Source organism: Polyodon spathula, chromosome 13 (assembly GCF_017654505.1).
Source record: "Polyodon spathula isolate WHYD16114869_AA chromosome 13, ASM1765450v1, whole genome shotgun sequence".
In the NCBI taxonomy this organism is placed as follows: Eukaryota; Metazoa; Chordata; class Actinopteri; order Acipenseriformes; family Polyodontidae; genus Polyodon; species Polyodon spathula.
In genome coordinates this window covers 25,828,372-25,955,398 of record NC_054546.1, presented here as the reverse complement: position 1 = coordinate 25,955,398, position 127,027 = coordinate 25,828,372, and the positions used below count along the sequence as shown (strand labels likewise).

General features: G+C 41.5%; 5 protein-coding genes and 4 non-coding genes across 9 annotated transcripts; 6 read left to right on the top strand and 3 right to left on the bottom strand.

The window, feature by feature from the left end:
• The first annotated feature begins 636 nt into the window (after positions 1-636).
• LOC121326312 lies at positions 637-694 on the top strand. Its single transcript, XR_005951445.1, has one exon. It is a non-coding gene; the product is annotated as a U7 small nuclear RNA (small nuclear RNA).
• A 2,952-nt stretch (positions 695-3,646) lies between these two features.
• Positions 3,647-3,704, top strand: LOC121326314. The gene has a single exon (XR_005951447.1). It is a non-coding gene; the product is annotated as a U7 small nuclear RNA (small nuclear RNA).
• A 6,155-nt stretch (positions 3,705-9,859) lies between these two features.
• LOC121326311 lies at positions 9,860-9,917 on the top strand. The gene has a single exon (XR_005951444.1). It is a non-coding gene; the product is annotated as a U7 small nuclear RNA (small nuclear RNA).
• A 2,958-nt stretch (positions 9,918-12,875) lies between these two features.
• Positions 12,876-12,933, top strand: LOC121326313. Its single transcript, XR_005951446.1, has one exon. It is a non-coding gene; the product is annotated as a U7 small nuclear RNA (small nuclear RNA).
• A 7,875-nt stretch (positions 12,934-20,808) lies between these two features.
• lrrc23 (leucine rich repeat containing 23) lies at positions 20,809-56,212 on the top strand. The gene is made up of 9 exons (XM_041267849.1): positions 20,809-21,261; positions 30,033-30,146; positions 31,449-31,640; positions 32,738-32,847; positions 33,588-33,850; positions 35,337-35,467; positions 44,534-44,670; positions 55,319-55,523; positions 56,070-56,212. Exons 3-9 carry the CDS (start codon positions 31,488-31,490, stop codon positions 56,112-56,114), a joined length of 1,044 nt encoding a protein of 347 aa, XP_041123783.1. The 5' UTR covers positions 20,809-21,261; positions 30,033-30,146; positions 31,449-31,487; the 3' UTR covers positions 56,115-56,212.
• Positions 56,213-56,616: 404 nt separating this feature from the next.
• LOC121326250 (retinol-binding protein 1-like) lies at positions 56,617-75,296 on the top strand. The gene is made up of 5 exons (XM_041269478.1): positions 56,617-56,684; positions 56,781-57,154; positions 71,555-71,733; positions 74,117-74,218; positions 74,497-75,296. Exons 2-5 carry the CDS (start codon positions 57,082-57,084, stop codon positions 74,548-74,550), a joined length of 408 nt encoding a protein of 135 aa, XP_041125412.1. The 5' UTR covers positions 56,617-56,684; positions 56,781-57,081; the 3' UTR covers positions 74,551-75,296.
• Positions 75,297-88,671: 13,375 nt separating this feature from the next.
• Positions 88,672-99,699, bottom strand: LOC121325425. The gene is made up of 11 exons (XM_041267888.1): positions 99,390-99,699; positions 98,601-98,726; positions 98,167-98,322; positions 97,386-97,479; positions 97,168-97,262; positions 96,868-96,993; positions 96,375-96,415; positions 91,506-91,665; positions 91,172-91,297; positions 90,836-90,982; positions 88,672-90,236 (listed from the first exon to the last, which is right to left on the bottom strand). The coding sequence occupies exons 1-11, from the start codon at positions 99,454-99,456 to the stop codon at positions 89,926-89,928; spliced, it is 1,449 nt and encodes a 482-aa protein (XP_041123822.1). The 5' UTR covers positions 99,457-99,699; the 3' UTR covers positions 88,672-89,925.
• A 789-nt stretch (positions 99,700-100,488) lies between these two features.
• Positions 100,489-111,743, bottom strand: LOC121326274 (complement C1r-A subcomponent-like). The gene is made up of 8 exons (XM_041269514.1): positions 111,095-111,743; positions 109,865-110,004; positions 109,477-109,669; positions 102,857-102,978; positions 102,343-102,428; positions 101,823-101,872; positions 101,549-101,632; positions 100,489-101,262 (listed from the first exon to the last, which is right to left on the bottom strand). Exons 6-8 carry the CDS (start codon positions 101,859-101,861, stop codon positions 100,702-100,704), a joined length of 684 nt encoding a protein of 227 aa, XP_041125448.1. The 5' UTR covers positions 101,862-101,872; positions 102,343-102,428; positions 102,857-102,978; positions 109,477-109,669; positions 109,865-110,004; positions 111,095-111,743; the 3' UTR covers positions 100,489-100,701.
• An 8,025-nt stretch (positions 111,744-119,768) lies between these two features.
• Positions 119,769-126,524, bottom strand: LOC121326273 (complement C1s subcomponent-like). The gene is made up of 11 exons (XM_041269513.1): positions 126,404-126,524; positions 125,157-125,385; positions 124,408-124,585; positions 124,099-124,221; positions 123,624-123,817; positions 123,382-123,532; positions 123,083-123,198; positions 122,895-122,970; positions 122,125-122,262; positions 121,639-121,713; positions 119,769-120,933 (listed from the first exon to the last, which is right to left on the bottom strand). The coding sequence occupies exons 1-11, from the start codon at positions 126,406-126,408 to the stop codon at positions 120,152-120,154; spliced, it is 2,067 nt and encodes a 688-aa protein (XP_041125447.1). The 5' UTR covers positions 126,409-126,524; the 3' UTR covers positions 119,769-120,151.
• Positions 126,525-127,027: the final 503 nt, after the last annotated feature.

Below are 127,027 nucleotides of genomic sequence, written 5' to 3'. Positions count from 1 at the left end.
GCAGCGTCGCCTGTTGATTACAAGTGGAATTACAACGGCCTATCTTGAAGAAGTCGTTGTTCTAGTTCAGTTATTTATTCACAGACCAGGTCTAATGTAATATTAGCTTTTCGATACCACAGTGAATTAGTCGGTATGTTTCTTTATATTTACCAAGAAGGCACGAAAAAGGCTACTTTTGTGACAGCTGTATTTGTGTCTTATCAGCAGTTTCGATTTTATTTTGAAAGTCAGTTAACTGATTTATTTATCCACAGTTTCCTGTCATGTTGCAGTTATTTAGAAAATTGCATTTATTCCTTTGAAAATCGCCTGAGAATCAAAGCTTAAAACGCGTAAAATGGTTAATTGTGAGCATTTATAGCGATGAACAACAAAGCGATGCGATTGGCTGAAACTGGTAAAATATTTGCATATCAGACTTCATTGTAAACGGGTCTCTTATTTTATTAATCACAGAACATGAGGGCGCACATTAAACCCTGTTTGTTCCCATGTGAAGAATATTGTTGTGTGCGTGGTATTGCGATAGTTATTTATTTATTTATTTATTTATTCTATTCGTAATTTGGACACCAGAACTTCAATATGGCTCAAGTTTAGGGGGGTGGCCGGGACCTGAGCTTGTTTGTTAAATGGATTTTTAGCTCTTTTAGTATTTGTCTAGAAGGCTTTCTCTTCAGAGGAAGCCTGTTTGTTAGTTTGAAAAGCAGATGAATTGTTTGGGTTTGGGTTTGGCGTTCTGCGTATTGCGTTCATTGTTACGCAAGATAGAGAACTCTGAAGTCTGCGGAAAACACTGCAAAAAAATCTGTTGTTTAATGCCTTTTTTATAGTTACATCAAGAGCTAACAGCGTGGCTTTAGCAGCAGTAAATTCATACACATGCGAGAGTCCAGTAGGGATTGAAAACTACGTTGAGAGCATTGTTCCTCAGTAAGAACATAAGAACATAAGAAAGTTTACAACGAGAGGAGGCCATTCGGCCCATCTTGCTCGTTTGGTTGTTAGTAGCTTATTGATCCCAAAATCTCATCAAGCAGCTTCTTGAAGGATCCCAGGGTGTCAGCTTCAACAACATTACTGGGGAGTTGATTCCAGACCCTCACAATTCTCTGTGTAAAAAAGTGTCTCCTATTTTCTGTTCTGAATGCCCCTTTTTCTAAACTCCATTTGTGACCCCTGGTCCTTGGTTTTTTTTTTCAGGCTGAAAAAGTCCCTTGGGTCGACACTGTCAATACCTTTTAGAATTTTGAATGCTTGAATTAGGTCGCCACGTAGTCTTCTTTGTTCAAGACTGAACAGATTCAATTCTTTTAGCCTGTCTGCATATGACATGCCTTTTAAGCCCGGAATAATTCTGGTCGCTCTTCTTTGCACTCTTTCTAGAGCAGCAATATCTTTTTTATAGCGAGGTGACCAGAACTGAACACAATATTCAAGATGAGGTCTTACTAGTGCATTGTACAGTTTTAACATTACTTCCCTTGATTTAAATTCAACACTTTTCACAATGTATCCGAGCATCTTGTTAGCCTTTTCTATAACTTCCCCACATTGTCTAGATGAAGACATTTCTGAGTCAACAAAAACTCCTAGGTCTTTTTCATAGATTCCTTCTCCAATTTCAATATCTCCCATATGATATTTATAATGTACATTTTTATTTCCTGCGTGCAGTACCTTACACTTTTCTCTATTAAATGTCATTTGCCATGTGTCTGCCCAGTTCTGAATCTTGTCTAGATCATTTTGAATGACCTTTGCTGCTGCAACAGTGTTTGCCACTCCTCCTACTTGTGGAGGAGTGGCAAACACTGTTGTGAAGTAGTGTGATTGTTGCAGAGTGCATGTTTTATTTACAGTTGGCTGTAGTGCTAGGCTTGCAGTTAAAATGTTTCTGTTGTAGGTATGCTATTGTCAAGCAAAAGAATTAAAACAACTGTCCAAAAATACAACAATTTACTTTTTCAACCCAGTAACATTTTATACAGCAAGGCTGAGGCTGTGTGTGTTTTGAGCTCTGTTTTTGTGTGTGTGTGTGTGCGTCTGAGGCTGTGTGTGTTTGGGGTTGTATGTGTTTTTGGTGCTTTGTGTGTGTCTGATCCTATGTGTGTGTTTTTGGGTTGTGTGTCTGGAGCTGTGTCTGTGACTGTCTGTTTATCTCTTTGTGTCTGAGACTGTGTGTGTGTGTTTGGGGCTATCTATGTGTTTGTTTGTGTGTGTGTGTGTGTGTGTGTGTGTGTGTGTGTGTTTGTGTGTGTGTGTTTTGGGCTGTCTGTGTGTGTGTGTTTTGGACTGTGTGTGTCTTAGGCTGTGTGTGTTTCTGTGTGTATGTTTTCAGCTGTGTTTGCCTCTGGGGTTGTGTCTGGAGCTGTGTTTGTGGCTGTGTGTGTGCGTTTGGGGCTGTGTGTGGGTGTGTTTGTTTGGGGCTGTCTGTTTATCTGTTTGTGTCTGAGTGTGTGTGTGTGTGTGTGTGTGTGTGTTTGGGGCTATTTCTGTGTCTGAGGTTCTTTGTATGTCTGAGGCTGTGTGTGTGTTTTGGACTGTGTTTGTCTGGGGCTGTGTGTCTGCGTGTTTGTGGCCATGTGCGTTCCTGTGCTTTTCTGTGGGTTGATATCTGTCTGTGTGTCTCTTTTCCAGTTTAATTAGGGACCTGGCTGGTCTGGAGAGATTTCTTTTCATTTTAATCTTCCAATAAATTTAAGATATAAGCCCAGCTCTGCAACTTTGCTATATGATAGGCCAGAATTAAATCAAGAGTGAAAAAGGGAAACGGCATATCGCCCTCTGTCGGTTCAGCGGAGAACTGCGCATCATAATTAAATGAAATGTTTTTCAATGTTTTTCAGGGAAATGTTGCATTCTTGTACCGCGTGGTATTCCTGCTTTCATAACATAGACCTTTACTCCCTCGTTTTCACTTCTGTATGAAAGTAACATTCTAGTTAAGCTAATAGATTCTCTATCCCAGTTTCTTGAGGGGATTTCAACTGAGAACCGCACAGCGTCGCCTGTTGATTACAAGTGGAATTACAACGGCCTATCTTGAAGAAGTCGTTGTTCTAGTTCAGTTATTTATTTACAGACCGGGTCTAATTTAAAATTAGCTTTTCGATACCACAGTGTATTAGTCGGTACGTTTCTTTATATTTACCAAGAAGGCACGAAAAAGGCTACTTTTGTGACAGCTGTATTTGTGTTTTATCAGCAGTTTCAATTTTAATTTGAAAGTCAGTTAACTGATTTATTTACCCACAGTTTCCTGTCGTGTTGCAGTTATTTAGAAAATTGCATTTATTCCTTTGAAAATCGCTCATGAATCAAAGCTTAAAACGTGTCAAATGGTTAATTATGAGCATTTATAGTGATGAACAACAAAGCGATGCGACTGGCTGAAATTGGTAAAATATTTGCATATCAGACTTCATTGTAAACGGGTCTCTTATTTTCTTAATCGGTTACCTTCGCAGAACATGAGGGCGCACATTAAACCCTGTTTGTTCCCATGTGAAGAATATTGTTGTGTGCGCGGTATTGCTATAGTTATTTATTTATTTATTTATTCCATTCATAATTTGGACACCAGAACTTCAATATGGCTCAAGTTTAGGCGGGTGGCCGGGACCTCAGTTTGTTTGTTAAATGGATTTTTAGCTCTTTTAGTATTTGTCCAGAAGGCTTTCTCCTTGGAGGAAGCCTGTTTGTTTGTTTGAAAAGCAGATGATTTGTTTAGGTTTGGTGTAATGCGTTCGGTATTACGTAAGAGAGAATTCTGAATTCTGCTGTTCATGCCTTTATTGTAGTTGTTTCGAGAGCTAACAGCGTGGTTTTAACTGCAGTAAATTCATACGCATGCGAGAGTCCAGTAGGGATTGAAAACTATGTTGAGAGCATTGTTCCTCAGTAGTGTGATTGTTGCAGAGTGCATGTTTTATTTACAGGTGGCTGTAGTGCTATGCTGGCAATTAAAATGTTTCTATTGTATGTATGTTGTTGTGCTGCAAAATAATTAAAACAACTGTACAAAATTACAACAATTTACTTTTTCAATTACAATTATGCAACCCAGTAACATTTTATACAGCAAATAAAAGAACAAGATTTCCAAAGAGATTATTTCTTCAACGATTCTTTGAGTACATCTGTGAATGTCTTTAGCAGTTAGTGTCTTTGTTTTGCAACCTTCTGCATTGGCATGAGCTCCTGCATCTGCCTTTTCTGTTCCTCTGCAAAGTCTTGCAACTGAACTACTGTTTGTTTGTTTTTGTTTTCTCCAAGAGGATCTAACTCAAGCCACAGACACAAAACAACTGTCTGAAACCACAGATAGAAAACTACTGCCTGAAACCACAGACACAAAACTAGTGTTTGAAACCACAGACACAAAACTACTGCCTGAAAGCACTGTCACAAAACTACTGCCTCAAACCACGGAGTCAAATCTACTGTTTGAAACCACAGACTCAAAACTACTGCCTGAAACTTCAGACACAAAACTACTGCCTGAGAGGTCTCTGCCCAGGGCGGTGTCCTTGAAGGACTTTGAAATAGATTTCTGTCTTCCTTGTTGAGGTGCTAGCTATGGTGGCGGGTGCACCAGCTCACGTAATTACCTCTGTGGCCTTCCCTTCACCATCCGCACAATTCGTGCTGCACTGCAATGGTTACTAACATTCAAGGAGCTGGAGGGCCAGGTTTCTCGGTGGATTGAGCAGCTGCAGCCCTTTGAGTTCACGGTGCAGCACCATGCTGGGATCCGCCAATGCGGATTACCAGCACTGCCAGAGGAAGGAGGACCAGGAACAGGAGCTGTCCGAGCAGGAGGGGGAAGACCATTACTGAGGCAACGGAATGGTGGCAGCTCCAGGAACAGGATCCCAATCTCATCCTCGTGTTGCAGTGGGTCGAGCAATGCCAGCACCCCCCTTGGGGGGCCATCGCCCTGCAGTCCATCGTCACCAAGGGGCTCTGGTCACACTGGCCCCGCATCGTGGTCTGAGACGTAGATGATGGGAGGCTCCAACAGAACAGCAGTCTCACTGGCAGGTGATCGTGCCCCGGCACCTTCAATCTACCGTGCTGCAGGCGCACCATGGCACCCCTGGTACAGGCCACTTTAGAGTCAACAAGACCTTGCGGCGACTCCAACAGGGCTTTTACTGGGGGCGATGCCGCCATGATGTGGTGGACTACTGCCGCCGTTGCGACAGTTGCACTGCTAAGAAGGGACCGGCAGACCAATCCCATGCTCCCCTCCAGCAGTTTCCCTTCGGCAGCCCTATGGAGAGGGTTGGAGTCAACATCCTTTGCCACTTTCCCTGCTCCGAGACAGGAAACCGCTTTGTGTTATTCGCCATGGACTATTTCACGAAGTTGCCCGATGTATGCCAGATGGCGGCGTGTCCGTGGAGAAGCGTGTGTTAGCAACGTGAGAAGTTGTAGGATACAATAGCGTACGTTCGGCATCAAGAATGAATAAAGCAGCATATATTTTTTTGAACCAATTAGCTCAAGCTGACCATCTGGTGGAGCAAGGGCAAGAGCAATTAATGTTCCAGGTTTATTTTTGGAAGTGTCTCACTTGGTTTCACTAATCTCTAAGGTGATACTTCAATGTTCTCCCATTTTCGAGTAATAGTCTGCTGGAGAATGAATTGTTGAGATACCGAAAGCTCATAAATCATTCCCCTGGGGTGTAAAGATCCCAATCTTAAACACGTCTTGTCTTTTAAGAGACAGGCATTTATTTTTATGGAAAATCCAGGTGATATAACTGAAGTTGCCTGGAATTTCAGTGTAGATGGGGTGAACTGTGTTGTTTTTGTTTCATCAGACACAATGAGGTGTTTTAATTGTGGAAAGCACGGGCATCAGAGAAAAGATTGCCCGGGTAAGAGAGGCAAGACAGGAGAAGGGAGATGCTGGTGGTGGGGGTTGGTTAAAGATGTCAGTGAGCAGGGTCAGAAGCAGGGGCTCCCCTTCCCAGACCCGGAGCCTTCACAGAACGCCACAGGGCCTGCACCGCAACCTGCTTTGTAAACTGAGAAGCCAATGAATATACTGTTAATAATCAGCGGCTGTACTGACATGCCCGGAGGAGAAGGGGGAGTCCAGCCTTACAGCAGAACTCCCCGTGCCCGACTCAGCAGAGGGTATGGAGCAGCTTATAGCGGAAAGGCTCGTCAGCGGAAAGGCTCGGCAAGGAGCTGAAACAAGTTGGGGTGAGTGAGGTTGAAGAAAATGAAGAGATGTAGAAGACGGAGGACAGGGAGTTCCTGTTTCTTCTGATATCTTTGGCAGTCAACCAGCCAGCAAAAAAAGTTGTATTCGATAGAGAAAATAAATCATTTTTTGAATCTTACAAAAAACAAGAACGATGTAGAAGTTAAACATTATTAACCTGATTTAAAATTGTTTTTATACTCTGTACAGATGGCTTTTAAAAAAACAATGCTAGTTGAATTGCCAGCAAAAAAAGATTTAGATTAAAGAAAATGGTGCAGAATGTGAAGAAAATTGTTTGAAAATGGTTAAAGAAAACTATTTAAAATGGCTCTTTTTTTATAGCAATGTATTATTAGTTATTGTTTTTTTGTTGTTTTTTTTTTAACTTTTTAGTTGTAATGGAGAACCAATTTTATCTCTTTTAATGTTAATGGATGTAGACAGGCTTTTAAAAGCGCGCAACCTTATGACTTAAACCAGAAGTGGACGGGTGTGGCGCTCCTGCAGGAGACCCACTCTGACGCAGAGAATGAAGCAGCCTGGCATGCAGAGTGGCGGGGGCAGAGTGTGCTGAATCGCAGCTCTAATGCTAATGCAGGGGTCGCTGTGCTTTTAGCTCTAGATTAAGTTTAAGCATTTTATATGTGGAGGAGATAAAGGGCAGCTTTTAAAGGTGAGAGTTAAAATTTGGGAGATTATTTATGTTTTCATTAATATATATGCTCCAAATGTAGGAAAGGAAAGAATTGTGTTTTTTATAAACTTAAGGATACTCTTTTAAACTTAACAGTGATGAGGGTTGGGGGGGGGGGGGGGTTAACTGCACCGAGGATTTTAATAGAGATAGGAATGGTGAGGAGCCGCATCCCCAGTCTGCTGGAGTTTTAACTGCAGTTTTTAAGTTTGGTGACCTGGTTGATGTTTAGATGTGTCTGCATCCACACACATCAATATACTTGGTCACAGCACCATAGTACTCGTGTATATAGAGCACGGTTAGACCGGGTGTATATTTTAAGAAATCATTGAAACATCATTACAGCTGCATTTATTGTTCCTAATAATCTTTCAGATCACCAGTGCTAGGTAACCCAGCAGACCTTCATATTGGTGTTTTAATTTGAAATTGTTGGAAGATGGTACTTTTAATAATATTTTAAGTGTGTGTGGAAGAAGCAAAAAACTAAATATAGAGATTCAAGGCAGTGGTGGGATATCGGGAAGGCACAAATTAAATATTTTGTGAACAATACACTTTGGACACTACCATGTCCCTAAACATTGCAGTCTGAGAGTTGGAGACTAATTAACAATTAATAAAACAATTCAATTAAACAATTAGCTTGGCAGGGAGGCTTTTTAACCCCGCCCCTGCCATAAAACAAACATTCTTAGGATTGCAGGCCCCCTGTCTTGCTACATCTGTTATAGTAGGTAGTGGTAAAAGAGCAATCCTCAGAGGCTTCTATAGTGACCAGTCTTTCATTGGGTACTGTTCACAGGACTTTGTGTGTGTGTGTTTGTGTGTGTGTGTGTGTGTGTGTGTGTGTGTGTGTTTGTGTGTGTTTGTTTTGGGCTGTCTGTGTGTGTGTTTTGGACTGTGTGTGTCTTAGGCTGTGTGTGTTTCTGTGTCTGTGTGTATGTTTTCAGCTGTGTTTGCGTCTGAGGCTGTGTGTCTTTGGGGCTCGATGTGTGTCTGAGGCTGTGTGTGTGTCTGGAGCTGTGTTTGTGGCTGTGTGTGGGTGTGTTTGTCTGTTTATCTGTTTCTGTCTGAGACTGTGTGTGTGTTTGGGGTTGTGTGTTTGTCTGGGGCTGTGTGTGTGTGTGTGTTTGTGTGTGTTTGTTTTGGTCTGTCTGTGTGTGTGTTTCTGTGCCTGTGTGTATGTTTGCGTCTGAGGCTGTGTGTCTTTGTGGCTGTGTGTGTGTGTCTGGAGCTGTGTTTGTGGCTGTGTGTGTGCGTGTTTGGGGCTGTGTGTGGGTGTGTTTGTTTGGGGCTGTCTGTTTATCTGTTTGTGTCTGAGACTGTGTGTGTGTGTGTGTGTGTGTGTGTTTGGGGCTGATTCTGTGTCTGAGGTTCTGTGTATGTGTGAGGCTGTGTGTGTGTTTTGGGCTGTGTGTGTCTGAGGCCATGTGTGTTTGGGGCTGGGTCTGTGTGTGTTTCTGGGGCTGTGTGTGTTCCTGTGCTTTTCTGTGGGTTTACATCTGTCTGTGTGTGTGTTTGGGGTTGTGTGTTTGTCTGGGGCTGTGTGTTTGTTTGGGGCTGTGTGTTTGTTTTGGGCTGTGTTTGTGTTTTGGGCTGTGTTTGTGTCTTAGGCTGTGTGTGTTTCTGTGTCTGTGTATATGTTTTCAGCTGTGTTTGCGTCTGAGGCTGTGTGTCTTTGGGGCTGTGTGTGTGTGTGTGTCTGGAGCTGTGTTTGTGGCTGTGTGTGTGTGTTTGGGGCTGTGTGTGGGTGTGTTTGTTTGGGGCTGATTCTGTGTCTGAGGTTCTGTGTGTGTCTGAGGCTGTGTGTGTGTTTTGGGCTGTGTGTGTCTGAGGTCGTGTGTGTTTGGGGCTGGGCCTGTGTGTCTGTCTGGGGCTGTGTGCGTTCCTGTGCTTTTCTGTGGTTTTAAATCTGTCTGTTTGTTTCTTTTCCACTTTAATTAGGGACCTGGCTGGTCTGGAGAGTTTTCTTTTCATTTTAATCTTCCAATAAATTTAAGATATAAACCCAGCTCTGCAACTTTGTTATATTTTAATAACGCCAGAATTAAATCAAGAGTGAAAAAGGGAAACGGCATATCGCCATCTGTCGGTTCAGCGGAGAACTGCGCATCATAATTAAATGAAATGTTTTTCTTTGTTTTCGGGGAAATGTTGCATTCTTGTACCGCGTGGTATTCCTGCTTTCATAACATAGACCTTTACTCCCTCGTTTTCACTTCTGTATGAAAGTAATATTCTAGTTAAGCTAATAGATTCGCTATTCCAGTTTCCTGAGGGGATTTCAACTGAGAACCGCGCAGCGTCGCCTGTTGATTACAAGTGGAATTACAACGGCCTATCTTGAAGAAGTCGTTGTTCTAGTTCAGTTATTTATTCACAGACCAGGTCTAATGTAATATTAGCTTTTCGATACCACAGTGAATTAGTCGGTATGTTTCTTTATATTTACCAAGAAGGCACGAAAAAGGCTACTTTTGTGACAGCTGTATTTGTGTCTTATCAGCAGTTTCGATTTTATTTTGAAAGTCAGTTAACTGATTTATTTATCCACAGTTTCCTGTCATGTTGCAGTTATTTAGAAAATTGCATTTATTCCTTTGAAAATCGCCTGAGAATCAAAGCTTAAAACGCGTAAAATGGTTAATTGTGAGCATTTATAGCGATGAACAACAAAGCGATGCGATTGGCTGAAACTGGTAAAATATTTGCATATCAGACTTCATTGTAAACGGGTCTCTTATTTTATTAATCACAGAACATGAGGGCGCACATTAAACCCTGTTTGTTCCCATGTGAAGACTATTGTTGTGTGCGTGGTATTGCGATAGTTATTTATTTATTTATTTATTCTATTCGTAATTTGGACACCAGAACTTCAATATGGCTCAAGTTTAGGGGGGTGGCCGGGACCTGAGCTTGTTTGTTAAATGGATTTTTAGCTCTTTTAGTATTTGTCTAGAAGGCTTTCTCTTCAGAGGAAGCCTGTTTGTTAGTTTGAAAAGCAGATGAATTGTTTGGGTTTGGGTTTGGCGTTCTGCGTATTGCGTTCATTGTTACGCAAGATAGAGAACTCTGAAGTCTGCGGTAAACACTGCAAAAAAATCTGTTGTTTAATGCCTTTTTTATAGTTACATCAAGAGCTAACAGCGTGGCTTTAGCGGCAGTAAATTCATACACGTGCGAGAGTCCAGTAGGGATTGAAAACTACGTTGAGAGCATTGTTCCTCAGTAAGAACATAAGAACATAAGAAAGTTTACAACGAGAGGAGGCCATTCGGCCCATCTTGCTCGTTTGGTTGTTAGTAGCTTATTGATCCCAAAATCTCATCAAGCAGCTTCTTGAAGGATCCCAGGGTGTCAGCTTCAACAACATTACTGGGGAGTTGATTCCAGACCCTCACAATTCTCTGTGTAAAAAAGTGTCTCCTATTTTCTGTTCTGAATGCCCCTTTTTCTAAACTCCATTTGTGACCCCTGGTCCTTGTTTCTTTTTTCAGGCTGAAAAAGTCCCTTGGGTCGACACTGTCAATACCTTTTAGAATTTTGAATGCTTGAATTAGGTCGCCACGTAGTCTTCTTTGTTCAAGACTGAACAGATTCAATTCTTTTAGCCTGTCTGCATATGACATGCCTTTTAAGCCCGGAATAATTCTGGTCGCTCTTCTTTGCACTCTTTCTAGAGCAGCAATATCTTTTTTATAGCGAGGTGACCAGAACTGAACACAATATTCAAGATGAGGTCTTACTAGTGCATTGTACAGTTTTAACATTACTTCCCTTGATTTAAATTCAACACTTTTCACAATGTATCCGAGCATCTTGTTAGCCTTTTCTATAACTTCCCCACATTGTCTAGATGAAGACATTTCTGAGTCAACAAAAACTCCTAGGTCTTTTTCATAGATTCCTTCTCCAATTTCAATATCTCCCATATGATATTTATAATGTACATTTTTATTTCCTGCGTGCAGTACCTTACACTTTTCTCTATTAAATGTCATTTGCCATGTGTCTGCCCAGTTCTGAATCTTGTCTAGATCATTTTGAATGACCTTTGCTGCTGCAACAGTGTTTGCCACTCCTCCTACTTGTGGAGGAGTGGCAAACACTGTTGTGAAGTAGTGTGATTGTTGCAGAGTGCATGTTTTATTTACAGTTGGCTGTAGTGCTAGGCTTGCAGTTAAAATGTTTCTGTTGTAGGTATGCTGTTGTCAAGCAAAAGAATTAAAACAACTGTCCAAAAATACAACAATTTACTTTTTCAACCCAGTAACATTTTATACAGCAAGGCTGAGGCTGTGTGTGTTTTGAGCTCTGTTTGTGTGTGTGTGTGTGTGTGTGTGCGTCTGAGGCTGTGTGTGTTTTTGGGTTGTATGTGTTTTTGGTGCTTTGTGTGTGTCTGATCCTATGTGTGTGTTTTTGGGTTGTGTGTCTGGAGCTGTGTCTGTGACTGTCTGTTTATCTCTTTGTGTCTGAGACTGTGTGTGTGTGTTTGGGGCTATGTGTTTGTTTGGGGCTGTGTGTGTGTGTGTGTGTGTGTGTGTGTGTGTGTGTGTGTGTGTGTGTGTTTTGGGCTGTCTGTGTGTGTGTGTTTTGGACTGTGTGTGTCTTAGGCTGTGTGTGTTTCTGTGTGTATGTTTTCAGCTGTGTTTGCCTCTGGGGTTGTGTCTGGAGCTGTGTTTGTGGCTGTGTGTGTGTGTTTGGGGCTGTGTGTGGGTGTGTTTGTTTGGGGCTGTCTGTTTATCTGTTTGTGTCTGAGAGTGTGTGTGTGTGTGTGTGTGTGTTTGGGGCTATTTCTGTGTCTGAGGTTCTTTGTATGTCTGAGGCTGTGTGTGTGTTTTGGACTGTGTTTGTCTGGGGCTGTGTGTCTGCGTGTTTGTGGCCATGTGCGTTCCTGTGCTTTTCTGTGGGTTTATATCTGTCTGTGTGTCTCTTTTCCAGTTTAATTAGGGACCTGGCTGGTCTGGAGAGATTTCTTTTCATTTTAATCTTCCAATAAATTTAAGATATAAGCCCAGCTCTGCAACTTTGCTATATGATAGGCCAGAATTAAATCAAGAGTGAAAAAGGGAAACGGCATATCGCCATCTGTCGGTTCAGCGGAGAACTGCGCATCATAATTAAATGAAATGTTTTTCAATGTTTTTCAGGGAAATGTTGCATTCTTGTACCGCGTGGTATTCCTGCTTTCATAACATAGACCTTTACTCCCTCGTTTTCACTTCTGTATGAAAGTAACATTCTAGTTAAGCTAATAGATTCGCTATCCCAGTTTCTTGAGGGGATTTCAACTGAGAACCGCGCAGCGTCGCCTGTTGATTACAAGTGGAATTACAACGGCCTATCTTGAAGAAGTCGTTGTTCTAGTTTAGTTATTTATTTAGAGACCAGGTCTAATTTAAAATTAGCTTTTCGATACCACAGTGTATTAGTCGGTATGTTTCTTTATATTTACCAAGAAGGCACGAAAAAGGCTACTTTTGTGACAGCTGTATTTGTGTTTTATCAGCAGTTTCGATTTTATTTTGAAAGTCAGTTAACTGATTTATTTACCCACAGTTTCCTGTCGTGTTGCAGTTATTTAGAAAATTGCATTTATTCCTTTGAAAATCGCTCATGAATCAAAGCTTAAAACGTGTCAAATGGTTAATTATGAGCATTTATAGTGATGAACAACAAAGCGATGCGATTGGCTGAAATTGGTAAAATATTTGCATATCAGACTTCATTGTAAACGGGTCTCTTATTTTCTTAATCGGTTACCTTCGCAGAACATGAGGGCGCACATTAAACCCTGTTTGTTCCCATGTGAAGAATATTGTTGTGTGCGCGGTATTGCGATAGTTATTTATTTATTTATTTATTCCATTCATAATTTGGACACCAGAACTTCAATATGGCTCAAGTTTAGGCGGGTGGCCGGGACCTCAGTTTGTTTGTTAAATGGATTTTTAGCTCTTTTAGTATTTGTCCAGAAGGCTTTCTCCTTGGAGGAAGCCTGTTTGTTTGTTTGAAAAGCAGATGATTTGTTTAGGTTTGGTGTAATGCGTTCGGTATTACGTAAGAGAGAATTCTGAATTCTGCTGTTCATGCCTTTATTGTAGTTGTTTCGAGAGCTAACAGCGTGGTTTTAACTGCAGTAAATTCATACGCATGCGAGAGTCCAGTAGGGATTGAAAACTATGTTGAGAGCATTGTTCCTCAGTAGTGTGATTGTTGCAGAGTGCATGTTTTATTTACAGGTGGCTGTAGTGCTATGCTGGCAATTAAAATGTTTCTATTGTATGTATGTTGTTGTGCTGCAAAATAATTAAAACAACTGTACAAAATTACAACAATTTACTTTTTCAATTACAATTATGCAACCCAGTAACATTTTATACAGCAAATAAAAGAACAAGATTTCCAAAGAGATTATTTCTTCAACGATTCTTTGAGTACATCTGTGAATGTCTTTAGCAGTTAGTGTCTTTGTTTTGCAACCTTCTGCATTGGCATGAGCTCCTGCATCTGCCTTTTCTGTTCCTCTGCAAAGTCTTGCAACTGAACTACTGTTTGTTTGTTTTTGTTTTCTCCAAGAGGATCTAACTCAAGCCACAGACACAAAACAACTGTCTGAAACCACAGATAGAAAACTACTGCCTGAAACCACAGACACAAAACTAGTGTTTGAAACCACAGACACAAAACTACTGCCTGAAAGCACTGTCACAAAACTACTGCCTCAAACCACGGAGTCAAATCTACTGTTTGAAACCACAGACTCAAAACTACTGCCTGAAACTTCAGACACAAAACTACTGCCTGAGAGGTCTCTGCCCAGGGCGGTGTCCTTGAAGGACTTTGAAATAGATTTCTGTCTTCCTTGTTGAGGTGCTAGCTATGGTGGCGGGTGCACCAGCTCACGTAATTACCTCTGTGGCCTTCCCTTCACCATCCGCACAATTCGTGCTGCACTGCAATGGTTACTAACATTCAAGGAGCTGGAGGGCCAGGTTTCTCGGTGGATTGAGCAGCTGCAGCCCTTCGAGTTCACGGTGCAGCACCATGCTGGGATCCGCCAATGCGGATTACCAGCACTGCCAGAGGAAGGAGGACCAGGAACAGGAGCTGTCCGAGCAGGAGGGGGAAGACCATTACTGAGGCAACGGAATGGTGGCAGCTCCAGGAACAGGATCCCAATCTCATCCTCGTGTTGCAGTGGGTCGAGCAACGCCAGCACCCCCCTTGGGGGGCCATCGCCCTGCAGTCCATCGTCACCAAGGGGCTCTGGTCACACTGGCCCCGCATCGTGGTCTGAGACGTAGATGATGGGAGGCTCCAACAGAACAGCAGTCTCACTGGCAGGTGATCGTGCCCCGGCACCTTCAGTCTACCGTGCTGCAGGCGCACCATGGCACCCCTGGTACAGGCCACTTTAGAGTCAACAAGACCTTGCGGCGACTCCAACAGGGCTTTTACTGGGGGCGATGCCGCCATGATGTGGTGGACTACCGCCGCCGTTGCGACAGTTGCACTGCTAAGAAGGGACCGGCAGACCAATCCCATGCTCCCCTCCAGCAGTTTCCCGTCGGCAGCCCTATGGAGAGGGTTGGAGTCAACATCCTTTGCCACTTTCCCTGCTCCGAGACAGGAAACCGCTTTGTGTTATTTGCCATGGACTATTTCACGAAGTTGCCCGATGTATGCCAGATGGCGGCGTGTCCGTGGAGAAGTGTGTGTTAGCAACGTGAGAAGTTGTAGGATACAATAGCGTACGTTCGGCATCAAGAATGAATAAAGCAGTATATATTTTTTTGAACCAATTAGCTCAAGCTGACCATCTGGTGGAGCAAGGGCAAGAGCAATTAATGTTCCAGGTTTATTTTTGGAAGTGTCTCACTTGGTTTCACTAATCTCTAAGGTGATACTTCAATGTTCTCCCATTTTCGAGTAATAGTCTGCTGGAGAATGAATTGTTGAGATACCGAAAGCTCATAACCCATTCCCCTGGGGTGTAAAGATCCCAATCTTAAACACGTCTTGTCTTTTAAGAGACAGGCATTTATTTTTATGGAAAATCCAGGTGATATAACTGAAGTTGCCTGGAATTTCAGTGTAGATGGGGTGAACTGTGTTGTTTTTGTTTCATCAGACACAATGAGGTGTTTTAATTGTGGAAAGCACGGGCATCAGAGAAAAGATTGCCCGGGTAAGAGAGGCAAGACAGGAGAAGGGAGATGCTGGTGGTGGGGGGTGGCTGAAGATGTCAGTGAGCAGGGTCAGAAGCAGGGGCTCCCCTTCCCAGACCCGGAGCCTTCACAGAACGCCGCAGGGCCTGCACCGCAACCTGCTTTGTAAACTGAGAAGCCAATGAATATACTGTTAATAATCAGCGGCTGTACTGACATGCCCGAGGAGAAGGGGGAGTCCAGCCTGACAGCAGAACTCCCCGTGCCCGACTCAGCAGAGGGTATGGAGCAGCTTATAGCGGAAAGGCTCGTCAGCGGAAAGGCTCGGCAAGGAGCTGAAACAAGTTGGGGTGAGTGAGGTTGAAGAAAATGAAGAGATGTAGAAGACGGAGGACAGGGAGTTCTTTGTTTCTTCTGATATCTTTGGCAGTCAACCTGCCAGCAAAAAAAGTTGTATTCGATAGAGAAAATAAATCATTTTTTGAATCTTACAAAAAACAAGAACGATGTAGAAGTTAAACATTATTAACCTGATTTAAAATTGTTTTTATACTCTGTACAGATGGCTTTTAAAAAAACAATGCTAGTTGAATTGCCAGCAAAAAAAGATTTAGATTAAAGAAAATGGTGCAGAATGTGAAGAAAATTGTTTGAAAATGGTTAAAGAAAACTATTTAAAATGGCTCTTTTTTTATAGCAATGTATTATTAGTTATTGTTTTTTTGTTGTTTTTTTTAACTTTTTAGTTGTAATGGAGAACCAATTTTATCTCTTTTAATGTTAATGGATGTAGACAGGCTTTTAAAAGCGCGCAACCTTATGACTTAAACCAGAAGTGGACGGGTGTGGCGCTCCTGCAGGAGACCCACTCTGACGCAGAGAATGAAGCAGCCTGGCATGCAGAGTGGCGGGGGCAGAGTGTGCTGAATCGCAGCTCTAATGCTAATGCAGGGGTCGCTGTGCTTTTAGCTCTAGATTAAGTTTAAGCATTTTATATGTGGAGGAGATAAAGGGCAGCTTTTAAAGGTGAGAGTTAAAATTTGGGAGATTATTTATGTTTTCATTAATATATATGCTCCAAATGTAGGAAAGGAAAGAATTGTGTTTTTTATAAACTTAAGGATACTCTTTTAAACTTAACAGTGATGAGGGTTGGATGGGGGGGGGGGGGGTTAACTGCACCGAGGATTTTAATAGAGATAGGAATGGTGAGGAGCCGCATCCCCAGTCTGCTGGAGTTTTAACTGCAGTTTTTAAGTTTGGTGACCTGGTTGATGTTTAGATGTGTCTGCATCCACACACATCAATATACTTGGTCACAGCACCATAGTACTCGTGTATATAGAGCACGGTTAGACCGGGTGTATATTTTAAGAAATCATTGAAACATCATTACAGCTGCATTTATTGTTCCTAATAATCTTTCAGATCACCAGTGCTAGGTAACCCAGCAGACCTTCATATTGGTGTTTTAATTTGAAATTGTTGGAAGATGGTACTTTTAATAATATTTTAAGTGTGTGTGGAAGAAGCAAAAAACTAAATATAGAGATTCAAGGCAGTGGTGGGATATCGGGAAGACACAAATTAAATATTTTGTGAACAATACACTTTGGATACTACCATGTCCCTAAACATTGCAGTCTGAGAGTTGGAGAGAGATATTTTATAATTCCAAAATGATGAAAACAATACATTTAATGAGCAAACCCTCCAAGATTTAAAAGAAAGGATTATTAAGCAACCTGCTAAAGGAGAGAGTGAGGGGGGCAATGGTGCAATCCTGATTTGTGGAGTGCAGAGATATGGATGCCCCCATCAGTTTCTTCTTGAGTTTGGAGAAGAGGAGAGCGGAGAGCTGGCAGCTGAGGTGCGTACCGTCGCCTGATGGCAAGGAGCTGTGTAGCCAAGAGCAGATCAGTGACGCAGCAGTGCAGTTCTATAAGGAATTGTTTTATAAAGAGCTTTGTGACCCAGAGGACACTGAACGATTGCTTCAGGACCTGCCCAGCCTAGGAGAGGAGGAGCAGAAAGACCTGGACTCTGCACTGGAGTTTACAGAACTAACTGATGCTGTCACAGTTGTCTAGTGGAAAAGCCCCCGGGACTGACGGCCTCCCTGCGGAGTTCTACAAACACTTCTGGACTCTGATAGGGAAGGACTTCTTCCAGGTATTGCAAGAGAGCTTGGAACTTGGTGATCTGCCCCTCAGCTGCCGTATGGCAGTAATTACATTACTGCTGTAGTAGTAGGGGGGAAATCTCCTGTTGTATGAAATGACAGGTGACTCAGATAGGTAGCAGCTCAAGAAGTTTATTACAATGCCCGCAAAGGAAGAGAAGCAGTTACATGAACACACCGCAGCAGTAACACGAACACACTCTCTCTTAGTTTTAAGACAAGGTGGCTCAGTACTTATAGATGTTTAGCATAGCAACATTGAGCAGATTAATGCAGCAACAATATCGTGGAACAGTCTCGAAGTCCTCCCTATAAGGAGTTGTTTTCACTCAAAGCTCAGGAAAACAGTTTAAAGACACTCCACCAGGTTACGTAGTGTGACCAGGCTTGGCCGTAGTTTGGTTTCGTGCCCCTTTAAAAACGTGACCCAGAGAAGAGAACTTTAATTTTCAGCGCTTACGCACACTTTTATTACAACCGAAAATAAACAAACAAAAACCTAGCTCTCGCGAGCACTGACTACACACATGTAGGTCCCTGTCTAACTTGCAGGACAGCTAAGCTATTTACCTGACATGTAATGCAACACAACACACGTTACACACAAAAACCAAACAGGTTTTTTTCACAATACCTTTTATGACCTTCAGTCAGGCTTCTTCACACAGCAGCAGCCTAGAGCACACTTGCTGCACTCCTTTTAAACACTGCACCTGATTCTAATTATCAATAATGGCCAGGTGCAGGTGCTAATTAACAATTAATAAAACAATTCAATTAAACAATTAGCTTGGCAGGGAGGCTTTTTAACCCCGCCCCTGCCATAAAACAAACATTCTTAGGATTGCAGGCCCCCTGTCTTGCTACATCTGTTATAGTCGGTAGTGGTAAAAGAGCAATCCTCAGAGGCTTCTATAGTGACCAGTCTTTCATTGGGTACTGCTCACAGGACTTTGTGTGTGTGTGTGTGTGTTTGGGGTTGTGTGTTTGTGTGGGGCTGTGTGTATGTGTGTGTGTGTTTGTTTTTGGGCTGTCTGTGTGTGTGTTTTGGACTGTGTGTGTCTTAGGCTGTGTGTGTTTCTGTGTCTGTGTGTATGTTTTCAGCTGTGTTTGCATCTGAGGCTGTGTGTCTTTGGGGCTCGATGTGTGTCTGAGGCTGTGTGTGTGTCTGGAGCTGTGTTTGTGGCTGTGTGTGTTTGGGGCTGTGTGTGGGTGTGTTTGTCTGTTTATCTGTTTCTGTCTGAGACTGTGTGTGTGTTTGGGGTTGTGTGTTTGTCTGTGTGTGTGTGTGTGTGTGTGTGTTTGTGTGTGTTTGTTTTGGTCTGTGTGTGTGTGTTTCTGTGCCTGTGTGTATGTTTGCGTCTGAGGCTGTGTGTCTTTGTGGCTGTGTGTGTGTGTCTGGAGCTGTGTTTGTGAGTGAAGAAAATTGTTTGAAAATGGTTAAAGAAAACTATTTAAAATGGCTCTTTTTTTATAGCAATGTATTATTTGTTATTGTTTTCTTGTTGTTTTTTTTAACTTTTTAGCTGTAATGGAGAAAACTAATTTCATCTCTTTTAATTTTAATGGATGTAGACAGTCTTTTAAAAGAGTGCAGCTTTATGACTTTTTAAATCAGAAGCGGATGGGTGTGGCGCTCCTGCAGGAGACCCAGTCTGACGCAGAGAATGAAGCAGCCTGGCGTGCAGAGTGGCGGGGGCAGAGTGTGCAGAGTCACGGCTCTAATGCTAGTGCTGGGGTCACTGTGCTTTTTAGCTGTAGATTAAGTTTAAGCATTTTTAGATGTGGAGGACATAGTTAAAGGGTTTCTTTTAAAGGTGAGAGTTAAAATTGAGGAGATTGTGTTTTTATTAATATATATGCTCCAAATGTAGGAAAGGAAAGAATTGTGTTTTTTATAAACTTAAGGATACTCTTTTAAACTTAACAGTGATGAGGGTTGGGGGGGGGGGGGTAACTGCACCGAGGATTTTAATAGAGATAGGAATGGTGAGGAGCTGCATCCCCAGTTTGCTGGAGTTTTAACTGCAGTTTTTAAGTTTGGTGACCTGGTTGATGTTTAGATGTGTCTGCATCCACACACATCAATATACTTGGTCACAGCACCATAGTACTCGTGTATATAGAGCACGTTTAGACCGGATATATATTTTAAGAAATCATTTAAACATCATTACAGCAGCATTTATTGTTCCTAATAGTCTTTCAGATCACCAGTGCTTGGTAACCAGCAGCCATTCATATGGTGTTTTAATTTGAAATTGTTGGAAGATGGTACTTTTAATAATATTTTAAGTGTGTGTGGAAGAAGCAAAAAACTAAATATAGAGATTCAAGGCAGTGGTGGGATATCGGGAAGGCACAAATTAAATATTTTGTGAACAGTACACTTTGGACACTACCATGTCCCTAAAAGGCAACGGAATGGTGGCAGCTCCAGGAACAGGATCCCAATCTCATCCTCGTGTTGCAGTGGGTCGAGCAACGCCAGCACCCCCCTTGGGGGGCCATCGCCCTGCAGTCCATCGTCACCAAGGGGCTCTGGTCACACTGGCCCCGCATCGTGGTCTGAGACGTAGATGATGGGAGGCTCCAACAGAACAGCAGTCTCACTGGCAGGTGATCGTGCCCCGGCACCTTCAGTCTACCGTGCTGCAGGCGCACCATGGCACCCCTGGTACAGGCCACTTTAGAGTCAACAAGACCTTGCGGCGACTCCAACAGGGCTTTTACTGGGGGCGATGCCGCCATGATGTGGTGGACTACCGCCGCCGTTGCGACAGTTGCACTGCTAAGAAGGGACCGGCAGACCAATCCCATGCTCCCCTCCAGCAGTTTCCCGTCGGCAGCCCTATGGAGAGGGTTGGAGTCAACATCCTTTGCCACTTTCCCTGCTCCGAGACAGGAAACCGCTTTGTGTTATTTGCCATGGACTATTTCACGAAGTTGCCCGATGTATGCCAGATGGCGGCGTGTCCGTGGAGAAGCGTGTGTTAGCAACGTGAGAAGTTGTAGGATACAATAGCGTACGTTCGGCATCAAGAATGAATAAAGCAGTATATATTTTTTTGAACCAATTAGCTCAAGCTGACCATCTGGTGGAGCAAGGGCAAGAGCAATTAATGTTCCAGGTTTATTTTTGGAAGTGTCTCTCTTGGTTTCACTAATCTCTAAGGTGATACTTCAATGTTCTCCCGTTTTTGAGTAATAGTCTGCTGGAGAATGAATTGTTGAGATACCGAAAGCTCATAACCCATTCCCCTGGGGTGTAAAGATCCCAATCTTAAACACGTCTTGTCTTTTAAGAGACAGGCATTTATTTTTATGGAAAATCCAGGTGATATAACTGAAGTTGCCTGGAATTTCAGTGCAGATGGGGTGAACTGTGTTGTTTTTGTTTCATCAGACACAATGAGGTGTTTTAATTGTGGAAAGCACGGGCATCAGAGAAAAGATTGCCCGGGTAAGAGAGGCAAGACAGGAGAATGGAGATGCTGGTGGTGGGGGTGGCTGAAGATATCAGTGAGCAGGGTCAGAAGCAGGGGCTCCCCTTCCCAGACCCGGAGCCTTCACAGAACGCCGCAGGGCCTGCACCGCAACCTGCTTTGTAAACTGAGAAGAAAGCCAATGAATATACTGTTAATGAAGGCAGTTTACTAAAGTGACAACTAAGAAAAGAAATACAAGTACGGCTGGGCTGTCAGATTGTCTGCTGGAGCGGCAGTGAGTCGGAAGATTGCTGAGCCAGATATGGCTACCTGCTCAAAGGTTGTGGAGCGCGGAGTTGATCTACAGGCACCGTTAGCTGATGGGCTAGAGTCCATAACCAGCGGCTGTACTGACATGCCCGGAGGAGAAGGGGGAGTCCAGCCTGACAGCAGAACTCCCCGTGCCCGACTCAGCAGAGGGTATGGAGCAGCTTATAGCGGAAAGGCTCGTCAGCGGAAAGGCTCAGCAAGGAGCTGAAACAAGTTGGGGTGAGTGAGGTTGAAGAAAATGAAGAGATGTACAAGACGGAGGACGTTGAGTTCTTTGTTTCTTCTGATATCTTTGGCAGTCAACCTGCCAGCAAAAAAAGTTGTACTCAATAGAGATAATAAATCATTTTTTGGATCTTACAAAAAACAAGAACGATGTAGAAGTTAAACATTATTAACCTGATTTAAAATTGTTTTTATACTCTGTACAGATGGCTTTTAAAAAAACAATGCTAGTTGAATTGCCAGCAAAAAAAGATTTAGATTAAAGAAAATGGTGCAGAATGTGAAGAAAATTGTTTGAAAATGGTTAAAGAAAACTATTTAAAATGGCTCTTTTTTTATAGCAATGTATTATTAGTTATTGTTTTCTTCTTGTTTTTTTTAACTTTTTAGTTGTAATGGAGAACCAGTTTTATCTCTTTTAATGTTAATGGATGTAGACAGGCTTTTAAAAGCGCGCAACCTTATGACTTAAACCAGAAGTGGACGGGTGTGGCGCTCCTGCAGGAGACCCAGTCTGACGCAGAGAATGAAGCAGCCTGGCATGCAGAGTGGCGGGGGCAGAGTGTGCTGAATCGCAGCTCTAATGCTAACGCAGGGGTCGCTGTGCTTTTAGCTCTAGATTAAGTTTAAGCATTTTATATGTGGAGGAGATAAAGGGCAGCTTTTAAAGGTGAGAGTTAAAATTTGGGAGATTATTTATGTTTTCATTAATATATATGCTCCAAATGTAGGAAAGGAAAGAATTGTGTTTTTTATAAACTTAAGGATACTCTTTTAAACTTAACAGTGATGAGGGTTTGGGGGGGGGGGGGGTTAACTGCACCGAGGATTTTAATAGAGATAGGATTGGTGAGGAGCCGCATCCCCAGTCTGCTGGAGTTTTAACTGCAGTTTTTAAGTTTGGTGACCTGGTTGATGTGGCCTGGTTGATGTTTGGAGGTGTCTGCATCCACACACATCAATATACTTGGTCACAGCACCATAGTACTCGTGTATATAGAGCACGGTTAGACCGGGTGTATATTTTAAGAAATCATTGAAACATCATTACAGTTGCATTTATTGTTCGTAATAATCTTTCAGATCACCAGTGCTAGGTAACCCAGCAGACCTTCATATTGGTGTTTTAATTTGAAATTGTTGGATGATGGTACTTTTAATAATATTTTAAGTGTGTGTGGAAGAAGCAAAAAACTACATATAGAGATTCAAGGCAGTGGTGGGATATCGGGAAGGCACAAATTAAATATTTTGTGAACAATACACTTTGGACACTACCATGTCCCTAAACATTGCAGTCTGAGAGCAAACCCTCCAAGATTTAAAAGAAAGGATTATTAAGCAACCTGGTAAAGGAGAGAGTGAGGGGGGCAATGGTGCAATCCTGATTTGTGGAGTGCAGAGATATGGATGCCCCCATCAGTTTCTTCTTGAGTTTGGAGAAGAGGAGAGCGGAGAGCTTGCAGCTGAGGTGCGTACCGTCGCCTGATGGCAAGGAGCTGTGTAGCCAAGAGGAGATCAGTGACGCAGCAGTGCAGTTCTATAAGGAATTGTTTTATAAAGAGCTTTGTGACCCAGAGGACACTGAACGATTGCTTCAGGACCTGCCCAGCCTAGGAGAGGAGGAGCAGAAAAACCTGGACTCTGCACTGGAGTTTACAGAACTAACTGATGCTGTCACAGTTGTCTAGTGGAAAAGCCCCCGGGACGGACGGCCTCCCTGCGGAGTTCTACAAACACTTCTGGACTCTGATAGGGAAGGACTTCTTCCAGGTATTGCAAGAGAGCTTGAAACTTGGTGATCTGATCCTCAGCTGCCGTATGGCAGTAATTACATTACTGCTGTAGTAGTAGGGGGGAAATCTCCTGTTGTATGAAATGACAGGTGACTCAGATCTGTAGCAGCTCAAGAATTTTATTACAATGCCCGCAAAGGAAGAGAAGCAGTTACATGAACACACCGCAGCAGTAACACGAACACACTCTCTCTTAGTTTTAAGACAAGGTGGCTCAGTACTTATAGATGTTTAGCATAGCAACATTGAGCAGATTAATACAGCAACAATATCGTGGAACAGTCTCAAATTCCTCCCTATAAGGAGTTGTTTTCACTCAAAGCTCAGGAAAACAGTTTAAAGACACTCCACCAGGTTATGTAGTGTGACCAGGCTTGGCCGTAGTTCGGGTTCGTGCCCCTTTAAAAACGTGACCCAGAGAAAAGAACTTTAATTTTCAGCGCTTACGCACACTTTTATTACAACCGAAAATAAACAAACAAACAAAAACCTAGCTCTCGCGAGCACTGACTACACACATGTAGGTCCCTGTCTAATTTGCAGGACAGCTAAGCTATTTACCTGACATGTAATGCAACACAACACACGTTACACACAAAAACCAAACAGGTTTTTTTCACAATACCTTTTATGACCTTCAGTCAGGCTTCTTCACACAGTAGCAGCCTAGAGCACACTTGCTGCACTCCTTTTAAACACTGCACCTGATTCTAATTATCAATAATGGCCAGGTGCAGGTGCTAATTAACAATTAATAAAACAATTCAATTAAACAATTAGCTTGGCAGGGAGGCTTTTTAACCCCACCCCTGCCATAAAAAAAACATTCTTAGGATTGCAGGCCCCCTGTCTTGTTACATCTGTTATAGTAGGTAGTGGTAAAAGAGCAATCCTCAGAGGCTTCTATAGTGACCAGTCTTTCATTATGTACTGTTCACAGGACTGTGGCATGCAATATGAATATATTGGAAAGTGCCAGGGTGATTCCTCAACAGACCTTGGACAAATATAGTTCATTGAAAATAAAAATAGTTTCAATGGTTTAACTTGAAACCAAAAGTGCATTATATATTTGTAATAAAGTTCTTTGCAATTTTATTCTCCTTGTTTGTTTTCGTAGTACTTTTGACAAGAAAGCAGGACATCAATCAAAACATAAATACGTTATTTTAAATTATTATTAATAATAATAATAATAATAATAATAATAATAATAATAATAATACAAACCCTTCAGGCAACTGTGAATGAATGCCTGTGTTAACATCTACTTTGTCAGGGGTGCATAACTCTGGGGCAAGAAGGTTTTCGTTTTTTGATCCCCCTCAGGCTTTCATTACCTGATTTTAATTAATTTGCTTAATTGGACAATCTTAAACCTTTTATTTGCTCTTAAGCAGTTGGAGTTTTACAGACAGCTACAAAAACCTGCAGGACTGACTATGACTCTAGAGGAGCAGAATTGTGCACCACTAAATGTATATATGACAACTTATGTGTGGAGAAAATGAAACATGTTCAGTCCAAATGTTTATTAGTCGGAGAACATGTGGATGTCAATAAATGCATTATTACAATTATCAACCATTCAATGCAGGGTCACAGTGAGCTGGAGCTTAACCAAGCTGACATGGTGCACGGGACACCAGTCCATCACTGCCAACTCTCACACTCATACCATTTAGAGTGACCAATCAACCTGACCAGTATGTTTTTGGATGAGGGGAGAAAACCAGTGTGCCTGGTGAAAACCAACATGAACATGTGGAGAATATGCAAACTCCCCTGAAACAGTTATCAAGCCACAACTACAACTTAAATCATACGTTAAGACCCCCAGTGTTCCATCAAGTTACAGAAATCCTTGGTACTATTATTATTATTTCTTAGCAGACACCCTTATCCAGGGTAACTTACAATGTCTCACATTTTTTTATCTACAATTACCCATTTATAGGGTGGGTTTTTACTGGAGCAATCTAGATAAAGTACCTTGCTCAAGGGTACAGCAGCAGTGTCCCCCACTGGGATTGAACTCACACCCCTCTGGTCAGGGGGCCAGAGCCCTAACCACTACTCTACACTGCTACCTTATGTGTATGTTGTGTATGTAATCAAAAAAAGCTTCCAATTTTAATAGCAACACAAAATCCACTCCCTTTCTAATAATTCATTTCTTTACCAACAAACATCACAGATGTGTTCAATGATTATAATCTTTAACACGAGGCCCTAGTTGAATTTTTATTTGTATCACAGCTTGTTATTTAGGGTTAAGGTTGGTTTGTCTTCAATTCCACTTTTAGCCACCAACTGTACCTATAGGCAACTGCTTTTACTTCAATATAACTGCACCTTGCTAAGAGACCCATTTAATCACCATCTCTATGACTACATGATAAGTTGCTGTATTGTGTGTGTGTGTTTCACATATGGACTTAAATTTCTATAGATATTTTTTTGGCTGATGCTTTTATACAAAGTGACTTGCATTTGTACCCATTTATAGAGTTGTAAAGTACCTGGCCCAAGGGAACATCAGCAGTGCCCCACCTGAGTTTGAACTCTCAACCCTCCGGTCAAGAGTCCAGAGTCCTAAACACTAATCCACATGCTGGTATATCTGTGTGAGCATTTGCAGGGGTGAATATATCCTATATCTAATTCACTTTGCAAATGAAGTAGTAAATATTTTATATTATATATATATATATATATATATATATATATATATATATATATATATATATGATAGATAATATATATATATATATATATATAAAAGTGGTTGCACAATGGTTTTTCGCAGGCCTGTATTGAAATTCTAATTTCAGTTTGTATTTCATTTAGGATATGTAAATACATGTCACAGGGATATTTAGCTGTGACTTACAAACTTCATTGCCATATGTGCCACACAAATCCATGTTGGGCCAGGTTACACGCACTTGTAGAAGGGATACTCACAGACAAAAAGCAGGTGTACATGATATAATCAAAGGGGCTTAAACAAAGGGATAATCATTCAACTTTGATAAATCAATTGGCATATCAGCTTAAAGGACAGAACAAAAAACTGTGACGCAAATAATCTGAGTGACTAAACTACCTTAATTCAGCTTCTTCTATTTTACTGCATATACCTAGGCTAACCTGTACAGCCATGTAAGCATGTCAATTTTACATTGTAAATAAGATAACAATGGCACACATTATTCTTAATTGAACTAATACGATTGCCTAAATGTAGATCGTGTGAAGCTATACCCCTATAAAATGTACCCCGGTTCTATAGTGTAGCTATATTATTATTATTATTATTATTATTATTATTATTATTATTATTATTATTATTATTATACTGCATTATTGTAACACAGGGGATTGTACATTGATGGTGTAGGATACATATATTATTGTACCTTGTTCCGAAATCCAGTGGTAAATTTTTATACGGTTCCGTTCATAAGAACTTAAGAACATAAGAAAGTTTACAAACGAGAGGAGGCCGTTTGGCCCATCTTGCTCGTTTGGTTGTTTGTAGCTTATTGATCCCAGAATCTCATCAAGCAGCTTCTTGAAGGATCCCAGGGTGTCAGCTTCAATAACATTACTGGAGAGTTGATTCCAGACCCTCACAATTCTCTGTGTAAAAAAGTGCCTCCTATTTTCTGTTATGAATGCCCCTTTGTCTAATCTCCATTTGTGACCCCTGGTCCTTGTTTCTTTTTTCAGGTCGAAAAAGTCCCTTGGGTTAACATTGTCAATACCTTTTAGAATTTTGAATGCTTGAATTAGGTCGCCGTGTAGTCTTCTTTGTTCAAGACTGAACAGATTCAATTCTTTTAGCCTGTCAGCATATGACATGCCTTTTAAGCCCGGAATAATTCTGGTCGCTCTTCTTTGCACTCTTTCTAGAGCAGCAATATCTTTTTTATAGCGAGGTGACCAGAACTGCACGCAATATTCAAGATGAGGTCTTACTAGTGCATTGTACAGTTTTAACATTACTTCCCTTGATTTAAATTCAACACTTTTCACAATGTATCCGAGCATCTTGTTGGCCTTTTTTATAGCTTCCCCACTTTGTCTAGATGAAGACATTTCTGAGTCAACAAAAACTCCTAGGTCTTTTTTATAGATTCCTTCTCCAATTTCAGTATCTCCCATATGATATTTATAATGTACATTTTTATTTCCTGCGTGCAGTACCTTACACTTTTCTCTATTAAATGTCATTTGCCATGTGTCTGCCCAGTTCTGAATCTTGTCTAGATCATTTTGAATGACCTTTGTTGCTGCAACAGTGTTTGCCACTCCTCCTATTTTTGTGTCGTCTGCAAATTTAACAAGTTTGCTTACTATACCAGAATCTAAATCATTAATGTAGATTAGGAATAGCAGAGGACCTAATACTGATCCCTGTGGTACTCCACTGGTTACCACACTCCATTCTGAGGTTTCTCCTCTAATCAGTACTTTCTGTTTTCTACATGTTAACCACTCCCTAATCCATGTACATGTGTTTCCTTTAATCCCTACTGCGTTCAGTTTGAGAATTAATCTTTTGTGCGGGACTTTGTCAAAAGCTTTCTGGAAATCTAAATAAACCATGTCATATGCTTTGCAATTATCCATTACCGATGTTGCACCCTCAAAAAAATCAAGCAAGTTAGTTAGACACGATCTCCTTTTTCTAAAACCATGTTGACTGTCTCCCAGCACCCTGTTACAATTTTCCATTTTGGATCTTATTATAGTTTCCATAAGTTTGCATATAATAGAAGTCAGGCTTACTGGTCTGTAGTTACCTGGTTCAGTTTTGTTTCCCTTTTTGTGGATCGGTATTACGTTTGCAATTTTCCAGTCTGTCGGTACCACCCCTGTGTCAAGAGACTGCTGCATGATCTTGGTTAGCGGTTTGTAAATTACTTCTTTCATTTCTTTGAGTACTATTGGGAGGATCTCATCTGGCCCAGGGGATTTGTTTATTTTAAGAGCTCCTAGTCCCTTTAACACTTCTGCCTCAGTTATGCTAAAGTTATTTAAAACTGGATAGGAACTGGATGACATGTGGAGCATGTTGTCCGTATCTTCCTTTGTAAAACTTGTGAAAAGTAATCATTTAATATATTTGCTATTTTTTTCTTCATCTACAATTTTGCCATTTGTATCTCTTAGACATTTAATCTCCTCTTTGAATGTTCTCTTGCTGTTGTAATATTGGAAAAACATTTTGGAATTGGTTTTAGCCCCCTTAGCAATGTTCATTTCTATTTCTCTCTTGGCCTTTCTAACTTCCTTTTTGACTTGCGTTTGCAGTTCCGTGTACTCTTTCTATGTATTTTCTTTTTGATCCCTTTTTAATGCTCTGTAAAGTGCCTTTTGGCGTTATAAAGGGAATGGAATGGAGTGCTACATTTGTGTCACTTCACTGTGTGGTAATTGCTATTATAAAATTTAGAATTTAATGGCGATATAAATAGACACTATATGAATTTTCCAGTCCAGTAGGTGGCAGCAATTCGTAGCATATGACTTACGCGGTCTACTGCTGTAGGGGACGAGGAATGGAGCGGGAGGGTAAATTAAATTCAAATACGAGGTACTCTGTCGTTATGACTGAGACGGTGAAGACAAAGGCAAGTAACAAATGCTTTTTTTTTTTTCCGCCTAACTTTTTCAGTATGTTAACTCATTTTTAGAGGGTTAGCGATGTATCATAATGCATATACTTGTATTCACTTGAACAACGATTTAAAAATAGTAGATTAAGTTACGATGAATACTTGCGTGTAGAGTGTTTATTGTCTATACCACAATAGCCTGCATATTATGATTAATAAATAGATAACATTCTTAACACATCGCTTTAAGAATTAGGAAATTGAGCTTCTAAATATCATACAGCTGCTTGTGTCATTTCGACAGCATAACTAATCACTTTCAACTAGTAGAGAAACCAGACAGTTTTCACTGTCCTCTTGTTGAATGCCAGAGTCAACACCGACCAAACCAGTGAATGCTGGAGAATCTTCTCTGAATATATCGATTATTATATCCGTGTAAATTTATATTTTGGGTGCTGGTCCTCCACCAGTTAAGGGGTGTTAACAACTACTACTGTCCTCTTTAGCCCTTGCTAAAAGGTCTTTCCATTTCTTTCTAATTTCTTCCACACTGCGATATTCATTACAACATAACACAGCTTGTCCTTCCAAATGTCCTGTTTTTTCTTATTTGTTTTATTGTTATTTTGTTTGGCTGTAAATACAGATTAGTTGTTCTGATATAATTCAATTAATTTTCTTATCTCCTCGTCGGTAAAATTAGTTTTTCTCTTTTTTTTTATTTGGTGCTTCCATTTTTTAAAAATATATATTTACAGAAACGTTCATTTTTAAGCTCGCTGGCTGTAGAAAGTGGTTAGCAACAGCTAATTTGGAATTTCTGTTACATTTTTATTTGAATATACAATTGTATTCAAGTAATAACGTAGGATTTAGGGTTTAAGACCAACTTTTAAGACTAGTATTTACGCCCTGTTGGTGCGCTCTAGCCCAGAACTTTAATATGGCTCAAGTTTTGACGGTTGGAACCCAGCTTACTCAATAAATGGATCATAGTGTTTGTTCAGAGAGGGCTTTCTCTTCGGAGGATATAGATGCCTGTTAAGAACTTGGGTAAAATATATATCAGAACATTTTGGTAAAAATGGTAAAAATATATACTGATACATACTGATAAACTATTTGATAATCTTCCACTTTCACATAGTTCACATGTTTGTATATGTATAAGCGTATGCTGTTGTCCATGTTCTTTTGATCCATCTGTGTATATCTCTTTCATATTTTTAAAACATTCCTGTCCTTTTGTCTAAGTTTTTTCATTTGATTTCCTTTCTTGCTAATTATTGTGGCAGTTCACATCTGTGTCTTTCTTTCCATTCCCTTTATAACGCCATAGACCCGCCCACTCCACCGGTAACCAAAACAACCCCAACGCGAGCGGCTTACAGTTCCCATGACGACAACAGCAAACCGTCTCTCTCCATTGAGCTGCCTTTAACTACGTGGAAAGGTAAGCAACATGACAGTTTTAGTTCAAATGTAAAATGCATTTCGGTAACCGTGTCACATACATGTTTTATTTATTCTGCCTATCGTTCACCCTCGCTATCTCTATTTAAAAATACAATACGAGACTCGAGTACTGCAAATAAACAGAAATATGACTTCGCAAAGTTTGTCGAAATACTAACTTTCACGGTTGAAATAAACGGTTAATTTGTTACTTTGGTTTAGCCATGTATTTATTATTATTATTATTATTATTATTATTATTATTATTATTATTATTATTATTATTTAGTTGTTTTACCTGTCACACACAGGGCAGTATAAAGCAGGCGCTCATATCACAATGTCTCTCTATTTATATTTTTTAATTTAAACTTTGTTAAGAAGACAGACCTATTTTGTAGTAAATAACAGCACCATGTAGTCCATACTTATGGTTTTGCAAACAGGTAGGGCCTGCGTCCTCTCTGTATAATTGCAACTCTACACCATAGTTACACATGCAAAGTACTGGGGGGGGGGGGGGGGGGGGGGGGGGGGGGGGGGGGGTCTGAAACAATTCACAACAAAATAAATTATATTTCCCCATAACAGGCAAAAGCATTGTTTTCTGAATATAGAACTTTTTTTTTCTTCAATTCTCTTTCCCAAAGTGACTTCTCTCTATCTGTATCTCTTAGACACACTCACTGATGTCTGTATTACACTGTAAACACACCTGTGCAGTATCAGTTTGGTGTTGCTGGTTTGCATGGTTAGCCGTGGAACTGCCTGCCACACTTAACAGCTTGGGATTAAAAACCACTAAACTGTTAGATATCATGTAAAACTGCCTTAGCTCTTTTGGTTAATGGGGGCAAACTGCAACAGTGATGTACAAAAATAGTGTGCTAAACTATTGTAAGGATTGTGATGAATTGCTTTTTCCTTTGAGGCGGAACTTCATGATGGGAGCCTCACTCAGCAGGTGCTCTCCAGCCCTGAACTGTGGCTGCTATCAGTGTCTCTGTGGGGTGTGGGGGTCTCTTACCATTAAAGAGATGTTACCTTGTGCAGTCCAGGGTCTGCCTCTTAACTGAGAAATGATGTGGTTTCACTAACAGACACAGTATACACGATTTATTAACTTAGTATAAATCACACAAATAAAGATTGAATTCAGGAACTGCCTTTAAACATACAAAGTGTTGCTTTTTAAGTTCATGCAGGGGATGACATGTAGACTGATGCTGGAATGTTACCACTCCCTGCCGGTGACTGGCTGCTTTCTCCCATGTGATTCACAATGGTCTCGCGCCCATAGGTTTGCATTGGGAGCGGCTCTGCACTGACACAGGAAGTGATGTCAGACCAGGAAGATGGAGAGGAGGGGCTGACAGATGAACAGGAAGAGGAACAGGAAGAGGAAGTGCCAGCCCTCAGGGATTCAGAGCAGGAGGGGGGAGAGAAGGAAGGGCAGGAGGGAGAGGAGGAGGCCAAGCCTGAGGAGGAAGAGGTGACATCACTGACACTGTCTCTCTGTATGTGAGTGTGGAAGAAGTGACATCACTGACACTGTGTGTGAGTGTGGAAGTGGTGACATCACTGACACTGTCTCTGTGTGTGAGTGTGGAAGAGATGACATCACTGACACTGTCTCTGTGTGTGAGTGTGGAAGAGTTGATATCACTGACACCGTCTCTCTGTGTGAGTGTGGAAGAGGTGACATCACTGACACTGTCTCTGTGTGTGAGTGTGGAAGAGATGACATCACTGACACTGTCTCTGTGTGTGAGTGTGGAAGACATGACATCACTGACACCGTCTCTGTGTGTGAGTGTGGAAGAGGTGACATCACTGACACTGTCTCTGTATGTGAGTGTGGAAGAGGTGACATCACTGTCTCTGTGTCTGTGTGTGAGTGTAGAAGAGGAGACATCACTGATGCTGTCTCTCTGTGTGTCTGTATGAGTGTGGAAGTGTGTCTGCCTGCCTGCCTGTGACTATCTGTCTGTGTATGTGTCACTGTTTCTAGCAGTGTGTCAGTGTGTGTGTGTGTGTGTCTCTGCCAGTTTAAATGTGTGTGTGTGTGTGTCACTGTTTCTATTAGTGTGTCAGTATGTGTGTGTGTCTGCCTACCTGTTCCAGTCTGTCTGTCTGTGTGCCACTGTTTCTATCAGTGTGTCAGTATATGCGTGTGTGTGTGTGTCTCTGTGTGTCTTTTTCTGAGTGTCTGTATCTCTTTGCAACCTGTCTCTCCCTGTATCTGTCTCTCTCTCTCTCTCTCTCTCTCTCTCTCTCTCTCTCTCTCTCTCATCTTCAGAGTCACTCTACACACGAGAGAGACTGATAGTGAGAGACATTCTCCCAGAGTGTGACTCTGTGTCAGGGATACGTCTCAGAGACAGGGAACAAAAGTAACATAGAGAGACACAGAGAGAGACGGGGATAGACACACACAAAGAGATACAGGTCTCCCAGTCTCTCTCTCTCTCTCTCTCTCTCTCTCTCTCTCTCTCTCTCTCTCTCTCTCTCTCTCTGTGTGTGTGTCTGTCTCTGTGTCTCTCTCTGTGTTGAGGCCTCAGCGACTCAGCTAGCTGTGTTCTCACTCAGGTTGTGGAGTGTCCTCTCTCAGTGGAGATGGTGGCGGAGGGCCTGTCTCTGCTGTGCAAGGTCGGGAACGGGCTGGGACACGCCTACACACGCCTAGACGTGAAGGAGAGGTGAAGGAATAACAGCATTAGTACAATACTACTGCTGATAAAAATGACACTGCTGCAGTACGAATAGAGCAACACTGGCACTACCACGATTACTAGTACTAGTAATAATAATAATGATTTATTTAACAATAATACAGTCAATTCTTGTGAATACAAATTTCAAGGGACCAAAAAAGTGTATTATCAGGAATCTAAGCCAAGTGCACATTGTCAGTATTTATTGAACACTGCAATTAATCACTGTGGCCACTCAAAATGCATCACAGGATCAGTAAGAGCACTAAAATACAGAACAGATGCTGATCTGGATGCCAGTTCATACATCTCACTGCACTCAGCTCTTCGAATCAGGATGACATTTTATTCCATTTCTTTTTCCCTGGGGGAGCTCTAAACTAATCCGCTCCAACAGTAAATTCATGCTCGGTGACTTCATATTAAAATAAGTAATTTACGATGAGCCACTGTTAAATTTGGCCGGGACTGAAAATTCATACTATCAGGAAATCTATCTAATCCAAGTTCATTTTAATGAGAATTTACTATAATAATAATAATAATAATAATAATAATAATAATACTTAGACCACTATTTCTACTTCTACTAATACTTATGATTAAATTAATAATTGTAACCTTTAAAAAGAGCACTACATTTCCCATGGTGCTGTGTGCCAGCCCTGCACAGTGGTCATGGGGGCTTATGGGAGTTGTAGTCCCCTGACGACTCTCTCTTGCAGGGGTGTGACACAGCTGGCCGCTCTCGCGCCCTTCATTCACGTCAGGTTCCTGGACGTGTCACAGAACCAGCTCCGCGACCTCTCACCCCTCACCTCCCTCACACACCTGCTGTGGATCAAGGCCGACGGGAACCAGCTGACCGGGTTCAAGGGTCAGCCGATGGGGGAGCTGCCCTACCTGCAGTGGCTCAGCCTAGCATCAAATAAGATCCGGGGATTGGAGGGGCTAAGTGGAGCTGTGCTGGAGTACCTGAACTTGACAGGTAAGAACATGGACCTGAGCAGTCAAACCAGTAACTCTCCCAGTAACTGTGATCACAGCATTGTAACCCTCCCAGTTTGACCATCTCAACCCTCCCAGTAACCCTCCCAATGTAATCATAGCATTGTAACTCTGCCAGTAACCCTCCCAGTGTGATCATAGCATTGTAACTGTCGCAGTAACCCTCCCAGTGTGATCATAGCATTATAACTCTGCCAGTAACCCTCCCAGTGTGATCATAGCATTGTAACTCTTGCAGTAACCCTTCCAGTGTGATCATAGCATTGTAACTCTGCCAGTAACCCTTCCAGTGTGATCATAGTATTGTAACTCTCCCAGTGTGATCATAGCATTTTAACCCTCCCAGTGTGATCATAGCATTGTAACTTTGCCAATAACCCTTCCAGTGAGATCATAGCATTGTAACTCTCCCTGTGTATCATAGCATTGTAACTCTGCCAGTAACCCTCCCAGTGTGATCATAGCATTGTAACTGTCGCAGTAACCCTCCCAGTGTGATCATAGCATTATAACTCTGCCAGTAATCCTTCCAGTGTGATCATAGCATTGTAACTCTCCCAGTGTATCATAGCATTGTAACTCTTGCAGTAACCCTCCCAGTGTGATCATAGCATTGTAACTCTCCCAGTGTGATCATAGCATTGTAACTCTCCCAGTGTATCATAGCATTGTAACTCTTGCAGTAACCCTTCCAGTGTGATCATAGCATTGTAACTCTGCCAGTAACCCTTCCAGTGTGATCATAGCATTGTAACTCTCTCAGTAACCCTCCCAGTGTGATCATAGTATTGTAACTCTTCCAGTGTGATCATAGCATTTTAACCCTCCCAGTGTGATCATAGCATTGTAACTCTGCCAATAACCCTTCCAGTGAGATCATAGCATTGTAACTCTCCCAGTGTATCATAGCATTGTAACTCTCACAGTAACCCTCCCAGTGTGATCATAGCATTGTAACTCTCTCAGTGTGATCATAGCATTGTAACTCTGCCAGTAACCCTTCCAGTGTGATCATAGCATTGTAACTCTCCCAGTGTGATCATAGCATTGTAACTCTGCCAGTAACCCTTCCAGTGTGATCATAGCATTGTAACTCGCCCAGTGTGATCACAGCATTGTAACTCTCCCAGTGTTATCATAGCATTGTAACTTTCCCAGTAACCCTCCCAGTGAGATCACAGCATTGTAACTCTCCCAGTGTGATCACAGCATTGTAACCCCCTATTTGAAAGCATTCGACTCAAGTAACTTGTGAGCGGCTCGATGGATTGCTTTGAAAGTTTATCTACACCTTGATAAAGGAGAGGAGAGGGGGACGAATCACGAGAAATAAGCCCCCCCTAAACCAGCCCCCTACCTTCTGCCTGTGGTAGAATGTTTCATTCCTCCTCTCCCCTCCTCAGTGAGCGCACATTGTGAACAAAGCCCCCTGTGCAGAATGTTTCATTCCTCCTCTCCCCTCGCAGGGAATCTCATCCAGCAAGTCTCTGGGCTGGATTACGGCTGCCTTTCCAACCTGGTGTGTTTGGAGCTCCGAGGAAACCAGCTGGAATCCACCAAGGGACTGCACCTGCCCAACCTGCGGCGTCTCTACTTGGTATGATCCAGGGATAGGGGGACAGGGAGTGGCAAAATATCAGGAAGGGGGTTAGGGAGAAGGAGAAATGCTACGTTAATATAATATAATAAGATAAAATAACTCTGATGAAAGCAGTACAGCCCAAACGCTTGTCTGCTTGACTGAGTATCTTCCAAGAGGTGTAACTGTGCTTCCCTCTCTCTCAGTATTAACTGTGTTCCCCCTCTCATTTCAATTCAGTTCAATTAAATGGTCCTTTATTGGCATGACTTACAATAGCAGGTGTTTTCAATGCAATTATACAATACATACATGTATATATACATTGCATCATAAGTACATTATATATATATATATATATATATATATATATAAACACACACACACACCGGTAATACAGTGGCTACAAGTAATATATTTTCTCTCCTCCCAAGTTGTGCTCCTTATGCGTTGTCACTGTGCGCCCCATTAGTTGTCACAGGCAGCTACGTATTGGGCAGCCAGTGAGGTTGTATGTCCCTCCCTAGGAGTACAGCCAGTTTTTCTAGGTCTGCCATGTTTGGAAAAAGTGGAGAAAGTGCATCTCTGTCTCGACCTCTTCTGTCTCACAGTGACCACAGAGCCTGTTCTCTCTGGGCAGCCAGGTCTACGTGTGTCTGCCTTTTTCTATGGCCAGGTTGTGGTCACTGAGCCTGTACTTGGCCAGGATCTGTCTCTGCTTTGTATCTCTGACAGTGGAGAGATACTCTGCTAGGGTATAGTTTCTTTTTAGGGCCCAATAACAATCAAGTTTATTTGGGAATTTTGTTTCTTAATCCCAATGTTTCAGATATGAGTTTTTGGTTTGTTTTATAATTTTGTTGACTCTAATTGGGGGATGGCCAGCAGTGTTGACCTAACACCTTTGTGTTCGTATTAGTGGGGATCAGTGCAGTGCGCTTCAGGGCCAGCAGACTTATGGGACTCTTTTCAGGGCTGAGCTCTTGGGTTTGGAGGGTCTTATATTGGGGTGAGTCCGACTTCTTTAGGTGCATCCAAAATTTGAGTGCTCTTTTCTGTGTTGGGTAGCAGCCATATTTAGTGATTTGGTGTTTTTCTTTGCACTTGTAGTATGTTTTTGTAGCGTTCATATAAGGTTTTGATTGGGTGTTCGTCCCATTTAGTGTAATCCTGTTGACTGAGTGGACCCCATACCTCACTGTATACAGCGCAATGGGCTGGATGACACTCAGTTAATTTTAGCCATATTCTGACAGGTATATTCATTTAATAGAATCTTCTTTGCATGGTATAAAAAGCTTTTCCAGCTTTTTCCTTTAATGCATTTACTGCTAGGTTAAAGCTCCTTGACTCACTGATAGTCAGGCCCAGGATAGTGTAGTTTGTGGTGTGTTCTAGGGTGGTGTTGCCTAGGGTGAAGTGATATCTGTTTCCCTGAGATCTGGCCTTTTTTTGAAAAATCCTTATTGTCACGAAAAGGTAGTCAAACCCAGCACCCAGGTAGATGAAATAAGCAATAAGTCCAATACAAACTTGCCAATAGATGAATTAACGTTCTTTTAATAGGTGATTCTCCAAAGCAGAATAGTGAGAGTGAGCTGCATGAACAATGCAGAGTAGAAGAAAAAAAAATACACACAGTACAATAAATAAATATAACTATAAAAATAGCTAATAAATAAAAATAATAATAGTGACTAAATTCAAAGTCCAAACTACAATGCAATAAGCATAAAGTAAGTTTAGGACACTGAATAATAAAGAAGTTCTCCTGGTAAACCCTTTAGTAGAGAAATCAAACTGCTATCTGTAATTTAAGTTATAGTGAATGGCTAAAGGCAACCACCTCCTGTCATGATTTAAACCAATTCCGACTGACCTAATCTGGGCCTATCTAAGTATGCTTTCACATTAAACCCCACCCAGTTGAGCATCTACCATCAGCAAGTAAATTTAATAAGACATTATATTAAATAACACTATACAATAAATATATACTTTAGGTCTAATCATTAAATAACATTTCATTATGTGGGAATATATATAGATTACATTTCATAAAATCACCAAATTCAATCAATATTGAACTTTTTTTTCCTCTATAAGTCAACCCTGCATCAAAATAATGATGTGTCTTTCATACGTATAATCATATAATTGTTTTTTTCTTTTCCTTCTTGCAAATCATTCCTAAATGAGCACTGGCATCCCAGCAAACCCACAGATTTGGCAAGTTTCTTACCTTACATACAGTACCAGTACAAATTTGAGTACACTTGCTGGAAACTAATTTTTTTTCATAATTGACAATGTTTTACGTCGTATACGTTTCTGTAAATACTTAAATGAAAACACATGTTACAATATACAAAACAAAACATAAGGAGTGTCAAAGCAATGTTCAAGAAAATTGAAAATTGTCTCTAAATCTTGGATTCCTCAAATTAGCCACCCTTTGCCTTAATAACAGCTTCACAAACACAAGGTATTCGGTTAACAAGTTTCAGCAGGAAATCACCCGACATGTCTTCCCAGATCTTCTGCAGCAATTCCCAGAGATGTAGGCCACTTGTGGGTAGTTTTGCTTTGGCTCTTCTGTCCAGTTCATCCCATACAAGTTCTATGGGATTGAGGTCTGGAGACTGGGCAGGCCAGGTCATTAGATTGAGTTGTCCTTCACTTTCCTTCTTCGCCAGATAGTTCTTGCACAACTTTGAGGTGTGTTTTGAGTCATTATCTTGCTGAAGAATGAAGGACTGCCCAACTAGCCGTAATCCTGATGGAATGACATGCCTCTGAAGTATGCTATGATAGCCATGCTGGTTGAGCTTGCCATGGACTTGGTAAAGATCACCAACTCTGTCACCAGCAAAGCAAGCCCAGACCATGACACTGCCTCCTCCATGCTTGACAGTGGGAACCACACATGCAGAACTCATGCGCTCACCCTCTCTGCGTCTTACAAATACTCGGCGGTTGGACCCAAATATTTCACATTTCTACTCATCGGTCCATAAGACTGACTTCCACTCCTCAAACGTCCAGTTTCTGTGTTTTTTGGCCCAGGCAAGTCTCTTCCTCTTATTCTGCACTCTTCAATGGTTTCTTTGCAACAATTCTTCCAGTTAGGCCAGCTTCACGCAATCTCCTCCTAACAGTTGATGTTGAAACATCTGTACTTCTAGTAGCATTTAGCTGAGCTTGTATTTCAGGGGCAGTTGATCGCCAGTTTCGCAGACTTGTGACTCAAATTAACTTGTTCTCTGATTCGAGGTCACCCTTGGCCTGCCTGACCTTGTTTGGTCCTCATGAGTGCCAGTTTCTTCACATTGTTTGATGATCTTGGCCACAGCAGTTACAGACACTTGCAAAATTATTGCGATTTTAAAGATTGACCTTCATTTCTTAAAGTAATTACAGATTGTCTTTTTTCTTTGCTTAACTGAGTGTATTTTGCCATTTTCTGCTTCCTTACATTCAGGAATGACAAACTTGTACCTATGCTACCTATATTTATAGTAATCATGGACCCTCACCTGTTAACAATAATTGGTGACAAAAGGTTAATTAGGTAACATGCTAGTTAACTCAGAGAACATCTAACAAACACACTTTTATACTTAGGCCAATGTTCTAACACCGTGTTATACACATTCCAGACTGTTAACTGACTTGGGCTTCAGACTGAAATCGCCTTGCTTTGGCTGACCATTTCATTGAAATTGACAAGATTTACATTTTCATTTAAAAATTAAATTTTTGAATGCAATTCACTTATGATTATCAGCTTATATAAGTACACATATCATATAATGAAATATTAAGTGTTTATAGACAAGTTTATACAGTTAAAAGCATAGATAATCATGAAAAACCTGGTTTCAAGCAGGTGTACTAAAACTTTTGACTGGTACTGTACATTTCATTGACACTTTTGCTAATATTTCTCTTTGCAATATCGTTTTTTTTTTTAACTATTGTATATATTAGGCATAAACACGGTACCGTTTCATTTTATAATCCAGAGACCGTGATGATGCGGAAATAGGCCTTATCATCACAATTATCAGTCAGTTATCTATTTGTCCTTTTAAGGTTTACTGCCAAGGCCCAGGACTGCAGTACTGCTCCAGCAGAGCCAGGTTCTGCTGCAGCCCCTGCTCTGTGGGCGACAGCAGGACCAGGTCATCTGCGTAGAGCAGGAACTTGACTTCTGTGTCATAGAGTGAGGCCAGGGGCTGCAGACTGTTCCAGCATCATTGTTAACTCATTGATATAAATATCGAGCAGTGTTAGACTGTTATGCGGGCATTGACTATACTACAGAATACCTTCCCCAGATTACTGCTCACACAAATGCCTTGGGAGTTATGGGGGTCGAATTTGTCTACGCTCTTGTGAATTGGGGATATAAGCCCTTGGTTCCAGATGTCAGGGAAGTAACCAGTACTTAGTCCCATGTTGAATAATTTAAACATTACCTCTTGTAGCTTAGGAGTGATGTTTTTGAGCGTCTCGGTACTAATGCTGTCAAGGCAGCAGGCTTTTCTGGGTTTAAGTGCCTGGAGCTTCTCAGTTAACTCTTGTAGGGTGATTGGAGCATCAATTGTAGTTTGGTTAACTTTAATTGATTGTTCTAGTAATTTCAGTTTTTCTCTAGTTAAATTTTTGTTTATTTGTTAGATCTTTTTGTTGTTTATCTTTATAAAGGGTTTCAAAATAATTTTTCTAAATTGTTCCATTTTCTATTGTTAATTCTTGTTGTTTTGTTGAGTTTAAATTATTCCACATTTTCCAGAACTGGTTTTGGTCGATAGATATTTCTATATCTATGAGGGTTTTGTTTTTGTATTTTTGTTTTTTCTGTTTGAGTGTGTGTTTATAGTGTTTTAGGGTCTCGCAGTACCTCAGGCGTAAATCTGGAATTTGTGGTTGATTAAATTATTAATTAGATAAATGTCTTAGATTTGTTTGTATGGATTTACATTAATCATCACACCATTATTGTGTGAGTTTTTGTTTTTGTTTTATTTTTTACTTTTTTTTTTTTTTTAGATTTGCCATTATGGCTGCATTTTTAAATAAGTTTTTGATGTGTTTAACTGCCAGATTTAGTTCTGTCACATTTAGTTGGTACTGAGTGTTGAGGAAAGTGTGAACGAGGTTAGTCATTTCCATAGAACTGATTGCTTTGTTAAAACTGATTGCTCTCTGCTGTTTGGAGCCCATCTGTATGTTTGATTACGATTGTACAGCTTACTGGTCTGTGTCTGTGTGTTTTTAGGCTGACCACTTCTTTTCAGGAACACAGTGATTTGGTTGTGGTCCGACAGGGGGGTTTTGTTGCCTGACAGTGAATGCATTAAGAGATGAGGGGTCCGTGTCCGTAATGTCATAGTCGACTACACTTGTTCCAAGAACTGAGCAGTAAGTAAACCTCCCTAAAGAGTCCCCTCTATTCATGCCATTACCGATGTACAGACCCAGGGCACGACAGAGATGCACTAATTCTCTCCCATTCTTGTTTATAACACGGTCAGGGTTGTTTCTCTGTGTTGTAGTAGGTGTGAGGTATGAAGGTGTCTGTCCAAATATATGGCTGTTTCCCTGAGTGTTTATACAGTTAGGCTCTGAGCATGTCCTGGCATTGAAATCCCCACAGAATAGCACATTTACCTGAGCCTGAAAATGGCCGATTGCTGTGTGGAGGGTGTTAAAATACTCTTCGTTATAATGCAGGGATTCAGTTGGCGAGCTCCCCTTTGTTCCACATTATAGTGGTGGGGGGTGGGGGGGTGGGCGGTGTTGTGTGTCTGTGGAGCTGCTCCCTCAGTCCCTGCAGTTCCTTGGTGATGGTCTTCTCTCTGCGCTGCATCTGAGACACAGTGTTCAGCAAGGAAGGCCAGTATCCAGGCATTTATGATACTGCAGAATACCTTCCCCAGGTTACTGCTCACACAGATGCTTCAGTAGTTACTGGGGTCAAATTTGTCTCCACATTTATATATGGTGGTGTGGCAGGGCAAAAGCCCTGCATGTGTAAATAATGTATTGTGTATATGTATAGTTTAAAAAAAAATTGAATGCAAGTGTGTACTAGATATGGTGGGTTTTTGCAGTTTTAAATAAAGTTGAAAAGTTTTAATTTTAGTTTGGCAGGGATGGGGTTAAATCCAACTCAGCCAAATCCATGTGCTGATTGTGGCTGGGGCTTAATTGTCTAATTGATGGTCATTAAACCCAGGCATATGGTATAAAAAAGAAGCTGGAAAGCCAGTTCTTTAGTTTTAGTTCCAGCAAGTATTCAGCCTCGCGACTGTGTGGAGAGCCAGGGTGAGTGAATTGTGTAGGGATTCATTTAGGGGATTTTGATCCCACAACAGTTTATTTTAGTGTGTCACAGAGTATGTCCTCACTTTTAGTGGGAGCAGCTCTAAGTCTGTGTTTGGCAAACTTTAGTTTTTAGCTGTTTTCTCACTATATTTTGTTTTGCATTTTTTTAGTTGTTTTGATTACACTCTGACTGTATGTCCTCCTGTGCTAGGGCTATCGTTATTGGTACCCTAGTGGTGGCCACCTGTCACTGCAGCTTTCTGTTTATTTGAATAAAACCTTGACGCCTGAGGGACGTTGACAACTGCATCCCTCTGTCTCTCTCATCATTTAGCGGACACCCACAACAAAAGTAGAAGGTACTAATACCCCCTGTTACAGAGATGTTACAGAGAACATAAGAAAGTTTACAAACGAGAGGAGGCCATTCGGCCCATCTTGCACGTTTGGTTGTTAGTAGCTTATTGATCCCAGAATCTCATCAAGCAGCTTCTTGAAGGATCCCAGGGTGTCAGCTCCCTGTGTTTCTTGTTTGATAGCTGCCTCAGTTTTGATTTTACCAATTTTTCAAATGTTTCAATTTTGTACAGCCAGAATGCTTCCTTCTTTATTGTACTTGTATTGTGTGTACTGAAAGCTGTTTAGCATGCTTTCAATCTCCACACATCTCATTGCTATCCGATAGTCTGCAGTGCTGGTCTCTGTCCACTTGTATGTGGGCTGAAGGTTGAAGAGTTTGGCTGGAGGGTTTGAATCCCTGGTAGGCTGTTCTGATTTCTTTAGGTACAGCGTTATTTGGCTGTGGTCTGATGGGTGCGTTTGTGGCATGACCTATAAATGCATTTATACATTCTGGGTCCATGTCTTTGATGGCATAGTCTACCACACTACTACCTAACACCGAGTTATAAATGAGTTGCACTATCGGCTTCCCACTCTTATTCACAGCACTGTCGTAGCTGTTCCTGTGTGGTGTGTGTGTGTGTGCGTGTGTGGTACAAAGGGGTTTCTCCAAATGGGTGGCTGTTCCCCTCTGTGCTGATGTAGTCAATCTCTGGAAGTCTAGAAATGTATAACTTCAGATTCAAAACCCTCTTTGTGGTATGGGGAGTCTAACAGCAACATGTACATTACACACAGTTAAATGTCTAGATTGCTGTTTATAATTTCTCTTTATTTAGATCTAAATGTGTGTCTGCCCTATCAAATGGGAGGATATAGTTTGCGAGTTCCCCTTTGTACTAGACAATAATGTCCCCTGAATCTCTGCCATGTTTAATGTGGGTTTTTTTCAGGGGGGGGGGCTCTATCTGTTCAGTATAACGGCTAGGACAGTGTGCAGACACACTTCCATGTTTCGTGGAGAATGATTATTTTTGAATTATTTACAAAGTCAGGGACCCTGCTCTGTTCTAAAAGTTGAAAAACACAGACTCTGGATATTCCAAATACTTATTTTAAATTATGCCATTTAAGTTTTTATATTTCCCATTTGAACGTTTGATTTGTTATTGTTGTTATTATTACTACCATTAATATATTTGTTTAATAATGATAAATATCCATGGGATTGTCTCTATAGGAGACTTAGCTATAGCCAGGTTAAAACTCCCTGACGCACTGATTTTACAGACCCAGGTAGTTTTAACTGGACCTGTGCTCTAAAGTGGTGATGCCCAGAGTGACGCTGTACCTGTCTCTGAGATCTGGCTTTCTTCTGGAACACCATCACTCTCGTCTTGTCCAGGTTTACTGTCAGTGCCCATTTGTGACAGTACTGTTCTAGCAGTGCCAGGCTCTGCTGCAGACCCGGGCCTGCTGTCACCCACAGAGCATGAAATTTAATTTCTGTCATGTAGAATGAATCCAAGGGCTGCAGACTGCTCCAACATTGTGGCCAACTCGTTAATGTAGATGCTGAACAACAATGTTGGGCTCAGACTGCAGCCTGTCTCACTCCACGACTTTAGTTGCCAATTTTCATAGCGCACTTTCATTGTCTGTATACATTGACATAGTGATGTGTGGTAATGTTGCCCGCCCCTGTGTGTATTTCTGTGTTGTGTGTTAATGTTGGTGTATAGTCATTGGTACACAGGATATAATATGGGTTATGCGCACAAGTGTTTAAAATGTATATTTATATTTTAGGCACAAGGATTGCACAGCACTTCACGTGCAGGAATAAAATGTAATAATATGTTAGCATGGGGAATTGCACTTTTATTAATTCACGTGCATTTGTACCGAGACTCCAATTAAATGATTGATTAGCAATCGAGTCTCGGTACAGCTGTATAAAAGCAGCATGTTTTCACTCAATTGGGGTTGTGTGTTTGCTGAGTGGAGAATGTGACTGGAGGTGGAGGTAAAAGTAATAATAAATAAAGTAAATCACATTATCGGCGTTTTTGTCTGTATAGTCCGTTTTGTATGTATAGCCAAAATAAATAAAGTGCCGTGTCCTGTGTTTTGTTTTCAAACCTTTTATTTTCTGTCTGTTTAATTATTAAATGCTGAGCGCAAGCAAGTGCTCAGCTTCATCAAAACTCCACTTCTCTCTGTCTCTTCTGTGTTGGTTCCTGTTTCTGGTCTGATGTCACCCACTGCAGCCGTCTTTGTGACATGATGTCATAGACTTTACCCCCTGCACCGCTTTAAAAAATTCGGAGGACTAGACCTGGATGCCAAATTGAGTCAAATGCTCAATCTATCTATAATTATTTCTTTCTTTCTTACTTTCTTTCTCAGGCTCAGAACCTCATTAAACGGCTGGAGGGTTTGGCTCATCTGGAGAAGCTGACCACACTGCACCTGAGAGACAACCAGTTAGAGTCCCTGCAGGGGTTCAGTGCAGACATGAGAGCTCTGCAGTACCTCAACCTGCGGTAGGTGTGTTGGGAGTCAGGAAGGACAACTTGATATTCTCTCATATCTGCAGTCTCTCTCAAATTCAAAAGAGGATTTATTGGCATGACAAAACAAATAGTTTTAACGCATTTAAACAAATAACACAACTCATCAATACAAACAGATAACCCTTTGTGGCGGAGTGTCCCGCCCCCTTTATGTTTATAAGTGTTTTCTGTTATATGTAGTGTCTTTAATGTTGGTGTTTATGTATAAAATACAAGGGATATAAATATGGGTTGCGAGCACAAGTGTTTAAAGTGTGCATTTTGTATTTAGGCACGAGGATTGCACAGCACTTCACGTGCAAGTAAAATAATATGTGAGCACAGGGAATTGCACTTTTATTCACATGCAGTTGTACCGAGACTCCAATTGAATGATTGATTACCAATCGAGTCTCGGTACAGCTGCATAAAAGCTGCATGTTTTCACTCCTGGTGTTGTGTGTTCATGAGTGGAGAGAGAAGGATTTTTTGGGGGTTTGAGAACAATTGATACAACGTGCTGGAAGTGCCAGCCCGGTACTTGTTTGTCTGTTCGTCCACTGTCTTGTTTAGTGTTGTTCATTTTGTTTACCTATTTATTTTGGCCTCAAGTGCCGTGTCCTGTTTTGTGTGTTTTGGTTAAATCTTTTGTTTATTATTATTTACAATACAATCCTGGACGCCGTAGCGTCACAGATTCACCGCCCTACCTTTGTTCGTCCTTTTTCTGGTCTGACGTCACCTCTACAAAGCCATCCTGTTCACACCCTTGTAGTTGTGTTCTGGGCACAATGTGTGATTTTTGCAGTGCTATGTGCTAGTAGATGCGTGGTGTCAGTAGCAGCTGGCTGAAGGGATTCTGTTGTGGTCGCAGTGTGTCACTCTGCAGTGCTGAGGGGATTCTGTTCTGGGTGCAGTGTGTCGCTCTGCAGTGCTGAGGGGATACTGTTCTGGGTGCAGTGTGTCACTCTGCAGTGCTGAGGGGATACTGTTCTGGGTGCAGTGTGTCACTCTGCAGTGCTGAGGGGATACTGTTCTGGGTGCAGTGTGTCACTCTGCAGTGCTGAGGGGATACTGTTCTGGGTGCAGTGTGTTCAGCAATTTTGCCAATTTTCACCGCACTTATTTTCTGAATATATTGACTTTATTATGTCATATTTACCCCCTACGCCACTTTGGAGAATTTATAAAACAGTCTGTTGTGCCAAATTCAATCAAATGCTGTTTTTGTTTCTTTCTTGGTAGTGCTTGGCAGTAGCAGAGTAACTTTCTGGCTGATTTACACTCACTGTCAAACAGTTTCTCTCTCTAGGTTTGTTTTTTGTGGGTTTTTTTGTATATTGAGTTTTTTTTTTTTTTATTACTGATGATTCAAATATATTAACCTTTTTGGTTGATTGGAAGCTGTTTAATATGCTTTCAATCTCAGCACTGAGGAGAGTTATCTTGTAGACCAGACTGGAAAATTACAAATGTAATACCGATCCACAAAAAGGGAAACAAAACTGAACCAGGTAACTACAGATCAATAAGCCTGACCTCTATTATATGCAAACTTATGGAAACTATAGTAAGATCCAAAATGGAAAATTACCTATATGGTAACAGTATCTTGGTAAACAGTCAACATGGTTTTAGGAAAGGGAGATCATGTAATATTGGAGACATTTAATAGAGAAAAGTGTGCATTATAAATATCATATGGGAGATACTGAAATTAAAGAAGGACTCTATGAAAAAGACCTAGGAGTTTTTGTTGACTCTTCATCTAGACAATGTGGGGAAAGCTATAAAAAGGCCAACAAGATGCTCGGATACACTGTGAAAAGTGTTGAATTTAGATCAATGGAAGTATGTTAAAACTGTACAATGCATTAGTAAGACCTCATCTTGAATATTGTGTTCAGTTCTGGACACCTCGCTAGAAAAAGGATATAGCTCCTCTAGAAAGAGTGCAAAGAAGAGCAACCAAAATTATTCCGGGTTTAAAAGGCATGTCATATGCAGACAGGCTAAAAGAATTTAATCTATTCAGTCTTGAACAAGGAAGACTATGCGACGACCTAATTCAAGCATTCAGAATTCTAAAAGGTATTGACAATATCGAATTTTTCGACCTGAAAAAAGAAACAAGGACCAGAGGTCACAAATGGAGTTTAGACAAAGGGGCATTCAGAACAGAAAATAGGAGGCACTTTTTTACACAGAGAATCGTGAGGGTTTGGAACCAACTCCCCAGTAATGTTGTTGAAGCTGACACCCTGGGATCCTTCAAGAAGCTGCTTGATGAGATTCTGGGATCAATAAGCTACTAACAACCAAACGAGCAAGATGGGCCGAGTGGCCTCCTCTCGTTTGTAAACTTTCTTATGTTCTTAAGCAAATAGGCACAATTGGAAATGTGCTGGGGCCCAACTTAACACAATTGTTGCTTCTAACTTGGCTTCCAAGGAAATGCTCAACACAGACTGAAGTACTTGGTTATCCTTACAAGCACTACTACAGAGAGAAAGACAGAATCAGAATGGGAGAGGTATCATCACAGGCTCTGACAAGTATGCTTTGGGATGACACATGGACAACATGCAGGTAAGGCACAGGTAGATGAGGGCACACATGGACAGACATTTAGCCCATACATGCAAGAATATGTGAAAGAGCACGTAGCAATATTTTTCCAACAATGAAGATGATTAACAAGTCCAATAATGGCAACAAGTGCAAGGGATAATGAGAATGCAAGGTAGGTGTACGGAAAGTGACAGCTGATAGGGCAGTGGCAAAGTGTTAATTATTCAAGCAGGTGTACAGCAGGTGCGGTGCTGATGCAGTAATCCCAAGAAACAAACAGACAACAAAGTATGGGTGAAATGTTTTGATTTTAATGGTTTTATAATCCAAAGGTCTGATGACCAGTTGGTAAACAATAACAAGCAATTCACAAAGTGTATTGCACAGAAGTGAAAAGAGTTGCAGTTCCGCAAATAATAAGCACAGTACTAACACACACAATTAACACACACACACGATCACAGGACCAAAGTGAGTGCTCTCAGTGCTTGTGGTGAAGAAAAATATAAATACATGCTACAGTGGTGAAGTGTTGTCCGGGTTTATTGCTGGCCTATAGTAACCGCTCCAGATTGTGTTAGCCGTCTATAAATACAAGTAATAATTATAGACAAGACAAACAAAACAAACACTCACGATTATTTATTTCACACACTGCACAGGTCCGTCCAGGTTAAGTTTTGTAACCATAGCGAAGGAAAAGATTACTGATTCTCCGGCCCCTTTATGCTATTCCGCTTGACCCCTTGGCAAACGATTGCAGCTGCTTTTATTGCTTGCAGCTGCTACCTCGTTTACCCTGCAGGTCAATACTTTCCTGCAACAGAGTCTCGCATTCATCCAGGCTGACCAACTTCCCGACCCTGGAAATGAACTGAGGCCAGCCCATTCCGGGAATTAGAAATGAATTTTCAGGCCAGCCCATTTCAGGACTTTCCCTTTTGCTATTTTGTGCCCTCACAGGTCGGGTCGATTTCCAACCAGAACCCATTATATTTCCGTCACAGGCAGACATTGCAGATCTAGGGCTGAGGTGTTGTCGTTTGGTTGTGCATTGTCAAGGTATTTTGTTGCAGATGTGACTTTTTGAGCTGATAAGGGAATGGTCACAGTCCCCTTGAAGTTGTACAAAGAGCATTTCAATATAAAGTGGAGCGAGAAAAAAAGAAGCCAACTTAGAAGCAACAATTGTGTGAATGTTGGACCCCAGCACCTTTCCAATTGTGCCTATTTGCTTAATGCTTGACAAGGCTTCCCCAATTGCTTCTCTTAACTTGGGCTCTTGTGTTTGATATCACTACTTCAAAACGGCCGTTGCATTTTTCTAAATTTGTTATAGATATCACTTCTTTTTTTTTACTTCATCAAATAATGAATAAAGTAAGGGAAAGCTATTAGAGGATGTGTATGGTAAATAGACAGACAGACAAGACGAGTAATACGAAAAATGAGAAGATTTTAAAGTAAAATAATGGTAGAAGGTACTTTTGGACAGTATTGAAAGTGTAAACATTGTATTCTTAGTTCCAAATGTACATCCACCGGTGGTGAAAACAGTATGTCTATTTTGGTAGGTATTGATTTTTACGTAGGTACAAAACAACAATGTTATGAATAGTTAAAGGTACATATGCATGTCAGTGCTAAAGGGTAGTATACTAACACATTTTAATGCTAAAAAAAAAACATTATTCTCCTTGTTATAGAGGTGTTATGAAAGGCCAATGTAAGGCATTTGTAAAGCATTAGATCCCTTGATAAAAGGCGTGGTGAAGCTGGTGAAGCTGCCCAGGCAGGACGAGCACCGGTGTCACCAGAAATAAGTTAGCCGTGAAATAAGTTAGCGTTTGCCTATTTGAGCCTTTCTACGCATGTACGAATTTTAGGACTTAAAGGCAAGGTTCTCTGGAGATTCATAGAAAATTACAGGACGCCATTTGATATTTTTTTGAGAATCGAAAACAAGTTTTGCTTAATTTGTGTTTAAATATGTTGTCATCTTATTTATCGAAGTGTATTGCAGACAGCTTTTTTTTTTTTTTTGAAGGTGACATTTATCGTAATGTATATTTAAGTTTAATTTGTATTATAAATACATTTTATCTTCAGAAAATTGCTCGCTGTATTTATTTTTTTTTAACATGATTAAATATTTTTAAAACTTTTATTTGTCGGTGTAATTTATGTCTATGCATAGTTAAAATCACTGCTTGCCAAATGTGTATTTCCTTTAAAAAATGTAGTTTGTTGGCATGTCATATACTGTGGGGTAAGCAAATAAGTGTTTTAATAAGTGTTTATGTAAGCTCACTTTAATAGTTATATTATTTTCATGGTAAATTGCTCTGTGACTTTGAACCTTTTCAATAAATTCAGTGGGAAAGTGGTTACAAACATTTTTCTTCATGTCGAGAATAATGTTTTGACGTTGTAATCAAGTCCACGGAATATCTAAAAACCTGTTAATATAGAAAACGTACATGATTTTAGTGGAAGATGGTGTTTTAAGGTGTATATATAATTTGAGAAATGCATAAAACGATTGGTTTCCAATACATACCGTCCAAAAGTGCAGTTCTATTATTAAATGAACATCTGTAATCCGAGTTGACAAGATGGATATACTCTTGCAGCACCAAATACTGTACTAATTCAGATAGCTCTCCACTTTAATCTAGTACCCTGTGCAAATCTCTGATCCTGATCCTCACTTCTACAATAAAAGTCCCCACTCATCAGTAGTTGTATTTCAGGAAAGATAAAACATCACACCACAGGTTATACTTTTTACTTGTAGATTATTATGTTGAACTCTGTGTGAGAACTTGCTCTTAATATTATTTTCTAATTATTATGATTTACACCAAATCTCATTTATCAAATATAAAGATATCATGAATATAACGTAGATATCATCTAGCATTCATTGCATACCGTACAGTAATAGTTTTGTCTATATACATTTCTCAATAACAAAGATACTGGTATTTAAAAAAAATGCACTTTTATTAAAACAAACAAATACATGTACACAATTCAAAATATACAAAACAATATATACAATAAAAACAAAGGTGTAAGGGTGGGTATGGGAAGACAAGGATTACATAAGGTGTGGTTTAATTACATGCTGGAGGTTTTTTAGGAATATATCATAAGTGTCTGACATTTGACCAGCATTTCAAAACTGTCTGATAGGTTTCAATACTGTCTTATGACCGCAGTATATAGGCTAATGGCTCATCAAAATAAATCACAAGACAAATGCATAGTGGTTTCTGATACAGTATGTCAACACAAACAAATTATACATGTATTTATTTCTCTTTCGCTGTATTATTTGTACTAAGAAAAACTATAAATATCCGTGGCGATTACAAATAAAAAATGACAACTCTGGTGAGAGTTTGCCACGTCTTTGTAAACTAGGAATTAAACACCTATTGTTAAATAATAGATAATATCTCATATTAGAAACTGTTATTGCACACCAATATAATTGCACATAAAAATAAATCGCATGACAATTGATAAATTATTTGTTTGTCTTAACCCATATACGTGCACGTAGCCTAAAGTTAACATATTATTTAATAATAATATGAAAAACATGTTAATAATATTACAGCAACGTCTTTTATGTTTTTACCACTTATAATGCAGTTAATAAAGATCCTGACAACATTTTAAGAGTAAAGCAATTTACTTGACACACTGGAAGCATCGCAATAACAGTCTGTTCTGAATAAAAGTACACAGACAGAAAGTCGACGGCTTAACCTTGCCTTTAAGCTCTAAGATTCGCGCATACGTAGAAAGGCTCAAAAAGACAAATGCTAACTTCCCGTGACACCAGTCCTGCGCCAGATTCTTAGGGCCAGAACATGCGGCCAAAGCACTAGTAGATCAGCTGGACTGCTCTCCATGCAGGAAGTTCTCTAGAAGAACTAAGGACCGGAGAGCAGCCCTATCCCCAGCAGAGTCTCTCCCCAAGCCATGGGAGAATGATGTCTGTGGTCCAAGGGCCTCTGCAGAGGTCCTCTAGGACCCCCACCCGCTACAGTGACCAGAGAGCTCTCCCGCACACCTGGGTCACCCTCCCCTTCCCCACCACCGGTGCAGAGGCACAGACACCTGTCAGGGGTGGTGAGATGGTCACCTCCAAGGCGGTACTGCTCGAGGGGACGCTCACCAGGGTACAGGCGGTTGCCGCGCAGGCGCAGACAATCCCTGTCGGAGACGCCCAAGCTCGGCCGAGCGGCGCTATGCTGAGCTGGTGGAGACTGTAAGAGCTCAGCAAACCATGCTAGGGACCCTACTAAAATCTACAGCATGCCCTCCCCTTGTGCCAGGACTTTCTTGAGCTGCTGCACTCATCCTGGAGCAACCCAGCATCCGCCCCTTCAGCCTCTGAACAGCAGAGGCCCTGCTACACACTGCAGAGCCCAAGAAGCAGGTCTAGGCATATTCCCCGCCATTGGGGACACAGTCACAGTACTGGTGCAGGGGTCCACCCTTACCAAGTGGATAAAGACCCTACCTGCCCTTCCAAGCCGTGCAGAAGAACAGACACCATACTGAAAAAGCTAGAGCGGCCAATGCTATGGCCGTACTGGTTTTCTAGCAGATGCAGCTGGCTGAGAGGCTGCAGGAGACGAAAACGGAGACGGACACAGGGGAGCTATTGGCGGTAACAAGGGCGATGACCGACCTAATGGGGGAGTAAGGTCAGGCATTAGGCAGATCTCTAGCTGCGCTGGTAGCCGCACGCAGACACCTCTGGCTAACACAGGCCAAAGTCGTCGAGACCAAGAAGGCAGCACTACTAGATTCCCCCGTTACACCGGGGCAGACGTTTGGAGCGACCATTGATGTGAGCCTTGAAAGGTCCCACAAGGACAAGGAGGTTGCTTCGAAGTTCTCGCGCCTTCCTGTCTACGCCAGCGCCCAAGGTGGCATTCACAGCCTGCTGGGGCAACAGGACCTGAACGCCGCCCGGCCGGACTCCTGGGTGCAATTGACAATGAGACACGGATACGCTCTACAATTCAGCTTAGGTGCACCACCGTTCAAGGGTGTGCTTCTCACCACTGTCGAACCAGCGAGGGCGATACTCCTTTTAACAGAAGATCACCAGTCTTCAACAGAAGAACGCTGTGCACTTGGTAAACCGAAGCGATGCCCTCAGCAGCTTTTACTTCCTGGTGCCCAAGAGGGATGGCAGTTTCAGACCTATTCTGGACCTCTGGCTCCTCAACTTGTTCTTCAAACAGAGGAAGTTCAACATATTGACAGCACAGCCTATCCTCCAGACCGTCCAACCGGGCGACTGGTTCACATCGATCAACCTGCAAGACGCCTACTTCCATGTCCCGATCCGTCCCGTGCAGAGAAAGTATCTGCACTTCGCCTTTCAAAGCAACACATACGAATTCTGCGTGCTGCCATTTGGCCTCTTGCTGGCACCCCACACATTTTCAAGCACTGGCTCCACTCAGGCTGCAGAGTATTCACATTCTGAATTATCTGGACGATTGGCTAGTTTGCGCGCGTTCCAAAGCACACACAAAACAGGTCATAGATCATGTAGGCTCTCTATACATCAACAGAAGAGCAACTTTGTACCGTCGCAGTCCACAGTGTTCTGGAGATCAAACTGAACTCTGCGCATGCTTCCCTCACTGTCGGAAGACAGGATTCAGTCATTGGAGGCCACACTCCTTATTCAGAGAGGATGCTCTCCTACAGGTCAGATATATCAGAAGTTGTTAGGGCTGACGGCAGCCACCTTGAAAATCCTTCCACTAGGGCTGCTGAGAATGCGCCCGCTTCAAGCCTGGGTAAATATGCTCTAGGTGCACCCGGTCCGAGATTGGTACAGGCTGGTGCGAGTGTCCAGACAATGCCGGAAGACACTGCAGTGGTGGCTGTTGGCTCCTGGCAATCTGCACCTCAGATCCTTCTCCTTACCTTCTTCTAGTTTTGGTTGTTAGTAGCTTACTGATCCCAGAATCACATCAAGTAGCTTCTTGAAGGATCCCATGGTGTCAGCTTCAACAACATTACTGGGGAGTTGATTCCAGACCCTCACGATTCTCTGTGTAAAAAAAGTGCCTCCTATTTTCTGTTCTGAATGCCCCTTTGTCTAATCTCCATTTGTGACCCAAGACTGAATAGATTAAATTCTTTTAGCCTGTCTGCATATGGCATGCCTTTTAAACCCGGAATAATTCTGGTCGCTCTTCTTTGCACTCTTTCTAGAGGAGCAATATCCTTTTTCTAGCGAGATGACCAGAACTGAACACAATATTCAAGATGAGATCTTACTAATGCATTGTACAGTTTTAACATTACTTCCCTTGATTTAAATTCAACACTTTTCACAATGTATCCGAGCATCTTGTTGGCCATTTTTATAGCTTTTCCCCACATTGTCTAGATGAAGACATTTCTGAGTCAACACAAAAACTCCTAGGTCTTTTTCATAGATTCCTTCTTTAATTTCAGTATCTCCCATAATATTTATAATGCACATTTTTATTTCCTGCGTGCAGCACCTTACACTTTTCTCTGTTAAATGTCATACATGTGTTTTTATATATGCTCAGTGATTGGCGGTCAGAGAGGGCTCCTCCCATTCGGTAATGGTTGTCATTCTCTTTCAGGGAACCAGGGTTATGATAATAACCTAACGTTACATCTAGTACATAGAATGTCATGACTTATTTTGATTGAAACCTTGCGAGATACTTCAGGACAAATTTCAGACAATTTGGTGAGAAATCTTACTGCTCACCTCTATTGAAGGGTTCTCCTAAAATGACAAATATCCACAGTAGAGATGCAGTGGATGGCAAGTGATCATAGTTGTGAACAAAGATCCTGCTAGACTCTTGTTGACTCTTTTAATGAGTCCTTCAGAGGCTGAAGAAGGCACTGCAATGTTGCATTTGCATAGCATGAGGTGAAATTTGGGTTGCTCAAGCCTCTGAATGGATGTATAACTGCAAGTGTTCTCTTAGAAGATTGAGGCTTTTACTGTTTATAAACATTAGTGATGGCTCGGTGAATGAAATGCACTCAATCGTTTACCTTGTGTCCCTTGTTCGTGTTGGTCTCCTTCAAGTTTATCAACTTAGGGCAATAAATCTCTCTGAGCCTATTGTACTCTGCAACTGCAGTTTGAGGTGCCTTAATGCAAAGGTGGGGTCAGCAATTTGATGAGGTGGACACCGCTTAAGGATGCAACTCTGGAAAGTGCAACAAAACTTTGTCCATAGAAGGAAATGGAGTTACCAAGATACATCATAACTGTTTTTAGAGTTTACCCTGGCATTTGTTAATGGTGAATGAATGAGCATTAATGACTGGGAACTGTTCTCGAACAATCTAGACTCTGTCCATGATTTCAAACTTTGAGCGTAAATGTTCAAAGGTATGGATGACTCCATTGTTAAATTTGATTGCTATGGTTTTGACCATGTGCGGCACAGTGGCGTGGTGATTAGCACTGCTGCCTTACTGTGAGTGTGTGGTGCTCTGCGATGGACTGGTGTTCCGTCTAGGGTGTAGTCCTGCCTTGCGCCCCTGTGTCTGCATGGTTAGGCTCCGGCTCACTGTGACCCTGTAAAGGATTAAGCGATCAATGATAATGCATGGATGGTTTTGACCATACTTGTGTTTTCCAGATAGTAGGAAACGGCTTGAAGCTTCCTTATTACCCCATTGATGAGACCAGTGGCAATGTCAATGTTTTTACAGAGCACCAGTTTGCAGCCTATTTTGACTCATATGGTAGTTTCCAGTCCAGCTGTATGACTGCAGTCAGGCTTGTAGACATTCATTTTTTTTCAGCACATTTTTCTGGAAGTTACAAGGGTTTTGTTCCATTATTTTTTCTAACATGGGCAAAGCTATTTCTTTGTTCAAGGAAAGGGTCGGAGTGTATTTCATTGTCCCCAGTGATGTATCTGATTCCCTCAATATTAAGGACATTCTTTTCTCTACCTGTCCATGCGTTTTAGATCCCCACATAAGTTTAATATTTCTCTCACTCTCACTCTCTCAGGGGTAACCTGGTCTTCTCCCTGGCTGAGGTCCGTGCTCTGGTTCCTCTATCTGGGTCTCTCCGAGCCCTGGTTCTGTCTGAGAACCCGCTCTCTGAGTCCGAAGACTACCGGCTGTCAGTGCTGGGGATCCTGCCGCACCTAGAGAGGCTGGACAAGGATCCTGTGATCCAGGAGGAGAGGGAGGAAGCAGAACAGAGAGAGCGGGTGAGAGGAGAGGGGCAGCAGAGAGTAGGTGAGAGGAGAGAGGGAGCAATGAGGTGAGAAGAGGAGAGGGGGAGCAGGTGAGAGGAGGGGAAAGGGGGAGCAGAGAGCAGGTGAGGGGGGTGAGGGGGAGCAGAGAGCAGAGAGGAGGGGAGAGGTGGAGCAGGTGAGGAGAGTTGAAGGGTAGTAGAGAGCAGGTGAGAGGTAGGGTGCAGAGTGAGCAGGATAGAAGAGGGGGAGCAGAGAGCAGATGAGAGTGGGAGGCAGAGAGGAGGTGAGAAGAAAGAAGGGGTGCAGAGAGCAGGTGAGGGGGGAGGCAGAGAGAAGGTGAGTGGAGAGAGGTAAGTGGGAGCAGAAAGCAGAGGGGTGAGGGGGAGGGAGAGCAGGGAGACGGTGAGGGGGAGGGAGGAGGCAGAGTAGAGAGGCGAGGGGGGAGGGTGAGAAGAAAGGAGAGGGAGGGTCAGCTGCTTATTGCTGTTATATAACTGCCTGTCTTCTCAAGTTTAATAAAACTGAAACTAAAAAAAAAACTAAACTTTTGTATTTAAGGAGATCGTGGAGGCAGAGCATACAGAACTGGATACTGAAACCTAGCAGCCAGACAACCCAAAACCTACATCCTTCTCTGAGACACAGACTCAACCACCTACACACACACACACACACACACACACACACACACACACACACACACACACACACACACACACACACACACACACACACACACACACACACACACACACACACACACACACACACACACACACACACACACACACACACACACACACACACACACACACACACACACACAATGTGGAAGTTGTTTTTTTTATATTTGCGTTTACCAAAATGTTTTTTTTTATTTTAATATGTTTTTAAAAATTTGTATAAACGCAAATAAATAACCCATTAAAGGTTTTGTCAAGTGGCATCCAAAAACATAATATGTCGTCACCGTGGTTTCAACTAAGTCTGTACAGGGGAAAGGGAAAATAGTCCCCTCCATCCCTCCCTTTTCCCTTTTATCCTCCCCTTCCCTCTCTCTCTCGTCCTGGGGGAGGCGGAGGGGGGGAGGGGGGTGGGAAGATTCAAAAGCACACAGAATTTATTGATTCAGCTTCAGCTTCCTGGTTTGTAAAAGACCAGATTAAAACCCAGGTTAGTGAGCCTGTCTGTGTGTTCTAACTTTGTTTCTGCCTTTCTGTTTAAATGTGTGCGTGTCTGTTTTTTATCTTATCTTTCTACTTCTCTCAGGGAGAGAGGAGGAGGCACTAACCCAGCCCCTACCTTTCTGCAATAAAACAAAGTTTTGAAACTTGAGTTAAAAAAAAAAAAAAAACTGGAGAGAGACACGGAGGAGAGAATCACAAGAGACAAAGAGGCAGAGCGTGAGAGAGACAGGAGTGTGATTGCTGGGGCAGAACTTGAACAAGCTTGTCTCTTCAATAAAGACTGCAATTTGAACTGAAAGAGAAAGAGGAGTACTGTTGTACAAGATACATAGTTGAAACAGAAGTGTAAAAGGAAGAGAGGGAGTGTAAGAAACTCAGAGAAGATGAGTGTGAATCTGAGTGGATATTATAAGCTGGTCTCACAGGAGAACATGGATGCTTATCTCAAAGCACTCGGTAAGAAAAGGCCTGTGTGTCTTTGTGTTTGTGTGTCTCTCCTGTGTATAAACATAGTTTACAATGAGAGGAGGCCATTCGGCCCATCTTGCTCGTTTTGGATCTTAGTAGCTTATTGATCCCAGAATCTCATCAAGCAGCTTCTTGAAGGATCCCAAGGTGTCAGCTTCAACAACATTAACATATGTGTGTGTTTGTGCAAGTTTTTATAACTGTGTCAAGAGTGAATTTGTGGAGGGTGCGTGCAGAGCTGTGAGTGAGGGCTCTTCTCCTGGATTTATTCAATTTTTTTAATTTGTTAATTATTGGTAGTAACTGTTCTTTTTACTTTAGGGGACTGTCTGAATCATTGTTATGCTGCTGTATTGAGAGGAAGAGTAGTTCCTCGTACAAGTTAGAAAAACTTGTTAGAAACTACCGTGAGTCTCATTATAGCTCCAAGAGTTTTGCTGTTTTAACCATGTTGCAGCGGCAAAACTTATCAATCACTTAGAATTACCATCTGTACCAGGACCAAATGTCTGAAACTTTCTACATCAAATGTGAAAAAAAAGAAACGTAAATACCTCTTATACACAATGAGATATAAGTCGTCCAAACTAGGTAAAATTGTTATTCTCCTTCCTCTTCCGTTTACTTTAAGAGTGTGTAGTGACTATTCAAACAGAAAAGCTAAATAACTGGACATCTACCTACCAGTCATGTGATTCCACATGTTGGTCAACGTGAAAATAAAGCAGGGAATGCAAGCAGTTTGATATCCACACCGTTTATATTAAACAACTTATTTATGTTTTAAAACAGCACATATCACACAGAAAAAAACTAAATAAATTATTTTAAAAAAGTTACCATTGTTTGAACGTCCAACATGATATCCTTGAAGGAGCACACAGCCTTAGCCCACTGTGCCACTGGGCTGTTGTTGAAATGTGGTAATTTTTTAAGCTTACATCTATGCCTGACCCGCTTTGGCTGAAAACAAAGGTTCTGCTCGATTCTAGAAATGCTCTATTTGCTGTTTGAAAATATCTGGTTTCCTGTTTGGTAGAATGTAGTTCCTCGTTTAATTAAAAATAAATAAAGGAATAATTTATTTGGTAGAAATACATAAACGATTTAAATAAATGCATAGAGGAATACATACATTTAGAAATAAATATTTTTAAATGTAGAAATGAATACATGTTTATATTATAAATTAATAAATAGCAAGCTAGAAAAATACATGTCATATTAATTGATTTGGCTGGTGCGTTTTTATCCACAGCAATTGACATTTATATACCTATAAAAGTACAAGTTTCATCTTAATATATATTAAGAGGAACGGTAGTTCCTCATACATTAGAAAAACTTGTCGGAAACTGCCAAGATTTAGTTATAAAAAGAGACACTAGTACTCCTTTGTTTGCAGCATGTATAGAGTAGTAGTTAGCACACTGTGCTCGTAATTGGAGGGTTGTGAGTTCAATCACAGGTACAGGACACGTTGCTGCTTTACCTAGATTGGTCCAGTTAAAAACCTGACTGTTTAAATGGGTAATTGTAAGTTGGTCTGGATAAGTATGTCTGCTAAAAAAATAAAAACAATGAATGTGTGCCTGGTTGGTACTTGGATGGGAGACTGCCTGCCAAATCAGGTACTTTAAACTTTTCTTTGGAGTTTTACTCACTGGTGTAGTCAAGGGTATATGCAGGTAAATGGTGTTTACCCACTTTGAATTTGGGCAATATATCGTTTACCCACTTCTCATATAAGGGCTACGGAGTTTACTCACTTCTACTCATTCTCCTGTGATGTGCAAATCCTGTGTTAAAGACAATATATTTTAACAGCAAGTGTCTGTGTTGTGTTCAGAGAATGTGAGCAGAGCGAAGCGGTAACAATTCCGTTCACACAACCACTGGTTGTGTGTGTGTGTGTGTGTCTATATATATACATATATATATATTATACTATTAAATGTCATTTGCCATGTGTCTGCCTAGTTCTGAATCTTGTCTAGATCATTTTGAATGACCTTTGCTGCTGCAACAGTGTTTGCCACTCCTCCTACTTTTGTGTCGTCTGCAAATTTAACAAGTTTGTTTACTATACCAGAATCTAAATCATTAATTAAAATTAGGAATAGCAGAGGACCTAATACTGATCCCTGTGGTACTCCACTGGTTACCACACTCCATTCTGAGGTTTCTCCTCTAATCAGTACTTTCTGTTTTCTACATGTTAACCACTCCCTAATCCATGTACACGTGTTTCCGTGAATCCCTACTGCATTCAGTTTGAGAATTAATCTTTTATGTGGGACTGTCAAAAGCTTTCTGGAAATCTAAATAAACCATGTCACATGCTTTGCAATTATCCATTATCGATGTTGCATTCTCAAAAAAATCAAGCAGGTTAGTTAGACATGATCTCCCTTTCCTAAAACCATGTTGACTGTCTCCCAGGATACTGTTACCATACAGGTAATTTTCCATTTTGGATTTTATTATAGTTTCCATAAGTTTGCATATAATAGACGTTAAGCTTATTGGTCTGTAGTTACCTGGTTCAGTTTTGTTTCCCTTTTTGTGGATTACGGTATTACGTTTGCAATTTTCCAGTCTGTCGGTACAACCCCTGTGTCAAGAGACTGTTGCATGATCTTGGTTAGCGGTTACATATTTTATTTATCCGGTTGAAAAAATAAACTTCTCTGCTCTTAAATAACTTGTGGTACAACTTTGTGTTAAGCAATAAGACAGGTCATTTCCAAATTCTTTTTACCATCAGCTAAACAAAGTTTTTTATTATTTATTTATTTTATTTTATTTTATTTTATACGTTAAAATGTTTTAACCAGCTACCATCAAAATTTATACCATCCCATCCCTATACGTCAGTATCATTTGTATTATGAAATACCAGTTTTCATGGTCATAAGGAGCCCTCTTGTGGTGAACTTTAGAATGGGGTCTATTTTTCTGAAAGTGAAAGTAAATCTCCGTTTTTGTACACATCCTATGAACGCTGTCATGTGCCATAGGAAAAAAAAATAAAATAAAATAAACTAAAAGTGTTTGCAATCAGCGGTGATAGCAGCTACCCTATGGTTTTATTGACAATATAATTATAATATATTTTGTATCTGACTTGCCCACTCCCACAGTCGGCAACAGCTCGCAAATTTGAGCCCTGTGTTTAGCACTGATCTGTACATCCTACTGTGCCCCCAGCACTGAACCTCCTGTTGAAGAGGGACGTCCTCACGGTAGCACATCGCCATTTTCATTCGAAAATAGAGGTCAGCTGGGGACACGACCTCAAAGGGTAATGGTTATCATTCTCTTTCAGGGAACCAGGGTTATGATAATAACCAAATGTTCCCTTTCAATTCGAATGACAACCATTACCGAATGGGAAAGCTGTACCAAAGCTGTCGTGGCTCCAGATTACCGACAGTACAGCCCCACGGCGATAGCAACAGAGCCCACATGACGCCTAAGGGCATGCCACCTGCAAAACTCTAGAGCCCAGAGAGGGTCTGGTTCGGTTTGTCACATCAAGGCGGTGATATCGTACAAATGTCTGACTACCTGTCCATGTAGCAGCGAGCATGTAGCATGTAGAATGGGACGTAATGTCCCCCGGTAACGGGGAGTCCACCTGTTCATACGCCAAGCGTATCGCATCTGCTACCCAGTGCGCTAGACGTTGCTTCGATAGGGTCTCCAGGACGCCGTCCTATCCAAATAACAGTGCAGAGCCCGAACTGGGCATAGCGTGTGCTGTCTATGGTCCTCCTCTGACTCATGCAGGGGAGGTCTGAAAGTTTCCAAAACCATTGATCGGTTAATATGGAATGAGGATACCACCTTTGGCAAAAAGGATGGATTTGTTCTTAATGTTATCCGCGATTCACTTCAATGGACAGCGCATGAAGCTCACTTACTCGTCTGGCAGTCGTAATGGCTATTAAAAATGCCACCTTTAATGAAACAGAGCGCAGTTCTGCTGACGTGATGGGCTCAAATGGGGGACCCATAAGGGCCCGCAGTACCAGTTCTAGATCCCACTTGGGGACCATACTTTTCATGGGAGGACGAAGCCTCCCAGCCCCTTTAAGAAATTGCACTGCTAGGAAATGTGCCCCAGGGTACACAGAGTCAGTTTTGTCATGGCACACTGATATTGCTGCCAGGTATACCTTCAAAGTCGGACGCTGATTTTCCTGTGTCAACAGGTGTTGTAAGAAGGTTAATATCATCTCAATCGGGCAAGTCACCGGATCGTGACCCTTGGCAAGGCACCAGTCTTGGAAAACTTTCCATCTGTATGAGTACTGGACTCTAGTGCTCAGCGCCCTACTGCATCTGGGAAACCACGTCTGAATAGATGGCTCTGTTCAACGGCCAGACCCAGAGTTGGAACTGGGCTGGGTTCAGGTGCCATAATAGCCCCTCCGCTTGGCTCAGGTGGTCCTTGTGTATCGGGAGCTGCCACAGCTGATCCGACAACATGTCGGAGAGGAGAGCAAACCAGGGGTGTCTCGGCCATCGGGTGTAACCAGCAGAACCTATGCTCTCTCCACCCTGATCCTCTCTAGTGTCATGGGTATTAATGGTAGTGGAGGGAACGCATACAATAGCACCTGTGGCCAGGGGTGAGCTAGCACGTCTACTCCCAGGGGGCCCCCGTCTCTCTCCATGGAGAACCATAGGGGACAATGAGTGGACTCAGCTGTGGCAAAGAGGTCGACTCGTGCAGTACAAAACCTCTCCCAAATCTGTTCCACCGCTTGAGGATGCAGCATCCACTCCGAGCTGTCTGGAGCTCCTCTGTACAGGAGGTCTGCTGCCTTGTTGTCCACACCGGGGAGGTGAACTGCCCAGATGGAACGCAAGTTTCTGTGCGTCCAGGACAGGAGTCTGTGCGCTGCGTGCTGAAGGCCCTGTGAGCGCAGGCCGCCTTGGTTATTTATGTAGGCTACCACTGTGGTGTTGTCCTTCCGGACCAGCACATGTTTGTGCGCTAATTGCTGGTGAAAATGTGATAGCGCCAGGCTTACTGCTTGCAGTGCTTGTGCATTTATGTGCTCTTGCTGCCAGTGTCCCTTCCACTGACCTCTTATTCCTCTCCCGTTCCAGGCCGCTCTCCAGCCCAGACTGGAGGTGTCTGTAGCGATCACTTCCCTTCTGTGAGGGGCTCCGAGGGGAGATCCAAGGCACAAATTGCCAGGACGGAGCCACCACTCCAGTGTCTTCCAGCATTGTCTGGACACTCGCACCAGCCAGTACCGTATTCACCCAGGCTTGAAGCGGGCACATTCTCAGCAGCCCTAGTGGAAGGATTCTCGAGGTGGCTGCCATCTGCCCCAACAACCTTTAATATAGTTTCACCTGTAGGAGAGTCTGGATGCAGCCTTGCCATTGGACGTTGCCGTTGGTCAGTTCGGTTGTAGGGGGGTTTGGTGGCAGCCGGGGCCCCTCAGTGGCAGTTTCCCTTGGGCTTGGGAGGGGGGCGGGTCTTTCTTAGGTCCCGGCCTTGGTCTCCAGCCAGAGAACCGGTTACCCCTGGCCTGCGGTGGTCCCCTGCCTCTGGCCCTGCCTCTGCCTCTGCCTGTTTGTCTACTCTGGTGTGGAGGGTGGTGTTCAGTCCCTTTTACCCCAGCAGGCTGTGCATGCCACCTTGGGCGCTGACTGTAAGCTGGAAGGCGCGAGAACTTTGAGGCGACCTCTCAAGGCTCACATCAATGGTCGCCCCGAAAGTCTGCCCCGGTGTAATGTGGGCATCCAGCAGCGCCACCTTCTCGGTCTCTACGACCTTAGCTTGCATCAGCCACAAATGCATGCGAAAGGCCACCATTGCCGCCAGCGACCTACCTGATGCCTGACCTAACTCCCCCATTAGGTCAGTCATGGCCTTAGCCACTGCTTGGAGCTCCCCTTTTTCTTCCTCCGAGGCTCTGTCCTGCAGCCTCTCCGCCAACTGGCTCTGTAGAGTACCAATATGGCCATGGCGTTTGCTGCTCACATGGACAGCGCTGCCGACGCGTATGCCTTCTTTAGCATCGTGTCCGTTGTTCTGCAAGGCTTTGACGGGCAGGTTGGGTCCTTGTCCCCCTTGGTGAAGGTGGAACCTTGCACCAGCACCGTGACCGTGTCCCCGATGGTGGTGAATGTGTCTAGGCCCACTTCATGAAGACTTGAAAATTGTCCAAAATTCAGTAAATCCAAAATGGCTACCATGCCATGTGACCAAAGGCTCCATATTGACCATAGCACAACGATCCATAGTCCTCTACATTCATGCCAAATTCTGTGAGTTTTGGTGCAGCCGTTTAAAAGTTTTAGGCATTGTAACTTTTTGGAGGCGGAAGAAAATAATAATAATAATAATCCTTACAATAACAATAGGCTTCCCGGTCAATCTGGCCTGGAAGCCTAATTAGCTCAGTTGTAACCAATCACCTTCAAAATCACACACCAAGTTAAGTGGCCTGTGTTAAATTGTAGTGATTCACATGATTTCCGGATAAATTTATCAGTTCCTGAGGGTTTAAAGAGACAAGATACACAAATGTCCTCATGAAAGTAGCTAATCAGCAGAGTGAAAAAGACTATAAAAATCAAAGCGGAATTGAACATTTTGCACTCCACATTGAATGCTGAACAAGGTGCTGCCACTCTGCCACTCCAGGACTCTGCCTATAAACAGAACCAAGACGAGGAAGCAAGCAGCAAGTGAGTCAACTGCTACAAGCAACGAGACTGAGGCCCAACGAGAAGACTGCTGTAAAACTTACAGCGACTGTTATCAGACAAACCAGTCTGGGTCTGCTGTACACCTAAAACCACAGTATCCAAAACAAACTGTGCCCTGCTACCTGCGTAGCTAAAGATTCAGTGAAGAAGACAGAGTGGATGGGCGCTGTTGTGGATCTTATACCGAGGACTGGAGACTTTGTTGCAGCTGTTTGTTGATTATATCGAGAATAGAAACCTTGTTGCCAAGTTTTGATCCAACGTGGGACTGAATACTTCATTGCAGAGAGGAGAGTTTTGTACTGGACACAACAGATTGAGTTTCGAAACCAGCGGACCAAAAGTCAAAGCTTTAAGAACCGCTTAGTTGTATTTTCCTTTCATGGAACTAAATTAATTAATTGTAACATATTCACACAGACTTGAACTGTTAATTATTTAGTTTGCACACTTTGCGTGTGAAATAACTTTCAGTGAAACTTAATGAAGAAGCTATAAGTAATCTACCTCATATTGTTGTATGAAGAATTTATTTAAAAGTAAACTTGCCATATACTTAATCTATATACCATTTAATAGGCTTAATGTGATATATTCTTAAAATTGTCTGCATTGTCTCAGATCTACTCTGTGCATTGGATGTGGGCATGTGTGTGTGAGCGAGTGACTAGCCATGTCACAGCCCGCTTGTTTGCTGTTGATGTGAGGAGACAGGCAATGTCATATTTCAATTGCCTGCTAATCAAGCATGAGTACAGTGAAAGGATTTTGAATTGTGCTTTGTGCTTAGAGACTAAGAGATTTACTTTCAAACTCTTCGTATTTCTGTTTATTATTTGTGTACTTTTGTGTAAATGGGAAAACCCAGTGGGTAGCACGAAGGATGAAATTGAAATGGTGGAAATGACAAATGACTGCTTCCTAACACAATTTGTCAAGGCACCGACTAGAGGGGAGGCATGCCTTGCTTTAGTCTTTTCAAATAACGAAGACAGAATAACTAAAACAGAGGTCAGAGAACCACTGGCAAACTCAGACCACAACACGGTCTCATTTGAAGTGTTTTTTAAAACCCCAAAAGTAAAGACTAAAGCTAAGGTTTACAATTTTAGAAAAGCAAACTATGAAGGTATGAAACAGAGACTAACAGAAGTAGATGGGAGTAAAATAGAGAAAACACCCACAGAAAAAGGATGGTTATTCTTCAAAAATGTTGTACTAGAGGCGCAAAACAATTACATCCCTAAAGTAGACAAATCTAAATGTAAAACTAAATTGCCAAAATGGTTTAATAGAGCAAATTAAAAAAAATATTCAGCAAAAAAAGGCACTTTACAGAGCATTAAAAAAGGACCAAAAAGAAAGTACAAAGAAAGAGTACACAGAACTGCAAACGCAAGTCAAAAAGGAAGTTAGAAAGGCCAAGAGAGAAATAGAAATGAACATTGCTAAGGGATCTAAAACCAATTCAAAAATGTTTTTCCAATATTACAACAGCAAGAGAACATTCAAAGAGGGGATTAAATGTTTAAGAGATACAAATGGCAAAATCGAAAATGAAGAAAAAAAAAGCAAATATATTAAATGATTACTTTTCACAAGTTTTTACAAAGGAAGATACTGACAACATGCCCCACATGTCATCCAGTTCCTATCCAGTTTTAAATAACTTTAGCATAACTGAGGCAGAAGTGTTAAAGGGACTAGGAGCTCTTAAAATAAACAAATCCCCTGGGCCGGATGAGATCCTCCCAGTAGTACTCAAAGAAATGAAAGAAGTAATTTACAAACCACTAACCAAGATCATGCAGCAGTCTCCTGACACAGGGGTGGTACCGACAGACTGGAAAATTGCAAACGTAATACCGATCCACAAAAAGGGAAACAAAACTGAACCAGGTAACTACAGACCAGTAAGCCTGACTTCTATTATATGCAAACTTATGGAAACTATAATAAGATCTAAAATGGAAAATTACCTATATGGTAACAGGGTACTGGGAGACAGTCAACATGGTTTTAGGAAAGGGAGATCGTGTCTAACTAACTTGCTTGATTTTTTTGAGGATGCAACATCGATAATGGATAATTGCAAAGCATATGACATGGTTTATTTAGATTTCCAGAAAGCTTTTGACAAAGTCCTGCACAAAAGATTAATTCTCAAACTGAACGCAGTTGGATTCAAGGAAACACATGTACATGGATTAGGCAGTGGTTAACATGTAGAAAACAGAAAGTACTGATTAGAGGAAAAACCTCAGAATGGAGTGTGGTAACCAGTGGTGTACCACAGGGATCAGTATTAGGTCCTCTGCTATTCCTAATCTACATTAATGATTTAGATTCTGGTATAGTAAGCAAACTTGTTAAATTTGCAGATGACACAAAAATAGGAGGAGTGGCAAACACTGTTGCAGCAGCAAAGGTCATTCAAAATGATCTAGACAAGATTCAGAACTGGGCAGACACATGGCAAATGACATTTAATAGAGGAAAGTGTAAGGTACTGCACGCAGGAAACAAAAATGTACATTATAAATATCATATGGGAGATACTGAAATTGGAGAAGGAATCTATGAAAAAGACCTAGGAGTTTTTGTTGACTCAGAAATGTCTTCATCTAGACAATGTGGGGAAGCTATAAAAAAGGCTAACAAGATGCTTTGATACAGTGTGAAAAGTGTCAAATTTAAATCAAGGGAAGTAATGTTAAAGCTGTACAATGCACTAGTAAGACCTCATCTTGAATATTGTGTGCAGTTCTGGTCACCTCGCTATAAAAAAGATATTGCTGCTCTAGAAAGAGTGCAAAGAAGAACGACCAGAATTATTCCGGGCTTAAAAGGCATCTCATATGCAGACAGGCTAAAAGAATTGAATCTGTTCAGTCTTGAACAAAGAAGACTACGCGGCGACCTAATTCAAGCATTCAAAATTCTAAAAGGTATTGGCAGTGTCGACCCAAGGGACTTTTTCAGCCTGAAAAAAGAAACAAGGACCAGGGGTCACAAATGGAGATTAGACAAAGGGGCATTCAGAACAGAAAATAGGAGGCACTTTTTTACACAGAGAATTGTGAGGGTCTGGAATCAACTCCCCAGTAATGTTGTTGAAGCTGACACCCTGGGATCCTTCAAGAAGCTGCTTGATGAGATTCTGGGATCAATAAGCTACTAACAACCAAATGAGCAAGATGGGCCGAATGGCCTCCTCCCGTTTGTAACCTTTCTTATGTTTTTATGTTCTTATGTATATAAACTCTAGGTCGGACTACGCAGCGTAAACTCCGGGTGAGATTTTTTCAAACAGTTGATCCATATAAAAAAATAGTTTGAACACTAATTTGAAGAAAGTATAATAATGCATGTTTTTATTTATTCCACACCTCATTAATGCAGTGGTTTCATTTGCATGGTAGTTTCTATACTGTAATTTATACATTATGTTACTGAGGGTTAAATATTAATACATTTAGCTGATTTAAGTGTTTCACATGCAATATTAAGCAGTGTTCATTTTAAAACAAACTATTACGTGTTGGTTAGATTAAAAACTTCGACTATTGGATATCCCCACGGACCAAAGATGAGAGTCTCTGTCTTAAGCAATGACATAACACACCACCTGGAAAGTTTCTCTTTGGGGCTGTGAATCTCACTCTTTAGGACAGCCAACCCTTGATATCTCTGTCTTACATATAAAAGCATATTAATATTACCTTGGATATTACCTCAGAAATGTTTGCAATAATAACATATTAGGCTGCTGCAATAAATAAGCAAACCCATCGTACACTGTATTCCCAATATGTTTGTTGGTCTTCTGTATATTTACACATCATTCTCATTAATGCTTATATACTGGCCTTCCTTACTGAGCACAGTGTCTTGAGTAAGAATCAGATTGGATCTTTCCCAAACCACTGCACTTCTGACCATATTTGAACCCTACACACCCTAATAAATAAACACGTCCATCAAAAAATAAAGGAAAAATATTTGTTTGTTTTATTGATTTTAAAAAAGCATTCAATTCAATCTGGCATGAAGGACTTTCCTTAAACTCCTCCAAAGTGGTGTAGGTGGTAAAGTATATGACATAATAAATTCAATGTATTCAGAAAATAAATGTGGTGTGAAAATTGACACCAAAAGGACAGAATTCTTCTCACAGGGGCGTGGAGTGAGACAGGGTTGTAGCTTGAGTACAAAACTGTTCAATATTTATATCAATGAGTTAGCTACAATGTTGGAGCAGTCCACAGTCCGTATCACTCTCCATGATACAAAAATAAAATTCATGCTCTACGTAGATGACCTGGTCCTGCTATCGCCCACAGAGCAGGGTCTACAGTAGAGCCTGTCACTGCTAGACCAGTACTGTCGGAAATGGGCACTGATGGTCAATCTGGACAAGACCAGAGTTACTGGTATTCCAGAAGAAATCCAGATCTCAGAAAAGCAGGTACCGCTTCACTCTGGGCATTAGATTACAGCACCAACCTGGCTATAAATGCATTAAAAGAAGAAGCGTGTCTGGCTCTCTGTATCATAAAGACTTATGGGGACCCCTTGTAAACCCCAAATACAAAAACTGGGACAAAAGCACAGCAGAAATCCTACCATTGGAATTTTGCAAAAATATCCTGCAGGTTCACAGAAACACCGCCAATAACGACTGCAGGGCTGAGGTGGAACTGTTCCCCCTTCTAATCCCTATTCAGAAGAGAGCAGCAAAGTTCTGATTCCACTTAAACCACGCATACCAAGCCACTCACAGCAATCCTATTACTAGTAGTTTTATTAGCAGGGATTTTAACTGTGCAGTTGACGACCAGCTAGATAAGAACAGCTCAGAACCCCATCCCGAGTCAATCAGGGAGCTGGTTACTGTCCTACAGCACAGGATTTGGAAGCTGTGTGGGGAGCAATGAACCCTGATGCTAGGCAGTACACTTGGGTTATAGGAAGGACTGGAAATATCTGTCTAGCTTGATAATACATTTCATGTTTTTAATTTAAACTATTTCACTAAATGCACAATTCACCCCACAGGTTTCTATGACCACAGCCTTGTTAATCTGAACATGGTTATGCCAAAAGGATGTCTATTCATTAAATGACACTCACTTTTTTAAATGTTTTCATTTATTTTGGTAACATTGGATGCAGAAAAGATCATTTTCATCAATAAGAAAATGGTGGGACATGGGTAAAGTTCAGATCTGACTAGTCAGCCAGCAGAAAACTAAGAATGTCACCAAGAGCACTAGCGAGACCATGAGAGAGATGGAGGAGGATATAAGTGAACTCCATATGGCTCTGGAGTCCAGATATAGTGACAGGCTGTATGAGAGCTGTATGAGAGGTTGTCTGATCTACTGGATACATGGGAACAAGTACCAGTGCACTCTCTCAAATAGACCTATGTCTTCTCTGCTCCAACTATAAGATCCTATCGAAGGCAATGGCAAACAGACTGAGCAAAGTCATGAGCAGCATTGTACTTTCTGATCAGACATACTGTGTACCCTGCAGAGCAATCTTTGATAATGTATGTTTAATTCAGGATTTCATATCCATCTCCAAGCTCTTTGGCTTTCAAGCTGGTCTGATCTCCCTTGATCAAGAGAAAGCTTTTGACCAAGTAGTCCTTAGAGATTTATTTGAGGTGTTAAGGATATTTGGCTTTGATTCCAGTTTTATAGGAAAAAAAAAATATTTACAGTGGTGGCCAATACACCAAGTATTGATCCATTTTGGTGGATCTCAATGGGCTCTAAGATTCACCAGCAACAAAGTGTACATGAGTTAAAGTAAAACCCTTCTAATCAATTGGGATTATCTGGCTTGAAGTCATTGGTGACCAATACATTAAGGTAGTAATGAAAAAAAAAAACTAAATGCAAACATATCAGCATTTTCAACAAAGGACAAAAAATACTGAAGTTGTTTTATCCAAAGAAAAGAAAGTTGCTGTGTATTTTGTGACAATTTTGTCCAATAGAAATCACCCCATAAAAGTAACAATGAACATTTCAAAGTATTAAAATTAAAGAAACATGTTAGTGAAGTACACAAATGTGTCCCTTTTTTGTTTTCTACAAAAACTAAACATGATGGCATATAAAAAAGCACAATTACCTAAAGTTTAGTGTGAACTTTTGCATGCTTTTGTTTTGACCATTTTTCCAGCTCAGGTTCAAAAGATGCTTCAGCCTCGAGAATTTGATCAGAAAGCTTTCCGCGCTGAAAACGTAGTCTCTGTTTGGAATTAATGTCATTTTCATTATCAGAAATTATATTGTTTAAATACGCAATCAACCCTGTTAAAACTATGCTATGCTTATGTATTGTGCGTGTTCAGATTTGCCCCAAGATCCATAAAAAATCTCTTGAGATCCACTAGTGGATCGAGATCCATGTATTGGCCACCACTGCTCTATAGTAACGTTTTTTATTTTCTTTAAATCAATGGTGGCCTGTGCTCTCCTTTCCAGGTGCAGAGGGGAATTCACCAGGACTGCTTTCATTGGGAATGTTGTACTTCCTCTCAATTAAACCCCTAATGGTTAAATAAGAACAATGTTCACTGTCCATCCCGAATTGATCATGGCCCTTGTTAAAGCAATGGCCTATACTGATGCCCTTGCTGTGTAAATAGACAGATCTTCAAACAGTAGAAGAGAGTCTGAGGCTGTTTGAAGGAGAGTAAACTGGGCCAGAAGCAATGCTTTTCTCATGGGGACTGGGAGGGCAGTGTTTGTAAATTGTGTCATTTTAATGTTACATGCACTTTTTGGGAGGATGATGGGTGTGTGAAGGGGTTAAAATGTGCTGCAGTGTGAAATGTTTATTAATTGTTAATCTTTTTAGATTTCTAATATTTACTGGAATTGGTTTGTGATTTATCTTTTGACATGATATTATTGCACAATAATCTTAGATATAGCAGAGTTATTTTAAAAATGAATTATCTATCTATCTATCTATCTATCTATCTATCTATCTATCTATCTATCTATCTATCTATATGTCTACCTATCTATCTGCCTATCTACCTATCTATCTAATGTGAATACTCTTCCTACTCTTGTTCATCCAGTGTGTACTGATTTCAATGTTCAGATTCTACACTGATTGAGTCTTTTTCAGCATCTACAATGAGCTTCCTGGTGTTTCTAATGTGGTTGTTGCATCGTGTAATTTCACAGACCCTGATTACTGGGTAAGGTCCTGCAGTTCAGTGACAGAGCTGTCTGGGTCTGTGAGGCCAGGAGTGGTTGTTTCTGTCCTTCAAGTCCTTCTCAATGTCTTTCAGATTTCAGAAGACAAGGACGAAGTCCCATGACCCAGAATAAGTGATATTTTATTAATGTACCACCCCCTCCCCGTCCCTGTGATTCAACCAAAGAGGGAGGGTGATTGGGGGGGGGTATGTGTGTGTGTGTGTGTGTGAATTGATTGTGCATCGGGGGTCAAGCGTCAGATTTATTCATAAAGTCATTCATCCTGAATTAAAGTTATACACTTTTATGATGTTTTTGAATTGTATAATTGGTTTGTAGCATCCCTAAGAGTTTTACTGTTTTCTCCCCTCTCCCACCTCCCCCTCGCCTCTCCTTTCCTCCCCTCCCCTCCCCTCAGGCATCAATATCGCCCTGCGGAAAATCGTGTGTCTGCTCAGCCCAGACAAGGAGATCGTACAGAATGGGGATCACATGACCATTCGGACCCTCACCACCTTCCGCAACTACGTGATGGAGTTCAGGCTGGGGGCGGTGTTCCGCGAGGACCTGGGTGCAGTTGATGGGCGCACGTGCATGGTGAGAGGCAGCCCATAGGAGCTGCTTCATCCCTCTTAATGTTTGTATCAAAGTGTCTGCACAGGGCTGGCTGGGAGTCAGTAAACAGTGCTGCAGGATAGTAGCTCCCCAAACCATGGGATCAGTCCATTCACACGAATACTTAAAACGTGCCAAACCCCTGCTACCTTTATACGCCAAACGGGGGGGGGGGGGGGGGGGGGGGGGGATAGAAGAGAACAAAAATATGCAACTATATTAATGCACTTTATAACATTGTTGTTTTTAATGAAAAATAAATAAATACATGCAGGATTTTTGTAAATATATGGTTTACCGATAGAAGTTCTTAATACCATGTTACTTCAATTTGGTGCTGTGGCATTTATTTTAAATTGAAAAATCTCTGTGCCCTTAAACGAGGCAGCAATTATATGAGGGCAGCCTTTATTAATAATACTATGCTTTACAAAATTTGCAATATTTTATTACATGATTTAAGGCATTTTAGAAGCAGCGCCATGAGAGGCTCCGATCTACAGCGCTATACTCTTATGTGTTTTGGAGCTTGTATATAGTACATTTACTGACAGTTAATGAGAGTATTATGTGGGAGTTGGGAGGTCAGGGGAGTACTGTACCAGTGAATCAGGAGTATTTATTGGTTGTTAAGGGGCAGAAACAATGCTAGTGTGGCAGTTAAGTCTAAGAGTATGACGTAAATGTTTTTCTGCACCAAAAATTATATTCTAATTAATTATATTGTAATTTCTCTGCAAGAGAAACTGAAACTAAATCATAGATAGTAAGCACATTGTTTTTATTTGTATGGGATTGAGTATGGGAATTACAATTGAACTAAAAACAAAACAACAAAACCACCTATAAGAACTTCAGAAGGACTGCTGTTCTGCACGTAGTTTATCTTGGATTTTCTTTCAGAACTGTACCATGAAATAAAATGTGCTTACTATGTGTGTGTACATTAGTCACTGTTGCACGTTTATTTGTTTACTGTGTATTTTTTTAGTAGGGGCAGGAAAAATATCTTAATGTTTCTTTATTGATAGTGGCATTTAGTCGATGGTGGCCTCTATTATAAAGCTGATATATGACTGCGGCGTCAATACGAGGGCATCTTTAATTCGAGGGCGGCGCCAAATTGAAGTAATATGGTATCTATTCTTCCCCCTAAATAAAAATAACCAGTACTGCATAGCAGGTTTACATTGCACTAGCAGTCAGTGTACAGCCGAGCAGTTTACAGAGTTACAGAGCAGTTTCTCAAAGGTCAGAGAAATGACACTGAACTGAACGAAAACAGATGCACTTCTACAAAACAGCCTCCCTCACTAAAGGATGCCTAATGTCATAGAGGGCCTTGAGCCAGTAAAGTATGGAAACCCCTGCTGTACAAAGTATGTGAAAACATGAGCAAGAATAACATTGATCCCCACTGTGATCCGTGCGTCTGTCTGATTAACAGAGCGGGCGCTTGGACATTGCTCTCTTTTTGGCTCCAGAAAACAGTCAGACTTCTATGCAGTCTGCAGGGAAAATGGAGCCAAGATATATACAGTGGGAGTCAGTTTCACCTTTTCCCCTCTTTGTAATCTAATCTGTGTAATCTTTTCAACATGTCCTGTTCTAACAGATGCTTCTACTCAAAACAACCCCCCCTCCCCCTCTCCTCCCAATGTTTAAAGCTGTTTCCTCTCATAGGCCCCAATGTTAAAGCCAGGCTGTTTCCTCCCACAGACACAAATTTTAAAGCCAGGCTGTTTCCTCCCATAGACCCCAATGTTAAAGCCAGGCTGCCCTGTAGTATTATTGTCTATGAAGGGCAATCATTGAATCTTACTTTACCATCTTGCTGTCAAGCTGATCCATGCTAGTTTTTATAAAGTTTTGTATTTTTCTTTGAAAAATGTGTCCATGGCTATGAAATAGTACTACATTTTGAATGACAAAAAGAAATGACAATTGAAGACATTGAAAAAGAGTTGTAGTGAAAGTGTGTACTTCTTTGTGAGTTTCCTTCGTATTTGTGGTTGGAATGCCTCTCGGAGTGCTCCTGGAAGGAAATCTTGCCTCACAGGATGTTTACAGAGTGAGGAGATGAGGGCCGGGGTGAAGAGTTTGCTGAGCTGGAGAGCATAGATTATTGATCTAAACAGACACATTGCCAACACCCGACTCACCTCTCTCTGAACAGCCTACCCCAGAATAGCAAAAGCAGACTCATTATTAGACAAACTGCTGCCATTGAGGCTCCAGCATAGAGCCAGACTCCTGCACACACTGCAGGGAGAGTGGCGTCAAGATGGCTGACACAGGGCTGCAGTTTCCTCCTGAGTTTAATGAAACAGGCTGCAGTTTACTTTTTAATGTGTTGCTTTTTCAGACAACGGTGAACTGGGAAGGAGACAAACTGGTTTGTGTTCAGAATGGAGAGAAGGCTAATCGAGGCTGGAAACACTGGTTAGAGGGGGAAACTCTACACCTGGTGAGGCTGTCTGTGTGTTTGTGTCTGTCTGTGTGTGTCTATCTGTCGGTCTCTGTGTATCTCTCTGTCTGACTCTGAGTGTCTGTCAGACTCTGTGTGTCTCTCTGTCTGACTGTGTATATATATATCAGTCTGTGTGTGTGTGTCTGTCTGTAAGACAACAGGGTTTAGAAGCCTTGTTTACCACTGGTTTAAAGGAGGAAGTAATAATGTTTACAGTGCTACGAGTGACATTCATTTAGTTTTATAATGATTTGTTTCTTCACTTTTCTCTTCAGGAGATGACGGTAGAAGATGTCATCTGCAGACAAGTTTTCAAGAAAACAAAATGAGTGTTTGAATAGTGACTTAATGCAGATATAGGAGAGAGAAACGTTTGCAATAAAGGAAGACTTCCATCAGCAAGAACAACTTTAACAAGGGTGTGAGTAGAGGGGCAAAGCAGGAAACACACTACAATACTGCCCCCACCCAGCCTCTCTGTGTGCAGGGCAAATACCTGGGATCTAATAATAATAATAATAATAATAATAAATAATAATAATAATAATAATAATAATCACTTTATACTCAGCAATACTTAATCTCTAAAAAGTAACTTTCTCAAATATAAGTAGTTCGAATCTTCACATTTTCTTTTAATCATGGTACTGTAATCTAAGTTTCTGAATCTCACATGAGAATTCCCATGTGAGAAGTGTAGTGATAATACCACAAGTGATAATACCATATTAAATATCAGCATTGTTTAGATGATATAAAGTGGCCCAAAGTGTATTTCTTTTAATATTGTAAATGCATGACTTGATAAAAGTGCGTTTTATTTTTAACACAACTATATAAACATTTCCAGGTGTATGTAACTTCTTAACAAATAAACACAAACTTATCATTTTTAACAAAATACATGTGTCTGTGTGTTTGAAGAGGGATAATGATCTATTCAGGGATACCCCAATTTCGGAAAATAATCGAAATAACTTTTACTCTATTTGTGAGTGTTATTTAGGTCACAGGCAAGCTGGATATCTGATAACATTGAACACCACCTAGCAAAGCATTTAAACTAGGAACTGGGCAGGGGATTTTATACCTAGGATTACAACATTGATATTCTGGTCTTTATCTGAAACATGGCTTGAACCGAATGTCAATGTTTCTCTGATTTGAGGCTTCTCCACCTAACTATTCTTTTTTCCTCTTTAGCTCGCTCTACTGGGAGGGGAGGTGGACTTGCTACTGTTTTCCATAGTGAACTTGGAATCAAACAGGAAATTGTTGAAGGTTATTCAAAGTAAAAACTTCCGAATTGGTTTCTTGGGTGGGGACATGGATTGAACATAAGAACTGTAATAAAGTTACAAACGAGAGGAGGCCATTGTTGCCCATTCTTGCTCGTTTGAAGTCCGAAGTAAGCACGCGAAAGGACCCCCTAATGTCTGGCGGGTTAACATTCCAGAGGAGAAAAACAAGACTCTGCCCCTTTGAATCTTCATCAAGCAGCTTCTTGAAGGATGGTCCAGGGGTAAGCTTCAGGTTAAAGTATCCTGCCATTCCCACTACCTGCTGAGTAAACACAAAGGTGTGTGCTATAGTAACCTTTATCAAATTCCTATTACCACTGCTCAATCACATACTTCTGATTATCAGTTTACACCTAGGTTTATTTATTGTCAGGTCTCTGTCTAATAAGGCTCAGTTAATAAGTGATTTTATTCAGGATTACAACATTGATATTCTCTCTTTATTTTCTGTTCTGAAACTTGTTTTCTTGGACTTGGGTCGAATGTCAATGTTTTAGAATTTTGAATGCTTGAATTAGGTCACCTAACTAATTCTTTGTTCAAGACAGATTCAATACTGTGTCTGCATATGACATGCCTTTTAAGCCCGGAATAATTCTGGTCGCTCTTCTTTGCACTCTTTTTGAGGCTTCTCCACCTAACTATTCTTTTTTCCAGAAAGTTCGCTCTACTGGGTGGGGAGGTGGATTGTTGCTGTTTTCTGTAATGAACTTAGAATCAAACAGGAAATTGTTGAAGGTTATTCATCTTTTGAAGCTTAAACCTTGACTTTTTCTTTGATTACACCGTGTAACAATTTTTTGTCCTGCTTGCAGCTTGTTCAGAATACTGCTTTCTGGAAATCTAAATAAACTAGAATTCTGACTAAAACTAGGAAAAGTTAGTTAACACGATCTCCCCTTCCTAAAACCATGTTGACTGTCTCCCATATTACTGTTACCATATAGGTAATTTTTTATTATAGTTTCCATAAGTTTGCATATAATAGAAGTCAGGCCTGGTCTGTAGTTACTTTACATTGGTTTCCTTTTGTGGCAGTATACGTTTGCAATTCCAGTTTTAAGATTAGAAAGATTTTGCTGTTAATTTACAAGGCCCTGAATGGATGAGCATCTAGTTATTTGTAAGAGTTACTGACTAGGTATCTGCTAAACTGCAAATCGAGTGACATACGAGCTACAATTGTAGACCATGTCATCAATCATGGCCTGTCAATGGCAAAGGCTGGGCAAAGGGTTCAGCCAATTCTCAGCCGATCCTCTGTGGTTTCAATTATCAGGACTTTCACGAATGAAAATAGGTATGTATGAATATAGTATGTGATCAAACAAAAGAGCCACATGAACACATTTCTTCCCAGTTTTACTGTACAGTACAATATAAGTTAGAGCTCTTTTGACATTTATGTATTGACTTTGTATATCCATGTGTTTTCGTTTACAGGATTGAAAGACTACCCTCTGGTGGCAGAAGACAAGTTTTTACTGATGTACGAGAGACAACAATAGTGAGTATGGTTATTGCCAATAATGGCATCTGTCTCAGAGAAATTCAGAGTGTCATGCTGCAAAATCAAGACATGTTTGCAAATGTGCATGCAGTAAGCCTGTCTATGATAGATAAGGTTTGAAGATAAATCAGCTGCGTATGAAGCAAATGTACAAGGTCCCTTTTGAGAGGAACAGCAACATAACGAAGGAGATATGGTACCAATATATACAGGTAAGGCCTCTTGAAAGCACAGTCATTTCTTTACTTACAATATTGCCTTGCTAACACTTACTTTTGGAATACAGTAACAAACAATGTTGCTTTACTATTGTATTGAATCTTTTGAAGAGAATAATGGAGCTGGAGGCAAATTAATCCCCTCATGTGTTTGTGTATGTGGACGAGGAGGGGTTCAATTTGCCCAAAGTGAGGCGACGTGGGAGAAATATCATTGGTCACACAGTCACGGTGAATGTGCCAGGACAGCGTGGGGGAAACATCACAATGTGCGCGGCAATAGCTGAAAATGGTGTAATTGCACACATCCCCACCCTTGGACCATACAACACTGTTTGCCTTTTGGCATTTTTGGATGCTCTCGATAACAGCCTTATACCTGCTGAGGAGAGGAAGCAAGTGAGTGCTGATTTGTCAACCTATGTGCTGGTGTGGGACAATGTCAGCTTCCACCACTCTGCTCTTGCGGCACACCTTCGCATGATGAAGAAATTCCTCCCACCCTACTCCCCCTTCCTGAACCCTATTGAGGAGTTCTTCTCAGCATGGAGATGGAAGGTGCATGATAACCATCACGATCAAACGTCACTGCTGGATGCAATGAACGCAGGCTGTGAAGCCATCACAGCAGAAGATTGCAGGGGATGGGTGCGTCATGCCAGACGATTTTATCCTCACTGCATTGCAAGGGAGAACATTAGATGCGATGTTGACGAAAACTTGTGTCCAAACAGAGAGGAGAGAATGGCTGGTCCCTGAAGTCCCATTTGAATTCAAATGGAAATCTCTATTGTTCTTTTGTTTTTCTATTCTTTACTATATTTTTTCGCCTTATTGGATTGAACAGAATTTACAGAATGCAATATTGTTTTTTCTTTCATTTACATACTGCAGGGTATGTAAATTGACATTGCTGGATATAACATTGTGTGTGTGGTAACATGCTTACAGTATTTACAGTAACAAAGTTTCAAGTTGACTGCAGCATTGGAGCTTGAATTTAGGATTTCATGTCATATTGAAACTTATACGTATTTTTTTAGCCTTTGTTTAAATACTGATAAGGTGCACTTTTCATTTTATGACATTGTTTTACTGTTTGATGTACTTATTTGATTTTGAAACATGTGCACTATATATTAATAATACTATATTAGTCTTAGTGCATTTTGCAGTTGATATGTGTCACTTTGCAAAATGCAATACTGTTGCGTGGTTTGTGTTAACTGTTTTGAAAATGTTAATTGCGTTTCAGGAAATGTGTTTAAGCAATTGAGAAAAACTAATGCAACTTTAAAATTGCTGCTTTTGTATGATGTGTATACTGTTATTTAAATATGTTATTTAAATGGTCTGACTGTGGCAGTTGTATGTGTGACATGCTATGCAAATATATTGTAGTTTGTTCTTTTTCTCTGCTATGTACTCTACAGTGCTTTGCAATACTTTTGTATACAAAGTGCACCATACATGCAATTAATAATAATAATAATAATAATAATAATAATAATAATAATAATAATAATAATAATAATAATAATAATAAATAGCATATTAAAGAACATTCCTACCTTGGTCATTCCTAACATTTAGGACTTGTTGGAACCTTTCCTATCCGTCGATTAGAAAAAGAAAAGTGTTAGTTTGCAAGATCTGAACAAACCAAGCAAAAAACAAGAAAAGAATATGATGTAACTAAGAACATATGACATTCTAGAATAAGAAAAGGCCATTCGACCTACCTATACTAGCTCACTTAATGTCAGCATGGTCCGTTAACACTCAGGAAAGGAAAAACAAAACACAGCTAACCATTTAGTTATTAGGGGAAATTAAACCTCTCGGAATCTGTGGCTGAACGGACCGCCTTTCCTCCAGGGAACTAGATAAAGGTATTATTTATGGTCACAGAGAGGATTATAAAATATTGTTCATGACAGCATCCAGTCTATCCTTGTAGGATCTGTTAGTCTCTGCTTCAACAGATCTATCTGGCAGCCTGTTCCAATGGTTCTCCACCCTTTCTATGAAAAAGCTTCTTCTCCCCTCAGTTCTGAATCTCGATTAAGTCACCACTGGCTTTCCTTCTAGGCTGTACAGATTCCACTCTTTCAATCTATCATCACATGCCCTTCAATCCTGGAATTAACCTTTGTGGCAAAGCGTGGGCCCTACACATGGGGAAATTGTATGTTTTTGTGTTAACATGATGATTTGATTAATTTTTAGATGCTGTGGCGCTCCGCCCGGGACAATTACCCGTCTGCGTGGAGCAGCAGCTGAAAGCGGGTGGGCGTGTCTCAGCGGAGCTTCAGTATAAAAGCATGGCGATCGCTGTGATCGGGGCTGTTGCAAGGACTGCCGTTTTCACTGCCCATTTTGATTTGTAGTTTGTTGTACTGTGTTTTATTTTGCACTTTTTGTCCAGTTTGCTGTATTAGTCGTCTGTGCGTTACCATCGCTGGTAACGTCGCATGACCACCTTTATTTTACTTTCGTTTTCTGTTTGTTTGTGTTAATAAATCCTGCGCGCCTGTGCCGGCGTTTCAACATCAACACCACGTCTGTCTGTATGCTTGAACAGCGGCTACCCACACGCGTGACACGAGCAAGACCCTGTCACAACCATGTTGCTCTGAACTCTCTCCAATGCCTCAATGTCCTTCTTATGATATGGGACCACCCCCCAAAGTCCTTTTCATTCATAACCTCCTCTATTTAAGCGATATAGCCCGTCGATGTGTGCCAAGCCGTAGGCGAGGGCGCTAACGAAACTCTATCACTATGAGAAAACTATTATTTTTTTATTTTCTTTTTAAAAAAAAACTTTAAAACCTATATTTACCTTAAACTTCTGATATTTGTCCAGGTAACATTCCACTAAGGAAAATAGTCCCAAACGTAATTAGAATAGAAAAACAACACACACGTAGAGAAAACATTTATTATTGCTAACATTTGACTCTTTCTTATTATAATTTATCTGGGCATGTCTAATTGTTGAAAAGTCCGTGTAATATTGAGTCTGACTTGAAACTTGTTGTTGGAGGCGGGGCGTCATTCAAGCAGTCAGAGAGTGTATTGGCTGGTGTGGAAAAACCTGAGACAATGATGGGAGTTTGACTGGCTGGTTTTGAGGGAGGGTGTTGTTTGGATCCAGCCAATGACAGAATTGTGCACCAATCATGTGTTCCCTGTTGACTCGCTGTCCGGTTGCTGTGAATTGAGCCTTCATTACGGTGTCCTGTCACAGACGTGATTTCCAATTTTCTAGACCAGCGTCAGAAAGTATGTTTAAGTAGCTTTTTATGTTATCAGATTAGTTGTAAATTAGAATGTTAAGGTAAAAAGATGTTATTAATGCGCCGATTGATTTTAAAATGTAATTCACAGTTAAGCACTTCAACGTTCCAGCGGGCATTTATGCAAAATAGAAGCCTGCTAGATCTGAAAGCTGATTGGCTGTTTGCACTCAATCGTTTTCTAATTCACTACTATTCATGCTGTACTTGGCTCTAATGTTTTTGAGCCATGTGTGCGAGACTTTGCATTTGTTCACATTACATTTCATCTGCCATGTGTCCGCCCAAGCTTCAGTCCTGTCTAAAACTCTTTCTTATTGTTGTTGTGCTTTCAATTTTAAGTTTTATATTGCACAAATATTTCTGGCCATTTAGGTCTTATTATATACAGCTTATTCTATAGCGAACCATAATTATTAATGCATATATTTTGGGATGTGTACCTTTAACAGTAAGCTAGATGTAATGTCTAGATCTAGCCTCCCCTCCCGTGAAAGAAGGTAGTTTATTGTGCTATGTATGGGACAACATGTAATTGGAGTTAGACGTGCTCACGAGTTCGGTGATTATGATAACTATGATCATTGATATTGAAACTTTACTGAGGAATAAAATATGAAGTATTATACAGTATGTATTGTAACTAGAAAAATACAAGTTTGGACTCTTTAATGTGTGGAATTATATTACACACTTTCTTTCACACCAGAGGCACGAACATCACAGTACTATATTTCTGGAGATGCCCCTTGTTCAGATAGTCAAATTGTTTGTATAATCGAATTACAACTGTGAAATTCCACCCTTGATAAGGAAAGAAAATAGAACTACAGTTGCTAGCGACTATAAAGGCTTCCAAAGAAAACATGGGTCAAACATTATAAATAATAGCTGATACAGCTCGCTACATTTCCTATAATTACTTAATGAGCTACTTTAGTTGTATCATGTACAGAGCATAACCTTACGTTGACGTTTAAGTGCATTGATATGTGTTAGATACAGCTGAGGAGCTATAGGCCAATTTGTGGGTTTTGAACCTTAGCAGCAGCCAAAGGTTATGGGTGATGACTTTTTTTACAGCGCACACATGACTTCCTATACATGTTCAATATAAATGATTGCCGTATCTGTGCTTTTAAGGTCTTTTTTACCAGAAATGTTCATTTATGACCCTTAGAGATCAAAGGTCATGGATAATGACATTTTTTTATAGAGCACATATGACTTCCTATAAGTGTTCCATATCAACCATGATGATCCCTGAAGCACAAGGAGCCAGTTTTTAGTTTGACTTTTTGGAGAGGTCAAAGATCACGGGTGATGACATTTTTACATATAGCACATATGACTTCCTATACGTGTTCCATTATAACTATGACCCTATCGGCATGCCCTAGAGAGAAAATTTAATTTTGAAATCAACATTACCCTCTACTATCATACTCAGTTTCATGTCTGTAGTGTATTAGAGTATGGATTTATACTTTAATATATGTAAATCATCTAGACAATGTGGGGAAGCTATAAAAAAGGCTAACAAGATGCTCGGATACATTGTGAAAAGTGTTGAATTTAAATCAAGGAAAGTAATGTTAAAACTGTACAATGCACTAGTAAGACCTCATCTTGAATATTGTGTGCAGTTCTGGTCACCTCGCTATAAAAAAGATATTGCTGCTCTAGAAAGAGTGCAAAGAAGAGCGACCAGAATTATTCCGGGCTTAAAAGGCATGTCATATGCAGACAGGCTAAAAGAATTGAATCTGTTCAGTCTTGAACAAAGAAGACTACGTGGCGACCTAATTCTAAAAGGTATTGACAGTGTCGACCCAAGGGACCTTTTCAGCCTGAAAAAAGAAACAAGGACCAGGGGTCACAAATGGAGTTTAGAAAAAGGGGCATTCAGAACAGAAAATAGGAGACACTTTTTTACACAGAGAATTGTGAGGGTCTGGAATCAACTCCCCAGTAATGTTGTTGAAGCTGACACCCTGGGATCCTTCAAGAAGCTGCTTGATGAGATTTTGGGATCAATAAGCTACTAACAACCAAACGAGCAAGATGGGCCGAATGGCCTCCTCTCGTTTGTAAACTTTCTTATGTTCTTATGTAAATACAGCACTCATGAAATTGTTATTTTGCTCGCTGCATCCATGCTATTTAACAAAAAAGCGGGGGTTTTACAAAACTTACAAAGGACCTTGTCATGAGCAAACGTGACAATTTTGCTGCCTATCAACATTGCGGTTTCGACAAGAAGATCTTTGAATATTTTGCGCAAATCCAACCAGCAGGCAAACCAACCATCCAATTGATTTTGTTTCAACGTAATTTTTTTTTTATAGGCCATTCAGGCACTATCTGCTGACATTGTCAGATCTCCATCTTAAGATGTTTTTGTCGACAAGAGTTTTGAAAATTGTCCAATATTTATACGAAATCTAGTCTTGTGGCCAAACTGAACTTTTACAACCCTGGATCACCAGCCTGGTTGTCCACACATAGGTATCTACTTACGTATGCATTTTCATGACTCTGCGATGTGGTTTGTGGAAAGCCTTTGGCTTGGAAGCCTAACTATTGGTTTAGAGCTACTTTAAAAGGGGACAGTGGGAATGTTGCTACAGCTTATTAGAGGTAAGAGAATGGAGTTTGAAAATGGTGAGCACTCCTTTAAGAAAGCTAATAACAGGTAACAGAACGTTAGGTTATTACCATAACCCTGGTTCTCTGAAAAGAATGACAACCATTACCGACTGGGAAGAGCCTCTCTGACTCGTCACTCACTGAGCATATATAAAAAAGCTGTCCTATCAGGGCCCTGCTGTGAGGAGGAAGTCCCGCCCACCTCCTGCTGAAGAGGGGCATGCTCACAGTAGCATATTGCCATTTTCGAAATCGAAGGTCAGCTGGGGAAAAGACCTTGAAGGGTAATGGTTGTCATTCTTTTCAGGGAACCAGGGTTATGGTAATAACCTAATGTTCCCTTTCAAGTGGAATGACAACCATTACCGAATGGGAAGTTGTACCAAAGCTGTCGTGGCTCCAGACAGTACAGCGTCAGTACAGCCGACAGTACAGCCTCCGGCGATAACCTTGGAGCCCTGATAATGCCGCCTGCAACACCCTAAAGCCCAGAGAAGGCCTCGCTTGGTATGCAACATCAAGGCGGTAAAAATGTGCAAATGTCTGACTACCTGTCCATGTAGCAGCATTGCAAAGCTCATCCAAGGAGGCGCCATGAAAGAGAGCCCACGAAGTCGCTTGGCCCCTGGTAGAATGAGCAGTAATGTCTCAATGCATGAGGGAGTTCATCTGTTCATACACCAAGCATATGGCATCTGCCACCCAGTGTTCTAGACGTTGCATCGATAGGGCTTGACGTCTTTAGTGGGACCCATAGCAAACAAACAGCTGGTTGGACTGTCTCTAGGACGCAGTTCAAATCCAGCTAACAGTGCAGAGCCAGAACTGGGCAAAAAGTGTGCTATCTACGGTCCTCCTCTGACTCATTCGGGGGATGTCTGAAAGCTTCCAAAACCACTGGTTGGTTAATATAGAATGAGGCTACCACCTTTGGCAAAAAGACTAGTTCATTCTTAATGTTACCCGCAAGTCATTACCAGTGAAAGCCATACATGTGTCATTGATGGACAGTGCATGAAGCTTGCTTACTCTTCTGGCAGACGTAATGGCTAATAAAAACGCCACTTTGAGGGAAACAGGGCACAGCTCTGCTGAGGCCATGGGCTCAAATGGGGGACCCGTAAGGACCCCCCAGCACCAGCTCCAGATCCCACTTAGGGACCATGCTTTTCATCGGAGGACGGAGCCTCCATTGCCAGGAAGTGTGCCCCAGCAGACACAGAGTCAATTTTATTGTGGCACACTGATATTGCTGCCAAGTAGACCTTCAGAGTAGATGCAGATTTTCCCTCATCAAACAAGTGTTGTAAGAAGGTTAGAATTGTCTCAACAGGGCAGGTCACAGGATTGTGACCCTCAGCAATGCACCAGTCTTGGAAAACCTTCCATTGATATGAATGCTGAGCTCTAGTGCTAGGCGCCTTGGCAGACAGTAGTGTCTCTACCACTGTAGATACACTACAGTCAACGGCCTCAACGGCCAGACCCAGACTCAGCTGGGCTGAGTTCAGGTGCCATAATAACCCCTCCTTTTGGCTCAGGAGGTCCTTGCAGAGCAGGAGCTGCCACGGTTGGCCCAACAACATGTTGGAGAGGAGAGCAAACCATGGGCGCCAAACCATTGTCCAACTGGGTGCAACCAGCAAAACCTGTGCTCTCTCCACCTTGATCCTCTCTAGTGTCAAGTAATAACGGTAGCGGAAGGAACGCATACAAGAGCCCCTGTGGCCAGGGGTGAGCTAGCGCATCTACTCCCAGGGGGCCCCTGTCTCTCTCCATAGAGAAACATGAGTGGACTCGACTGTGGCGAAGAGGTTAACTTGTGCTATACGAAACCTCTCCCAAATCAGTTTCACCACTTGAGGATGCAGTCTCAACTCCGAGCTGTCTGGAACTCCTCTGGACAGGAGTTCTGCTGCTCTGTTGTCCACACCGGGGAGGTGAACTGTCCTGATGGAACGCAAGTTTCTCCGCGTCCAAGAGAGGAGTCAGTGCGCTGCTTGGTGAAGGCCCGGTGAGCGCAGGCCACCTTGGTGGTTTATGTAGGCTATCACTGTTGTGTTGTTCATCTGGACCAACAAGTGTTTGTGTGATAACTGCTGGCGAAAATGAGATAACGCCAGGGCTACTGCTTGCAGTTCTTGGGCATTTATATATGCTTGCTGCCAAGGTCCCTTCCACTGACCTCTTATTCCCCTACCATTCCAGACCGCTCCCCAGCCCAGACTGGAGGCTTTCGTAGTGACAAATTCCCTTCTGTGATGGGAGCCAAGGGGAGATCCGAGGCGCAGATTGCTGGGGCGGAGCCACCATCCAATGTCTTCCGACACTGTCTGGACACTCGCAACAGCTGGTATCGATCGCGGACCGGGTGCACCTTGAGCATACACACCCAGGCTTGAAGTGGACGCATTCTCAGCAGCCCTAGGGGAAGGATTTTTGAGGCGGCTGCCATCAGCCCCAACAACCTTTGAAACATTCTGACCTGTAGAAAAGCATCTTCTCTGAACTGGGAGAGCGTGACTTCCAACGACCGAATCCTGTCTTTTGACAGTAAGGCAAGCATGCTCACAGAGTTCAATTTGATCCCCAGGAACACTGTGGACTGAGGCGGTACGAAGTTGCTCTTCTGCTGATGTACTGAAAGTCTTAACTTCGTCACATGATCTAGACCTGACTGGTGTGCGCTTAGGCACATGCTTTGGAAAGTGCTCAAACTAGCCCATTGTCTAGGTAGTTCAAGCTCCAAATACCCCACAGCCTGAGTGGAGCCAGTGCTGCATCCATGCACTTGGAAAATGTGCGGGGCGCCAGTGAGAGGCCAAATGGCAGCACGCAGAATTCGTATGCATTGAAAGGCGAAGCATAGATATTTTCTGTGTGCGGGACGGATCGGGACATGGAAGTAGGCGTCTTGCAGGTCTTGAACCAGTCGCCCGGCTGGACGGACTGGAGGATAATCTGTGTGGTCAACATGTTGAACTTTGTTTGAGGAATAGGACCCTGAGGTCCAGAATAGGTTGGTAACTCCTATTCCTCTTGGGCACCAGAAAGTACCTGGAGTAGAAGCCGCTGAGGGCATCGCTTGGGTTTACCAAGCACACAGCGTGCTTCTGTTGAAGATTGACGATCTCCTGTTGAAGGAAAATCGTGCACGCTTGTTCGACGGTGCTAAAGAGCACACCCTTGAAGGGTGGAGGGCCTAAGCGGAATTGCAGAGCATAACCATGTCTCATAGTCGTTAGCACCGAGGAGTCCTGGGTGCATCCTTGCCATGGGTCGTGTCCAGTGGTCAGTCCGATTGTGAGGGGGAAGGTGGCAGCCAGAGCCCCTCAGGGGCAGTCTCCCTTGGACATGGGAGGGGGCACATTCTCCAGCCAGAGAAGCGGTTATCCCTGGCCGGCTGTGGTACCTTGCTGCCGGCTTTTCCTCTGCCTACTTGTTTGGCCTGTGGTGGAGAGCAGCGTTCAAGATGTCAGCAATGAAGCATATACTTTCTTTAGCATTGTATCGGTCATCCTGCATGGCTTGGATGGGCAGGTAGGGTCTTTATCCCCTCTAGTGAAGGTGGATCCTTGCACCAGCACAGTGACCATGTCCCCGATGGGAGGGAACGTGCCCAGGCCAGCTTCTCGGGCTCTGGCGTTGTGTAGTAGGGACTCTGCTGTTCTGGAGCCAGAGGGAGCAGACGCTCCAAGCTCCAAGAAGTCATCATAAAGAGGAAGGGTATATTGTGGGTGCCCTTTTTGCTTTAGAAACCGATTCCCCTTTCCCTCCTGTTCTGTAGGCCAGGGAACATCTGTGGCAGCAGCTGCAGGCTGCATCTGGGCCCGAAACGCCTCCCTCTGAGATGCATGCGGGAGGGACGGTATGGAGCCCCCCTCTATGGCTTACCTGACCAAAGTGGTGGGGTCGACACGTCCGACCTTGAAGCCGTGAAAGACAGCTCGCCAAGGCTTGGGGGCCGGGGACGGAAAGCAGGAGTGGTGAAGCTGGGGCTGCCTGGTAGCAGGGGGCTGTCTCCCCTGAGCCTGTAATAAGGTCTCCAACATGGTCTGCTGGGCTCTAACGGCTTGTGCTAGCTCCTCAAAACTCCGTCTGGTGTTTCTCGGGAGCGCCTGCGTTTGCGAGGTGAAGGAGAACAGTACCTCCACGGTGATCGCCTACCTCCCGGTGAGCGCCCTATCGAGCGGTGTCTACCACGATTCCGCAAAGGGGTGTCTACATCTCCACACCGGTGGTGGGGTAGGGGAGGGTGAACCAGGGTTATGAGGGGGCTCCCTAGCCACTGTAGTAGGCGGGATTCCGGACCACCGATCACATCCTTCCCTGTCCTGAGGAATGGGAATCTGCTGGGGAGAGGGATGCTCTTCCGTGCTTGGTTCTTCTGGAGAACCATTGACAAGGGGAGCAGTCCAAGTCTCCTGCCAGCGCCCTACAGCACCACAATAGCTCACCCGACTCAGAAAACAGTATATTAACTACACAAGATAATAGAAAGAGACTAAAAGCTTAGCGCCAATCTTTGTAGAGGGGTCGAAATCAAGTCTAATCAGTAGTGTTTACTGAACCGAGACTAAGGCCACTAGCAATCTCAAAAACCCTTGTAATAATGTAGCTTACCGTAGCGAATCCAATTTGCAGGTAAAAAACGTACAAATGAGCCAATTTCAAGCATAAAAGAGAGTACAAGGCAATCTATGTGTTGTTCTATGTGGATGCCCCTCTTCAACAGGAGGTGGGAGGAACCTCACAGCAGGGCCCTGATAGGGCAGCTTTTTTATATATGCTCAGTGATTGACAGTTCAGAAAGGCTCTTCCCATTCAGTAATGGTTGTCATTCCAATTGAAAAGAAATGGGTTTTAAGACACATTTGATAGCATGACTTCAAATAGAGGCAGTGCTAATCTTAATAAACCTAATAAGAGATAAGAGAGAAGATTTTGAATGTGGTCAGCGCTCCTTTAAAGGAGAGTCAGTGATAATGTCCAATAAAGTTAATAAGGGCTGGTTTTAAGACTTTGTTGGCACTTATTTGGAGTTACAAAGCACTTTACCCACACAAAAGATGTGTTTCCAAGGAGATGAATTTTAAATGTTAACACAAACTGGAGAGCAACAGTATTTGAACTTCTGAGCTATCTTTAGTTTACAAAGAAGGGGAGTTGCAGTGTATTTGTGGTTTAGTCCATTTCAAGACTAGAAAATCTTAAAGAACTGAAGTAAACTAGTTTGAATTGCAGTGTACCAATCAGAAGATCAAGTTACATTGATTGTGGGAACCAACCCACAGGCCAATGTAGGGAGAACTGGTGTTTAAACAATTAGAATTAATTTATATGTGTAAACGGCTTCCTTGATGAGTGCTTTTAGTTATACATATCTGTCTCCCTGTTCAAGATCACATAGATAATAACTGACAATAACACAAGCAATACCATTATCTCTTTTTATGAATTTATCAAAAAATTAGTAAAATAACATGGTACCGAAACAGAAAAGAAAATGTGTATGAATATAGCACAGTATATTAATATTCAGATATTCCAGCTCAGGGCCCCGCACTATCAATGTTGCTCTCCAACTCCATTTTTACCACAAATTCCACGTGCTGAAGTTTTAATTCTAAAGATGTTTGACCTTCAACCTACTTCTATGGTCCTACCTAAACATATAGAAAATATACCAGGATATTAGACAATTTAAAAAACATAATGTCACTAATGTTTACTAATTAATGATCATACTCCCTCAATTGGTGTATGCAATAGTAAGTTGAAATATAGTTTGAGGGTTGTTGCCCCCCAACCTCATGAATGGAGATCCCCTTTCTTTTATTTTTCCCTTTTGCTTCCCTGAGCTGAATCAGAGCTTCCACAGCATGCTGCTGCCATCATACCCCTCCCGGCTGCTGCAGGCAGGTAGTAGCAGGAAGACATCTGATTGCCTGCCTGACTGCCTGTCTGCTTGTCTAGTTCACATGAGAGTAACAGAAAGTTTCAGGAAGGAGGAAGTGTGTGTGCCTGCCTGCCTGCAGCTAAAACTACCTGAGAGAATGGAAACAAGCTGTGAAGACAACAGTGCCTGTTTTGCTTTTTGATGCAGTGTTACATTGAATATCATTGTCAAACAGTGTAAGATAACTCTTCAACATGCACTGTTCAATAAGGCAATATCACTTAATTCCACTTGATGACACCCTTTTCTTATTTTTAATATTAAAAGCTGCAGACTGTAACACTTTCAGAGTTTAGTTTCATTACACTGCAGACAAACACAGTGTCCCACAATCCTGTTCAGTTTACCACTACAATATAATTCCTTATTTGTGTCTGTTAGTTCACTACATTCTTTCACAGTTTAATGTTATTAAAACAGTCTCATCCCATTGTAGCTGCCCTATACTTGTGATACCATTGCCCTTAAGTATAATACAGAACCTCTGTAAAGCCACTGTCTTTCTGCATTCCTATATAGCCACTATTTATATTCATGTCTGCACTGTCATTGGACAATTTAAAAGGTTTGTTTTGACGCATTTACAGTATCTTATTATGTTGCAAAAACAACACTGATCAATACACTCTGGAACTATAAGAAAGTCAAGCAGACAAGCATTTGGCCTCTTGCTTTCATCAGACAGTAATATCTGCACAGTGCTGCAGTGAATTTCAGGACACCCCTGCACTCAAGGACGGTAGCCCCTGTTTTCAGTTGGAATTCTTAACCGGTCCACTCATTTTCCTGGGGCTCAGAATTACACCCCAGTCTCCCAGGACAGGAACTGGCTTTCCCAAACTGTGAGGCCCCTTCTATGATTAGCCCAGGGCTCAACCCTGCTTCTGTGATGTCATTTCCTATCTGGAGGTGGTGCTTGTCACTCAGAGGCGGACTCATAACTATTCGGATCTCTGATTGTCCTGCATGGAAGCACTCGGAGGCGGTGACTGTGGGCAGGGTCAGGCCATCGACCTCGATGTCAGAGGTCACTGAGGGGTCACAGATTGTAAGCTGCTTCCAGAGATTTAGATCATCTGTAGATTAATGAGAAAAAAATATTAAAAAATAGGAACATTCATATTCCTCATTCCTAAACATGGCACAGATAAAATAGGATGCTACTAAAAAAGCAAAGCAGGCCAACATTTGGGCTCTAGTGCCTTCATCTGTGTTACTGAAACTAGAAGAGACCAAGTCAAGCAAACAAGTGTTTGGGCTCTTCATCTGTGTTATTGAAACTAGAAGAGACCGAGTCAAGCAGACCAGCATTTGGGCTCTAGTGCCTTCATCTGTGTTATGGAAACTAGAAGAGAGAGAGTCAAGCAGACCAACGTTTGGACTCTAGTGCCTTCATCTGTGTTATTGAAACTAGAAGAGACCGAATCAAGCAGACAGCATTTTGGGCTCTAGTGCCTTCATCAGTGTTATTGAAACTAGAAGGGGCCGAGTCAAGCAGACCAGCGTTTGGGCTCTAGTGCCTTCATCAGTTTTATTGACGTGAAACTAGAAGCAGACATGTGACTTGGCTATCAAATGTATAGAGCACATATGTATTTTAAGTGTGACATAATTTTTGAATTTCTATTTCATTTATCTCGGAATGCCATGCGTCTCCTCCTGATTGATTACTTACTGTTTGATGTGAGATTCAGGTAATTTCCCAAACTGCCCTTGTCGCTATGGAGGCTCATGGGCAATTCTTTAGTCTGATCTGGGAACCCTTGTTGCAGAGGAATTGTTGTCACTGGTAGGAGAACCAATTCTGATGAGACACCAGCTTCTACAATAAAACAAACACTTTTAAAAGCTTGTCTAGCTAATGACAAAAATTGCAAAAAAGTCATGTTACAGCCCCGTTGACAGTCCTTTGAAGACAGCAATGATAATGGTGTTATTGCTAAGAAGAGCTGAGAGAATGGATTTTACTGATTGATTTTAAAGAGGGGGCGGGGGTGGGGTTGACATTTACCTGTCTTTTGTAAATCCTTTAAGGACAAGCAATTCCAGTTAAATGTATTCTCCCTAACTGGTGTGAGGCAGTCCAGGCTCCTCGAAACTGGAAACCAATTATCAGAATCTGGAATCAGTGGTTTTGCTAGAGAGAGAGAGAGAGAGAGAGAGAGAGAGAGAGAGAGAGAGAGAGAGAGAGAGAGAGAGAGAGAGAGAGAGAGAGAGAGAGAGAGAGAGAGAGAGAGAGAGAGAGAGAGAGAGAGAGAGAGAGAGATTGCGTGTTTACATCATTACTCCAGAGTTAAGTTTGCACACTGCTTTGTTGGAAAAAAAATAAAACAGACTTTGCTTACGTTTCTCTGCACCATCTGGAATAAGTGTTTTGCACAAGGCTCCGTCAGGGGCTGTCTCTCGCACACTCAGTCCGACTGGTAGCAAGTGTGAACTCACACTTACCTCCTCACACACATGTTCATTACCTTCCCCAGTTGTGTGCTTTTCCAAAAACCTGATCTGTGACAGAGGGAGAGAGAGAACACCCAGTTACTGTATTCTACAAGAAGTAGAATGTATTCTAATAAATGAAAATATTACACATGTTTCAAATAACACATTCAGAACATAAAAAACAAAGGACAAAAACCTAATATAAATATAGAACAAAACTGTTAAAAATCCGCTGGTGTTCATTTGATTGAAGATTTTGTTTAATACCATTTACAGTTCTGAAGCATTTGCTGATTTTCCAATACCAAGTAAGCTGTTGCAGTTTCAGTGCTTGTGACATTATAATAAATTGTCACTCTGAAGATGTATTTCATCTTGATAAACTGTGTCTGTGATGAACGGAAATATCTGAACAATACCAGGGTACTTAAAATAACTTCAAATTCACACCTTCGCCCCTCACACACAAAGAAAGATGCGCACACACACACACAAACAGAGACAATGAGATACACCAAGAGATACACACACATACAAACACACAAACACACTGAGACAATGAGATGCACCAAGAGACACACACACACACAGACAATGAGATACACTAAGAGACACACACACACACACACACACACGCAGAGACAATGAGATACACTAATAGACACACACACACACACACACACACACACACACACAAACACACAGAGACAATGAGATACACCAAGACACACACAAACACATAGAGACAATGAGATACACCAAGAGACACACACACACAAACACAGAGACACAGACATAGATACAGACACAGAGACACAATAAGAGACACACACAGACATTGAGGCACACAGATACATAAAGACACGGATACAGACACTGAGGCACAGAAATACATACAAACATTGAGACACAGAAACAAATACAGACACTAAGACACACAGCTACATACAGAAACAGACACTGAGACACAGAAATACAGACACTGAGACACACAGATATATAGAGACACAGACACAGAAACACATACAGATATTGAGACACACAGATACATACAGAAGACACAGACACAGAGACTGACACACACAAAAACACATACAGACACAGAGACACACCAGAGACACGCACACAATACGAGTCTAGCTGGGTTGCGGGTCCTTCACGCACTCATGGTTTATTGAACATACTTGGGAATATCTTGAATGGGAGTGGACTGAAGGACTCAAACTATACAAAGCTGCGCTCCTTTCACATGACCTCCTGTGTACAGTTGTTTTTCTGAAATCTATTTGAGGCTTTCTTGATGACTGCTTCCCAAGCATAAGCAACTGTTTAAAACCTGATAGGTAGGCCTGTATTTCACTGTAAAAATGGTATTTCACTGCATTTTATGGTCTAAAAATAAATATTTCACAAAAACATAATTATTAAAGCAGAAAAAATGCATTGTTGCATTCAAAATTGATAATTTTCTCTATAGTTAATGCTTACTAGAAACATTTTATAATATTTCATTTTTATGTCCACCTTTAAAAGACACTCTATAACAGTGAACAAACAAAATAAAAACATAACTAAATGTAAAAATAACAACAGACATGTGAAATGTCCTCTTGTACTGGACAGAGCAATCTTTTTTGAAATATTTCTGATGTTTGATGCAGCTAATGTCTGGCTGAAGACATTTGAAAGAAATTGTGCAACTGTGCTTTGATCTTTATGGAATTTTGCTTTTGTGGATGTCTTTACTTTCTTTGTTCTTTAAGGCATAAAACACTTTGTGTTTGTGGATTTTAGTGTTTGTTTCTTATTGTTATTGTTAAAAAAATGTGAAAACTTTAATGAATGAAGAAGAAAAAGAAAGATTTGTGTACTATAACATTTAAGATTGGGACCCCCAACATTTTCACTGGGACCCTCAAAATGTCCTCTGGGGTGTTCAGTGTTTTTAGTTGAGTGGCCTGGACCCTCAATTGGAAAAGGTTTTGGAGAGCCCTGCACTGACACACAAACAGACACACACACTGAGACACACAGACACACACAGACACACAGACATACACTGACATACACTGAGACACACAGACACACACTGACACACACACAGACACACACAAACTGAGACACAGACACACACTACATTAGAAATGCATGTAGCAAAGGAGAAGCCATACTAAAGGGGGATTTCAACTTCCCCCAAATAAAATGGGAAAACCAGGTGGGTAGCACAAAGGATGAAATAGAAATGGTGGAAATGACAAACGACTGTTTCCTAACACAATTTGTCAAGGCACCGACTAGAGGGGAGGCATTTTCAAATAACGAAGATAGAATAACTAAAACAGAGGTCAGAGAACCACTGGCAAACTCAGACCACAACTTGGTCTCATTTGAAGTGTTTTTTAAAACCCCAAAAGTAATGACTAAAGCTAAGGTTTACAATTTTAGAAAAGCAAACTATGAAGGTATGAAACAAAGACTAACAGAAGTAGATTGGAGTAAAATAGAGAAAACACCCACAGAAGAAGGATGGTTGTTCTTCAAAAATGTAGTACTAGAGGTGCAAAACAATTACATCCCTAAATAAACAAATCTAAATGTAAAACTAAATTGCCAAAATGGTTTAATAGATCAATTAAAAAAAATATTCAGCGAAAAAAGGCACTATACAGAGCTTTAAAAAAGGACCAAAAAGAAAGTACGCAGAAAGAGTACACAGAACTGCAAACGCAAGTCAAAAAGGAAGTTAGAAAGGCCAAGAGAGAAATAGAAATGAACATTGCTAAGGGAGCTAAAACCAATTCCAAAATGTTTTTCCAATATTACAACAGCAAGAGAACATTCAAAGAGAACATTAAATTTTAAGAGATACAAATGGCAAAATCGTAGATGAAGAAAAAAAAAATAGCAAATATATTAAAGATTACTTTTCACAAGTTTTTACAAAGGAAGATACTGACAACATGCCCCACATGTCATCCAGTTCCTATCCAGTTTTAAATAACTTTAGCATAACCGAGGCAGAAGTGTTAAAGGGACTAGGAGCTCTTAAAATAAACAAATCCCCTGGGCCAGATGAGATCCTCCCAGTAGTACTCAAAGAAATGAAAGAAGTAATTTACAAACCACTAACCAAGATCATGCAGCAGTCTCTTGACACAGGGGTGGTACTGACAGACTGGAAAATTGCAAACGTAATACCGATCCACAAAAAGGGAAACAAAACTGAACCAGGTAACTACAGACCAGTAAGCCTGACTTCTATGCAAACTTATGGAAACTATAATAAGATCCAAAATGGAAAATTACCTATATGGTAACAGGGTCCTGGGAGACAGTCAACATGGTTTTAGGAAAGGGAGATCGTGTCTAACTAACTTGCTTGATTTTTTTGAGGATGCAACATTGATAATGGATAATTGCAAAGCATATGACATGGTTTATTTAGATTTCCAGAAAGCTTTTGACAAAGTCCCGCACAAAAGATTAATTCTCAAACTGAACGCAGTTGGGATTCAAGGAAACACATGTACATGGATTAGGGAGTGGTTAACATGTAGAAAACAGAAAGTACTTATTAGAGGAAAAACCTCAGAATGGAGTGTGGTAACCAGTGGTGTACCACAGGGATCAGTATTAGGTCCTCTGCTATTCCTAATCTACATTAATGATTTAGATTCTGGTATAGTAAGCAAACTTGTTAAATTTGCAGACGACACAAAAGTAGGAGGAGTGGCAAACACTGTTGCAGCAGCAAAGGTCATTCAAAATGATCTAGACAAGATTCAGAACTGGGCAGACACATGGCAAATGACATTTAATAGAGAAAAGTGTAAGGTACTGCATGCAGGAAATAAAAATGTACATTATAAATATCATATGGGAGATACTGAAATTGGAGAAGGAATCTATGAAAAAGTGTTTTTGTTGACTCAGAAATGTCTTCATCTAGACAATGTGGGGAAGCTATAAAAAAGGCTAACAAGATGCTCGGATACATTGTGAAAAGTGTTGAATTTAAATCAAGGGAAGTAATGTTAAAACTGTACAATGCACTAGTAAGACCTCATCTTGAATATTGTGTTCAGTTCTGGTCACCTCGCTATAAAAAAGATATTGCTGCTCTAGAAAGAGTGCAAAGAAGAGCGACCAGAATTATTCCGGGCTTAAAAGGCATGTCATATGCAGACAGGCTAAAAAAATTGAATCTGTTCAGTCTTGAACAAAGAAGACTATGTGGCGACCTAATTCAAGCATTCAAAATTCTAAAAGGTATTGACAGTGTCGACCCAAGGGACTTTTTCAGCCTGAAAAAAGAAACAAGGACCAGGGGTCACAAATGGAGATTAGACAAAGGGGCATTCAGAACAGAAAATAGGAGGCACTTTTTTCCACAGAGAATTGTGAGGGTCTGGAATCAACTCCCCAGCAATGTTGTTGAAGCTGACACCGTGGGATCCTTCAAGAAGCTGCTTGATGAGATTTTGGGATCAATAAGCTACTAGCAACCAAACGAGCAAGATGGGCCGAATGGCCTCCTCTCGTTTGTAAACTTTCTTATGTTCTTATGACACACACACACACACACACACTGAGAGACACACACAGACACACACACACACAGATACACAGACACACATATTGAGACACATCAAGAAGCACTCACTGACACAAAAAGAAAGACAACTCACACAAAGATAACCAGATACATACATAAACCCACTGAGACAAACATACAGATAAACACATAAAGAGATGGGTATATATATTTCTGTTACCTTGTCCACACATGCAGTTGACTGTCTTCTTCTTTGAATAACTAAAAGAAAAATTCATTCATTCATTCATTCATTCATTAATTATAATAATAATAATAATAATAATAATAATAATAATAATAATAATAATAATAATAATAATATTTTTTTTCGACATCTCTAGTAATATTGATTTAATGAGTTTATTTTTTACTCTGTCTTGTAGTTTGGAACACATTGAATCTAAAGCCCTGTTAGTATGGACATTCTTTAGCATTATTAGTGGGTGTTTGGAGGCTGTCCGTCTATATGTTAGCCAGTCTGTATGTCCCGCTGATATTTTAAGAGGCACTTTTTCAATTGCCAAGAAATGCAAAACTTGACAGAGACATTTTTTAGTTATTAAACGTATGAGATTGTGGGACTATGAGAAGATTCCTGTCAGGCTGTCTTTACACCTGTCTGTCCTTGTATCTGAAATACCTAGAAATCACTAATGAATACCATGTCCTACCTCTGGCAGTCTCCTTTCTCCTTCTCATCTCCTTTCTCCGGTAACACAATATGAAAAGGATTGTAAACACTGCAGCAGAAATGGCAAAACCAGCCCAGAGAGAGGCAGGCAAAACCCAACAGAGATCTGGAAAAACAACAAGTGATTTCAAATGAAAGCATAGAACAACACAACACAGTTTGATCCTGTATATAAAATAATCCCCTCCTGAGTCTGCTAGGTAGTTAATTATGTTCCCCCACAGTTTGGGATTCTTTCTTTGAGAAAGCAAGGTGCTGATGCGGAAAGACTCTTCTTTACCTTTGGGGGTGGGAGGGGGGGTGGGTTTGCCGATACAAACTGAATCTGTAATGCTGCTCCCAGCTATCTGCAACATCTGTCCAATCTCTGTGCAGCTGGGAGAGAGAGAGGGAGAGAGAGCATTAGAAATCTCTTCCCAGTTTATTACAGCCATCTCACTGAAACTTCAATACCAGAGGCCTGAGAATCATGTCCCACACACACAGTCAGTTACCCACTTTGTATGGCTACGGCAGGGTGTTTGTGAGTCAGTCAGGTTTGAGAAAGTTCCTGGTTTGCAGGAGGCACATTCAGTATTGGACCAGGGTGTGGCTGTGAGAGAGAGAGAGAGAGAGAGAGAGAGAGAGAGAGAGAGAGAGAGAGAGAGAGAGAGAGAGAGAGAGTATTCTGATAAACACGATGTGTTTCTCTAAATGTTTAAACTAATGAGCTGTCAATGAGCTGTGATTAGAAAACAAAAACAGGCATCACCACTAAGAATTTGTTCAGAACATTTCACTTTCCTGTGTACATGTCATTCTGCATTTTACATTCCTGTGTACATGTCATTCTGTATTTCACGTTCCTGTGTACAAATCTTTCTGTAGTTCACCTTCCTGTGTACATGTCATTCTGCATTTCACTTTCCTGTGTACATGTCATTCTGTAGTTCACTTTCCTGTGTACATGTCATTCTGCATTTCACTTTCCTGTGTACATGTCATTCTGTAGTTCTCTATCCTATGTACATGTCATTATGTAGTTCACTTTCCTGTGTACATGTCATTCTGCAGTTCACTTTCCTGTGTACATGTCATTCTGTAGTTCACTTTCCTGTGTACATGTCATTCTGCAGTTCACTTTCCTGTGTACATGTCATTCTGTAGTTCACTTTCTGTGTATATGTCATTCTGTATTACAGAGTTCTGAATTGCACTTTTTATATTGAATAGTTGTTCCAGAGTACAGTTGTACAGACTGACACACACAGGCAGACAGGCCGATGCACAGACTACTCACCTAGTTGAACAACGCCCTCTCCCAGTCTGCACTGTTGAACAGGGTTACAGTAATCACACCCATTATTGGTTTTATGGGAGCAATAAAAACCAGTTTCACATTCACACTGGGCATTACGGAACCTGGTGCAAACAGAGACTATCCTCAAATTACTACCTGTAAATAAAAACAGAAAAAGCATTCATTTTAGTTTGCTTGACTGTTTCTTCTAGTGATGAACACACCAGCCTGACTCAGTTTCTTAAAGTTGTATTGCCCCTTTCTCTCTCTCTCTCTCTCTCTGTCTGTTTTCCCCACTCTTTTCCCCCTCTCCACATCTGAAATGAACAACTGATTTTATATGATTTAATGTTTTATATGTTCCAATAGACATGTAGCCCTTCATTAAATGCTTCACCTAACCAGACTGTGAGCCCCAGCAGACACACACTCACTGGGATGGCAGGTGTTGCATGCTCGGCAGGTTTTGCTGGTGTTCTCCTGGTCCATGAACTCTCCGCTGTTGCAGGGCTCACAGCCAGTCTCTTTGTCCCCGGTGCAGTCAAACTTCCAGCGCTCACCTGTTTATGGGATTCCCATCAATTTCAAAACTCATTAGAATTACAGCACTCTGGCTCAGAGAGCACCCCTTGGGAAGCAAGCAAAGTGTTCTTTTAGCCCAAGTGTTCAATGAGACAGAGCTGACCATGGTCACAATATGCCAAGGCCAATCACAATACCAATCAATCAATACAAATGTGCATCAGCATATGAAATGAACAGAATAAGTAGGAGAAAAGCAATAAGCAAGTATATGTAAATAAACTATAATAATAAACTAACGGATAAACTAAATTAACTAAGCACCCTACATACAGTAAAAATTCAACAGTGGCTCTAACAGTAAATATGAATACGAGAATGAATTTGAACACAATATTAACACAGCACCGCCCTGCACACCTTGCAAAATGCAACAGCTAGATTATTGTTTGGATGACAAGTCAGTTTTGAAAAAACGGAATAAATAATTTGAATCTGAGTTTGATCAGGATTAGTTATCTGGTTACAAATAGTACTGTATCAGTTTTGAATTGGTTAGAAACTAACCGCTGGTGGTGTAAGAAAGGTGTTCTTTTAAATTCCTGTTCCTTTAGGCTGAGCATTTACAAAGTGAAAATTATGTTCCCAACTGTCTCAGTGCAGGCACACACACACAAACACAGAAACACACACAGACTTACCCTTCTTACACTTCTTGCAACATCTATTTGCCTTCCTAACAAAATATTCACTGTCTGTACAAGACATCTTATGTATCTGTCTGTATTTCTCTCTGTCTCTATCTATCTCTCTTAAGGTACAAGGCTACTATCTGTCACTGATTTAAACTAATAGAAAGGAATCGCAACCTGTTTCCCCCTTTGTTACAATACAAAACTGAATAAAACGTTCGGTCTCTTCTCCTTCTCTTTCTCTTCAAGGGTCTCTGTCAAAGAAGTACTCTGTAAGTGAGTTCTGTAAGTGAGTTCTGTAAGTCTGTAAGTGAGTTCTGTAAGTCTGTACATGCATTTCCTTTTCATCTGCTGCTCACTTTCCATGAGGTTTCAAAGCAAGTGGGTTTCAAAGCTTGTGGTTACAGTTACTGACGCAAACAGAAAATCATAACATCCGCAGCATTACTGTAAGAGAGGTAATGAAACCATGCAGCACTTGAGGGTTTAAAATGAACTTTATTTGGAAACTGTTAGATAAGAGTTGATTGACCCTGCAATACAATTCCTCCCACAGTCAGTTTTGCACTAGCATCTGAATCATCATGGTTAGTAATTACACTATCCTTCCAGAGTTCAACAAAACAAGAAGGCACACACGCTTTCTCTCTCTTTGAGGCTTTCTGTCACTCATGTGAATTAAACAGACAGACAGCCGTCCTCCTGCTACTACCTGCAGCAGCCGGGGGGTATGATAGCAGCGTCATGCTGTGGAAGCTCTGATGGGAACCAAAACAACAAAGGAGAGAGCCAGAGTACAATTATAAAACAATAGCAACCCATTTTATTTAAATTATATACACACACACACACACACATAAATATATATATATATATATATATATATATATATATATATATATATATATATATATATATATATATATATTTCTTATGTTTCATTACTGTTGCTCTATCAGAGTTTTTGTGTGTTAAATTGTGTGGTCCTGCTAGCATTGGTCTCTAGTGAGGAGAGTGAAGGGAGAGGAGAGGTAAGGGATGGAGGGAGGAGGAGAGAAGAGAGAGGAGAGGGAGGGAAAAGAGAGAGGAAGGAGATGAGAGGGGAGAGGGGAGATAGATAGGGAGGGGAGAGAGGAGAGGGAGTGAGAGTAAGGAGAAGAAGAAGATGGAGGGGAGAGAGGAAGGTCTCTGTTCCCCCGATAGTCTGCTGTATCCAGCTCAGGTATCGTTCCACTCTGGTATAAACCCCATAGTTTCCCTTCTTCCCACAATTCACTCCCTAGGAAACAATCCCTGCTGCATAGAACTCCTCCCCACCCCCTCAGCCCCCTCTAAGCAGGGTGAAGACACCTTCACTGTCCCCCAAGCAGGTGTCTTCACCCCCCTCCACTCTCCCTGCGCAGAACATGTTGTCAGTGAGGTGTGGGATGTCTACAATCCTGTGGCTCCTCTGTGAGTTGATGGAGGCACTGCACTGGCACAGATCCACCACAGGAAATGCCACGTTCTTGAGCTGGTTGGAGAGTTTATTTCCCTCTGTGATGCCCCAGTCAGAGACATAGCCCATCACTCTGGGCTGGTATAGGGAGTCATCTGCGGGGAGGCTGAGCAGCATTAATGTCTCATTCACTGTGACGTGGTGCCACAGCTTGATCAGCTCAATGTCGTTGTTGAACTGTAAAGCCCCCTTTTGGAAGCCGGGGAGCACAAAGATGCCTTCGATCTCCAGGCGAGGCATGAAGGTCAGGATCTCCACATTGGTGTCCCCCAGGTGGATCTGGCTGGACGGAGCAAGGTCTTGCAGGTTGTCTCTCTGCTCTTTATGGTTCAGGTAGATGTTGTGTGCGGCTGTCATTATCCACTGGTCAGTGAGCAGAAGTACCTAGAACACGAGAACATGTAGAGTATGTGGACACCCAAAACACAAGAACCCCTAGAACACAATAATGAACACTTGTTGCACAATAATGGACTAGAACACAATAATGACCACCTAAGAACCTAGAAGTTTGCTAAAGCATAAACCTAAAACACAGGAACACATAGAACATGGTTAAAATCTAGATAACCCAGGACCCAAGATCGAACATAACTGCACCTAATAGAGTAACAGGTTTGGTTTTGTCCAGGGTAAACAGCTGTGCTAGCTGGGTGTATCGGTGTCCTACCTGCCAGGGGAAGTTGCCCCTCTGCCGTGCTGCCTCCCAGAATGCGTTACACTTTGGGTATGCGGTTATGGAGCTTCCCACACACTGGAACACACACACACACACACACACACACACACACACACACACACACACACACACACACAATATTATAACAGCAATAATAATAATAATAGTAATAATAATAATAGTAATAATACCAAGACAAATACATATAGTAACAGCAAATGCTATCAAATATAATAGTAACAGTAATGATATTAATAATAATTACCTGGCAGGCAGGTTGGAATGACTTTGTTCTGATTTGCATCCTCCCACTTCCTGCGAACCGAGCAGACAAACTCATTTCATAATGAAATAAATGAAAAAATAACTTACAGATTGAGATACATATACAACAACAAGACAGACAAACACAACCAGACAAACAGACCTCCTAACCTCCTGTTGAAATGGATTCAAACAACACTGGAGTCTTGCATAAGGGAGAAATCAACAGAGCCTGAAATACAATGTAAATACTAGGCATCTACCTCTTCATAGATCAGAATTTTCATTTAGTTAACCAGGTTTTGATGGTTTTCAATATATAAAGATACAAATATGCTGATAAAATATGTAGATAAAAAGATATTCACATGCTGCAAACCATGTTAGACACAACCTTAGCTTTCCTGGACCCTTTTGATGTAACACTCAAAGGTTTAATTAAAAGTGGAGGAAAAAGCAGCTTGTAGGTTTTTAATTTACAGAATCATTAAGATTTCATGGTGTACAAATCATAAAATAACCTCTCTTTGTGTCTAAACACAATGATGACCCAGGTTGTCTCCTTTGTCCTCTCCCTCTTCTCTCTCCCTCCTCTCTTCCCGATCATCTGTAAGGCACACAGACAGATTCACCATCCCCAGTCGAGGCTGGTACTATCTTGTAGTATGGCTCATTGCAGTGGTATTTGATAACAGACTGGTAGACATTTTCAGACTCTCTGCCGACTGAGTACTCGATCCTCCCATTCAGCAAAGGCAGCGGCACACCACAGTCCACGACTGAGAGAAACAAACACGTTGTGGGTACACACACTGCTCAAGAAACTTGGAATAACCAAAACGAGCATCTTGCTGACTTATTGTTGCATTGAGGGAGAGGACGGTGCCATGTCCCATCATTTTGACACACTGAGAGAAAATCTGTGATCTCATTACCATACTGTGAACCAAACAAGAGAGTGAGATGAAATGGAGAGAGTTGAGATGGGAGAGAGGAAAATATCAGATTACATTTTCAGTCTTAGAAATTACGTACACAAATGCCCTTGTGATACAATGTTTTAGATCGCACTGTGATGTAGTCTTGATAACGATATTCCTCAAACTCTGGAGTAATTTTCCCATTTAGAAATTGAACAGGCATTGGACACTTCATCCCTGCAATTAGAGAAAATATTATTTATGAAAGTCAGAATCTGTAACAACTTCATACCTAAGTGTCCAGTAGCTGCTATAGTTCTAACAGGATGTACAGTGTGGTCATGTCAGCAGTGCCTTGTGTACAGCACAGCGAGGATCTGCCCAGCACACAGCAGGCAATGTCAATGCACTAAATCAGAACTTGTTGGGTAGCTGCTATAGTTCTGTACAGGGTTTAAAATATGTTATATATCATAGCCATATGAATATGGTTCTGCCCATCACACAGAAGTATATATAGACGTGTTGGATAGTTGATTTTGTGACATTTGCGTCTCTAAACTGCACCATGTTGAAATATAATGGGAAACTATTTGGATTGAGACTCCCAATCAAAGTGCATTGCAAAGACCACTAAATGACTAAATTAATGAGCTTCTGCCTCACTCTTTGAGCTATATTCAATCCTCCATCCTTTGATGTATCCGTATTCATCCGTACGGAAAATGATATCCACCGAGTGGCTCTCGGTTTCAACAGTCCCGGGACTTTTGGTTTCACAGTACGTCTGAGGATCTTTGCCAGTAATAACAATCTGGGAATTTTTATGGAATTTTGTTTGCAGTTAGTTTGAATTACAATCACAGATAATGTATATAATGCCAATAGATTTAGTTAAGTATATGTAATTAAAGACTGTTAAGTATGTGTAATTAAGAATTACCTGCTTTGCAATTAGATAAATAAAATGAGAATTAGTAAAATGTTTCAAGGAGATTACTGAAATTCAGTAAAGTGTCTCTGTGAGATTATTGAAGTTCAGTAAAGCTCAGTAAAGCTGTATCAGTGAGATTAGTGAAGTTCAGTAAAGTGTCTCTGAGATTAGTGAAGTTCATTAACTGTCTCAGTGAGATTTGTTAAATTCAGTAAAGTATATCTGAGATTAGTGAAGTTAAGTAAAGTGTCTCTCTTAAATTAATTAAATTAAGTGTCAGTGAGATTAATAAAGTTCAGTGGTGTATCTCTGAGATTAGTGATGTTAAGTAAAGTGTCTCTGAGATTAGTGAAGTTCAGTAAACTGTCTCACTGAGATTATTAAAGTTCAGTAAAGTGTCTCTCCGAGATTAGAAAAGGTCAGAAGTGTCTCAGTGATATTGATGAAGTTCAGTAAAGTGTCTTGAGATAAGCAAAATTCAGTGAAGTGTCACTCTGAGATTAATGAAGTTCAGTAAAGTGTCTCAGTGAGATTAGTGAATTTCAGTAAAGTGTATCAGTAAGATCAGTGAAGTTCTGTAACTACTTCAGTGAGATTGGTGAAGTGACGTGAAGTGATTCTCTGAGATTAGTAAAGTTCAGTAAAGTGTCTCTCAGATTAGAAAAGTTCAGAAATGCCTCAGTGAGATTAGTGAAGTTCAGTAAAGTGTCTTGATTAGTGAAATTCAGTAAAGTAACTCGGTTAGATTAGTGAAAATTGTCTCTCTGAGATTAGTGAAATTCAGTAAAGTAACTCGGTTAGATTAGTGAAGTTCAGTAAATTATTTCCGTAATAGTGATTAGTTAAATTCAGTAAAGTGTTTAAATTGATTAATGAAGTTCAGTAAAGTGTCTCAGTGAGATTAGTTAAATTCAGGAAAGTGTTCAAATTAGATTAATGAAGTTCAGTAAAGTGTTTCTCTGAGATTATTGAAGTTCAGTAAAGTGTCTCAGTGAGATTAGTTAAATTCAGGAAAGTGTTCAAATTAGATTAATGAAGTTCAGTAAAGTGTCTCTCTGAGATTATTGAAGTTCAGTAAAGTGTATCAGTGAGGTCATTGAAGCTCAGTAAAGTATTACAGTGAGTTTAATGTAGTTCAGTAGTTCTCAGTGTGATTAATGAAGTTCAGTAAAGTGTATCGGTGAGATTAATCAAGTTCAATACAGTGTTTCAGTTAGATTGGTTAAATTCAGTAGTGTTACAGTGAGATTAGTGGAGTTCAGTAAAGTGCCTTGAGATTAGTGAAGTTCAGTAGTTTTCTCAGTGAGATTAATGAAGTTCAGTAAAGTGTATCAGTAAGATCAATGAAGTTTACTAACATGTTTCAGTAAGATTAGATAATTCCAGCAGTGTTTCAGTGAGATTAGATTTGAGATTTGTGTCATTCAAAAAGATGTCTTGAGATTAGTGAGGTTCAGTGAAGTGTCTTGATATTAGTGAGGTTCAGTAGTGTCTCAGTGAGATTAATGATGTTCATTAAAGTGTCTGTCTGAGATTAGTGAAGATCAGTAATGTGTTGAGATTAGTGAAGTTCAGAAAAGTGTCTCTGAGATTAGTGACATTAAGTAAAGTGTCTTTCTGAGATTAATTAAGTTGTGTAAAGTGTCTTGAGATTAGTGAAGTTCAGTACATTGCATCAGTGAGATTAGTGAAGTTCAGTACAGTGTTTCAGTTAGATTAGTTAAATTCAGTAGTGTTACAGTGAGATTAGTGAAGTTCAGTAAAGTGTCTCTGTGAGATTAGTGCAGTTCAGTAAAGTGACTTTCAGAGATTAATGGAGTTCAGTAAAGTGTCTCTATGAGATTAGTGATGTTTAGTAAAATGTCTCAGTGAGATTATTGAAGTTCGGTAAAGTATTTAAATTACATTAATGAAGTTCAGTAAAGTGTCTTGAGATTAGTGAATTTAAGTACAGTGTTTCAGTGAGATTAATGAAGTTCAGTAATGTGTATCTCTGAGATTAATGAAGTTCAGTGATGTGACTCTATGAGATTAATGTAATTCAGAAAGTTGTCTTGAGATTAATGAAATTCAGTGAAGTGTCTTCACATTAGTGAAGTTCAAGAAAGTGTCTCAGTGAGATTAGGGACGTTCAGTAGTGTCTCAGTTAGATTAATGAAGTTCTGTAAAGGGTCTGAGATTAGTGAAGTGCAGTAAAGTGTCTCTCTGAGATTAGTGAAGTTCAGTGAAGTGTCTCTATGAGATAAATTAAATTCAGTAAAGTGTTTAAATTTGATTAATGAAGTTCAGTAAAGTGTATCTCTGAGATTATTGAAGTTCAGTAAAGTGTATCAGTTAGATCAATGAAGCTCAGTAATGTATTACAGTGAGATTAGTGAAATTCAGTAGTTTTCTCAATGAGATGATTAGTGAAGTTCAGAAAAGTGTCTCTGAGATTAGTGAAGTTCAGTAAAGTGTCTTTCTGAGATTAATGAAGTTGTGTAAAGTGTCTTGAGATTAGTGAAGTTCAGTAAATTGTATCAGTGAGATTAATGGAGTTTGGTACAGTGTTTCAGTTAGATTAGTTAAATTCAGTAGTGTTACAGTGAGATTAGTGAAGTTCAGTAAAGTGCATCTCTGAGATTAGTGGAGTTCAGTAAAGTGTGTCTGTGAGATTAGTGAAATTCAGTGAAGTGTCTCCATGAGATTAGTGAAGTTTAGTAAAATGTCTCAGTGAGATTATTGAAGTTTGGTAAAGTATTTAAATTACATTAATAAAGTTCCGTAAAGTGTCTTGAGATTAGTGAAGTTCAATAAAGTGTATCAGTAAAGTTCAGTACAGTGTTTCAGTGAGATTAGGAAGTTCAGTAACGTGTATCTCTGAGATTAATGACGTTCAGTGATGTGACTCTATGCGATAAGTTAAATTCAGTAAAGTGTTTAAATTAGATTAATGAAGTTCTGTAAAGTGTCTGAGATTAGAAGTTCAGTGAAGTGTCTCTATGAGATAAATTAAATTCAGTAAAGTGTTTCAATTAGATTAATGAAGTTCAGTAAAGTGTATCTCTGAGATTATTGAAGTTCAGTAAAGTGTATCAGTTAGATCAATGAAGCTCAGTAATGTATTACAGTGAGATTAGTGAAATTCAGTAGTTTTCTCAATGAGATGATTAGTGAAGTTCACTAAAGTGTCTCTCTGAGATTACTGAAGGTCAAGAAAGTGTCTCAATCAGATCAATGAAGTTCAGTAAAGTATTACAGTGAGATTTGTGAAGTTCAGTATGTCTCAATGAGATTAATGAAGTTCAGTAAAGTGTCTCTCTGAGATTAATGAAGTTCAGTAACTTGTATCAGTAAAGTGTATCAGTGAAGTTTAGTAAAGTGTTTCAGTTAGATTAGATAATTTCAGTAGTGTTTTAGTGAGATTAGTGAAGTTCAGTAACGTCTATCTCTGAGATTAATGAAGTTCAGTGAAGTGTCTATGAGATTAGTGTAATTCAGAAAGGTGTCTTGAGACTAGTGAAGTTCAGTGAAGTGTCTTGACATTAATGAAGTTCAGGAAAGTGTCTCAGTGAGATTAATGACATTCAGAAAAATATTACGGTGAGATTAGTGAAGTTCAGTAAAGTGTTTCTCTGAGATTAGTGAAATTCAGTAAAATGTCTCAGTGAGATAAGTGAAGCTCAGTAAAGTGTCTTAGTGAGATTAATTAAATTCAGTAAAGTGTATCTCTAAAATTAGTGAAGTTAAGTAAAGTGTCCCTCTGAGATTGATGAAGTTAAGTAGTGTTTCAGTGACATTAGTAAAGTTTAGAAAAGTTTTCTCAGTGAGATTAAGGAAGTTCAGTGAAGTATATCTCTGAAATTATTGATGTTCAGTAAAGTGTCTCTCTTAGATTAGTGAAATTCAGTAAGTGTATTGAGATTCAATAAACTGTCTCACTGAGATTATTAAAGTCCAGTAAAGCGTCTCTCCGAGATTAGATAAATTCAGCAGTGTCTCAGTGAGATTAGAGAAGTTCAGTAAAGTTTCTCTCTGATTAGTGAAGTTCAGTAAAGTGTCTCTCTGAGATTAATGGTGTTCAGTAAAGTGTCTCTATGAGGTTAGTGAGCTTCAGTAAAGCGTTTTTGAGATTAATGACTTTCAGTAAAGTATCTCAGATTCATGAAGTTCAGTAAAGTATATCAGTGAGATTAATTTAGTTCAGTAAAGTATTTCAGTGAGATTAGTGAAGTTCAGTAGCGTCTCAGTGCGGTTAATGAAGTTCAGTAAAGTGTATTTCTGAGATTAATGAAGTTCAGTAAAATGTCTTGAGATTTATGAAGTTCAGTAGTGTCATTAAGATTAATAAAGTTCAGTAAAGTGTCTCTCTGAGATTACTGAAGTTTATTAAAGTGTATCAGTGCGATTAGTGAACTGCAGTAAAGTATTTCAGTGAGATTAGTGAAGATCAGTGAAGTTTCTGTCTGACATTAGTGATGTTCGGTAAAGTGTCTCAGTGAGAGTAATAAAGCTTATTAAACTGTTTTGAGATTAGTGAAGTTCAGTAAAGTATTTCTCTGGGATTAGTGAAGTTCATTAAGGTGACTCTGAGATTAGTAAAGTTCGATAAAGTGTCTCAGTGAGATTAGTGAAGTTCAGTGAAGTGTCTCTCTGAGATTAATGGAATTCGGTAAAGTGTCTCAGTGAGATTAATAAAGTTCAGTAAAGTGTCTCTGAGATTAGATAAATTCAGCAAAGTGTCTCAGTGACATTAGTGAAATTCAGTAAAGTGTCTCTCTGAGATTACTGAATGTCAGGAAAGTGTCTCAATCAGATTAGTTAAATTCAGTAAAGTATTCCAGTGAGATTAGTGAAGTTCAGTAAAGTGTACTTCTGAGATTAGTGAAGTCCACTAAAGTGTTTCTCTGTGATCAGAGAACTTCAATAAAGCATGTTGAGATTAGTGAAGTTCACAAAAGTGTCTCTCTGAGATTAGTGAAGTTCACTAAAGTGTTTTGACATTAGTTAAGTTCAGGAAAGTGTCTCTCTTAGATTAGTGAACTTTTGTAAAGTGTCTCACTGAGATTTGTGAAGTTCAGTAAAGTGTTTAAATTAGATTAATGAAGTTCAGTAAAGTGTATCAGTGAGATCCGTGAAGCTCAGTAAAGTATTAGTGAGATTAATGTTCAGTAGTGTTCTCAATGAGATTAGTGAAATTCAGTAAAGCGTCTTTCTGAGATTAATTAAATTCAGTTTAATGAAGTTCAATACAGTGTTTCAGTTAGATTAGTTAAATTCAGTAGTGTTACAGTGAGATTAAGTAAATTCAGTAAAGTGCATCTCTGAGATTAGTGAAGTTCAATAGTGTCTTGAGATTAATGAAGTTCAGTAAAGTTTCTCTCTGAGATTAATGAAATTCAGTACAGTGTCTCTCTGATATTAGTGAAATTCATTAAAGTGTATCAGTGAGATTAGTGAAGTTCAGTAAAATAGTTCAGTGAGATTAAAGTAAAGTGTCTCTCTGATTATAGTGAGGTTCAGTTTTCAGTGTCTCTAAGACTATTGAAGTTATGTAGTGTATTTGAGATTAGTGAAGTTTAGTAACGTGTCTAAGTGAGATTAATGAAGTTCACTAAAGTGTTTCAGTAAGATTAGTGGTTAAGTAAAGTGTCTCTATGAGATTAGTGAAATTCAGTAAAATGTCTCTGAGATTATTGCAGTTCAGTAAAGTGTCTCTCTGAGATTAGTGAAGTTCAATAAAGTGTCTCTCTGAGATTAGTTAAATTCAGTTAGCGTGTTTTGAAATTAGTGCAGCCTAGTGTTGCCCACTAGTATCTCACCTGTAGGGTGTCGTATGGGCACTCTGTTTCCTGGTAGTGATCGACCTGAAAGAGTTCCGTGAAATACAGGCCAGGAATCTGCGTTCCAGGAATACCTGATACTGGCAGGACAGGGCAGGGGGGTATGCTTGGGGGTACAGGTGAGAGGAAATCACTCACTGCTGCTCCTGAAACACCTCCCCATCACACTGCACTGAGAGAGGAGTGGAGAGAGGAAGGGGCTGTTTGAAATGTATATTATGTATTTGTGTCTAGAATTTCTTAAATTCTGGTTGTGCTATACATGTGATAATAATGATAACACCAATATGCTAATAAAAACTATAGCTGATTTCTTTGCATCTTTTTCTTGATCACTGGATAGCTGGATTAGCAGCTATATTTGTACCTTTTTCTTTCCTGGACAAACAAAGAGGGGAGGAGCCAAGGAGGGAGGGAACGGGCTGTCCATCGATCCCGGGAACCTTTCCGCTGGAGACCTGATTGACAGCGGCAGTCATCTCCGAGTGGGTCAGCAGTGCTTTTTTTCTTTTTTCCAGAATTATCCAAAAAAGTTTGAATTATTGTCTGAATTTTACATCTTGTAGTAATTTTACATTGAAATGCCAGTAAGATGTTCTGTGGGGTTCTGATTGAATTATTACTGTAATTAATAGACAGTGGTGGTCGGAGAGACTACTGGGGATGATTCTTGCTTTGATGAATTTATTTAAATCATTTTTAGAAGTATAAAACCAGTCTAGTCTCACTCTATATACACAGTTTGTGTGATATTGAGACCAGGTGTATTATCTTGAACTGGGGTGCAGGCATCTCCATATGTCAACCAGGTTACTGGACTAACATTGCAGCCAACTCTCTGGAGAACTGAGGATGTGGTTCATCGTTATTTCTATCAATATTAAAATTAACAGTACGATTAAAATCTTCTCCTAGTACCACCATATTGTTATTATTAATATTAAAAAGAGCTTGCTTTAATTTCTTAAAAAATAAAATTAATTCCCCCCTCTATTGGGGGCATAAATATTAATAAAAACATACACTGTACTGGCCAGCCTAGCTCTTACTTTTAAAATCCTCCCTTTCTCTATTTCCTCCATATCTAGTAAAACTGTCCCTAGGCTAGGTTTAAAAAGCACGGCTACCCCTGCACTAGTACTAATGCAATGACTCATCATGCACAACCCCTACCACTCCGCTCGCCACACCTCCTCATTCTCCTGATCAGAGTGCGTTTCCTGCAGAAACACCACCCCAGCCTGTTTCTGCTCTAAAAAGTCTACTAGCTGAGCCCTCTTAAAAGACGTTTAGATTAAAAGAAACAAAAATGCACTGTTCCACTTTTCACTTTTTACTAACAGACTAAAACAAGTAATAAAAGAATGCATAAAACACAGCCATTTTTAAACATGAGATTTTGAACCACTGTTAAAATCTTTCTTAGTTTTCTGAACAATTTTTTAAAATCTATAACATTATGGCTGATCAAATTCTTCTATTGTTGCCTTCCTTTTGATAACGTGAGCATAGTGGAGAAATAATCTAAAATCAGGGAAAAAAAACGTTTCCCTTTGTTTTCCCTTTTCCCTTTTGTTTCTTTCATAAAATCATTTACCTGCTCAAGCATATATAATTTTTTCTTACTGATGGGTTGGCTATCAAGGATATTTGAGATAAGCGAGGAGTCAGAGATCTCCCCCTCCATCTCTTCCACGCTGTGCTCTTGCTCAACCCAGTGAATCCGCTCCTCCGCAGCTCCCTCTGACTCCTCGATTGACCATTCTCAGTAGTAGCTGTATTTTCCTCTGAACCCATCAGTGACACTACGACTGGGTCTCTTTGTGTGAGGCCTTGGTGTTGGTGGTTCTGCTCCGGTTTCCTTTGGCAATTGGATCACCTCCTCCTCCTCGGTCAGCACAGGCTTTATCTGCGGCTGTGATGCAAGAGCCGACTCTTCCTCCCGCTCACCCCCAACACCCCCAACTTCCTCCCCGCCAGCATCGCCATGTTCCTGCCCTGTCTTTGCTCTAGCCTTCCTTCTCGGGCAGGCTTTCCTCTGGTGTCCCAGTTCTCTGCAGTAAAAACACCTCATCGTCTCAGAACTGATGAACACCACATAATTCGTCCCTTCTACATTAAAATTACAGGCTACATTTATGACTTGATTTGGATCTTTTAGTAACACAAACACCTGCCTTCTAAATGACATGACGTGCCTAACACTGTTATTTTTACAACCCAGCGGGATTCCCTTAATTGGAGACACAAGTTTACCATAACAAGATAAATTATTTTCTAATGGCTCATTTTTTAAAAAATAGAAATAAAAACTTAACTTACCAGGGTTACTAGAGGGGAAACCTGAACAAATTCACCTTTCACTGTAAAGCCTTCCTCTACCAGTTTGTTTACCAGCGACACCTCCACTAAAAATATTACCAGCGCTTTATTAACTCTTGACGCTGACCTAATATTTTCAAACCCCACCACCTCTCCTACTGCCAGTGGACACTCCTCCACCAAAACCCCAGGGTCAGACAGGCAACAGACCCTGTGTCGACGGGTGAGAGCCCCCAGCCCTCCTGAATGAGACCCCATTGCGGGATCTCCAAACACACACCACTAACCTATAAACAAACAAACACTCACCACTAACCTATGAACAAACAAACACACACCCCAAAAAGAACAACTAAGTAACTATAAACAAATAAATAAATAAAGTTTTAAATTTCCCGGTCCTACCACACCGGCGTTCCACCTCTCTGCAAGCCCTTCCCACAATCCTCCATGAGAGAGAGAGAGAGAAAAAGAAAAGGGGGAAGAAGAGCAGAAAGAATATATTGCCTCATTCATAATTCTCCCTCCCCTCTCCTCTCACTTTGTCCACATCAGTTATTATAGTGTCAAATGAATGAGGGGGACTGTCTGTTTGTCTGGCTGCAGCTTTAATGAAACTAAACTCTGAAAGAATTTAGTAAACTACAGACACCGAGAAGGACTTGATGTCTAGAGTCATCAAATTGAACAATATTCACGTGTGTGTTTATCAAAATGGGCCTTTCTCCCAGTCAATCTGAAAAAGCAAAGAGTCAATAAATAACATCACATGGTTTCTGTTAATTTATCGATGTGGGTTCATTCAACTGGAGTTCAGCGAAGATACCCAGTAAATCCCGTGGTTTCTTATAAAAAGTAGTGGTGATCGCAGTTAAACATTAATCAAATTTTTTTTAAAAATGAGGGTTATAGATGTCACAGACAGACAATGAGTTAACAAATTCACTAGCCTCTCATGCCTGGCTTTCACCTCTCCCGAGGTTTGGTTCCAATCTGGGGGGTCTCAGTTGCACAGACAGACAGACAATGAGATAATGAATTCATTAGTAAATAAAGTATGTTTATTTATTTATATAGCACCTTTCATACAACAGTATCTCAAAGCACTTTTTAAGTCAATAAAAACAAAACATTAAAAATCTATATTTTTTAAAATCTATATTTAAAAATGTCTATAAAAAAGTGAGCTTTTAATCTTGATTTAAAAATAAGTGACTTCACATCTCTAATGTCAGATGTTAGTTATTCCACATTCTGGGAGCATTGTAACTGAAAGCACTTTCTCTTTCCCTTTTTGTCTTAATCTTTGGGAGGGACAGAAGACCAGATCTTAAGGCACATCTAGGTACATGCAGAGACAAGAGCTCTTTAGACAATCAGGTGCCAGGCCATGAAGTGTTCTGTAAGTCAAAAGTAGGATCTTATAATCAACTTTATATCTTACTGGAAGCCAGTGTAGAGAAACCAGTATCAGTGTTATGTGGTCACTTTTCTTTTTTTTTAACTGGCCCGCGCTGCTGCATTGTGAACAAGTTGTAACAGTGAAAAAGCCTGGTCTGGTAACCCAGCACAAAGAGCATTGCAGTAATCAAAACTACATGAGACAAAAGAATGAATTAGCTTCTCAGAATCCAGCAATGAAAGACAAGATGTAATCTTATCAAAATTTTGTAGATGATAAAAAGACTCTTTGGTGACATTACAGATATAAGCTTCAAAATAAATCAGAGTCAGATGTGAATCCCAAATTTCTGGCCTCTGATTTTGGGTTTGAAGTTAAATTACTCAACTTTGGTTTAAATGCAAAAAATTGAGACATCCATATTTTGACATCATTCAGACACTCAATTGTATCAGAGACCATAGAAGTATACCCAGGTTTCACAGAAATATAAAACTGTGTGTCATCAGCATAGCTGTGAAAATGTACACTATCTTTACGAAATATGTCCACCAGTGGTATACATAGACAATATGGGACTGTCAGGATTTGAGCGGTGTGGGGGAGAAGTGACTGTCCAAACAGCAAGTCCAGGTTTCAAAAACATCCAGATTTTATAATCAAATAATAAATCAGCCGCTTATACTAGCAATGGTGCGGGAGGTTATATGGCAGGTTTGCAGTCCCAAACAAAAGAACACACAAATAATCCCAATCCAACAATGCACCTTTGTGTACTGAAAAGTCCTCCAGAGTGTTGGCTGTGCTGCGCCGAGGTAGTGGTGCTCCGGGTGAACGTGCTGTGCTGGGCAGAGGTAGGGGTGCTCTGGGTGTATGTGCTCTGCTCTGCTGTGCAGAGGTATTGGTGCTCCGTGTGTATGTGCTGTGCTTTGCTCTGCAGAGGTAGTGTGTTTCGAGTGTATGTGCTATGCTGTGTAGAGGTAGTGGTGCTCTGGGTGTATGTGCTGTGCTGTGCAGAGGTAGTGGTGCTCCGGGTGTATGTGCTGTGCTGTGCTGTGTTGTGCAGAGGTAGTGGTGCTCCAGGTGTATGTGCTGTGCTGTGCAGAGGTAGTGGTGCTCCGTGTGTATGTGCTGTGCTGTGCTGTGCTGTGCTTTGCTCTGCAGAGGTAGTGTGTTTCGAGTGTATGTGCTATGCTGTGTAGAGGTAGTGGTGCTCCGGGTGTATGTGCTGTGCTGTGCAGAGGTAGTGGTGCTCCGGGTGTATGTGCTGTGCTGTGCAGAGGTAGTGGTGCTCCGGGTGTATGTGCTGTGCTGTGCAGAGGTAGTGGTGCTCCGGGTGTATGTGCTGTGCTGTGCAGAGGTAGTGGTGCTCCGGGTGTATGTGCTGTGCTGTGCAGAGGTAGTGGTGCTCTGGGTGTATGTGCTGTGCTGTGCAGAGGTAGTGGTGCTCTGGGTGTATGTGCTGTGCTGTGCAGAGGTAGTGGTGCTCCCGGGTGTATGTGCTGTGCTGTGCAGAGGTAGTGGTGCTCCAGGTGTATGTGCTGTGCTGTGCAGAGGTAGTGGTGCTCCGGGGTGTATGTGCTGTGCTGTGCAGAGGTAGTGGTGCTCTGGGTGTATGTGCTGTGCTGTGCAGAGGTAGTGGTGCTCCGGGTGTATGTGCTGTGCTGTGCAGAGGTAGTGGTGCTCCGGGTGTATGTGCTGTGCTGTGCAGAGGTAGTGGTGCTCTGGGTGTATGTGCTGTGCTGTGCAGAGGTAGTGGTGCTCCTGGGTGTATGTGCTGTGCTGTGCAGAGGTAGTGGTGCTCCGGGTGTATGTGCTGTGCTGTGCTGTGCTGTGCAGAGGTAGTGGCGCTTCAGGTGTATGTGCAGTGCTATGCAGAGGTAGTGGTGCTCCGGGTGTATGTGCTGTGCTGTGCTGAGGTAGTGGTGTTAGAACATAAGAACATAAGAAAGTTTACAAACGAGAGGAGGCCATTCGGCCCATCTTGCTCGTTTGGTTGTTAGTAGCTTATTGATCCCAAAATCTCATCAAGCAGCTTCTTGAAGGATCCCAGGGTGTCAGCTTCAACAACATTACTGGGGAGTTGATTCCAGACCCTCACAATTCTCTGTGTAAAAAAGTGTCTCCTATTTTCTGTTCTGAATGCCCCTTTTTCTAAACTCCATTTGTGACCCCTGGTCCTTGTTTCTTTTTTCAGGCTGAAAAAGTCCCTTGGGTCGACACTGTCAATACCTTTTAGAATTTTGAATGCTTGAATTAGGTCGCCACGTAGTCTTCTTTGATCAAGACTGAACAGATTCAATTCTTTTAGCCTGTCTGCATATGAGATGCCTTTTAAGCCCGGAATAATTCTGGTCGCTCTTCTTTGCACTCTTTCTAGAGCAGCAATATCTTTTTTATAGCGAGGTGACCAGAACTGCACACAATATTCAAGATGAGGTCTTACAAGTGCATTGTACAGTTTTAACATTACTTCCCTTGATTTAAATTCAACACTTTTCACAATGTATCTGAGCATCTTGTTAGCCTTTTTTATAGCTTCCCCACATTGTCTAGATGAAGACATTTCTGAGTCAACAAAAACTCCTAGGTCTTTTTCATAGATTCCTTCTCCAATTTCAATATCTCCCATATGATATTTATAATGTACATTTTTATTTCCTGCGTGCAGTACCTTACACTTTTCTCTATTAAATGTCATTTGCCATGTGTCTGCCCAGTTCTGAATCTTGTCTAGATCATTTTGAATGACCTTTGCTGCTGCAACAGTGTTTGCCACTCCTCCTACTTTTGTGTCGTCTGCAAATTTAACAAGTTTGCTTACTATACCAGAATCTAAATCATTAATGTAGATTAGGAATAGCAGAGGACCTAATACTGATCCCTGTGGTACACCGCTGGTTACCACACTCCATTCTGAGGTTTTTCCTCTAATCAGTACTTTCTGTTTTCTACATGTTAACCACTCCCTAATCCATGTACATGCGTTTCCTTGAATCCCAACTGCATTCAGTTTGAGAATTAATCTTTTGTGCGGGACTTTGTCATAAGCTTTCTGGAAATCTAAATAAACCATGTCATATGCTTTGCAATTATCCATTATCGATGTTGCATCCTCAAAAAAATCAAGCAAGTTAGTTAGGCACGATCTCCCTTTCCTAAAACCATGTTGACTGTCTCCCAGTACCCTGTTACCATAAAGGTAATTTTCCATTTTGGATCTTATTATAGTTTCCATAAGTTTGCATATAATAGAAATCAGGCTTACTGGTCTGTAGTTACCTGGTTCAGTTTTGTTTCCCTTTTTGTGGATCGGTATTACGTTTCCAATTTTCCAGTCTGTCGGTACCACCCCTGTGTCAAGAGACTGCTGCATGATCTTGGTTAGCGGTTTGTAAATTACTTCTTTCATTTCTTTGAGTACTACTGGGAGGATCTCATCCGGCCCAGGGGATTTGTTTATTTTAAGCGCTCCTAGTCCCTTTAACACTTCTGCCTCAGTTATGCTAAAGTTATTTAAAACTGGATAGGAACTGGATGACATGTGGGGCATGTTGTCAGTATCTTCCTTTGTAAAAACTTGTGAAAAGTAATCATTTACTTTTTCCGGGTGTATGTGCTGTGCTGTGTTGTGCAGAGGTAGTGGTGCTCCGGGTGTATGTGCTGTGCTGTGCAGAGGTAGTGGTGCTCCGGGTGTATGTGCTATGCTGTGCTGTGCTGTGCAGAGGTAGTGGTGCTCCGGGTGTATGTGCTGTGCTGTGCAGAGGTAGTGGTGCTCCGGGTGTATGTGCTGTGCTGTGCAGAGGTAGTGGTGCTCCGGGTGTATGTGCTGTGCTGTGCTGTGCTGTGTAGAGGTAGTGGGGCTTCAGGTGTATGTGCAGTGCTATGCAGAGGTAGTTTTGCACTGGGTGTATGTGCTGTGCTGAGGTAGTGGTGCTCTGGGGTAATGTGCTGTGCTGTGCAGAGGTAGTGGTGCTCCGGGTGTATGTGCTGTGCTGTGCAGAGGTAGTGGTGCTCCGGGTGTATGTGCTGTGCTGTGCTGTGCAGAGGTAGTGGTGCTCCGGGTGTATGTGCTGTGCTGTGCAGAGGTAGTGGTGCTCCGGGTGTAATGTGCTGTGCTGTGCTGTGCAGAGGTAGTGGTGCTCCGGGTGTATGTGCTGTGCTGTGCAGAGGTAGTGGTGCTCCAGGTGTATGTGCTGTGCTGTGCAGAGGTAGTGGTGCTCCGGGGTGTGCTGTGCTGTGCTGTGCAGAGGTAGTGGTGCTTCTGGGTGTATGTGCTGTGCTGTGCAGAGGTAGTTTTGCTCTGGGTGTATGTGCTGTGCTGTGCAGAGGTAGTGGTGCTCCGGGTGTATGTGCTGTGCTGTGCAGAGGTAGTGGTGTTCCGGGTGTATGTGCTGTGCTGTGCTGTGCAGAGGTAGTGGTGCTCCGGGTGTATGTGCTGTGCTGTGCAGAGGTAGTGGTGCTCCGGGTGTATGTGCTGTGCTGTGCTGTGCTGTGCAGAGGTAGTGGGGCTTCAGGTGTATGTGCAGTGCTATGCAGAGGTAGTTTTGCACTGGGTGTATGTGCTGTGCTGTGCCGAGGTAGTGGTGCTCCGGGGTAATGTGCTGTGCTGTGCAGAGGTAGGGGTGCTCCGGGTGTATGTACTGTGCTGTGCTGTGCAGAGGTAGTGGTGCTCTGGGTGTATGTGTTGTGCAGAGGTAGTGGTGCTCCGGGTGTATGTGCTGTGCTGTGCTGTGCTGTGCTGTGCAGAGGTAGTTTTGCACTGGGTGTATGTGCTATGTTGTGCAGAGGTAGTGGTGCTCCAGGGTAATGTGCTGTGCTGTGCAGAAGTAGTGGTGCTCCAGGTGTATGTGTTGTGTTGTGCTTTGCAGAAGTAGTGGTACTCCCGGTGTATTTGCTGTGCTGTGCAGAGGTAGTGGTGCACTGGGTGCATCTGTTGTGCTGTGCTGTGCTTTGCAGAGGTAGTGGTGCTCCGGGTGTACGTGCTGTGCTGTGCTGTGCAGAGGTAGTGGTGCTCCTGGTGTATGTGCTGTGCTTTGCAGCTGTAGTAGTCCACTGAGTATATTTGCTGTACTGTACTGTGTAGACGTAATGGTGCTCCGAGTGTATGTTCTGTGATGCGCTGTGCATAGGCAATAGTGCTCTCGGTGTATGTGCCATGATGTGCTGTCCTGTGCTGTGCGGCGGTAGTGTCGCTCTGCGAGTATGTGCTGTGCTGTGCAGAGATATTCTTGCTCTGGGTGTATGTGCTGTGCTTTGCAGGGGTTAGTGGTGCTCCAGGTGAATGTGCTCTGCTGTGCAGAGGTAGTGGTGCCCTGGGTGTATGTGCTGTGCTGTGCTGTGCAGAGGTAGTGGTGCCCTGGGTATATGTGCTGTGCTGTGCTGTGCAGAGGTGGTGGTTCTCCGGCTGTATGTGCTGGGCTATGCTGTGCAGAAGTAGTGGTACTCCCAGTGTATTTGCTGTGCTGTGCAGAGGTAGTCATCCTCCTGGTATATTTGCTGTGCTGTGCTGTGCAGAGGTATAGTGCTTCGGGTTTATTTTCTGTGCTGTGCTGTCAGCTATAGTGGTGCTCCGAGTGAATGTGCTGCACTGTGCAGAGGTAGTGGTGCTCCCGGTGTATGTCCTGTGCTGTGCAGAGGTAGTGGTGCTCAGGTGTATGTGCCGTGCTGTGCTGTGCTGTGCAGAGGTAGTAGTGTTCCGTGTATATTTGTTGTGCTTTGCTGTGCAGAGGTAATGGTGCTCCCGGTGTATGTTCTGTGATGAGCTGTGCATAGGCAATAGTGCTCTGGGTATATGTGCCATGCTGTGCTGTGCTGTGCAGAGGTAGATGTATTCTGGGTGTATGTGCAGTGCTGTGTTGTGCTTTCCTGTGCAGAGGTAGTGGTACTCTGGGTGCATGTGCTGTGCTGTGCAGAGGTAGTGGTGCTCAGGGTGTATGTGCTGTGCTGTGCAGAGGTAGTGATGCTCTGGGTGTATGTGCCGTGATGTGTAGATGGCTCCGGGTGTATATACTGTGCTATGTAGAGGTAGTGGTTCTCCGGGTGTATGTGCTGTGTTGTGCTGTGCAGAGGTAGTTTTGCTCCGGATGTATGTGCTGTGCTGTGCAGATGTAATGCTTCTCTGGGTGTATGTGCCGTGCTGTGCTGTTCTTTGCAGTGGTGCTCTGGGTGAATGTGCTGGCTCAGTGGCTCTGTGGAAAACAAATATAAAAAAACAGTTGTGCTTCAGCGTGTTTGTTTTAGTGTAAGGGGTTGTAGTCACGTAGCTGTGTCCACTTTGTACTGCCAAAATCCTCCCTGTGATCGGTCCAGTGCTCTGGTCTATCCAATCACTACCTCAGCTGATTCTAGAGGCTTGCCTCCAGTCTGGGGGTCTCAGTTGCACAGAGAGACAGAAAACAGAATTGGTGATTCACTGGCATCTCATGCCTGTCTTTCAAATTTCTCTGGAGTTTGTTTACATTTATTGAATTCTGTTTCCATCTGAGTAGATTTGATGGGAATGTAAAAACTTCTTGAATAATAAAAACCACAACAAAACGCAGCATTAACATTTGTGTTACTTTATTTAGATACGCAACTACATTTTGTCATATGCTCTTAAAGGTTACAGACAGGGTTTATTTATTTTTATCATAAATGTAGTGGCAAGCAGTGGATGAAGCTTGTGTCCCTGCAGCTGAAAAAGTACAAACAAACTAGTCTGAATCATGGGACTCTGTAGTTTTAATGAAAGTAAACTCAGTAAGAATGTAGTAAAATAACCAACAGACACCTAAAAAGGATTATATTTGAGTGTCACACTGGACTTGATTACTTTGGGACACTGTCTGTCTGCTGCTTTAATGAAGCAAAACCCTGCAAGAATTTAGTAAATGAATGAACAAACAAGAAAGGATTATACTGCAGTGTCAAACTGAACTGTTCTGTTCAGTCTTTGTTTGCTGCCATGGTGTCGCGTATCCAGTCCAGGTAGTTCGCAACCTTTGTGTAGAACCCATAGGAACCACATTCTATACCCCAAGATACAAGCCCCTTCAACTGGAACACGCTGTCCTCTCCCTGAAACACATAGCCCCCCCCACTGTCTCCTTGACAGCTATCCACACCTGACATCCCAGCGCAGAACATGTTATCTGTGATCACAAACTTCTCCTTCTGAATCTCGGATCCCATGGGCTTCACGTCTGCACAGCTCTGTGTCTTCGCTACAGGGATCCCCGCATAAAGCAACACTGGGGACACCGGCATCTTGCCAGCCTGTCTTGGTTTGACTCGCCCCCATCCCGATATGAACCCGATCTTCCCCAGCTCTGGTTGCCCCTCTTCCTTGGTCTGAGGGAGGCAGATGGGGGTCACATTGGGCCCCATCTTTACCTTGCCCTTGAGTTTGATGAGCGCTATGTCGTTGTCGTAGTTGTATTGCGGTGAATCTCCAAAGTGCCTCTTGTATGCGGGGTGTAGGATCATTTTCTCCACCTCTAATTTCACTCCCTGCTCCAGCTTCCTTGCGTCCAGGAAGCCCATGTAGATCAGGGGTTGGTCGACCTCTGCCATGTGTGCCACGGTGAGCACCCAGCGATCAGAGATTAACACTCCGCCCCCCCGCGGGGACTGGAAGAACACCTGCCAAGGCACGTTCCCCAGCTGGGCCGGCTTTCCCCCGAAGATACGCTGGATAGACTCCAGCGGCTTCGAGGGCTTACCACAGACTGAGGAGAGAGAAAGAAGGAAGAAATAAGGGCTGCTGCTCATCTGTGGTGAATGGGGCATCTCTTACTGTATACAAGATGTCATCTTCTGCAGTTTGGGTGAGCGGGTCTGTCAGCTTAAACATCTTTTATAATGCAAGATACCCAACACACAACTTATTAAACTATTGTAAATCACAAAAGAAAAGATTGGACTCCAGAATTGCCATAAAACATAACAAGGGTTTTTGTATTAACTTTGTTGATTTGCATTGCTTTAATTACACTGTGTACAAAAAAAAAAAATGTTTTGTTCCTGGGTAGTAAGTGTTATTTCCTAATTGCTTATGCCTCAAAAGTATAGAACATGGTTATTATTCCCCACAAACTTTGCTTTTGTGACCAGGACAGTGATATTTCAAAATATCACTTTTTCCAATGGGAAAATGGGCAAATGTGTGTCTTTTCGTTCACATAAAGTCAGAAAAAAACAACATATGAATCCAAATTAACATGTATTTATACTAAAGTTATAAATACAGTATAATTGTAAATCTCAAAAAACTACTCACTTCTAAATCTTTTGTAGTCATCTTTGTATTACTTTAGTATAAATACATGTTAATTTGGATTCATATGTTGTTTTTTTCTGACTTTATGTGAATGAAAAGACACACATTTGTGTTACATTATTATTATTATTATTATTATTATTATTATTACTACCTGGAATACAATGTGGTATGTCTAATTTTCCATCACTAGATCTCCACATGCCATCAGCTTCACAGGTGAATTGAGCTGAAAAATAAGTAAGAGAATTACCTGTCTGTCTGACATGTGTGTGTGTCTCTGTGTATGTGTGTTCGTCTGTGTCTGTGTGTATATGTGAGTGTTTGTGTGTGTGTGTGTGCGTGTGTGTGTGTGCATGCGTGTGCTTGTATGTGTTTGTGTGTGTGTATGTGTGTGTGTGCCTGTGTGCGTGTGTGTGTGCGTCTGTGTGTGTGTGCGTGCGTGTGTCTGTGCGTGTGTGCATATGTGTGCTTGTATGTGTGTGTGTGTGTGTGTGCCTGTGTGCGTCTGTGTGTGTGTGTGCATGCGTGTGTCTGTGTGTGTGTGTGTGTGTGCGCGTGTGCCTGTGTGCGTGTCTGTGTGTGTGTGTGTGTGTGTGTGACTGTGTAGGTCTGTCTCCTTGTCTGGGTGTATTCTTACGTTTTCCGTCTATGTTGATTTTGTAGTATGGAGCCTCACACTCATAGTAGACCTGGCTCTGGTAGGTCGTTGGCGAGCTTTCCCTAATGAACTTCAAGTTTGCATTGTCTATCTCCTTAGGAGGCCCACAATCAACAGCTGGAACGTTAAGACAAAGGATAAAACACTCTTTACTGGGAAAACGCTTCTGATGTCATTTTCTTTATTTTTCCACCTCTCCCTTGCACCTCATTGTAATGTTCCCAAAGTCTCTGCTGGTTCTCACTTCCGTTGCTCCTCCTGTATTGAATCTGAATCTTTATTTCTCTCTGAATCAGAATCCACCTGTCAATCTGAACCATTAGTCACCAGCTCCTTCTTTTATTTTACCCCCGATTTTCTCCCCAATTCTCCCCTGACTGTATAACTGACCCTCACACCACATGCCATGCCTTTACCCTTCCAGCTCCTTCTGAGCCCTGATCCCACAGAAATCACAAGATGCATACAGTGATCTTTCAACTCTGCTACTGTCCCCTCACCTGGTCTATTGTAATATTATGAAACAAACGTATTTATTTATTTATTTCATTTATATTGCACTTTTTATACAAAAAATATTGCAAATCACTGTACTGTACATAGCAGAAAAAATAACTAACCACAATACATTTGTATAGCACGATGGAGGCAGATGGGGCTTGTAGCAAAGAGATGAAAGGTCAACACATCACATGAAGTCATTTGTTTGTGAAACTTGCCAATGAAAGCATAAACCCATGGCTACTCACGTTGGCAGATTTCAATATCACTCCAAACACCATTTTTCTGACACCATGAATCAAAGTGATTTTTTCCTTTAGCTCCCTGGAATGCAGAATAAAACAAACTTTAAAATACTTTCAAGCTCTGGATGACCAAACACTTTGAGATATTGGCCCTTTAGTGGAACTGTGATGACTATGTATCCATCTCTTACAATGACAATTTCATAGCCTTTGTTGCACGTCACTCTCACGTGGTCTTTAAACTGGTGTACTAGCCGCTTCGGTTCAAGCACACTGTTTTCGGTCAGGAAATTTGGACATGTTTTAGCTGAAAATGAAAAAGAAGAAAAATGCTGTTATAAAGAAGAATTATACAGTGTCCATATCTGGAAAGGATTTGTGGTAATCTTTACAGTGTTCAGGAAAGAGTTGTAAAAAGAGAGCTGCGTAAACTGAGAGCTGCCTTTTTCTCATGCATGGAGACAGACACACGCACACAGTCAATCTGTACCTTTGGTTGTGTATTTGATTTTCCAGCCCTTGTTGGCTCCGTAGCCATCGGTGTTGAACAGGACCTCTGCGTGGTTCGAGTTCGTCACCACAGGGTCCTTGGGGGCCACATTGCCACAGTACGGGCCCCACTCCCGCCCTCCAGCCCGGATCTGAAGAGAGGGAGAGAGAGGGAAATAAATACTCAGAGACCCTCTCTCACTTTGACATTCATGCAGACACACAGATACATTACCCCCTCACCCTGAGTGAGTCGACGCATGCCGCCCTCTCCCCCATCTCGATGTCGAACACTCCCTCAAAGGCGAGGACCAGCTGGAAGCCCTCCTCCACCTGCAGGCTGTACGAGCAGGCCGAGTTCTCAGGGTAAAGGCTGGGGTAGCTGGGGCTGGAGATAGACCCCAAGAGAGAGGAGAAAACTTCACCACTGCAGTTTACTGGAGAGAGAGAAGGAGAGGGAGAGAAAGGGAGAGAGAAGATTTCACCACTGCAGTTTACTGGGGAGAGAGGGGTAGAGGGGAGGAGGGAAAGAAGGGACAGTGAGGGGAGGAGGTAAAGAAGGGACAGTGAGGGGAGGAGAGGGGAGAGGGGAGGGGGAGAGTGGGGAGATGATTCAGATAGGGGAGAGAGAGAGGGGAAGGGGGAGATAAGGGAGAAGACTGAGAGGAGAGAGAGAGGAGAGAAGGGGAGTGAGAGAGGGGAAGGCTCATCTTCCCACCTGCACAGGTAGTGTTGTCTTCTTGCAGAAGGTACCCCGGTTGGCAGGAGCAGTAGTACCCTCCGATATAGTTACTGCAGTCGTGAGAGCAGCCAGTATAGGGGTCATCACACTCGTTTATATCTGACAGGGAGAAAAAACAGATAGCCCTTTCCATCTCTATCTGTCTAAATAAGAGAGCTGTAGACTTTACAATACCTGGAATAGGTGCTGTCGAAATCCTAGATAAAGTGAGGTGTGAAATGTACTGTCCCTTCCTCCTCTCCCACCCTCCCTCCCTCCCTTCCACCTCCCCCTATGTTCTCTCACCTACAGCAAAGTAGTACGCTGAGAAGCCGGTGTGTCTCTCTGTGTTTGAGAAGTCGCTCTGGAAGGTCAGTCTCATGGACCCCAGAGTGGAGTACAGAGCCGGGTTCACTGTGGAGCGGAGCTCAGAGGAGGACTTCTCCCCACAGAAAGTGGATAACACCATTCCATCCACAGACACCTGAAGAAGGAGGGAGGGAGAGAGAGGTGAGTGAGGGAGAGAGGAATGAGGGACGGAGGGAGGGATGGAGGAGTGAGGGAGGGAGAGGGGATGAGTAAGGAGAAGGGATTGGAGGTGGGAGAGGGGAGTGGAGGGTTGGAGGGGGAAAGGGGTTGAGGAAGGGGAGTCAGAGAGGGGCGGGGAGAGGATGGCCTCCCCGAAGGAATGGAAGTGGGACCTTCACCCTCTCCCCTACCTCCCTCCCCCCCCCTCCTCCCATCTCCCTCCTTTCCCCTCACCACCCCTCCTCCTCCTTTCCCTTCACCACCCTTTCCCCTCCCTATCCCTTCACCACCTACATCCCCTCTCTCCCTCTCCCCCCAACTTCCTCCCTCTCCCCTCCCACCATCCCCACTCTGGAGGGAGGTAGGGGTGAGAGGGGTGGTGGTGGGAGAGGGGAGTGGAGGGAGGGAGAGGGAGAGAGGAGAGGGAGAGGGAAGAGGAGGTGAGAGAGGGGTTGGAGGTGGGAGAGGGCAGGTGAGAGAGGAGAGTGGAAGGAGGGGGCGGATTCACTGAAGTAGAGAAGACTCACTTTGAGGAAGTCGTATTCACAGTTCTCTGAGTTCTCAATATCCAGGTGAGTGAGGTGAAGTTGGATGGCATACCCCGGGGGTACAGCGATGTCCCAGGTCTCAAGCACATTGTCAGGGTACCCCTGAGGGAAAAGAGGGGATACTACCAAGCCAAACATCTGGGAGACTCCTTCTGAAAGAGAGGGAGCAAGGAAGAGGGAGAAGGAAAGACAGAGCAGGTGGGAGAGACTGGGGAGAGAAAGAGACAGAGGTCATATTAAACCATGCTGACAGCATACCAGTGCATGTAGTTTCTGTCTCCTCTGTAACTGTGGGTTTGTTAAAGATTATCCATTCAGTAACTCACAGCTGCAAGGTCATTTCTAACCCTCACTTCACAAATAGGACTCTTTAGCACCCTTTTCAGAACAGTGGTTGAACTAGTTAATTACGGAGCCCAATAAAAAAAGATTAGAGCAGAAACACCAGCAACGGGAATCATACAGAACACACAACATAGGAAAAGAAATTGAATCATACAGGACACACACAACAAGCTGACACCCTGGGATCCTTCAAGAAGCTGCTTGATGAAGTTCTGGGATCAATAAGCTACTAATAACCAAACGAGCAAGATGGGCCGAATGGCCTCCTCTCGTTTATAAACTTTCTTATGTTCTTATGTTCTTAATAGGAAAAGAAATGGAACATTTCCAAAATCTAAACCGCTATTTAAAAATTCGACAATGTTTAAAATATAAACGCATTTTATTATTGATATTTTTCTTGCTTCAAAAATGTAAAACAATGAAAAGCTGTTAATAATGTGCTGTCCATGTAGTGCTTGTATCATTCTAAATCATGTGGGTTCCAGTGCAGAATTGATAAAGGTTCTGTAATGTGATACTGCAAGTAGCCCTGGATATGGGCATCTGCTAAGAATTAAGTAAATAAATAAATAAATAAAGTGTCACACTACAAATAGACACGATAGATTTGAAAGCTCTTTTAGTCCTAAAGATGCCTTTGTATCATTTGTTGTGTATTTCTGAAACAGAAAAGCATTTTAGATACACAAAATAATACAAGTTACATCACAGGACTTTTTTGTTGTTGCAGTTATTAATATGGATATCACCATTAGAAATGTGTTGAGCTGCACTGTATATATCAATATATTTATCTTGCTAATATTATTATTATTAACATATTTGAAGTACAAATATTGGCTGCAATTTGGAATAATAAGCTGATGTTTCTTACTCACCGCATTTTCAGTAGCCTACAGTCTCTCAGGTCAAAACACAAATAAAATTCTGCAACTCACAGAGGAGGCTATGAAAAATCAATTTATTTGTATTTGTTTGTATTGCAACAGGGGTGGCACTGTGGTGTAATAGTTAGCACTGCTACCTCATAGCACCAGGGTCCTGGGGTTGATTCCAGCCTAGGGGTGGAGTTTGCATGTTCTCCTTGTTTGCATGGGTTTTCTACAGTTACTCCAATTTCTATCCAAAGACATGCTGGCCAGGATGATTGATCACTCTAAATAGCCCTGCAATGGACTGGCATCCCACCCAAAAGAAAACAGAAAAACTAAAATTTGACAGAAGTTAAAAGGTTGGTTCCTCTGTGTGTGTAAGCATACAGTAGCCAAAAAGTATTTCATTAGTTAATTTTTAAAAAGATCGCTCATTATAGAAAGGCCTTGGATTCAAAACTGCTGACAAGCAGCGAGTCTTGCTTCGACTGCCAAAAAGCACTTTCCATGTCCATCACCGCTCTGCTACAAGCAAGTAAAGGCGAGGTCACCAATTTAATTACATTTCTTTAGAAGGTCCATTGTATACTACAGTTATTAAATCCAGTTTATACTGTCTTGTCTTATATT

Bases quoted from the DNA above. Each gene is read 5' to 3' on its own strand.
- lrrc23 (XM_041267849.1), top strand. From the start codon at position 31,488: ATGTCAGACCAGGAAGATGGAGAGGAGGGGCTGACAGATGAACAGGAA. The intron at 33,851-35,336 runs GTAAGAACATGG...CTCCCCTCGCAG, and splicing joins GGAGTACCTGAACTTGACAG to GGAATCTCATCCAGCAAGTC. The intron at 55,524-56,069 runs GTGAGAGGAGAG...TTTGTATTTAAG, and splicing joins AAGCAGAACAGAGAGAGCGG to GAGATCGTGGAGGCAGAGCA.
- LOC121326250 (XM_041269478.1), top strand. From the start codon at position 57,082: ATGAGTGTGAATCTGAGTGGATATTATAAGCTGGTCTCACAGGAGAAC. The intron at 57,155-71,554 runs GTAAGAAAAGGC...CCCTCCCCTCAG, and splicing joins TGCTTATCTCAAAGCACTCG to GCATCAATATCGCCCTGCGG. The intron at 71,734-74,116 runs GTGAGAGGCAGC...TTGCTTTTTCAG, and splicing joins TTGATGGGCGCACGTGCATG to ACAACGGTGAACTGGGAAGG.
- LOC121325425 (XM_041267888.1), bottom strand. From the start codon at position 99,456: ATGTCTTGTACAGACAGTGAATATTTTGTTAGGAAGGCAAATAGATGT. The intron at 98,323-98,600 runs GTGAGTGTGTGT...TTTTATTTACAG, and splicing joins ATGCAACACCTGCCATCCCA to GTAGTAATTTGAGGATAGTC. The intron at 90,237-90,835 runs GTAAGTAATCAA...ATTAATCTACAG, and splicing joins CCTGAATCTCACATCAAACA to ATGATCTAAATCTCTGGAAG.
- LOC121326274 (XM_041269514.1), bottom strand. From the start codon at position 101,861: ATGCAAATCAGAACAAAGTCATTCCAACCTGCCTGCCAG. The intron at 101,633-101,822 runs GTAATTATTATT...TGTGTGTTCCAG, and splicing joins CATTCCAACCTGCCTGCCAG to TGTGTGGGAAGCTCCATAAC. The intron at 101,263-101,548 runs GTAGGACACCGA...CTCGTGTTCTAG, and splicing joins GGGGCAACTTCCCCTGGCAG to GTACTTCTGCTCACTGACCA.
- LOC121326273 (XM_041269513.1), bottom strand. The intron at 122,971-123,082 runs GTAAGAGATGGA...TCTGCATTCCAG, and splicing joins AAGGCTATGAAATTGTCATT to GGAGCTAAAGGAAAAAATCA. The intron at 120,934-121,638 runs GTAGTAATAATA...CTCTCTCCTCAG, and splicing joins CATACCACATTGTATTCCAG to TCTGTGGTAAGCCCTCGAAG.